The sequence below is a fragment of the Podarcis raffonei genome, chromosome 18 (genome assembly GCF_027172205.1).
Source record: "Podarcis raffonei isolate rPodRaf1 chromosome 18, rPodRaf1.pri, whole genome shotgun sequence".
Classification (NCBI taxonomy): Eukaryota; Metazoa; Chordata; class Lepidosauria; order Squamata; family Lacertidae; genus Podarcis; species Podarcis raffonei.
In genome coordinates this window covers 2,864,711-2,973,431 of record NC_070619.1, presented here as the reverse complement: position 1 = coordinate 2,973,431, position 108,721 = coordinate 2,864,711, and the positions used below count along the sequence as shown (strand labels likewise).

Below are 108,721 nucleotides of genomic sequence, written 5' to 3'. Positions count from 1 at the left end.
GAGCAAAAGGCTTTTGACGGCTACTAGCCACGAAGAATACCCCAAGTATTGTTTCTAAAGTTTTCTGCTGTTGCCGGACAATTTTGACACGAGCTTTTCCACCGTGGAGGCGCAGAATTCCCCTTTGGATCAGCTGTGTGGGGTTCCAGGGAAGGGGGCGAAATTTGGGCGCAGTTTGCGTTTAGAAATTGCATTCCCAATTTCCCCAAATAGAGAACCAGCTAGCCTTCAAAATCCGTGCTGCTGCTGAATTTTGCAAAGGAGGTCTCCAACCCCCCTGAAAAGTGAACAGAAATGTGTAGGTAATGAAAGGAACATACAAGACTGCATCTTAACTTGTTTTTTTTTTTTAAAGCATCCTATTTTGGGAAAGTGTCTTCTAAAAATGTGTGTGTTTTACATAGAACTGAGCTATACAGATGTATATATCATATACACATTTTAAAATGCAATATTTAAGTGCAGGAGAGAGAGAGGAGTCATGGAAGTGTAAAGTTGGAAGGAACTCCAAAGGTCATCTAATCTAACCCCCCGCAATGCAGGAATCATAATAAAAGAATCCCTGACTCCTTATAAGCAAACACACACAGCTCATAGACACATGTACACACCCTAGAGTCTGCACCTCTTCTCACCAACCCCAGGACTTGCCCCCCCATCCAGGACTGTGATGATGCCCTACAAATCCTCCTATGGGAGCTGCATGATGACAGCATTACGTTTGTGTTTCTATAGGCGAGATAATAATGGCAGAAATGTGGAGGGAGATGCTTCTTGCAATTAAAAACCATTGCAATCTGGTGCGGAAATGGGCAAACTGAACTTTTGAGATGGGGGGGGGGCTGAGGGAATGAGAAACTGAGCAGAACCGAAAGGGGCAGCTGCCTGCTTGAGGGGGCTGCTTGGCGGTGGAAGAGAAGCGCTCTGGGGAAGGGGCTGACCTACCCCATAAGTAAAAAAGAGAGGGAAAAGACAGAGGAAATCTGAGGGGACAGCCACACAACCACTGGCCAGGTGCGCAGGTGGGGTGAGGCGGGGGCCTTCTGCGTCGTTGGCCAGGCCCCCAGGCCCCCATGCCAAGGTCACACTGTTGCAGAGCCAGAGCTTTCGAAGACGCGGGAGGGATCCTGTCCTCAAGACTTGGCCCGGCTCCCAGAACCAGGCCAAACAAGCCATCAATCGCGAAGAACCTGGCAGCTCCGAGCACATGATCCGAGGAGGAAAACAGAACGTCCTGGAGGGAAACACCACAGCTTGCGGGGGGAGGAGGAGAGGGACGCTAAGCTCCCTCAGCCGCTCCCCAGGCCTCCTCTGTGCTTTTCCCACACGCGCACCATGCGCAGACATGCGCACCCATGCGCCATGCGAGAGGGGAAAAGTCCCCTGACTTCGCGGTGACCTTTGTGGGAATTTCAGCAGGGCGAAAGTCACTCGGATTAGAGGAGCAGAAATTGCTGGCGTTTGCTTGCTGGTATGCGCGAGGCACATGCCCCACCCCACACTCCTGGCAGGCCTGCCAAAGGGGGTGGGTTGGGGGGTGGAGCAGGGAGAAAAGACGCCCAGAAACAAGGCAGTGCTCCAAAGTTGTGCATTATTTTGTTTTTCAAGCATTGTGGGCGGGAGCAAACTGGCACCAATTATGGGAAGCGATTTGTCATCTCGTCCCACCGCTTTGCACCAATAGGAAGACGTTCCCTTCTTCCTCTTCAGGGTCAGAGTTAAGCATATTTGTCAACAGAATAATGACCACGTTTGTTTTTGCTGGGCTTTTTTTTGGGGGGTGTGTGAAGATTTTTAAACTCATTTCGTTGTATGTATAAAACAGAGAAGACCTAACAGCAGGAGAAAAAATAAACAGAAACAAAACTATAAAACAGCCACGTTGAACGAGTAGGGATTAGGGTTAGAACTTTTTTTTTTCTTTTCCCAAAAAATTGATTTCCTGTATCCTAAGGGGATAAACTTTTGCTGAGATGCACTCAAACAGGGACTGGTTCTTCTCAGTTGTGAAACAAGGTCACCCTGAAATGAAAAATTGGAATCACCATTACTACTCATAAAGTATGAGCATTTTTGAAAACTTGATGGAACTGTTTAGAACTTTTACAGCTGTAGGAGAACTTTCAAAAGCATTGGAGAATCTCTCTTAACACCTGGAAGTAGGAGCAGGGCTGGATTTAGGTTTGATGAGGCCCTCCGCTCCTGAAGGTAATGGGGCCCTTTATATGTCCAGCTGTCCTTTGTCAACAACAAAGTTGCTGTTTTTTTGTGTCGAATATATGCTATATGGTAATTTATGGACCTCAGGTATCTAAAGCCATTTGCCACTGTTGCTGTATGTAGGCTTTATTTAATTTCTTTTTTATCTTATATTTTGGAAATGGACATCCAATTTCCCCCCTTTAAATTATTTTGGGGGCCCCCAAGAGAGTGGGGCCCTAAGCTATAGCTTGCTTAGCTTATACGTAAATCCAGCACTGAGCAGGAGCCCTCTGAACTCCAGATCCCAGGAAGTGCTCCATGCGCAGAACGCGCAACCAAAGTGATGTGGGAACATTTTGGTGCTTGCAGCAGAAACCAAGACCAACTGCAACCTCGATTTATTCTAAGCAATAAGAAGAGATGTGTGATGTACAAGCACTGGAAAGTTTGCAATCTCAATTTTTCCTGCGTCATAATGCATGTTATGCACATGACATAATATGTTATACAGTTACATAGACAAAATTTGATTTATTGTTTTTGCGGTGACTTTGTTTTTTGCAAAAGATTTTGCTTTTAGGCAAAAGTTCATCTAACTAAGCTACAGGAACGTGAGGTTGTAAAAAAGTTATAAACCTAATTGCCACTTGTCAGGGATGCTTCAGCTGGGATCCCTAAATTGCACTTTTAAAAAAAAATTATTAAGAATTTCAACATAACAAATTATCAAAACATATCGTCTTCACCCCCCCATTTTTCCCTCCCCAGAAGAAACCCCCTCCCTCCCCCCAATACTTCTCTCAGCTCGTCTCTGTTTTTTTCAACACATGTTGTTCTCTGCATATTGTCAAATTGTAAAGATCCTTAAATTATCTGTCTATTATGTTAACAATAAATAAATTTGTGTATGTTCATTCAAAACATGGCAGGGGGTTGGACTCGATGGCCCTTGTGGTCTATTCCAACTCTATGATTTGATGGTTCTATGAAAACCTGCCAAGGAGTCCAATTCATTTTGTTGTTTTCGTTTTAATTCATTTTAACTTAATTTCAATTCATTTTAAGTAGTTTGTAAAAAGTTCCCATTCTTCTTTGAAGTCACAGTTGTCTCGCAGTTTGTATGTCAGTTTAGCCAATTCTGCATAGTCCATCAGTTTCTCTTGCCACTGTTCTTTTGTCCGGATTTTCTCGTTCTTCCATCCTTGTGCTATTAAGACTCTTGCCGCCATTGTCGCGTACATAAATAAATTCTTTATTTTCCTTTTCAGGTCTTGCACAGGGTTGGACTTGATGTCCTTCGGGTGTCCCTCCCAACCCTAAGAACCGGGAAAGGGTTGCGAAATGGGGACTCCTGCACTCCCTGGCCTTTCCTCTCCCCCCCCCTTCCCGGCTCAGGCTCCGGCCAAATCCTGACCGGCCACACGCTGTTCCTGGTGTCCGGTGACCAAGAGACAGCTGTCGGACATGGCTCGGGTTTGGACGGGAGACAAGGGTGGTGCATGGGGCACATCAACAAGGGGGGAAAAAGGGAGACGGGGTGAGTCATCTCCATGGCAGATGTTCACTGTGAGAGGGGGGGGGCGCGGCACATTGCAGGTAAAAACAGGAGGGCTCGTAACGCCGTCCCGATGCTCGTATCCAGCGTCGTCTCCGCCTAAACTGCTCTTGCGCATCGCTAGAGACTCTCCTGCACATGAAGCTGTCTTATCCTGAGCCGGAACACTGGGCTGTCCAGGTGATGGCTCTGCATGGTGCCAGTCCTCATGGGGTCCAAAGAGCTGGCTTAAAGAAGAAGCAACCGGCCAGCGAGCCAGGCCACGGGTCTTCTTGGCTCTGTATTGTTCTCACTGGCTGGCAACGGCTCTCCAGGGTTCATTTGGGGCTCACCGCTGTCCATGGAGGCGCAGGTCAATTCTGCGTGCAAGGAAGCTGCCTACCAGATCCATCTTGTGCCCTGTCTCACCAGAGTGGCCTATGCTCTGGTTATCTGCCGCATGGACTTCTGCAATGTGCTCTATGTGGGGCTGCCTTTGAAGATGACTCAGAAACTACAACTAACCCAGGATGCGGCAGCTAGACTGGTGACTGGGGGCGGCCGCCAGGACCATATAACACTGGTTCTGAAAGACCTACGTTGGCTCCCAGTACGTTTCTGAGCACAATTCAAAGTGTTGGTGCTGACCTTGAAAGCCCTAAATGGCCTCAGCCCCGTATACTTGAAGGAACTTCTCCACCCCCATTGTTCAGCCCGGACACTGAGGTCCAGCTCTGAGGGTCTTCTGGCAGTTCCCTTGCTGCGATAAGCAAGGTTACAGAGAACCAGGCAGAGGGCCTTCTCGGTGGTGGCACCCACCCTGTGGAACGCCCTCCCAGCAGATGTCAAAGAGAAAAACAACTACCTGACACTTAGAAGACATCTGAAGGCAGCCCAGTACATGGAATAATAGAATCATAGAATTATAGGATTAGAAGGGACCCTGAGGGTCATCTAGTCCAACCCCCGCAATGCAGGAAACTTGTGGGGCTCAAACCCATGTCCTTGAGTCCCATGCTCTACTGACTGAGCTTCCTGTTTTATGTTTTTGAATATACTGGAAGCTTCCCCTCCCAGAGTAGCTGGGGCAAGCCAGTCAGATGGACAGGGTACAAATAATGACATAATTATTATTATCGTCATCAGTATCATCATTATTATTTAGGCAAGGAGTCTTTCCTGGCCTTCATGGAGACGCCAGACATAGAGCAGGTGTCCTGTAGCTGAGCTATGTTTCCTTTCCTTCAAAATAAACTCAAGGATCCAGTCCTCATGTTTCTGATTAGAAGTCTGGTTTAAACAGGAGCATGAAAAAGGGCGTTAAAGGGAGTCAGATGGCCCAGCCAGCTCAGAAACTATCTGCACTGGGGTTTTCCAAACTTATCTCTCCCGCTGCTTATGGACTACAATTCCCATCATCCCTGAGAGCTGGGACCTGCTAGCTAGGGATCATGGGAGTTGTAGTCCAACAACAGCTGGAGTCCGAAGTTTGGGAAGCGCCAACTGGCAGTGGGTTTCTAGACAGGGGACACCCCCAGGGCTACCTAGAGATGATTAGGGGTCAAAGCTGGCACCTTCTGCGTGCAGAGCAGGTGCCTGGCCACAGTAGAATGGTCCTCCTAGGCTCCTAGTCCTCATGGGTCCGAAGGAGAGCCTGATGTAATAAGAGCAGCACAGGCTGCCAGCCTGCAAGCGAACTGGCAGGCAAACGCGATTCGGACAACGGCATTGTGAAGTCTGCTGTTTTGCAACACAGGTGATCTGCTGCTGTCTGGGGTCATGATGTTGGCAGAGGGAGAACTTCCCTTCTGTGTTCCAGGGTTTCCTAGAACAGAGGTGGGATCAGGGCAGTGTGACCACTTCCCCTGCACTGGGCGCCAAGGGCACCACAACTATGACGTGGTTTGTATATTTTATCAACCTTCTATCGTAATCTTCAATTCACAAACAGAGATCCACGTCTTCCCAGTTCCCACCTGGGGCAGCTCCCATCTTGATTCCTGCCTTGCAGCGGGTTGGACTAGATGACCCCTGGGATCCCCTCCAACTCTCCAATTCTAGGATTCCATGTCTACTCAGCGAGTAAATAGCAGCCTCACCCCATCTCTCTCCCTATAATCCTGTCCCATACATTTCTCTCTCAAAGCATTGTATAGAGTCTTTCTGAAAATACGTGTATTATTTTACGCTGGTATTTACATTAAGATTACATAACGTACCATTTTCACCAAAATCTATTTATTTTTCTTGGCTACTTCCCATCGTTACATCCGTGATGGTCTAATTCTCTCTCTTCCCTGCGGCCTGTCCAATCCCTTAACCTTATCTTTTTACCTAAAACCTATATTGCAATCTCTTCTGTTTATCCCCCCGTTGCTCATAAGTCAAAACACATTTGAAATCTGGCTGCGTTGCGTTCTTATAGAGATTGAAAAAGAGGTCTCTAAAAAAGTTGGTAAAATGGTTTTTGTACTCACAAAAATGGAAAACACCAGAAATCACAACAAAGGAGGAATGGACATGCCCCCCAGCATTTCTCAGATGAAAACAGGGACGTCCTAAGGAAAAGCGGGACATTCAGGGATCAAATCAGAAACCGGGACGGCTTCTGTGAATCTGGGGCTGTCCCGGGAAAATGGGCACAATTGGGAGTACTCAGAAACGTTGGAAAGCCCAGCTAAAAAAAGGAATTCGAAATATGTGGAATTATGATTCTTTGATTCCAAAGAGCCCCTTGGGGAAAAAAATTAAGGTCTTATATATATAATAAATGTTCATAAATGTACCAAGCAAGCACATACATAAACATATAAACCACATGTCTGAAGCAGCACAGGAAAACAGCCCTGAAAGCAATTTATCTGCAAGGTCAAGGAAAATGGAAAAGCCTCCCCATTGTCTTTTCCTTCACAAATCCTGTCTTAAGCATATGTCTGTGTTTGAATAGGGTGTGAGCCTGTGACCTGGCTGAGGAGCTAAGTATTTATCATTACAAAAGGCTGGCCAGGCTCCCCAGGGTATCCAATCAAGTGAGCATTAACAGGTAACTTGCCAGACAGGAGGTAAACAACGCACTCATATTTCTGTTGTAGATCGCCCTTTCTGTGATGCAGGTATGATGTTTCTGGGGGTTGGTCTTGAGCTACACCCATTCTGTGATGTATTTATGTTTCTGGGGTGGTCTTGGACTCCAGGGTGGGCAATTTAAAATGTCTATATAAGGGTGGACACACCTTGGTTCAGGGTCCTCCTCCTTTCCTTTGTGTGAAGGGAGCACCCTGTTGCAACAGTTCAATAAAGATCAGGCTTACGAGCTGCTTTGCTTCTCAATATTCTCTGGTTGGCCTCTGTTATTTTTCTCCGACTGATGGAGAACCTGCAAAGGACTCTAGAAGGGCTCTTGTGTCCCCCATAAGGGAATAAGGGCAGATTTTCATCTATTACACCCTCCTATAAGACCCCACACACCCCAATCCTCAGAGTGGGAATGTGCAAGTCAGCTAAAAAGGTAAAGAGACCCCTGACCATTAGGTCCAGTCGTGACCGACTCTGGGGTTGCGGCACTCATCTAGCTTTATTGGCCGAGGGAGCCGGCGTACAGCTTCCGGGTCATGTGGCCAGCAGGACTAAACTGCTTCTGGTGAACCAGAGCAGCGCACGGAAACGCCGTTTACCTTCCCGCCAGAGCGGTACCTATTTATCTACTTGCACTTTGATGTGCTTTCGAACTGCTAGGTTGGCAGGAGCAGGGACCGAGCAACGGGAGCTCACCTCGTCGCGGGGATTCGAACCGCCGACCTTCTGATCGGCAAGTCCTAGGCTCTGTGGTTTAACCCACAGCGCCACCCATGTCCCGCAAGTCAGCAAGATCTGCTCTTAAACGCAGTCTGAATCTGAATCCCTGCATTTGACCACTGTCTCCTTCATCTCAAGAGCGAAGCCACAGACATAACAAGCTGCTTGCAAAGCCACCGGTCCGGCCAACGACAACAAACCTCACATGCAAGGCTCCTGTTTCTTCCGAGAAGGGAGGCCTGCCCCCCTGGTTCTAGGAAGCCCGGTCCCAGGGCGAAACACGGCGTGGAGTTCACATGAAACAGTGCCAGCGACCCAGGTCAGAGCCCTTACATGGGACTAAGCCCCACGTAGAGATGGGGAAAGAGGGTGGGGGGGCCTTTCTCTCCTGTCACCCAGGTCAAGGTAACCCACACCAAGGGGTCAGCCGCTCAGATAGTCCCGTAACAAGACTCTGGGGCCTGCGTCCAGCAGCCCCTCTCCCCCCGAAATAGCACACGGCTGTCAAAAATAGGAACATTCTTTGGGAAGGCTGAGAGTTGAACCCAGGACAGAACTGGGGCATACACACATTGATGCACGTATTGTTTTGCAAACAGATGGCAATCTTAGGTTTCAACCAACATGTGCCTGTTTTCTCTTTCTGCCAATAAAGATTGATTCATTGATTGATTGATTAGCTGTCAAGTCTTAATTGCTGCATCGGTGTGAGAGGTTTTTCCGGAGGGGGGGGCAGGAGGGGCTATTCACCGTCATAGGAGCCAATTCCTAGGGGACAAGGGGTCTTGAGGAGGACACAACCCCCCCCCCCAAGTTGCCGGGCATTGCCACTTAAATAGTGTGAGGGCACGGTGTCATGCGATCGATTATGCAGCGCAGGGCTTACTTGGAACGCTCCCATTATTTTGTTCAAGTTGGCACCACCCTTCCCTCCCCAGCTGTTAACTCCCCCCCCGCCCTGCACCCCCCCCAAAGAATCCAGTGACTACACAGAGTTTGAACTTCATTGCTGGACAGGCTGTGCATCTTCATGTGCGGATGAGGAAGCCGGATCCTGCCCATGGACTTGGGGCTCCTTTCTCCCCGCAAGCCTAGTCTCTTGGTGTGACCAGGACAAATAATAATAATAATAATAATAATTTATTATTTATACCCCGCCCATCTGGCTGGGCCTCCCCAGCCACTCTGGGCGGCTTCCATAAAAACCAAAAATACAGTAAAATATCACACGTTAAAAACTTCCCTGAACAGGGCTGCCTTAAGATGTCTTCTGAATGTCAGGTAGTTGTTTATCTCTTTGACATCTGCTGGAAGGGCGTTCCACATACATGCATACCCTCCAACAATTCTCCCTGTGAAAATAGGAGTGTCCTATTCAACAGCAACAACAATAACAATAATTACGCTGCCAATCTGACTGGGTTGCCCCAGCCACTCTGGGAGGCTTCTGTAATAAACGAAAATCTGCCCTTATTCCCTTATGGGGGACACAAGAGCCCTTACAGAGTCCTTTGCAGGTTCTCCATCGGTTGGAGAAAAGAACAGAGGCCAACCAGAGAATATTGAGAAGCAAAGCAGCTCGTAAGCCTGGTCTTTATTGAACTGTTGCAACAGGGTGCTCCCCTCACACGCAGGAAAGGAGGAGGACCCAGAACAAAGGTGTGCCTGCTCTTATATTTTAAATCGCCCGCCCTGGAGTCCAAGACCACCCCCAGAAACATCAGACCTACATCACAGAAAGGGCGGTCTACAGCAGAAATCTGAGTGCGTTGTTTACCTCCTGTCTGGCAGGTTACCTGTTAATGCTCACTTGATTGGATACCCTGGGGAGCCTGGCCAGTCTTTTGTAATGATAAATCCTTAGTTCCTCAGCCAGGTCACAGGCTCACCCTATTCATACACAGACATACCCTTAAGACAGGATTTGTGAAGGAAAAGACGATGGGGAGGCTTCCCCACCTCCTCCCTCCTTGCAGAGAAAACATTTGGTCAGTTTGGGAGTCAAAATGGTTTCAGGGCGGTCCTCCTGTGCTGCTCCAGACATGTGGTCCACACATATATGTATGCGCTTGCTTGGTACATTTATGAACAATATATATATATGACCTTAATTTTTTTATTTCACTTCCAACATAACAAGATATTAAACATCTTAAAACTTCCCTATCCAGGTCTGCCTTCAGATGTCTTCTAAAGGTTGTGTAGTTACTTATCTCCTCGGCTCGGGGGTCGCATAACTCCAGACCCTTCAACATTTCTCTGATGAAAATAGGGACGTCCTAAGGGGAAACGGGACATTTCGGGATCAAATCAGAAACCGGGACGGCTTCTGTAAATTCTGGACTGTCCCTTGAAAATAGGGACACTGGGCGGGTTTGCAAATGGATTTCCCTGGTGTTTCAAATCTCACGTGGGTTTCTGCGAAGGTGTTTTCTCAAAGGCAGCAGAAGGAAAGTGTGTTTTGAAAGCTTTGCCTAAATAAACAGGTTCTTATTCCCTTTTCCTGATGCTGCAAGAAAGAAAGAAACCTCTGAATTATGGTCTTGATCTTTGCCTTTGTTCTGTCACTACAATGAGCAGGACAAAATCTTCCCTTGCAAGTCTTGCAATCTTCACACCTGCATTTTCAAAGAGGCAGCAAAAAGTGTATTTGTATTTTTAATTCAGGATTCCTCCTTAAATCTCTTAGCCAGTTTCATCTTCGTTTCAGGGTTAGAAAACAGCACCCTCTAGAGGTGAAACATAAGTACTACCCACCTGGAAAATTTGTGTGTTATGATTGGCTAGACACCAAGCAGGCCACTCCTCATTGGTTGAGCTGCTGTGACGTCACAGAGTGGCTTTACCGCCTTCCAGATTCTTGAGGTTTTTCATCTGCTAGGTCACTTTTATCTCATATTTTATAACGTTAAGTATAAAGAACATCCGTAAATGAATTGAGGGGGAGGCAAAGCACCTAGAGAGAGGGTTGCATTTCTGCAGCCACAGTGGGAGCTGTGATTCTGCAATGGTTTTATTTCACCCCCCGAGGTGCACTCCATTGTTTCTCAAGACAGACAGATGCCAGCAACTGCTCCTAACCATGTAGCCTTGCAGCTAGTAGCCATCAGTGGCTATTTATCCTTCCTGAATCCATCCAGTCCTTTTTTCAAACCATCCTGTGGCAATGGGTTCCACAGTTTAACTGAAAAGGGTCATTTTTGGATAGGTCCCAAATCGCCCAGCATTCAGCTGCATTGGACGTCCCAGAGTTCCACAGAGTAGCCACTGTGGGAACAGAATATTATTTAAATTTTCCTATACGTATAGTTCAAGCTCTGGTTTTCCCAGTCGTGATGTATGGAAGTGAGAGCTGGACCATCAAGAAGGCTGATCGCCGAAGAATGGATGCTTTTGAATTCTGGTGCTGGAGGAGACTCTTGAGAGTCCCATGGACTGCAAGAAGATCAAACCTATCCATTCTGAAGGAAATCAGCCCTGAGTGCTCACTGGAAGGACAGATCCTGAAGCTGAGGCTCCAAGACTTTGGCCACCTCATGAGAAGAGAAGACCCCCTGGAAAAGACCCTGATGTTGGGAAAGATGGAGGGCACAAGGAGAAGGGGACGACAGAGGACGAGATGGTGGGACAGTGTTCTTGAAGCTACCAGCATGAGTTTGACCAAACTGCGGGAGGCAGTGGAAGACAGGAGTGCCTGGCGTGCTCTGGTCCAGGGGGTCACAAAGAGTCGGACACGACTCAATGACTAAACACCAACATACATCGTATATGGATTGATAACAAAGTGATGGTGAATCTCTGATTGGCGCAAGCTCTCTCTAGGGCCCAGGGGGAGCAAAGCTTGGATTGTAGAGGAACCAAAATATCAATTGTGGAATATATCCTATGGCATTGCTTCCAGGGAACACTTTTGGACTTGGAAATACCAGTTCACTAAAAGACCCTAAATTTCATCAAACAAACTTTAAACTTCATTAAACAAGAGAAAGCTGGAAGACAGCTGCGAATGTTAGAGAGATGACTGTGGGGGCCCCCAGTTGGGGGGACTGTGCCGAAAAACAAGAAGAATAAAATTTCCTCTTGCATGCCAACATAATATGGATTCGTTAAGCACGATGGAAAAGTCCCATACCAGGGACTGTGACGATAAGAAGGGGTTAACATCGGAACTAAGATATTGAGAATAAACAACAGAGAAAACACAGGAGCCAAAATAAAAGACTATCCGGATCAGCCAGAACATGGGAAGTCCCATTAAATTAATTAATTCAGAATGCATAATTGGCTTCTTTTTTTATTTTTTATTCGGATATGATGTTGATATTTTAGTAACTGGAATGTTATGAATGAAAAATTAATAAAAATTATTTTAAAAAAAGAATATTATTTAAATTTCAACAACAACAATGGGTCCAGAGGCTCTTTCTTTGCAAGACAGGCTTGTTGTAAACAAAATTTGCCCCTTTTCCCCTTATGGGGTATCCAAGAGCCCATATAGAGTCCTTACATAGGATCCCTATTGGTAGGAGAAAATAGAAGAGGCCAACCAGAGAATATTGAGAAGCAAAGCAGCTAGTAAGCTTGATCTTTATTGATCTGTTGCAACAGGGTCTCCACTCACACGCAGGAAAGGAGGAGGAACCCAGAACAATGGTGCGCAAGGCCATATATAGACATTTTAAATTCCCTGCCCTGGAGCTCCAGACTAGCCCTCCATACATCATACATACATCACAGAAGGGGTGTAACCTAAGACCACCCCCCAGATACATCATACCTACATCACAGAAAAGGCGGTCTACAGCAGAAATCTGAGTGCTTTGTTTATCTCGCCTGGCAGGTTACCTGTTAATGCTCACTTGATTGGATACCCTGGGGAGCCCGGCCAGTCTTTTGTAATGATAAATACTTAGCTCCTCAGCCAGGTCACAGGCTTACACCCTATTCAAACACAGACATACCCTTAAGACAGGATTTGTGAAGGAAAAGACAATGGGGAGGCTTTTCCATTTTCCTTTGACCTTGCAGAGAAAACATTTGGTCAGTTTGGGAATCAAAAATGGTTCCAGGTGGGTCCTCCGGTGTTGATCCATGTATGTGCTTGGTTGGTACATTTATTATATATCTAAGACCTTAAAATTCTTATCACAGGCTCACATCTCTCACCTGTCTGCAGAAAGGTGAGCGAGGGACACAGATTCATTGCATCTGCTTTGAGAAACAGCAAAACTTGGTCCCCTCAAAAAAAACCCCAACCACTCTATTATTCTTTTAGAAGTATATTTAAACAAGCACATTCACAATCCAGGAAATGGTCCTTGCAATTGATCTCTCTTTTTTTAAAAAGGGACTTCCCTACCCTCCAAAAGTCCCTTCTTGCCGGCACACTTGGAAATTGAGAGCTTTTCAGCATCAAAGTTTGTTGGCACATTTTGATAGGCTTCTGGGAACTCCTCTCTGGAATATCCCTCAGTCCGGGAAGGCATACGAGGAGGGCAAGGGAGAGGAGGAGGAAAAATATTTCGGAGAAAGTTAAGAGCATGTGGCTGTCAACAGCCAAATCCCATGGCAGCCGAGAATCCAGTTTCAACCAGGAATGGAAGCACAACGTTGGTTCCTATTGCATTTCATGGCAAATCCACACCGTACTTGTGTCTTCCTCCACAAAGAATCTGTAGTTCAGGGCACTGAGAGGGGTCAAGAAATGCCCTCGCTCCTCCTTGCTCCCCTCCTTGCAATCCGCAGAGTTCCCTGGGAAGAAGGATTAGCTGTTAAACCGGGAACCGCAGTTCCAAGAAGGGGAATAGGGGTCTCCGAACAACTCTCAACATCAAAAAAATGAAGATAATGGCCACTGGGCCCATCACCTCCTGGCAAACAGAAGGGGGAGAAATGGAGGCAGTGAGAGATTTTACTTTCTTGGGCTCCATGATCACTGAAGATGGTGACAGCAGCCACGAAATTAACAGACGCCTGCTCCTTGGGAGGAAAGCAATGACAAGCCTAGACAGCACCTTAAAAAGCAGAGACATCACCTTGCCAACAAAGGTCCGTATAGTTAAAGCTATGGTTTTCCCAGTAGTGATGTACGGAAGTGAGAGCTGGACCATAAAGAAGGCTGGTTGCCAGAGAATTGATGCTTTTGAATTCTGGTGCTGAAGGAGACTCTTGAGAGTCCCATGGACTGCAAGAAGAGCAAACCTCTCCATTCTGAAGGAAATCAGCCCTGAGTGCTCACTGGAAGGACAGATCCTGAAGCTGAGGCTCCAAGACTTTGGCCACCTCATGAGAAGAGAAGACTCCCTGGAAAAGACCCTGATGTTGGGAAAGATGGAGGGCACAAGGAGAAGGGGACGACAGAGGACAAGATGGTGGGACAGTGTTCTCGAAGCTACCAGCATGAGTTTGACCAAACTGCGGGAGGCAGTGGAAGACAGGAGGGCCTGGCGTGCTCTGGTCCAGGGGGTCACGAAGAGGCGGACACGACTAAACAACTAAACAACAACAACTCTCAGCGCCCGCAACAAACTACAGTTCCCCAGGATGCTTCAGGGAGGAAGCCTGGACTTTTCAAAGCAGAGCAAAGCTGCTTTAAATGCACAGTGAAGAAGGGGGCTTGATTCACAGCTGCCAAAACCGTTCTCTATGGGCGTTCCCACTTCTCCGAATTTTGCAAAGCATCTCTCCCATAAAAGGTTGTGTCCATAAAAACAGGTATCTAGGGCATGGGTAGGCAAACTAAGGCCCAGGGGCTGGATCTGGCCCAATGGCCTTCTCAATCCGGCCTGTGGACGGTCCGGGAATCAAGGCGTTTTTACATGAGTAGAATGTGCCCTTTTATTTTAAATGCACCTCTGGGTTATCTGTGGGGCATAGGAATTCGTTCATTTCCCCCCCAAAAAATATAGTCTGGCCTCCCACAAGGTCTGAGGGACAGTGGACCGGCCCCCTGCTGAAAAAGTTCGCTGACCCCTGATTTAGGATAATGTATGCATACAGATCACATATTCATGTTATTGTTAATTTCATTTATGAATTGCTTCCTCTGAAGCGATTTCACAACCCACACAAAAACTTTTGCATTAGGACCTGTATGGTGACGCAGGCAAAAATGTATTCGAGGAATGTAGCACATAAAATTTGTTAAAACACAAGAAATGGCTTGCCATAAATATGTTAGGCAGGCATATGAAGATATTTGTATTAAACATATGGGGAAGGTTTTTAACGTTTGATGTGTTTTAATTTGTGTGTGGGGGGGGAAGGAGTGTGGCCTGAGAAGTGTTCCGAGGGCCAGACCGGGGGTTCTGAGGGCCGCATCCGAGGTTCCCTTGCCAACCCAGCCAATCCAAGAGGACATGCTTCAGAAGACTTGGGACAGGACTCGCCGTGTCCCGAAATTGCTAAAAAATAATTAAAAAATCCCACCAGGATCCCATCAAAAGCACAACACTTTACGGTGGGAGAGTAGATTATCAAACAGAGGCAGTGCTAGAAAAGTTTATTATTATTATATTTAAAAAATACATGTATTTCCAGCTAGTGGTTTGAACAGAGTTCTGCACGTAAAAGTACAGGCAGATTTCGGCCAAGCGAAATATCTCCCCGTAAGATCCAGGCCCCAAACCACTTACAAAAAACCCCACAGAAGTTTCATGGCGGGCAGAGACTCCTTTCAACCCAACCCCCCAAATCACAAGTCCGAGAGAGTCCTAAAAACTGATTAAAACTCACATCGGTTTCTGAAGCAAGAATTTTTTTAGCAGGAACTGGAACAGGTAGGGCGGAGGCACATGCCCAATATCAAGTGGCAGGGAGTTCCAAATTATTGGGCAGCACCTGTGGCAGTGCCAGTTCCGCTGGTCAAAGTGGGAGGGGATCCCATGGGTGAGCCAGTTTCTGCGCACACTCAAACGGGTGCCCCTTTCCGCCCCCTCCTGGGCAAGGAAAAGAAAGGATCAGCCAGGCAGAAACACTTGGGTCAAGTGGCGTCTGTGAGGGCCGTGGCCTGAAGTTCAACACAGAATCCTAGAATCGGAAGGGACCCCTGAGGGTCATCCAGCCCAACCTGCTGCAATGCAGGGATCTCAGCTCAAGCATCCATGACAGATGGCCACCCAACTTCTGCTTAAAAACCTCCAAGGAAGGAGAGGACACAACCTTCTTCTTGTGGGATGTGATACACAACAGCAGTCAGGTACAACATTCCTAGAGTGAACATGTTTACACCTGGGGAGGAATGTTTGTCCAGCCAGCCGGTAAACTTCCTGCTTCCTTCTGGGCTGGGACAGACTTCCTCTGCATGTGACTGGAGGTGGGTGTGGCCTCACCTGTGCAGGTAACGACAAAAGCACAGGGCAGGGCAGCCATCTCTCTCTCTATGACTACATGCATCGAAGAAGCAACATCTGCTTAGCCAAAGATGCTCTCTTGGCCTCCAGGCAAAGGGACTATCTCTTCATGGGATAGTGTCCAGGTGTATGTTACTTTTCTAAGCTAAGTCTGCCTTCTGGGATCCGATTGTGAACAGAATATGAGTGAGTAAACTCTTTTTATACTTTTATAGAAGACTGTGTCGTGTCTTATCTTTTATGAGGGAATAAGGGGGAAATACCAGAACAGTTACAGTGGTACCTCGGGTTAAGAACTTAATTCGTTCTGGAGGTGCGTTCTTAACCTGAAACTGTTCTTAACCTGAAGCACCACTTTAGCTAATGGGGCCTCCTGCTGCCGCTGCACTGCCAGAGCACAATTTCTGTTCTCATCCTGAAGCAAAGTTCTTAACCTGAAGCACTATTTCTGGGTTAGTGGAGTCTGTAACCTGAAGCATATGAAACCTGAAGCGTATGTAACCTGAGGTACCACTGTATTATAGAGGCTTTAGCGAGCCTGAGCAAACGCATCCGCTGTGAGTTTAAAAAGGGGAATGTTACTCTGCTAAAATTGTGAACTTGTAAACACAGGTTGGAAAGGCTATAATCAAACAATATATCCTCTCCTGCATCCCTGAACATTCTGAGGGAGTCCCTTTCCTCTGTGGAACAGCTCTCACTGCCAGAAAGCTCTTCCTGATGTTTAGTTGGAATCTTCTTTCTTGCAACTTGAAGTCATGGGTTCGAGTCCTGCCCTCCAGAGCAGGAGAAAACAAGCTTGCTCCCTCTTCCATGGGACAGCCCTTAAGATCTTTGAAGATGGCTCCCATATCTCCTATCAGTCTCCTCTTTCCTAGGCTAAACGTACCCAGCTCCTTCAACCGTTCCTCATCAGGCTTGCTTTCCAGACCCTTGATGATCTTGGTCGCCCTCCTCTGCACACCTTCCAGCTTGTCCACATCCTTCTTAAATTGTGGCGCCCAGAACTGGACACAGGACTCCAGGTTGGGGGTCTGACCAAGGCAGAATAGCGTGACACTATGACTTCCCCTGATCTGGACACTAGATCACTTCTTTTTCTAAATGCTCACAGAAACCACCAGTTGAATTATCTGTTCTCGGACCTTTCCTGGTATCGACGGTCTTCTCCCCCCCCCCCTTTAAAAGATAGGGACAACATGAGACTCATGTTGTGGGTTCGAATCCCACATTGGGCAAAAAAAGTCTTGCATTGCAGAGGGTTGGACCAGATGACCCTCAGGATTTTTGGGTTCTATGATTCTATCCCTGATTATAATACATACAGGCACACACACAACATACACACACACTCTCTAACAAGGAAAATCATTGTATAAAACAGTTTTTAGTAGTCGTCATAGGATAACTCTCTCTCTCCCGCCCCTTCTTTGGCTTTGTTTTATAAAACAATATATTATTTTCTTTAAAGAGGGAAGGAAGGCGCTCCAGATTCCGCTTGCCCTCCCTAGTGGAGGAGAGTTCCACAGTCCCAGGAGAGGCTCATATCTGGCGGGGGGAATCGCTCCCTGCAGGACGTCAGTGGCAAATCCTCGAGGTCATTTCCTTCTGTCGAATAAAAAAGGGAAGGGGGAAAGAACTGAGTGCTTTTCTGCCGTTCGAAACTGTGAGAAAGAATGAATATCTATCTATATCTATATCGGCTTGGCTGCATTTTAATGTTTCAATGTTGTGTTTTAATCTTGTTTTTAAGTTGTATTCATTCAACTTGTTTTTATTATTGATTGTTAGCTGTCCTGAGCCTGGCCTTGGCTGGGGAGGGTATATTATTATTATTATTATTATTATTATTATTATTATTATTATCATCATCATCATCATCAACATTGCACAGCAACAAAGGTAAAATAAGGTTCAAGACACCACTTTTTTATTAAAAAAACAGCAAGCTGCTAGACCTTATGGAGGTCTTGTAGGCAGGGTGGGTTAACGGCATATAAATATAATAATAATAACAGTACCAGTAATAATGCAGATGATGGTAATAATAAAAACGATTTCCAAACATTACTTGGCATTGCCATTTTCTTTTTCGAATCATCTTATTATGGAAATGACTTTGGAATTTTGCACACCAGGCAGTATATGAATGCTAGAAAAATGATGTTGATCATCATCATAATACGTGGGGTAGCTCAGTCGGCAGAGCATGAGGCTTTTAATCTCAGGGCTGTGGGTTCGAGTCCCATATTGAGCAAAAAGATTCCTGTGTGGCAGGGGGTTGGGCTAGATGACCCTTGTGGTCCCTCCTCGCTCGACGGTGCTGAATTTCCGTTTCCGATATTACTAATGACAATTTCCAAATGAGGCTTAGCCTTGGTCTTCCTCTTCTTTTCCAAAATGACCTCAGTGCAAGCCGCTTAGTGATTCTGCACGTTGAGCGGTATATAAATATCACTGAAATGCCATCACCTAAGTGGTTTTGTACATATAAATACAGTCATACCTCGGGTAACATATAATAATAATAATAATAATAATAATAATAGTAATAATAATAATAGTAATAATAATAATAATAATAATAATAATAATAATAATAATAATTTATTATTTATTATTTATACCCCACCCATCTGGCTGAGTTTCCCCAGCCACTCTGGGCGGCTCCCAATCAAGTGTTAAAAATAGTACAACGTTAAATATTAAAAACTTCCCTGAACAGGGCTGGCTTCAGATGTCTTTTAAAGATAGGATAGCTGCTTATTTCCTTCACATCTGAAGGGAGGGTGTTCCACAGGGAGGGTGCCACTACCAGGAAGGCCCTCTGCCTGGTTCTCTGTAACTTGGCTTCTCACTGTGAGGGAAACACCAGAAGGCCCTTGGGGCTGGACCTCAGTGTCCGGGCAGAACGATGGGGGTGGAGACGCTCCTTAAGGGATACAGGACCGAGGCCGTTTAGGGCTTTCAAGGTCAGCACCAACACTTTGAATTGTGCTCGGAAACATACTGGGAGCCAATGCAGATCTCTCGGGACCGGTGTTATGTGGTCCCGGCGGCCGCCCCCAGTCACCAGTCTAGCTGCCGCATTCTAGATTAATTGCAGTTTCCGGGTCACTTTCAAAGGTAGCCCCACGTAGAGCGCATTACAGTAGTCCAAGCGGGAGATGCTTCAGGTTGCATGTTTTCAGGTTACGGATGCACCGAAACCCAGAAATACCAGAATAGGTTACTTCCGGGTTTCAGGGCTCACCCATGTGCAGAAGCGCCAAATTGCAGGCCATGCGTGCGCAGATGCGGTGCTGTGGGTTGTGAACGTGCCTCCCGCATGGATCACGTTTGCAACCCAAGCATCCACTGTATTAAGAAAAGATTGGCAACCCTCTTCCCCAGAGGAGGCCTGGCCCCAGGGCAAGGGGCTCAGCCCGGCTGGGCACTCACCAGGGGCTCCAGCTCCTTGGTGTCGATGAGGCCAAACTCTGTCACAAAATAGTAAAAGTGCTTGTAGCAGGTGTTGACGTGGGCTTCGGAGCCCATCTGGGCGATGCGGTCAAAGTGGTGGATGTAGACGTGGACGAAGACTCGGAAGAGCCGCGAGAGGATCTTCTTGACGGACTTGAGGAAGTTCTTCTGGAACGGGGTACCTGGTGCGAGAAACGCACATGATGCCCAGGTCACGACGGGCAGCGGAGATGCCCAACACACACACACACTGCCCCTGTCTAAGGTCAATACTGTCCACACTGGCCGGCAGCAACCTTCCAGGAGCTTTTTGGACCTCTACGGCTGAGCTATGGCCTTCCCTCTAACAAAAAAGTTTCTAGTCCTCCTCGTTCCAAATACCGTATTTTTTGCTCTATAATACTCACTTTTCCCCTCCTAAAAAGTAAGGGGAAATGTGTGTGCGTCTGGTGGAGCGAATGCAGGCTGCGCAGCTATCCCAGAAGCCAGAACAGGAAGAGGGATTGCTGCTTTCACTGCGCAGCGATCCCTCTTTCTGTTCTGGCTTCTGAGATTCAGAATATTTTTTTTCTTGTTTTCCTCCTCCAAAAACTAGGTGCGTCTTGCGGTCTGGTGCGTCTTATAGAGCGAAATATACGGTATACAGCTGATTTAAGTAGCAAGCTTGCTTCCTATCAAGTCAGATGGGTCCATCCAGCCCCCTACTGATCAGCCTTCTTGCTCCTGATGTGAACCAGCTGACTCCAGCTTTCTTAAGCAGGGCTTCCAGCCTCAGTGAGTTGCTGGAAACAAACATTTGTCGTTCCTGACCAGACCTTGCTGCTTCTTGCGACTCATGGCTTTCTTGGCCCCCGGATCGTCCAACTACGTGAACTGAGATACACCTGACCTTAGGACTGGACTGGACCTTGTATACAGACTCTGCCTCTAGGCAAGAACCCCCCTGAGACTTGGCTGGTTTCTCCAATGGATCAGTTGCCAAGACTGGAAGTCCCTGCCTTCCCACAGCCGTCTCAATCCCCTCCTCCCCAGGGCTTTCTCCAAACAATTGGAGACTGCTCCTGTGTGCAGCCAACCTCTCCTCCGCCCTTTTCATGCCTCTCTTAGTTCTGGGAGACCAGCAGGGAGGGAAGCTTGTCGCAGCAGGAGGGGGAAACATTCACGACTCTTCCCCAGCCGGAATCATCTCTGCCTCCCTGCTCTCCTGCTTCAGTTTCCACCTCTGATTCCGGACTTCCCTTGGGGGTTCCCCCAGCAGGTTCCTCCCACACTCTTCTGCATCCAGTCAGTCCATGACAGCTGCCTAGGTCTCCTCCTCTCATGGGTTTTCCCCAAGGAATCGGAGACTGCGCCTGCGCAAAACCAACCTCTCCTCCGCCCTTTTCATGCCTCTCCTGGTTCTGGGGAGGGGAGCTGGTTGCAACAGGAGGGGGAGACATCTGTGACTCTTCACCATCTCTGCCTCTTGGCCTCTCTCCTCTCCTGCTTCAGCTCCTGCCTCCGATTCTGGACTGCTCTCTGCCACAGACTCTCCCCGCTCACTAAACCCTGTTAACTCTTCAGCTTCCGACACCTCCACCTCCCAGTCCTCTTCCTCTTCTCCCTCTGACTACTCATCACCGTCCCACCCCCCCTCCCTGGGCTCTGAGCCTTCTTCCCGTGGGGGCTCTCCAGCTGGTTCCCCCCCCACTTCCTCTGGGTCCAAATCACCCCACGACAGAGGATCTGTCTGGCACAGGGCAAAAACTGAACCACCACCTTCCCGTGACTTAGGAATGCAAGGTAATAATAATAATAATAATAATAATAATAATTTATACCCCACCCATCTGACTGGGTTTCCCCAGCCACTCTAGGCGCCATCCAACAAAGTATTAAAATACATTAATGCATCAAACATTAAAAGCTTCCCTAAAGAGGGCTGCCTTCAGATGTCGTCTAAAAGTCTGGTAGTTGTTTATCTCTTTGACATCTGGTGGGAGGGCGTTCCACAGGGTGGGTTCCACTACCGAGAAGGCCCTCTGCCTGGTTCCCTGTAACTTCACTTCTCGCAGCGAGGGAACCGCCAAAAGGCCCTCGGAGCTGGACCTCAGTGTCCGGGCAGAACAATGGGGGTGGAGATGCTCCTTCAGGTCTACTGGACCGAGGCCGTTTAGGGCTTCAAAGGTCAGCACCAACACTTTGAATTGTGCTTGGAAACGTACTGGGAGCCAATGTAGGTCTTTCAAGACCGGTGTTATGCGGTCTCGGTGGCCGCCCCCAGTCACCAGTCTGGCTGCCACATTCTGGATTAATGCAGCCTAGAATCCCATTCCCCTTTTTGCGCAGCCCCATCACGCTGCTGGCTGACGTCCGGTGGGCCACCCCCACCCCCCAAATCCCAGAAACGGACTCACCAACGTTGGTGGGGAAAAGGTCCTCGTTGTTGATCTGCACTTCGATCCAGTTCATCAGCAGGTCCATGTACTGCGGGGCCGAGAGGGCAGTGGGCTTGCGGGATTTCTCGTCCTGCCACCGGTACTCATATTTCGGACCCCCGGACATGACAGGGCAGCTCTGCTCCGTGCAGGAGTCGGCGATGGTCCCATAGATGAGGTTGATGCGGTTGAAGAAGTCCACCACGTGGACGGCCACCCAGTCGTTCAGCTCCTCACCCGGCGGCAGCTGCACAGCCACCTTCAAGTCCAGCCCGGCGTTGAGAGACGCCTGCGCCATTTTGTGCAGCTCGAAGCGCTGTGTCCCGGGTTCAAATTTCTTCTTTGGGCGGAACGTGCGGTCCTTGTTGAAAACTTGCCGCAGAGGGTTAGACATCTCCTGCTCGACTCGGCTGCCCCCCAAAAGTTACTGATAGCGGAGAGATTTGCCACTGCGACAGAGGAGTTTTTCGGACAACCGAATTTTAAAGTGTCAAGGAGTTCCACCGGTCGTTCAGAGGCTCTTCAACCTGCAGCAGAACGGATAGAGATGGTTTTTATATAATGCCTTTTCTTTTTAAAACAGAGGGGATTTTTTTTTTGAGGGGGGACACTTGACAGGGATTCTTTAGCTGCGATACCTGCCTTGCGATACTAGATGACTCTTGGGGTCCCTTCCAACTGTACAAGTCTATAATCCTGCGATCCAGTCCAAGCCTGGAATTAGAGGTGGTTGTATTATTGCATTAATAATAATAAATTATTTATCACATCACAAAACTAACACAGTATACAAAGAACATAAAAACAAGCAATCAATTAATTAAATACATCTTAAAATTAGTTCAGAGCAAATTAAAATCTGGACAGATGGCAGTGCACAGGTAAAATTGAGAGAGGTTAATATTCTCCAAGGGATGCGGGTGGTGCTGTGGGTTAAAGCACTGAGCCTAGGACTTGCCGATCAGAAGGTCGGCAGTTTGAATCCCCGCGACGGGGTGAGCTCCCGTTGCTCAGTCCCCGCTCCTGTTAACCTAGCAGTTCAAAAGCACATCAAAGTGCAAGTAGATAAATAGGTACTGCTCTGGCGGGAAGGTAAATGGCGTTTCCGTGCGCTGCTCTGGTTCGCCAGAAGCGGCTTAGTCCTGCTGGCCACATGACCCGGAAGCTGTACACTGGCTCCCTCGGCCAATAAAGCGAGATGAGCGCCACAACCCCAGAGTCGGCCACGACTGGACCTAATGGTCAGGGGTCCCTTTACCTTTTTAATATTCTCCAGGGCAAACTGTTACCACTGGTCTTTTAATGGACCCGTGAATGGGCTAAAAGGCCTCTTTAATGCTTATTCTTATACAGAAAGAAAAGAATCAAACTGAACCCCAACCAAAGGCCTGGCGGAAAGATGTCAAATCCCACAGGGTCCTAGTCTCTTATGAGAGAGCGTTCCACAAGGCTGGGGCCATGGCCAAAAAGGCCCTGGCTCTGGTCAAGGCCACTCTAATTTCCCTGGGGCGTGGGATCTCTAATGTTATAAGAGAGAGAAAATAGGGTGCAGCAAAGGGGAGAATTTTTTTTAAAAAACACCACGGAAAGTGGAGTGGGGAAAAAAAATTAATATGTATTGGAATGCATGTGTGAAATTTCTGGAAATTTAATAAAATATAACTGGGGGGGGGGGAATGAAGGTGCCTGCTACTGAATTAACTGCCTCCTTCTTCACTGTTAAAAACATGCAATGTGTGTGTGTGTGTATATATGATAAATGGTTCTTGAAGGACAGGAATCGAGGCCCCTGGGGTGTCTGTAACAGAAGAGAGGTGCCCCGTGAAGGGAAGTTGAGAGAGGAAGTTGAGGGCGGGGAGAGGGAGGGCAGGATCCGACCGTCCTCCTGCAGTGGTGCAAGCCCCATTTACAAAGAACCGAGTCCAAGCTTCGCTTAAATGCCACATCCTGTGTGCAGACACATGTCAGTTTTGGTGAAGAAAGCAGGAAGTGCAGAGCGAGCGAGCAAGAGAGAAGCTGCGTCTCAAAACAACACAAAAACGCCCATGAGAAGATATTGCTTCAAAGCTTTGGAGTCGTAGAGTCAGAAGGGTCCCGAGGGTCATCTAGTCCAACCCCCCATGCAATGAAGGAAACTCAACTAAAGCATATAGAATCTTTTGGACCACCCTGGAGAGAGGGGTTTTTCCTGTAAAAAAAAGGGGGGGATCTGCTTGGAATAAGCTGGTTAATAGTTGCCATTGACAGCCCACTCCTCCTCCACGAATTTCCCCATTCCTCTTTTAAACCCTGTGGGAGGGAGTTCCGCAGCTTAACGGGAAAAGTCTGCCTGGAATCTTCACATGATCAGCTTCCTTGGATGTCTGCAAGATCCAGCTTTAGGAGAGGAAGAGAGGAGGCCTTTTTCTCAATCCGCTTCCTCCAAGTCAGGCATCTACCCCCTCTTACGCCGCCCCCCAAACTCTCCTTGCCTGACTCAGACCCAGAGGCCCATTGAACCCAGGATCCTGTTTCTGACAAGGGTCAGCAAGAGGCCTGCAGGGAAGCCCACCACAAATGCACCAGCCTTTCCCTGTCCGCTTGTCGTTGTTTAGTCGTTCAGTCGTGTCCGCCTCTTCGTGACCCCCTGGACCAGAGCACGCCAGGCCCTCCTGTCTTCCACTGCCTCCCGCAGTTTGGTCAAACTCATGCTGGTCCCTTCAAGAACACTGTCCCACCATCTCGTCCTCCGTTGTCCCCTTCTCCTTGTGCCCTCCATCTTTCCCAACATCAGGGTCTTTTCCAGGGAGTCTTCTCTTCTCATGCGGTGGCCAAAGTCTTGGAGCCTCAGCGTCAGGATCTGTCCTTCCAGTGAGCACTCAGGACTGATTTCCTTCAGAATGGAGAGGTTTGATCTTCTTGCAGTCCATGGGACTCTCAAGAGTCTCCTCCAGCACCAGAATTCAAAAGCATCCATTCTTCGGCAATCAGCCTTCTTGATGGTCCAGCTCTCACTTCCATACATCACTACTGGGAAAACCATAGCTTTAACTATACGGACCTTTGTCGGCAAGGTGGTGTCTCTGCTTTTTAAGATGCTGTCTAGGTTTGTCATCGCCTTTCTCCCAAGGAGCAGGCGTCTTTTAATTTCGTGGCTGCTGTCACCATCTTCAGTGATCATGGAGCCCAAGAAAGTAAAATCTCTCACTGCCTCCATTTCTCCCCCTTCTATTTGCCAGGAGGTGATGGGACCAGTGGCCATGATCTTCATTTATTTGATGTTGAGCTTCAGACCATATTTTGCGCTCTCCTCTTTCACCTTCATTAAAAGGTTCTTTAATTCCTCCTCACTTTCTGCCATCAAGGTTGTCTCATCAGCATATCTGCAGCAGTTGCTAATTCAGAGGTAGACTGCCCCTTCGTGGGAAGATTCAGATTCTTAAATACAGGGAAAACCCTTCCTCTTTGGCAAGGCTTTAGCATCAAACTTTTTAGAAGGCAGACAGGAGGAAACAGTATACACTGTGCTTGGAATAAAAAAGGCGGAATTAATTTTACAGGTCTGGGATCCAGGTCTGATGAGGAATGGTTGAAGAAGCTGGGCATGTTTAGGCTGGAAAAGGGGAGACTGAGAGCAGATATGAGAGCCACCTTCAAATATCTCAAAGGCTGTGACAAGGAAGGTGGAACAAGCTGGTTTTCTCCTCCTCCGGAGGGTAGGACTCGAACACATGGCTTCAAGTTATAGAATGGAGACTCCGACTAAACATATGGTAGAAACTTTCTGACAATAAGAGCTGTTCAACAGGGGAAGGTTTCTAAGCAGAGGTTGGATGGACATCTGCCATGAGTGCTTTAGCTAAGATTCCTGCATTGCAGGGGGTTGGTCTGGATGACCCCTGGGGTTACCTTGCAATTCCACAATTCTATGATTCTATGACTCAATGAAATGCGTATTTTTATTTTTTAAAAAACAGGGAGCTAGAAAACAATGCTGAACTATAACTTTCACAGCCCTTCTCAAGTCACTCCAGAGAGTCATTTTACTGGAGGACGGTGTTTTATTTTTTGTTGCATGTAAGTCTGCTTTTGAAATCCACATGGACAAGACCAACTTTCACCCTCTATACATTATAAAATTAAATATGAAGTCTTTACAAAAAGGGGAAAAGTCTAACTTTGGTCCCTGCTTAAAACATTTTTGTTTAGCCAAGTAGAAGTTACATGTGTTTACTTCCACCATCCTTTGAATATTTCCACATAACTGCTTTTAACTGGGTCCCCCCCACTTAAAAAATGGCAATTTAAATATTTCCTATTGTCATTAAACTTCTTAGAGGCTCTTAAGCTGTATACAAAATTTGTGAATAAATACACAGATCCACTTATTTCAACAGGTCTACTCTGAGGAGTATTAACAACAACAATAGCTCTGTTTATATACCACCCTTTATAAAAGATCCCAGAAACAAATCAATAAATCAATATTTATTTATTGCATTCACAGCCCCCCTCTCCCCTCCCAAGATCTCAATTTAATCCCCACAACACGAGGAAGTTGAGCGGCAGCCAGGAAGCAACAGCTCAAACAAAACTTTTTGTTTTCCCCATATGTATCCCATCGAAAGGTATTCCACCACGATTCCCGCATTGCAAGAAATCTTTGTTTTGTTATTTATAAATAGCATTATTATTATTTATTAAACCCAGGTTCATGTTCTTACCGGCACCGCTTTCCGACCGGAACAAAGTGCAGAGCCTCAAGGCGGAATTGGCAATGGGTCTCCTTGTCGCTGTCTGCTTTTTTGAAAATTATAAGAAGAAGGGAGAGGAAAAAAGACGGAAGAAGGTGGATATTTTAAGAAAAGGCACCTGAACAGGATCCTGTGGTCACCCTACGGAGCTTGGATTGCAAGTCGGTCGCTCGGATCCTGACCCAAACCTCGGAAAACCTCTCCGCTTGAGGAAGATTCAGAACCCTGATGAGTAATGCCTGCTAAACTCACTTCCTTTTAGGGAAAGCGACACTCGTGCAAGAGGTTTTTTTCTTTCTTCTTTTTAAAAAACCCAAGGGCGACATTATTTATACGAAAATGACGTTTTTTGGAGGGGAGCCAGGAGAATACACCCCCCCCCAGTTCAACTGATCTGGGATTTCCAAAGTGGTTGGAACTGACACTTTCAGGAGTCAGTGGAAATGATTCTGGGGTGAATTATTTTATGTTTTGTAAAAATCTATGCACTTCTAAGAACAAGACCTAGACTGAATGATGCGTTCATGTTTTATTATAATATTTGTTGAGAGTCAGCCAGAGTGGCTGGGGCAGCCCAGTCAGATGGGTGCTGTATTAATAATAATAATAATAATAATAATAATAATAATAATATATGTATACCCTGCCCATCTGGCTGGGCTTCCCCAGCCACTCTGGGCGGCTTCCAACAGAATATTAAAATACCATAGTCTATTAAACATTAAGAGCTCCCTAAACAGGGCTGCCTTCAGATGTCTTCTAAAAGTCTGATAGTTATTATTATTATCTTTTCATTGGAGAAATGTTGAAGCATATGTTGCCTGAATGGTAAAAAAAAAGGCTGCAATAATACATTGGGTTAAAGATACATTTGTCTCTTTAATCGCTTTATTTTTGCTGTCAATTTTGGCATTTCAGCCTAGTCCATTAACTTTTGAATAGGTCAAGGGTGTGTGTGTGTCTGTCTATCTATCTATCTATCTATCTATCTATCTATCTATCTATCTATCATCTATCTATCTATCTATCTATCTATCTATCATCTATCTATCTCAGGGGTCAGCAAACTTTTTCAGCAGGCGGCCGGTCCACTGTCCCTTGGGCCTTTTGGGGGGCCGGACTATATTTTGAAGGGAAAAAATGAACGAATTCCTGCGCCCCGCAAATAACCCAGAGATGCATTTTAAATAAAAGGACACATCTTTGCCTACCCCTCATTTTGACGCCAATTAATAATATAAAGGGAGGGGGGAGAACCCTCTAAACTTCCAAATGAAAAAGACTCACTGATGATTTCAAAAATAAAAACCCAGAACTTTCAGGAAGCCAGAATCCCAATTATTCATAGTTCTTTGAAAAGAGGAATTCCCCCTGGCAGGAAATTCTTTCTGCATGCTTACAACGGGAAGATTGCCAGGAAAATCCATTTCCTGCATCTTTCCAGCAACTGGGCTCCAAATGCTGCTTTTGATCTGCCAGTTTCGAGTTTCCAGATCGTGAATATTTTCGGCTGAAATCCCTTCCCCACTGAACCGCCGCCCCCCACCCCCCACCCCGAGACACAGCTGCAAAGCAGGAAGCCCCGAGTTCGAATGCCGCCTCTGGCATGAGGCATGCGAAAGGCAAGCCACACCAACCGCCCGGCTCTCGGCCTCAGTCTTCCCCATCTGCGGAATGGGCTGAAGAACATGGGCAAACTTTGCAGCCCTGTCGTAAGGGACAAGATCCCGTGTGCAGAGTTCTTTGAACCCCATATGAAGAGTCCCATAGGAAGAGAGAATTTAGTTTTTCCTGTTTCATTTTTTTATCATTATTCTCTTTAGTTTAGCTTGAATTTTATGGTATATTAGGTTGAAAACCTTTAATAACATTGATTTTTAAAAATTCTCATAAAGGTAAAGGGCAAAGGGACCCCTGACCACTAGGTCCAGTCGTGGCCGACTCTGGGGTTGCTGCGCTCATCTCGCTTTATTGGCCGAGGGAGCCGGCGTACAGCTTCCGGGTCATGTGGCCAGCAGGACTAAGCCACTTCTGGCGAACCAGAGCAGCGCACGGAAACGCCGTTTACCTTCCCGCTGGAGTGGTATCTATTTATCTACTTGCACTTTGATCTGCTTTCGAACTGCTAGGTTGGCAGGAGCTGGGACCGAGCAACGGGAGCTCACCCCGTCGCAGGGATTCGAACCGCCAACCTTCTGATCGGCAAGCCCTAGGCTCTGTGGTTTAACCCACAGCGCCACCCGCGTCCCTCAAAAATAAAATAAAATAAAAATCTCATAGTCCCCCGCAATTCACATTTTGCTGCATTGATAAGATTTTGAAATAACAATTATAAGGTGAGCCCAGCTTCGGCTGGGGAGGGTGGGATATAAATTAAATTATTATTATTATTATTAATGATAATCCAGATCGAACGGGGGAAGTGGTGGAATTCAAATGAATCTGACAAGCATCTGAAAAGAATTAAGATGCCCCCAAGTCCCTAACCAGCACTTTAGGGGGCGGGGAGTTTTATTATTGAATTAAATTTTGATATTGTTTTGCAAGTAACAGTTATCAATGAGGGTGGGAATCGCCAGGAGCAGAAAGTCTCTGGAATTGCCGTCTTTTCCCGTGTATAAAACAATGTTTTCTGAAAAGGAAGGGGCCTTTTATCATATGTGGTGGGAATGCAGAGAAATTTTAAAAATTTGGGAAATGATGTATAATGAATTGAAGAAAATGTTTAAAATGACATTTGTAAAATAAAAACCAGAAGCATTCTTGTTAGGGATTGTAGGAAAAAACCTGCCAAGGAAATTAAATAACTTATTTATGTATGTGACAACAGTGGCAAGAGTCTTCATAGCACAAGGATGGAAACCCCAACGAAAGAATAATGGTATAAAGACTTGTTGGAAAATAAAACCCCCAGGTGGTTGTCACCAATGGAAGCAAAGGAAGTGAAAAAACTTAATATGGAATCCAAATGGCCAAAATATTGGGAAATTTTAGAACAAGAGGGGGGGAAAGTGAAACTACAGAGTTACGAGAAATTGAAGTCTAAGGTAAGAGACTGGCTTCACTACTACCAGATAAATGAAGTTTTTAAACAGGACAGGAAAATTGGCTTCCAGGTGGAAAGATCAAAATTAGAAACAGAATTGTTAGAACCCAATACTAAGAATTTGTCAAGAATGTACAACTTGCTGTTGAAATGGAATACACAGGATGAAACGGTTAAATCAGCTATGATTAAATGGGCACAGGACATTGGTCATGACATTATGTTTGCTGACTGGGAGCAGTTATGGACCACCAGTATAAAGTTCACGGCATGTAATGCCTTAAGGGAGAATATTATGAAAATGATTTATAGGTGGTACATGACCCCAGTCAACCTTGCAAAAATCTATCATTTGCCCAATAATAAATGCTGGAAATGTAATGAGACTGAAGGTACTTTCTATCACCTTTGGTGGACGTGCCCAAGGATTAAGGTCTTCTGGGAGATGATCTATAATGAAATTAAGAAGGTTCTTAAGTGTACCTTTTATAAGAAACCAGAGGCTTTTCTCCTGGGCATAGTAGGCCAATTGGTGTCAAGGAAAGATAGGACGTTCTTTATGTACGCTACAACAGCAGCAAGAGTTCTTTTAGCAAAGTATTGGAAGACACAAGAACTACCCACACTGGAAGAGTGGCAGACGAAGGTGATTGACTATATGGGACTGGCTGAGATGACGGGCAGAATCCGTGACCAAGGAAAAGAGACGGTGGAAGAAGATTGGAAGAAATTTAAATTTTATCTTAAGAACTGTTGTAAAATTAATGAGTGCTAAAATGTCATGGGTAAGGTAAAACAGATTTGCAGCGGTAAATGATTGGGTAAGAGAGAAAGGATTAAAGAAAGTGAATTATAAGTAATTGAGATTAGGGGTTGCTGAAAAAGTTTAAAACAGGGATGCAGAAAAGGGAGGCATGGGGAAGTCGTTGAAATTGGGTTTAAGAAAAAGAGGTTATGAAATTAGTAGATTTTCCCTATCACTGATAATAGGCTTGTCGGTCTATAATTCCTTGGTTCTTTTGGGTCGCCATTTTTAAAGATTGGGATAATTATTGATCTTAACCATATCTCAGGTATGATCCCATATTTATCTATGAGAGTAAACAATTGAGCTAAGGGTTCTGCCCACCAATCTATATAGGTCTTAAATAATTCTATTGGTAGACCGTCTGGCCCAGGAGATTTCCCCGATTTGAAATTTTTAACTATCTCTCTAATTTCCTCTTCTTCTACCCTTGGCCACTCCTGGAGTTTATTGATTTTATTTTTAGTGGTTTCATTTCCTTTAAGTTCACTGTGTAGATTGTTAAATACCGATGTAAAATATTGGGACCATTTGGATTCTGCAATTGGTGGTAGAGTTAGTTGATTTTCGGGTTTCAATCCTCCGTACACTAGGTTCCAGAACGCTTTGTTATTTTTACTCTGAATTGAGTCGAGTAATTGTAGCCATTTTTGGGTTGCATATTTCTGTTTCTTTTCGGCCAGAATGTAATGATATTTTCTTTTTTCATCAAGATAAGAGGGCTCTAGTTTAGTGCGATTATTTTTAAATGTTTGGCGCAGTTTTCTTTTTAGCTGGAAACATTCATCGTCAAACCAAGGGCTAGCGCTATGTTTAAGTACCCAAACTTTAGGTGGAGTACTAAGTTCTACGAACATTTGGAAGATCTCATTATAATTTTCGGAATATCGCTGTAGGAATTAGTGGTCTTTAAGTTGGATAATACTTGTTTTCTCAGGTTGGCTGTAAGTTTTTGCCCCACTACTGCACTCATTTCCTGGGACCATTTTAATTGGGTCATTTGTTTGTATTGAGAGGGTTCTATAATATTGTGCTTGGTTATCTTGGTTTCATCCTTTAAGTTAATAGACAACAATAATGGCTGATGGTCGCTTTCAGTACGCGTTCCAATTTTGAGGTCCATGATCGAATTTATAATATTATAAGGGACAAGAATATAGTCGATGACACTGCATCCTCGGGGGGAGAAGTATGTAAACTCCCCGCTTCTATCGCCTTTTGTTGAACCGTTCACGATCTGCAAATTAAAGTTGTTACATAATTCAAGTAGGCGTAAGCCTTCGTTGTTTACAACCCTATCTCTGGAGAATCGTCCTATTTTCAAGGCATGTGCGATATCATTATCAGTATTCCAATTTAGTTTGCTACATAGTTGTTCATTGTTGGTTCCCACTCTGGCATTAAAATCACCTGCTATTATCAATGAGGCATTTGGGTATTTATCGGTCAAATTTTCTATATAAAAGGTTAGTTGTGACCAATTTTCACTGTTGCTGTTGTTTTTGGATGGGGGGATATAGACATTTACAAGTAGCAAAGTATCGTCTTTTTGGGTTAAAAGTAGGGCTTGTGCAAGTGGCAAGCATTTTTCTAACTGCTTGATTTCAAACCCTAAGTTGTCTTTGATCATACAACAGAACCCTGCTTTCGGCCGGCCCTTCGTGTTTATTTTCAATGCGGGTTTCGTATAGGAGGAGAATCCATTGATTTTAATATCTCTAGTTGACCATGTTTCTTGTAGAAGTATTAATTCAAAATCTTTAAAGAAGTTCATTAGGTCTGGGTCTCCGTCTTTGTTTCCCCACCCTGCAATATTCCAGGACAGCAAGCGTAGGATCCGTTTTTGAGTTGGTGGCTGGAGCCCCTGTACAATTCTAATGAGCAATACATTTTCTATAATATCCTAACTAGACTAAAGGATGTCGAGAGGCAAAATATTATGGCAGCTGTAAACAAAATTTGTTCGCCCATATTCTATGATTTAAATATCTTAGATAGCAGAGCCAATTACGTCACCAAATTAATAATTCCAGCCCAACGTAGGGCTTTTATGCTGGCCCGTTTGAATGTTTTTCCCTCAGCATTTGTCAGGGGAAGATATCAAAACATCCCTAGAAATAAGAGATTCTGCAGATGTTCTATGAATGTCCCGGACACGGTAGAGCACATTCTCTTTCAGTGCCCATTGTACAGTACGCTCCGTCAACGCGTGCTGTCCCCTCTTCTGGGTGGTCTGGAGCCCCAACAAGGTGAATGTGTGGGATTCTGCCTATCCGACGTTGACCAAAGGGTAACGGCGGGGGTAGCCGAGTTTTTGGTAGTAGCCCTCCAAGGAGCGGGTTAGCAAGGAAAACCACTGATTTTATATGTATATATATATATATGTATGTAGCCAACTGCTGCCTTTCTGTTTATATCTCAAGGCTTTTATATGTTTCTTTCTCTTTTATCGTTTTATTTGCATAATGCCTAATAAAGGTTTGAATAAGTAGTAGTGGTTATGAAATTATACATGTTTATATGTTTGTTTGTCTTTGTATTGTAAGTTGTAATATGTTTTAATCTATGTTGGAAAATCAATAAAAAATTTATATAAAAAAAAACCCGAAAGAATAATGGCAAGAGAAATTGATGGATTATGCAGAACTGGCGAAACTGACATATAAACTGTGAGATAAGGACAACTGTGACTTTAAAGAAGAATGGGAACTTTTTACAAAGTATTGAAAAAGACAACAAAATGAGTTGGGACTGTTTGGCAGGTTTTGAATAAAATACACAAACTTATTGAATGCAAACATAGTAAATAGAAAATATAAGGATTTATACAATTTTACAGTACACAGAGAACAATAGGTGTTGAGAAATCAGAGAGTGGAGCTGGGGGGAAAGGGGGAAAATAATGAATATGATATGTTTTGATATTGTGTTATGTTAAAATTGTTAATAAAACATCAAAAAATAAAACGATGTTTTCTGCTAACTTTATTTAGTCAAAAGTTGGGGGTCGTCTTAAAAACCAGCTGTTCCTCCTCCCCTTTAGTTGGCAACCCACCGTGGGAAAAACAGAAGGAGAGGATCGCTTGGGGGGGAGGAAAGTTAATCGCCCCCAAACCTCTTGATCTTCCAAGGTAGAGGTCCCTACTCGCGAGTAAGAGAGGAAGCAGGCGTTTCCGGGGCGCGGAACACCGGAAATCTGCAATGCATTGCAACATCAGCCAGACTTTCATTTTTTCTTTTTGCAAAGGGGAACAAAGCTGCAATGCAAATTCGGCGGCCGATTTTAAAAGGGGAGCCGGACGCGCATCCCCGCATCCTCACGTGCGCCTTACCTGCTTTCCGGAGGGGCTCCCCAAAACGCGTGTCAAGCTCGGTCTCCCCCCTGGCCACGTTCTCGGATCGCTGGAAAAGAGGGAAACTCTCCGCACGTTACTCCACCCTGGAGGCAGGATCGGGGCTGAGCAGCACCACCCCTTCCGGGTCCCGATCCAGGCAGTGCCCCGGCGTGGTCCTACTCGAGAGTAGACCCGTTGAAATTGCAGGGCACCCGCATCTTAAATAATAATTTATAGCCCGCGCATCTGGCTGGGTTTCCCCAGCCAACTCTGGGTGTCTTCCAGCACGTAGAAAAACATATTTATTTATAAATATTATTTTAAAAACCATAATATAATTTTTGGGTGGGGAAGTTTTTCAAGCTGAAAAGTCTTGGCCGTCCTCTGCAATTGCTTCATCTCCATATTTGCAAGAAGGGGAGGGACTGGTGACTGGAGAAGCAACACCTCCTCACCTGGTTCGCCTGCGGAACTCACCGCAACAAGAGCGTCCTTTTTTGCCATATGTGGTGGAAGTATATAAAAGCTAAAGGCTTGGGGGGGAAAGATAGATAAGGAGTTGAAGAAAATGTTCCAATTGGATGTTCCTAAAAGCCCTGCAGCTTTTTTCCTAGGGTGGTTGTTCCCAAAAAAAGATGTTTAAACTAATTATGTCTGCAGCAACAGCAGCCATAATCCTGTACACTCAGAAATGGAAAGGAGGAGGAATGGCTTCAGAAGTTAGAGAATGAAAATATCCTGGAAGTATGGGTGGGGAGTCAAACTTTTAAGAAAAACATAAGTTGAAATATATGTAAACTGGCCAATCTGTGAAAAATCAATTAAAAATATCTCTAATAATTATATTAATAAAAATAAGCGTCCTGGCAGTTCCTAGTGGAAAAGGACTAAGGCAAATTCACAAAAAAAGCATACAATCTACGAAGGGTAACCAGCAACTATAGTCAGTGTGAAGCATTTCAACCCAGAGATAGTCTATCTGCATGTTTCTTTTTAATTTTTTATTAACACTTTCAACATAACAAATTATCAAAACATATCATATTCATTATTTCCCCCTTCAAACCCTCCCCCAGCTCCTCTCTCTGATTTCTCAGCACATATTATTCTCTGCGTGTTATAAAACTATACATTTCCTTACATTATCTATCTGCCATGTTATCAACCAATAAATTTGGGTATGTTTATTCAAAACCTGCCAAGGAGTCCAGTCCATTTGGTTGTCTTTTTAAATAAATTGTAAAAAGCTCCCGTTCTGCATGTTTCTTTATTTATTTGAAACTTTTACAAACCGCACTTTCATTGGGAAATAGCTGTCCCCTCTCTTTCCCCCCAATTGTACCTTTCCCTGCTTATTTGTCTGTTTTGTAACAAAAGGAAATACTTTTTTTTTTAAAAAAAGAGGAAAGTTAGCCAGACTAACTTGTGGAACTCCCTGCCACAGGAGCACTTAAGAGGAGATGGGAGAGTTGGCAACGCTGCCCTCAGAAGAGACCTCCCTCAGGAGAACCAGAACGCGCTCCGGAACGATCTAGAACCACCGGGGCTGTTCCGGAACGTTCCCTGGAAGCCAGAATGCCCCATTGTCCGATGCCCTGGAGATGCCAGGGATGGGAGATGGGTTGGCGGAGCCCATGCCTGGCCTTCGTGGCGGTTCTGATCCTGGGGCCGGGCCCCTCCTGGCTGTGCCTGCAGTGCGACCCCAACTTCGCCCTTCGCTTCGCCTCCTACGCCCCCCACCTGAGCCGCAAGTCCTGGGGGCTGGGGGACGTCCCGGCTGCCGGGCGGAGGCTGCGGGGCTGGGCCCAGGACACCCTGGCGGAACTGAACCTGGGGGTCCCGGCAGAGATCCGTGAGTCGCCTCGCAGGCCCAGGGTGCCGGATGTGGCCCTCCAAACCTCCCGATGTGGCCCTCGGGTCACAGCAACCCCTAAGCAATAACACCCCCTCTCTCCCCATGTCAAAGATGGGGAAATTCAGGCTTGTGTGCCAATGTGGCCCTCGAGACCTCTCCGCCTGGCCCCTGGAAATCTCTGCAGGCCACTCCCCCTGGCCCCATACATCCCTTGCACCACCCACTGTTGCCCCTGGGATGTGGCCCTGGGAAGGCCAGCTCGAAGGAAACGTGGCCCTCGAGCTAAACAAATAGGTTTCCCCCCACCTCCCACTTAGTCGAAGGAAGACAAGGCTTTCCTGCACTGGGTTAACCTGTGGAACTCCCTTCCACAAGATGTGGTGACTAAAAACCAGGTTATTCTTTTTTTAAAAAAATCAAAATGTCCCTTTGCCAAAACTCTTGACCCGTTAGGAGCGCAGCCTTGCATTTTAGGTCCATGTGGACTGCGGCTTCCTGGGGGGGCTTACGATTTTTTGTATGCTCTCTCTCCCCACATCCTGTCCTTTCACCATCTCTCCCCATCTTGTACAGCGATGGAGAAACTCCAGGCAATAGCTACAGTCGTCTATGGGAAGCTGGACACTCTCTTCAAAGGCAACACTTACAAGCCAGGTAAATAAATATAAATATAGATTATATAGAAAGGGTCTGCCTTTATCAGTTTGCCCGGATGAGGGTGACCATTTATGGCAACTAGAATCGCCCGGGGCTGTGATTCCTCTGCAAAAGTTTGCAGATGTTCCTAATCACAGAACTGTAGAGTCGGAAGGGAACCCCAGAGGCACCTAGTCTAACCCCCTACGACGCACAAATCTTTTGCCCAATGTGGGGCTCGAATTCACAACCCTGAGGTTACTTCAATAGATTTATTGCATTAGCCGTGTGGCCATAGCATGATATACATAGAAATAACAACATAAAATGGGGGTGGGGAGGTAAAGGTAGATATCGTCCTGGGCGAATACTTAAAGGGGAAAGAAAAAAAGGAAATAACAGAAGCAACAGGGGATTTAAAACATCGAGTGACCGATAGTACTAAAACAAAAAGACACAAAAACTGCTGAGGGTGGAGGAGGATCGTTAAAGGGGTCCTTCAGCTCCTCAGATTTGTCCTAGCTCCATTGTCCTTGTACAATAAAGCTACTTGGAACTTCATTCGATTGTGCAGCATATCGACTGCAGCTGTGGTGTTAAAAAGAAGTTAGTGCCGCTTTCCTCTTCATCACACTGAGCAGGAAGTTAGCTGTCATCTCGGTAATCCAACAATCAGAATCCTGCAAAAAAAGGAACACTATCCAGGGCTGGATTGGGAGATGAAGCTTGTTCATGAGAGGAGTTAAAAACCGAGATCTTTCATCTGTCCAGTTGGGACAGAAGAGCATTACATGTTCCATAGTCTCCAGAGCCGTGTCATTACAGGTGCATGTTCTGTTTGCGATGGGGACTCTGGAATAACGACCCGACAGAACAACCCTGAGGTTAAGATTCATGCTCTACCAAGTTTAAAAAACACACGCACATGCTGCCAGACCTTTCTCTCTCTTCTCCCCCCCAAAGGTGTCCTTCCGGAAATCCTGCGTTCCATTTTCGAGGAACAAGTCAAATTGCTACGGAATGCCATCATCGAAAGTGAGTGTTCCCTCCTTCCGTCGTTTGCCGTTTCTTTCCTGGATTATACATACCTGTGTTTCGGAGCAGGGCTTAGTTAAGAAGAGGCATGTTAAGAAAGCAGGGTGGCTCTTTCACGCAGAAGCCCCTTTCACAGGCCGGCTTGTGGGAATGCCTCTTTCAATATGGTGGGCAACGGGACTGCATCGCCTCTGGATAAAATGTTAAAGCGCGTTAATTCTATTTTTGAAATGTACTTTGGAAATGCATGTAATATTGAGCAGCAAAGGCCGTGGGAGTCAGCATGTAAATTTGTATTAAACTAGAATCAATTTGATATTCAATTGTTAAAGTTTTTGAAGAGCAATAGCAAGTGAATTGGCACAACAAAGAGGAATGCCTTTTCAAACAGGCAGCTGAAGGAAGTGCCTGTTCTACCATAATGGCTTGTGGGAATGTCTCATTGCAAAGTTCAGCTCTTGGGAATCCCTCTTCTAATATGGCAGCCAGTGGGAAGAACCCTTCTCAATTGACAGCTTGTGGGAAACTTTTTTCTTTTTCTATAATTTTTATTAATTTTCCAAATTTTAACAATTACTGTATACGATACCATTACATAACAACCGTTGTATCATTTGCTCTTGCAGAGCTTTTGACTCCCCTCCGTCCTTCTGCTACATTTTATTTTGCACATTTATAACATCTCCATCCTATATTTATCTTGTCTTAACATTCACTTTTGTCTTAAATAGAATGTTGATTCTTCTCACGAAGCGAGTCTTATTTCGGTCCTGCTAGTGTCTTTATATGTGTACAATGAGTCTCTATGTATAGTATAAATTTAGTCCATTCTTTCTGGAACACTTGATCACCCTGGTTCTGGATACGTCCCATCAGCCTTGCCATTTCTGCATACTCCATTGCCTTCATCTGCCATTCTTCTATTGTCGGTCGCTCCTGCCGTTTGCACTTTTGGGCTAGTAAAATTCTTGCCGCTGTTGCAGCATACATAAACAGTTTTTGATCTATTTTTGGTATTTCCAGTCCAACCATTCCTAATATAAATGCTTCAGGTCTCTTTGGAAAGGTGTACCTGAGCATTTTTTTTAACTCGTTATATATATCATTCCAGAAGACTTTAACCTTGTCACAAGTCCGCTTGTGGGAATGCATTTCAGCATAGTTTCATAATAAGCCATTCCTCCTTCGTTGGTAAACCTACTCCCCATCCATTTGTGCAAATAATTAAGAGGAATAAATTTGTGTTGGGGGGTTATTAGTGAATTTGCTTTTCAGTATTTCCCTTGTTTTTTGGGGGGGTTTCTTTTTGAGTAGTTTCTGCATTTCTCCTTGGGGCGGTTTGCTTGGTTTTCAAAATTATCAATGACAAAAAAAATAATGACACAATACCATTAGAAGCGCAGAAATTGAGATCAACAGGGGATGCATAACTTCTGGGAATGCCTTGCAGGAAATAAATCATAGCATTGTAGAGTTGGAAAGGGACACCATGGGTCATCTAGTCCAACCCCCTGCAATGCAGGAATCTCAGCTCAAGCACTGTTAAGTTGATTGAATGCAGCTGGTTAATCAACTGCCCGGCTGTGGCCCAAATTTCAGTTCATAGAATCATAGAATCCTAGAGTTGGAATAGACCACAAGGGCCATTGAGTCCAACCCCCTGCCAAGCAGGAAACACCATCAGAGCACTCCTGACATATGGTTGTCAAGCCTCTGCTTAAAGACCTCCAAAGAAGGAGACTCCACCACACTCCTTGGCAGCAAATTCCACTGTCGAACAGCTCTTACTGTCAGGAAGTTCTTCCTAATGTTTAGGTGGAATCTTCTTTCTTGTAGTTTGGATCCATTGCTCCGTGTCCGCTTCTCTGGAGCAGCAGAAAACAACCTTTCTCCCTCCTCTATGTGACATCCTTTTATATATTTGAACATGGCTATCATATCACCCTTTAACCTCCTCTTCTCCAGGCTAAACATGCCCAGCTCCCTTAGCCGTTCCTCATAAGGCATCATTTCCAGGCCTTTGACCATTTTGGTTGCCCTCCTCTGGACACGTTCCAGTTTGTCAGTGTCCTTCTTGAACTGTGGTGCCCAGAACTGGACACAGTACTCCAGGTGAGGTCTGACCAGAGCAGAATACAGTGGCACTATTACTTCCCTTGATCTAGATGCTATACTCCTATTGATGCAGCCCAGAATTGCATTGGCTTTTTTAGCTGCCGCGTCACACTGTTGGCTCATGTCAAGTTTGTGGTTTGTTATTCTTGAGAAGCGGCCAGAGAGCCACGCGGGAACCCTACTGCCTAAAAACCGACTCACTTTCTCTCTCTCTCTCGCCTTTCCTTAGGTAGAGTGAAGTGTGAACGCCATTGTGGTAAGTGGGCTTTGTGGGGAGGGGTGCCCCCATCTTGAATCATAGCAATGCCTTTTGTGTGCCTGAATGGAGAGAGAGGAACGTGTGTTGAGACCCTCTGACTTTTGTGGGGTCAAGACGTGAGCCTGTGGGTTTGCCAGCATCCATGATTGAAGGGTTAGCTGCAGGTATGAGTGGTTTATATAGGGACGTGGGTGGCGCTGTGGGTTAAACCACAGAGCCTAGGGCTTGCCGATCAGAAGGTCGATGGTTCGAATTCCCGCGACGGGGTGAGCTCCCGTTGCTCGGTCCCTGCTCCTGCCAACCTAGCAGTTCGAAAGCACGTCAAAGTGCAAGTAGATAAATAGGTACCGCTCCAGTGGGAACGTAAACAGCGTTTCCGTGCGCTGCTCTGGTTCACCAGAAGCGGCTTAGTCATGCTGGCCACATGACCCAGAAGCTGTACGCCGGCTCCCTCTGCCAGTAAAGCGAGATGAGCGCTGCAACCCCAGAGTCGGCCACAACTGGACCACTGACTGGTCAGAGGTCCCGCTAGGTTGGCAGGAGCAGGGACCGAGCAATGGGAGCTCACCCCGTCACGGGGATTCGAACCGCCAACCTTCTGATCGGCAAGCGCTAGGCTCTGTGGTTTAACCCACAGCGCCACCCATGTCCCCGATTGGCGGTTAGGCATTGGTTAAAACTAAAGGCTAGTGGCCCCTGGGTGATGGCCTGCAAAGGAAGGCGGCCCCTCGGCTGAACAAAACTGCCCCATCCTTCAAAACATGGGTTTGGACTTTGCATTGCAAATGATGCTCTGGTGTTTTAATCTCTGATGCAGAGGAAATGGGTCCATCTGTGGCACTGGAAGATGCTGCGCCACCAGCCTCAGCCAGCCGGCCATCTGCCTGCCTCCCTCCATTCCAGGGGTTGCCACCTGCCTGCCATCTTCTTCCTTCTGCTTCTGAGCGTTGCCCTCATGGAACAGCAGGGAGGGAGGAGGAGAACAGGGACAAAACCAAACAGAGCCCTCTCTGCTTGTCATTGGCTCTGGCGCCACCTGCTGTTGGACTCCTGTCCTGATCTACCTGTCCGAAATAGGGCTTGTGGGAGTGGCCAGCACAGGGATACCAAAGGAGGATGTCAAAGACGTCCGCATGGCCGGTTCTAGTGCTTTATTACAACTGATCCAGAATGCGGCTGCCAGACTGATGATGGGGAGGGGCCGCTGGGACCATGCAACACCGTCTTATTTATACCCTGCCCATCGGAATGGGGTTTCCCAGCCACTCTGGGCAGATTCCAACACATAATAACATAATAAAACATTAAGCATTAAAAACTTCCCGATACAGGGCTGCCTTCAGATGTCCCCTAAAATTGTATAGTTGCTTATCTCCTTGACATCTAATGGAAGGACATTCCACAGGGAGGGTGCCACCACCGAGAAGGCCCTCTGCCTGGTTCTCCGTAATCTCACTTCTCACAGGGAGGGAACCACCAGAAGGCCCTCGGAGCTGGACCTCAGTGTCTGGGCTGAGTGATGGAGGTGGAGACGCTCCTTCAAGTCTACTGGGCTGAGGCCATTTAGGGCTTTCAAGGTCAGCACCAACACTGTGAATCATTCCCAGAAATGCACTGGGAGCCAATGTAGGTCTTTCACAGGCATAGGCAAACTTGGCCCTCCAGATGTTTTGGGACTACAACTCCCATCATCCCTGACCACTGGTCCTGTTAGCTAGGGATGGTGGGAGTTGTAGTCCCAAAACATCTGGAGGGCCGAGTTTGCCTAGGCCTGGTCTTTCAGGACCGGTGTTATATGGTCCCAGCAGCCGCTTCCAGTCACCAGTCTGGCTGCTTTGATGTCTTGTTTTTCTGTTTTTTTTACAGGAATAAAGCAATACGAAGCCGTTTCTTGCGTAACGTGCAACACCACCAAGCCAGCTTGCTTTGGATATAATTGCGAGTAAGAATTCTCTCTCTCATTCCCACGTTAGAAAAAGTACAATTACAAATGGCATTTGGGGGACACTGATTCCCATAGCAGAAAAGCTTCCAGGCCCTTTCCTGCGCTTATTCTCCACTGCGTGAAGTCTAAGTCAGAGGTTCCCAAACATTTTTATTTTTGCAGGGGTGTGGGGAGTACGTCTCCATTGGTTCCACCAACTCATTCCTCGGGGGGGGGGGGGAAAGCAGTATTCAGAATAGCAGTTTGCAAGGAAGATAATAACACCATGAAACTCAAAATCAGTAACAAACTGTACATTTATTCAAAATCCAATTAGAACAATTGAGTTTGATTAATTCAACAAAACTGATTTCCTTATCCATTCTTCATTGGCGGGAGCTTTTTCGTTCCATTTTTGTGCATTAAGAAATCCTAGCCGCTCTCTTTTTACTTACATAAACAGCTTAATCATCTTTTTTGAAATTTCTGTCCCTATAATCCCCAAGACCAAAGCTTCACTTCTTTCTTTTTTTGTATAATCACTTTGAGCATCTTTTTTATCTCATCATATATCCTACCCCAAAATACCCTCAGCTTTCTTACAAGTCCAGCACCTACATATGGGGAAAAAACCCAATTTGCTTGTTTACACTTCCAGCAGTTAGAACACTGTCCAACCATCTCGTCCTCTGTCGTCCCCTTCTCCTTGCGCCCTCCATCTTTCCCAGCATCAGGGTCTTTTCCAGCGAGTCTTCTCTTCTCATGAGGTGGCCAAAGTATTGGAGCCTCAGCTTCACGATCTGTCCTTCCAGTGAGCACTCAGGGCTGATTTCCTTCAGAATGGAGAGGTTTGATCTTCTTGCAGTCCATGGGACTCTCAAGAGTCTCCTCCAGCACCAGAATTCAAAAGCATCCATTCTTTGGCGATCAGCCTTCTTTATGGTCCAGCTCTCACTTCCATACATCACGACTGGGAAAACCATAGCTTTAACTATACGAACATTTCTTGGCAAGGTGATGTCTCTGCTTTTTAAGATGCTGTCCAGGTTTGTCATTGCTTTCCTCCCAAGAAGCAGGCGTCTCTTAATTTCGTGACTGCTGCCACCGTCTGCAGTGATCATGGAACCCAAGAATGTAAAATCTCTCACTGCCTCCATTTCGCCACCTTGTGTTTGCCAGGAGGTGATGAGACCAGTGGCCATGATCTTAGTTTGATCTTCCATTAAAAACTGCAAAAAAGACGATGAATTGAAAGTGCAGGCGATGGGGGTACCTTTCCCTCTTTATCTGTTTGTTTCATAACACAAAATAAGGGCAAGGTAACTGCAGCCAGACAGGTTATAGTGAGTAATTGGAAAAATGCAGAAGAGCTAGGGGTGAACCGATGGAGGAAAAAACTGAATAATATTATAATTTTAGAATATCTAACTGTGAAGATACACAGAATGAAAGGGTTTGAGGTCAGTGAGAAAGAGGAGGATTGCTTTGAGAAGGTAACGAATTGTTTGGGTAGGTCTGAACAATTTGGGGCAATTAAAATGTTAAAAGTTAAAAAAAAACTTGTGGATGGAGGAGTGTTAACGTATATAAATTTGTACATATGGTTGATTTGAATGTGTTGTTATTGATTATGTATACCCAATGTTTGTGTTTGGTTGTTGGTAAAAAATAAAAATTAAAGTAAATAATATAAACTAATAAGGTAAAGGTAAAGATACCCCTGCCCGTACGGGCCAGTCGTGTCCGACTCTAGGGTTGTGCGCCCATCTCACTTAAGAGGCCGGGGGCCAGCGCTGTCCGCAGACACTTCCGGGTCACGTGGCCAGCATGACGAAGCTGCTCTGGCGAGCCAGCACCAGCGCAGCACACGGAAACACCGTTTACCTTCCCGCTATAAAGCAGTACCTATTTATCTACTTGCACTTAGGGGTGCTTTCGAACTGCTAGGTGGGCAGGAGCAGGGACTGAACGACGGGAGCTCACCCCGCCGCGGGGATTCGAACCGCCGACCATACGATCGGCAAGTCCTAAGCACTGAGGTTTTACCCACAGCGCCACCAGCGGCCCTCATAAACTACCGTATTTTTCGCTCTATAACACGCACCCGACCATAACACGCACGTAGTTTTTAGAGGAGGAAAATCCGTAGGCATGCCACCCGTAGGCATTCCCTCCATAACACGCACAGACATTTCCCCTTACTTTTTAGGAGGAAAAAAGTGAGTGTTATGGTGCAAAAAATACGGTAATAATCATTAAAAAACAGGGGAGACTGGTTCATTAGGGGAAGTGGCTTCAGTCTGGCCCTGACACCCAGGAAGTCTCTCTAGCCACAACCCCACATTCTGACCCCGAGTTTCTGTCCCCTGTTTCCACCCCCCAGGTCCTCTGAAGACTGGGAAGATGCCTTGAAGGGACTCTACGAGTACATGTGAGTACTCCAGGGGCTGTGCAGGGTTAGCGGTGGTGGGCAGGCATTTGGGAGGCAAGAAAGGGGAGCAAGCAGTCCCTGGGCAAGTTTCTAGTCCCTGTGTTTATAGAGACAGGGTGAACGAAGCGAGACGGGGAGAGGGGCCACCTGGGACCCTCCCCAAGTTGTTGGACTCATCCCTGCCTTGGGGCCAGCGGGAATTGGGAGTCGGCAACATCGGGTGGGTCACAGGTTTGCCGTGGTCTAAGAAGATGCATTCTCTACTGCATGCAAGCGATGGAAGAATGCTTCTGTTCAGGACAGGCGCTTCCTTCTGGGAATGGGGAAATGCCCTCCTTGCAGCAGGAGCAGGCAGAATTTGCATCCCTCCATAGATCATTGGCGGAAGGCCTCTATTGGCAAGATGCAGTCCCTCCTGAGGAAGGAGACTGCCCCTTGGAAGATATCTTCATGCTTGCCGGGAATGCAAAATCGTAGATATATTTTGGACCGGGCTCTTCAATTTTCTCTCTGAAATTATTAAACAACCTCCTTTGCCAGTACCAGCCTTAGCTTTCACAAAACCCAGATTCCGACCCCACCACCCAGCATAAAGATTTACTGTATTTTTTGCTCTATAAGACTCACTTTTTCCCTCCTAAAAAGTAAGGGGAAATGTGTGTGCGTCTTATGGGGCGAATGCAGGCTGCGCAGCTATCCCAGAAGCCAGAACAGCAAGAGGGATCGCTGCTTTCACTGCGCAGCTATCCCTCTTGCTGTTCTGGCTTCTGAGGTTCAGAATATTTTTTTTCTTGTTTTCCTCCTCCAAAAACTAGGTGCGTCTTATGGTCTGGTGCGTCTTATAGAGCGAAAAATACGGTAATTCTTTTTCTGCTGGTAGCTGCACATCTAGTGATAGCAGATCCCTGGAAATCCCAGGTGTTGCGACTTCTTGAGATGTGGTTCAATAATATTAGTTCGGAACGTCTAACTGGGCTTGGAAGAGTTGCAAATGGGGTTATAAAGGAAAATAAAACCTGGTTTCCCTTCTTTTCATATGAAAGGGGGGGGGAGAAAATAAAGCTCTCCCCCCAGCCTCACAAACCTGTCTGTGGAGAACCTGCCAATGTTTCAAGACCATGTAAAATGACATTTGCCTGACACCTGCTTCATAGAATACAGGCAGGTGGTTGGAAAACTTTTGTAATGTCTCAGGTTTTAATCAAGACATTGTGGCTGGGGTTTTTTGAACCACTTTGGAACTGCTCTTGTTACTGTGTGTTGCTTTGTGCTGCAGTCTCTGCTTTATGGAATTTGTATGCAGCTATTTTGCTGCATTTTTAATAATAAAAAAGAAGAAGGGAGGGAGGGAGGGAGGGAATGCCTCTTCTTAGATCAAGGATCAGTGGCACTCTCATTTTTGCAGAGCTCCAACTCCTGCCATTCCCAGCTCTCGGCCATGTGGGCTGCTGGGGCTACTGGAAGTTGCAGTCCCGGCAATATAATGAGGGCCACAGGGCCCCATCTCGGCCCTTCGGACTTTCACCTTACGGAGGTCAACAATGCCATGTCCATGCACGGGCGACAAGCCCCAGGCTGTTTGGGGGAAGCAGAACGCAGCAGTCCTGCCCACCTTGAGAAAGAACTGGCTGGTGGGGGCTCTACAGGATTCCCATTAGGTGGTGGCACCAAGACTTGGGAACTCACTGCCACTTGATATCGGGCAGGAACTTCCGCGGTACCCTTTGCGGTGCCTACTTAAAAGATATTTGTTTAGGGAGGACTATCCAGACACATTATTTATTCATTGTTATTATTAATAGTAATAATAATATCCTGCCCATCTGGCTGTGTTGCCCCATAAACACTGATGTGTTTTGATCTCCTTTTAGTACTGTCGCTCATTTTAATTACCTTTCAAGTGCTTTTAGCCATTTTTAAAACTGTTTCTACCAGTAAAATTTAATGTTTCTTGCACACCACTTAGAGGTTTTTGTTACAACCCAGCGATATAAGAATTTGGTTGAAGAAATATAAAGAAATAAAGATGCCTGTTATATCCTGTTTTTTCCTTCTCTTCCTCTCTCTCTCTCTCTCTCTCTCTCTCTCTCTCTCTCTCTCTCTCAGATACAGTTTGACAACGTAAGTTGGGCATTTTCACGTGTGTTTTGGAGCAAAGTTTTCCGCAGCGACGAAAATTTGAGCGCGGGAAATGGAAGATTTTGCCCCTTTCTGCAAGGCCCCCTTGGCTGCGCCCCATGCGACACTCTTGCGAGGAAGGCAGTGGCAGGAGTCCCCCTGACGGACAGCGGAGGGGCAGCAGTTTTCTGAAATGACCAGCTGGGGGGGGGCTCTGGGTTGGCCCCCGAGGTGGAAAAAAACAAACAACACACCACTTTTGTCCAGGTTGCCAAAAGTGAAACATTGAGCAGCTGAATCCACATAAGGGAGACCCAGCCGGAGGGGCAAGATGAGCTGGGATAGCTCAGTGGGCAGAAGACGAGACTTAATCTCAGGGTTGTGGGTTCAAGTCCTGCACTGGGCAAAAGATTATTGCATCACAGAGGATTGGACTAGATGACCCACATTGTGTTGTGTGTGTGTGTGCAGAATATGACATTTGTGTGCGTGTGTGTGAGTTAAGATCCTCAGAAATGATTTTGCTAGGAACTCTTTTTTTTACTTAAGACTTTTAAATTAATTTTTCAAAACTTTAACCAATTAATTTCAATTTTCAAATTTGTTATACGTTTCTCTTTTGATTTGACTTTCCGCCTTTTTTCCATGCTGTTTTTCATACCAATCCCTTTCACAAATATAATATCACACATTTCATATTCCTCCATTTCATCTATTATCGCTATCTTCCCGTTGCTCAAATTTCAAATCCTGCTTGTGATTTCATTTGGTTACGATATTTTTTCCCCTTCAAATAATCCAAAATTTCAGAGTTTCTTTTTAAAAATTAGCTGGGAACTCTTCCAGGTGATTTTTTAACACCTGGCTGCTGTCTTCACAGGAACCCAGGCGAGTGGTCGATGGCACTGAAGCAACTCCCGGGATTTAGGTAGGTGCCCATTTCCTTGAAAGCCACTGGAAAAAACTGAGGTACTCCCCCACAAAACGTAGGGCAACAGTTGCGGGTGGGGAAACAGCGGCCGGGAGAATGAGTTTGTGGGAGAGGGGGGAGGCTTATAGATTAAATTAACGAATAGCTGCCGAGACGATATAGCAGGGACTCAGTCCTAGAAAGGAGTGGCCCCTTTCTGGGATAATTGTTCCGTCCCAGGAGGCGGCGCCAGAGCTGACAGGCCATCCTGTCAGGGATGTTGTGCTTTTCAGGATTTTACTCTGGGATTTTATGTTGCATCCTGCGTTCAGCAGGGGGGCTGGCACCCTTGAGGTGCCTTTCAACGCCTATCGATTCCTGCTGGTGCAGCATTGCAGCAGCTAAGCAGGTGTAAACCTGGAATAATAATAATATTTTTATTATTATTTATACCCCGCCTATCTGGCTGGGTTTCCCAAGCCGCTCTGGGCGGATTACAGCACCTACAGGGTCCACAAGAGGGAGGCAGATACAGGGGGAAGGAAAGGAATTGGGACCCACAGCATCAATGTGTTTTAAGAAACCACCAAGAACATTTTTAGAGCATTGCAGTGGGGGTCTCTTCCAGCTGTACAATTCTGTCTTTCTCTCCCCATCCCTTTATCTTTCAGCCACTGCACATCTACAAGGTAAACAACCAGCCTGGAGGAAAGATGGACGGGAGTTGCTGAGCCGAAAGTTGTTGTGGCTGCGCGCGCACGCGACATTTTCAAAAATGGATTCCCCCAGAGAGAGTCCCAAAGACAGCTGTAGTTTGCCCCTTGCAAAGCGACAATTCCCAGCGCCCTGATCCTAATGCCATAAAGCTGCAAGTCTGTGGTGTGGCCACGTTTTGAATGCCCTGTTCTGTTCTGGTCACCTCGCCTTGAAAAGGAGATTGTAGAGCAGGGGAAAATTCAGAAAAGGGGCAACCCGAATGATCAAGAGGATGGAGAATGGTTGCAGTATTTGGTGCTTTTTAGTGCAGAAAGGGGACACGGGTGGCGCTGTGGTCTAAACCACTGAGCCTCTTGGGCTTGCTGATCGGAAGGTTGGCGGTTCGAATCCCCGCGACGGGGCGAGCTCCTGTTGCTTGGTCCCTGCTCCTGCCAACCTAGCAGTTCGAAAGCACATCAAAGTGCAAGTAGATAAATAGGTACCACTCCAGCGGGAAGGTAAACGGCGTTTCCGTGCGCTGCTCTGGTTCGCCAGAAGCGGCTTAGTCCTGCTGGCCACATGACCCGGAAGTATTTTGTCACACGGCACAGTTGAACTGTGGAACTCGCTGCCACTGGATAGCTTTAAAGGAGGATTAGACAAATTCATGGCCATCGATGGCTGCTAGCCAAGAAGGCTATGCTCTGCCCGCCACGACTGGAGGTAGTAATGCTTCGAATAACAACTGCTGGAAAACACAAGAGAGGAGAGGGCTCTTGTGTTCGATTCACGCCTTTGGGTTTCCCAGAGGCATCTTAGTTGGCCACCGCAAGAAGAGGGTGCTGGAATAGATAGGCCATCTAATATTCTTAAAAGACAGCTCCCAGCACACTCTGGCAGAAAATCGTGCTCTTCCTTATTCAGTTCACTAATGAATTGCTTCCCACGAGGCATCTGGAAGTGATTCGCAATGCAATGACTGTTAACATATATAAAAACAGCTTAAAACAACCACACTTTGAAACTATGATAAATATTGTTACACGCCACTCCAATCTCTTGAGCAGCGATATTCCAGGGGGATTCCTGAATCTACCCAGGGCTGAGTTTCCCTGGAAAAGAGGTCAGTAGAATCCCACTTCTGACACCAGTGTTGTGCACACCCAAATCTCCAAGTGGCGAGAGACTCCAGGGGTTCTGGGCACTAACTCAGGGTTTGGCCTCCTTGAAATAAAGGCCAGGGTGTCTTTAGTAGTTTTGCTTTTTATCGACACATGTATACAACCGGCACATGACACTGAACTTAACTCTTTGTCTTCCTCTGTTTCCGCAGACCAGAGAACCTGAACTTTACGAGTAAGTTTCCAAAACTTTGTCTTGGGTGCTGCAGGGGGCATGGCTTCACGACTTATGGGCTGATGTGAAATAGAGGTATTCTCTTCCATTAGCAAGGAAGACCTCTTCTTAGATTAAGAAGGATGAAACATCTCTGGTCCATCCAAAGTTGCTGGACTCTCACCCCCTGTCCTTCCAGACCACGTGTGAGATGGGAGTAATGGTTCCATCTTAAAGAGGCATTCCCTTTTGAGGGATTGTGCCTCTTCTTCAAAAAGGGACATAGGAACCCCTGTGGCTGCCAACTCCTGGCAAACAGCCACCATGCCCCAAAATCAGGAATGGTCCTCCCAACATCTGGGGAGGCCACAGGTTCCTAATCTGTTATGCCACCATGTTACAGAGATGGAAAGGTGGAGTCAGAAGGGCACTGCATGCCGGTTTTAGGGACAGCAGCTACAAGGGGTGTCTCTAATGCCTGCTTTCTGTGTCCCCTAGGTATAGAAAGCACCCTCTCGAAAAACTGGCTCAACTTGATGGCGCTGAAGGAGCTTGAGGGAGAGACCCCCGTTCTCCAGCTCCTCGCCCCGATCTGCTGAATTCTTTCCTTTTCTGCAATGTTCTATGGAGAGCCCACTTTGATGTAATAAAATTATGGATAGAGAGACCCCTGCAGTTTGGTGCCTTGAAGCTTGGTTCTTATTGGAAAGATGGTCTCATTGGTTTTACAAACAGCCAGGAACCTGGTAGATCCCTCCCAACTACATATGAAATGGTCTGGATCTTTTGAAAGGGAAAATGGGATCAACTGAAAAAGGGGTTTGATGGCTCAAGAAAAAACGAAATGGTGAATTAATGGGTAAGTAACCAAAACTGACGTGGGTGGCGCTGTGGGTTAAACCACAGAGCCTAGGACTTGCCGATCAGAAGGTTGGCAGTTTGAATCCCCACGACGGGGTGAGCTCCCGTTGCTCGGTCCCTGCTCCTGCCAACCTAGCAGTTTGAAAGCACGTCAAAGTGCAAGTAGATAAATAGGTACCGCTCCGGCGGGAAGGCAAACGGCGTTTCCGTGCGCTGCTCTTAGTCCTGCTGGCCACATGACCCGGAAGCTGTACGCCGGCTCCCTTGTCCAATAAAGCGAGCTGAGCGCCGCAACCCCGGAGTCGGCCACGAATGGACCTAATGGTCAGGGGTCCCTTTACCCAAAACTGAAGCTTTTCCAAAGCATGGGGAAAGATGAAAGACCTTTCAAGAGTCAGCTGGTTTTGTAATTTTATTGGATCATCTCAACATACACACACGCACACACAAAAATTGGTACAGCAGCTTTGTGGCGTTTTTCTCTTTCGGGGATTTCAGGGGAAGGGGGGGAATGTCGATAGCAAATAAGTTTGATTTTCTTCTTCCTCCCAACCCCCCAAAAAAACACATCATACAGTTTTTTAAAGGTTCTAGAATCACCAAAAGGTTTCTGCAAGAGAACATAATCTACATGCTAAAGTGAGGGTTTTATTTTTCATCCAGGAATATATGTACACATATATAGATATATATATACTTCTTTTTTTTAATCCACTAATTCCAAGGAACCTTTGTCCTTTTTAAGACAAATTTAAAAGACGCCGTGCAGTCTCCCTCCCAACGCGCACGCAAAAATCCGGACTAAGCCACGGAAGGTTGACCAGGAGCTTCTCCCCGCCCCAAAGAACTTTTTTAATACTTTTATGGGCCCCGACGATAATGTGGGAGAGGGGAGACCTGGATCCATCTGATAAATCAAGTTCTGCCAGAGCAAAACGAACCCCTCTTTCCCCAAGCCGGCAAGCATTTTGCAAGTGGTTTTGGATTTCAAAAAACCCAAACCTACCCCTAAATTATGGGGGGGGGGGAGGTTGAGGCACCCGTGTCTTGAAACAAGCAGCACATCAAAAAGCAAGCCAGAGACCAGGGTTTTCATGCTTGTTTCTGTGCGCTCTCTCTCTGCATCCCACAAAATATACTTTATTTGGGGGTGGGGGTGAGGAGGTTCAAAAATGATATTTTGCGAAACAGGTGGGTTCTTTTTAAAAAATTGCTAAGTGCCATATTCCTTTCAACAGTGATCAAGCTGATTTCAAAATAAATAAGTCGCCGGCTCGCTTCCGTCTTACGGGACAGGCGCGTGGGGGAAGGTTTGTCGAAACTAGAGGGAAGAAGACTTGTTTCCAGCCAAGAATCTCCAAAAAACACAAGGAAGCCGTCCCACAAGCTGTGCGCTCTGCCAGTTTCTCGGACCAATGTCACGCAGCTGATCGATTAAGAGTCTTGATCTGGGAGTTCAGAAGCCCAAGGCACAGTTTATGGGAACGGGTGGAATATGGGGCGAAAAGGGATAACTGGGGTCATGGTGGGAGGACCATGGCCAGAACAGCAGCAGCAGCAGCCAAAGGGGTCAACCTCACATGGTAAGCCAAATAAAAATGTCAAAAATAAAGTGGGGGGGGGATCCACACACAAAACCAAGAGACAATGAACCTTTGGATTTCCAGTTTTCTTTTTGCTACATTCTAAACAAAATAAAAACTTCAGGAATGTGAAATTTTGCGCTCTCTCTCTCTCTCTAAGCGGATATCACAAAGACGCATGGGAAGGGGAAAGGGAATTGATTGATCTCGCAGAACAGGAATGAATCCCGTCCTCGGGAGGCAGAAGGGGAGGCAAACACAACTGGCTTGTGGTGGAGGGAAGCCAACGTAAAAAAACCCAAAACCCCAACAACAGCAACAACAAAACTAATTACAGGTACAGTCAGCCTGGATGTGGACCACCACACCAACACTATGGAGGGTGGTGACCCAGAAGAGCAACCGTGAAATTGGAGCCGATTTAAAGAGATGCGGTGCCTGCGATTTCTTGGGCCGCTCAGCACCACACCTCATGCGGCCATGGACTGTGGCAAGGATCTCTTGGGTGGCTGCGTCAACGATGGTAGGGAGCTTCTGTGGTACAGAAGAAGTTCCCCACCACGGCTGGTCGAAAAGTTCAAAATGGAATGTGAGGGAAGGGGGGAGAGAGAGAAAAGACGACAGCTTCGGGATGTGTAAACCGCCAGAACCGAAAAACAACACCCACCCCCACGTCCCAGGGCGGAGTGGGAGTGGGAAAATGCCCACCCCCAGGAGGGGCAGGTAGGGGAGGACCGTACGTGCGCATGGGAGAGAGAGGGGAGGTGAGAGAATTCTTCATCGCTCGGCCGGATTCAGTCTGTGTGAGCCTCACGACACTCCTCTCTTGGGGGCAGGCGGGGGGAGGAGAACGGATCGCACCAGTTTCTCGGGAGCAACTCAGCACTTTGACAAGGTCTCCTTGAGTTCAGACAGCAGGTTGCCCAGCAAGGTCAGCTCATTGCACTTGGCATCGACGGAGACGGAGTTCTCTCCCTTTGGAAAGAGAGCGGATTTTCATTTGTGGGTGCGGAGAGAGATGAGACAGCAAACACAGGTTGTGGCCAACCAACGCAATCAAATAATAATAATAATAATAATAATAATAATAATAATAATAATAATTTATATCCCACCCTCCCCAGCCGAAGCCAGGCTCAGGGCGGCTAACAACAATAAAAATAACACAGTATTCTAAAATCAATTCATTTTAAAATCAGTTCAAAATCAAATTAATGGCAACCATGCGCTAGAGTTCTGTGAGGATTGCCAAAGGAGGGGGTCAGACTGTGCCTTGGCCAAAGGCCTGGTGGAACAGCTCTGTCTTGCAGGCCCTGCGGAAAGATGTGAAGTCCTGCGGGGCCCTTGTCTCTTGTGACAGAGCGTTCCACCAGATCGGAGCCGCAGCCGAGAAAGCCCTGGCTCTAGTTGAGGCCAGCCTAACCTCTCTGTGGCCTGGGATCTCCAGGATGTTTTTATTTGAAGACCGTAAGTTCCTCCATGGGACATACCGGGAGGGGCGGTCCCGTAGGTACGAGGGTCCTAAGCCGTATAGGGCTTTAAAGGTCAAAACCAGCACCTTAAACCTGATCCTGTACTCCACCGGGAGCCAGTGCAGCTGGTATAGCACCGGGTGAATGTGATCTCGCAGCAAAGACCCCGTAAGGAGTCTCGCTGCGGCATTCTGCACCCACTGGAGTTTCTGGGTCAGTCTCAAGGGCAGCCCCACATAGAGCGAGTTACAATAATCCAGTCTGGAGGTGACCGTCGCGTGGATCACAGTGGCTAGGTCAGGGCGAGAGAGGTAAGGAGCCAATTGCTTAGCTTGGTGGAGATGAAAAAATGCCGCCTTTGTTATAGCTGCAATCTGTGCCTCCATGGAGAGGGAGGTATCGAAGATTACACCCAAACTCTTAACGGACGGTGCTGGCACTAATTGCACCCCCGCAAGAGATGGGAGTTGCCCCCCCAATCCCATATCGTCCCGTCCCAGCCAGAGGACCTCTGTCTTCGAAGGATTTAACTTCAACTGGCTCCCACGTAACCATCCAGCCACAGCTTCCAAACATCTGATCAGTGTGTCTGGGGCCGAGTCAGGATGGCCATCCATCAACAGAAAGGAGGTGGAGCGACTCCTCCAGGATGCAATCATCACCCCACTGTGTCTGCCCCCCCCCACTTACCTTTTTAACTAACAGACAGACATGATGGCCCTGGATAGAACGGCTATACATCGATGCGCAGGAGCCCACTCGCTCGACAACTGAAGGGGAAGGAAAGAGAAGGCGTTTAATAATAATAATAATAAAATTTTTTATTTATATCCCGCCCTCCCCAGCCGAAGCCGGGCTCAGGGCGGCTAACAACAATACAACAATACAAAAGTACAACACAAACAACACTCTAAAATCATTCATTATAAAATTAATTAAATTCAAGCCACTGGCCACCACTGGGCCAGAGCTCCGCGAAGATTGCCGAGGGAGGGAGTCAGGCTGTGCCCTAGCCAAAGGCCTGGTGGAACAGCTCTGTCTTGCAGGCCCTGCGGAAAGATGTCAAGTCCCGCAGGGCCCTAGTCTCTTGTGACAGAGTGTTCCACCAGGTCGGAGCCACAGCCGAAAAAGCCCTGGCTCTAGTTGAGGCCAGCCTAACTTCTCTGTGGCCTGGGACCTTCAAGATGTTTTTATTTGAAGACCGTAAGTTCCTCTGTGGGGCATACCAGGAGAGGCGGTCCCGTAGGTACGAGGGTCCTAGGCCGTATAGGGCTTTAAAGGTTAAAACCAGCACCTTAAACCTGATCCTGTACTCCACCGGGAGCCAGTGCAGTTGATATAGCACCGGATGAATGTGATCTCACAGCGAAGACCCCGTAAGGAGTCTCGCCGCAGCATTCTGCACCCGCTGGAGTTTAAGATGGGGCGTCTTCGTCCTCTCCCTCAAAAACAAGGCTAAGCTTTCAGGAGTGTGAATGAGAAGGAGGAGGAGGAGAGCTTACTCCCTCTGCCCATATCAGCAAGAAGCACTGGTTAGATCTCCTGGGGGGAAGAAGCAGAGCTCAAAGCAGGGACTCATGCTGAGAAGCGACAGAAGGCCTCCTCAGAGAGTGGGCAAGCTCACTCCTGACGCATCCAAACCCGGTGCAGAGAGAGATGACACGTAAAGGCAGCAAAAGCCCAACCCCCCTTACCTGCCAGTCATAAGGTCTTAAGCAGGGCGTGGAAACCCTCAAATTTGCCCCATAACAAATGCCAACAGCTGGAGGGGGGGAAATCAGGCCTGGCAACCAATCCATTGACATTATTTTCAGCTCTCCAACCCCACTATGACAGTCTATCCTGGGTTGTTGTTGTTGTTTTTTGAGGAGGAGGAACTTACTGCAGCAGGACCTCACCTGAGAAGTGATGGTGGAAGCAGATTTTCGCCAGGAGGTGGTGGAAAGGCATGGTGATGCTGTCGACTTTGAAGGATCTGGCGTGCAGGTCCCCCGACTCCAGCAACCTGGCATAAGCATCACTTGGGGGAGGAGAAATCAAGGTGAATTGAGCGGCAAAGGAAGCTGGGGGAAGAGGAGTGGGCCGGGACACCACCTCTGGCTTGGCCACTTCTGCCCAAGGTGGGCAGGAAAAGCCTTTTAATGAAATTGTTTATTATGATCTTGGGACCAACCAGCCCTGGCGAGCAAACGCACACTCATGCCGACACACAAAGAAGGGAGAAGCATCAAAGTAAGTACATTCAAATGACGTTGCAAAGAAATAGGGTTCATAAACAAGCTTGTTTCCCCCTGCTCTGGAGGGCAGGACTCGAACCCATGGCTTCAAGTTACAAGGAAGGAGATTCCAATTAAACATCAGGAAGAAGTTTCTGACGGTGAGAGCTGTGTGATAGTGGAAAGGGTTTACTTGGGAGCTGTGAACTCTCCTTCCTTGGTGATTTTTAAGCAAAGGTTGGGTGCCCACCTGTCATGGATGCTTGAGCAGATTTCTGCATTGCAGGGGGGTTGGACTAGATGGCCCTTGGTGGTCCCTCCTGACTCTACAATTTATGATTCTACAAACATTTTCTCATAAAAGCAGGCCAAGGGAGAAGCGTGTCAGGTCGATCTCTGCATCCAACAGTAGAAGTTCATCTGTCCGCTCCCAGAGTCTCAAGAGCTCACCTGTAACAGGGCGTCGTGATAAGGTAGGAGGCGCAGCTGAAATGCAACTTGAAGTCCAGCTTTTCGTGTGTTGAGCCTTCCTCGTCCTGCCAGAAAACAACAGAGGGTGGGAAGTGGGGGCAAAGGAAGCAGACGCCCCCCCAAATGCATCCCTGAAACAGCCTCTTCTCATGGGTCCCAATGGAGGAAGGAGGCAGAAAAAGCCCCGCCACGGACCCTCCCACATGCTCCATTTTTCACTCCAGCCAACCGCCTAGCTGTTCCTCTCCGATGCTTTGGAAAAAAAATCTGGCTTTACAGTCCCTTCTACCTGTAAGAGTCCCAAGGATGGGATAAAGCCGCACCCAATATATTAATAGAAAATCACCATTTATTATTTTTATATACTGCCCTTCATCTGAGGATCCCAGGGCGGTTTTCTGGCATAAAAACACAACAATACACAACGGAAAAGCAATAACCCCTCCAGGCCACAGATTTTGTTAGTGTAGCTGCACAGTGGATTTTTATATATCAAGCTGCCAGCCGGCTTTGTCTGCCTCCTGCACTCAACCTTGGCTGGAGAAGTAATAAACACATTTTTGTGGAGGACAGAGGGACCGAGGAGGAGAAAAATGAGGTCTATGTAGCTGCCTCCTTCTCCCCAGAGAGGGCGGTGCCTTCACCCACCCTCCTAGATGCCCACATATTGGCAGGATGCCCTGCGGGTGCTGCTAAACTCTGCCATGAGCCCCTGTGGCCAGCATGACCAATGGCCAGCGATGAAGGTGGAGATTGGGTGTTCAGCGTCGTCTTGAAGAGCCTTAAGTCCCCTGACTTATTTATTTACGAAACTGGTTCGGGGCTCTTTCATCCTTAATCTGTTTCAAACTTTAAAAAAAAAATACCGTGCAAAAATGAGTTTTAATGTTAACGGTGTGCTTTTGTTTATTCTTATTTTACTTATGAGATTTATAGGCCACCCTTCATCACAAGATCTTGGGGCGGTTCACGGAGTAAAAAAATAAAGGTTAAAAACATGAATTGGAATACAAGAAGGGGAGGTATGAGGAGGTCAGGGAAATATGTCATAGAAAATTAAGTATTCAGAATTGTATGTGTTTTTCTTTTTCTTTTTTCTTTTTGTTTGTATAAAATTGGAAACTTAATAAATATCTTTATAAAAACATGAAAGTAAGTAAAATTTAATTGTAACAGCCTGCCATAGGACCTTGGGGTGAAGGGCAGGCAATGAATTGTAATAATAATAGTAATATTAGTAATAAGAATAATAATAATAGAATTCAAGCACTGGGAAAGTGGAAGAGGCCCTTACTTTGACGATAAACGTGAGGGTTCCTTTTAGTTTCTGCGCCATGACAATACTTTGCAAGGTGAAGACAAACTGGGCTTCGTTGGACACCCCTAAATTGGGAGAATGGAGAAAATTTTAAAAAAGAAATAAATTCAAAAATATTCACTCTCTTCCATTTTGGCTCAAGCTTGATCGATTGGGGGGGGGGAGCCCTACCAAACCCACACAGAGGCACACTAAGAACACATAGTTTGGAAGTGTATGAAAATGAAAAGTATCAAAGACCCTCAGCAAAGTCACACAGCTACAGAGAAGACTGCCCCTCAACTACTATCAAATTCTGTCATTTGTATTAATGTAAACTTCCAGTAAACCTCCAGAACATATTCCCCAGTATATTTTATCTTATTGATATAGCTGGTGGCTCAAACATATGAAGTTTCTATCTATCTATTATGTGAAAAAAATAATAATAATCAAATATCCTTTATTATGCATAGCAAAACCACACATTATCAAATAGAAACTGTATACAAATTATGCAAAATACAAGCTCAACCTAACAAGGTTTGTCCCAGTCAGATCTTTAACTCCAAAGAAAAACAATTTGCATAAATAATACAACCACTAAATCTCTTTATAATGGCCCAGTCTTTCTACATGGACAGCACTCAAAAATTCAGCCACTATTAAAGTAATTTGATCATTACTGTCCGAAAGCAGGTTCTGAACCGTTGGTAGCATAGAAGTCAGCCTATTGAGTTGTAAGGCCTCTAATAATTGTCTTCTGGCATAATAATAATAATTTGAAAGGTTGCCCCTGGGCTTAATCTAGATATGACCCCTTTGATGCCATTAAACATTTGGTGGAAAGGGAGGCTTTCTTGACACTCCTTGACAACTCTGGCCAACCCTGCACCGTCCCCAGCAAAGACAGGACATACCAGGGGGCAGCTGGAAGGGGACAGGAATTCCGTCATGTATCGAGGAGCCTTCCGGCCGGAACATTTTAGTGTTGAGTGAGTCCAGGACATTCAGCTCCATGCTCTTCAGGAAGCTGCTGCTTTTGTTCTCGAAGATGATGGAGACGGTCACCTGGCTGTCGTTCTGCAGGTTCCCCTGGATGTCGTAGGTCTGCGGGAGGAGGCATTTGTGAAGAGGGAGCAGCAGCAGCGGAGCTGGAGACCATCGCTCAACCACTGCACACTTAAGGCGCTTGCACTCCACGGAGGAGCAGACCCAGCCCCACTCACCATTTTGATGTACGCGTTTTCGGCAAGGAGGGCGTAACTTGACATTGGCTGGAAGGCAGAAAGAAAAGGGCGTCATTCCTGAGCTGCGGCCAACTATGTGTGGAGAGGCAGCGTGGTTAGAGTGCCGGAAGAGGACTTGGGAGACCAGGTTCGAATCCCCACTCAGCTAAGAAGCTGTCTGGGTGGCCTTGGGCGAGTCACTCACTCTCAGCCTAAACTACCGTATTTTTCGCACCATAGGGCGCACCTAGTTTTCAGAGGGGGAAATCAAGGAAAAAAATATGACACCCCCCCCCAGCTCTGGGAGCAGCGGACAGGCTGCAGGCAGCCTGTGCGCTTCTCCCAGACCTTCTTCCTGCTTTTGCGGGAGGTAGGGGAATTCCCCCACCTCCTGCGAAACCTGCAGAAGCCGTGCGCTCTTTAAAGGGTGCGTGGCTCCTGTGGGCTTTTCTACAAGGTGGGAGAAGGGACTGATGCGGAGCTTGTGTGCAGCTCTTGGGGGCTTTTCCCGCCTGCCTCCCCCCTGCATTCGCTCCATAGGACGCACACACATTTTCCCTTGCTTTTTAGGAGGGAAAAAGTGCGTCCTATAGAGCGAAAAATACGGTACCTCGCAGGGTTTTTGAACGGACTAAATGTAGGCCACCTTGAGTTCGTTATAGAAAAAGGGAAGGTTATAAACGCAATAAATATATATAAAGTTCTGCTTGGGGTAAACCCACTGAAATTAAGAGAAGTTAGTAATGCCTATCAATTTCCGTGGGTCTACTCTGGGCAGGACCAACACTGGCTATGATTAAAAGAAATCTCTGTACAGGAGTGTTTCCCAAACTTGGGTCTCCAGCTGGTTTTGGGACTACAATTCCCATCATCCTAACCACTGGTGTCCTGCTAGCTAGGGATGATGGGAGTTGTAGTCCCCAAACAGCTGGAGACCTGAGTTTGGGAAATCCTGCAGAAGACCTCTCAAGTGGTTTGCCAGATGGCCTAAAATATTCATTTAAAATACCAATAAAAAACAAGTTAATAATAATAGCCAGAAAAAAAACCACAAAGAGGCAATTATAAGACCCTTGCTCACCGGTAACGGTTCATCCTCCAGCGTCCCGTTCTGCACCGATTCTGCAGGGAGCTCCTCTCCACTGTTGCCCTGGTGTTTTTTCGACTTCTTATCCTTGGACTTCTCCTCTTTCTTGTGCTTCTTCTTCTTGTGCTTGGAGGACTTTGACTGCGCCAGGGGGAAATCCAGGGGTAAGACACCTTCCTCCCATATCGCCCATTAAAAGCCAAGGTGTGAACCTTGGCGATCTCCGCCAGGCCCTGCCCTGTGCAACTCCCTGCCCATAGAGGGAACTGCCCCAGCCTTCCTTCCAAAGTCTCTCAAAAACCGCTTTTGGGACAGGCGCTTCGCACTACGGATGTTTCTCCTTAACCAAGCAACATCTGCTGCTGTCTTATTGTGCTTTTTAATTAATAATAACAAATGATAATCATATTATTTATATGCTCCCCTACCACGCTGGGCAGCTACCAACAAAACATTAAAAACACAATAAAACACTGAAGACTAAAAACTTCCCTATATGGGGCTGCTTTCAGGTGTCTTTCAAGTTGTGTAGTTGTTTATCTCCCTGACATCTGACGGGAGGGCGTTCCACAGGGCAGGCGCCACCACCAAGAAGGCCCTCTGCCTGGTTTTCTGTAACTTCACTTCTCAAAGGGGGGGGGGAGACTGCCAGAAGGCCCTTGGAGCTGGCCCTCTGTGTCCAGACTGGACGATCGGTTATATTGTATTCCATATTGCAAGCTGCCTTGACATATCATATGAAAGCACGGGGCGCAAATATTCAAGTAAACAATAAAAGAAGCCGACTCACAACCCCCCTGCTCCCCCCCCTTTTTGGCATTCAGGGACAGGGACTTGGCCACTCACCTTTCCTTCCTCTTCCTCCTCCAGCTCTTCTTCTCGCACTTCCTTCTGGGCCCCCACTGGCTCCCCAGCCCCTGCGAGATTCACGCTCGGCTCAGAAGGGCTCTAAAGGGAGGCGGCAAGATTGAAATTATTTATACCCTGCCCATCTGGCTGGGTTGCCCCAGCCACTCTGGGGCAGCTTTCAACAAATTAAAACACAGTTAGACATCAAACATTAAAAACTTCCCCATACAGGGCCACCTTCAGATGTCTTCTAAAAGTTCTAGTTTATCTCATTGACGTCTGGTGGAAAATGCTCAAAAAGCAAGCCAAGGGACTAAGGGACAGCTCTCCCGGAGGGGCAAGGAGGGGTCTTACTTTACAATGGCTCATGCCCTGAAACTGTGGGCAGCTCCCTGCTTGCACCCCTCCCCCAAGCCCACTGGCTGCCTGTTTACCAGGCCAGGCTCAGGGTTCTTGCGTTAATTTACAAGGCCCTTAACAACATGGCTCCAGGAGATCTTAAGATACTGCCTGATACCTTATATCCCAGTCTTATCGCTAAGATACCGGGGGCGAGGAGAGAAAACATGGGAGTAACAAGTTCCAAGGTCTTCGCCTAAACCAGCTGTTTTCAACCTTTTTGAGTCCACAGCTTTTTGACCAACTCCATTCTTTCTCACCCTTTTTTCGAACACCCTCCTTTGTGGAGTGTTCCCTCAGCTTCCTCTCTTCTCCCCTCTCCTTGGGAGTCTTCTGGGCAGTTGCTGCCCTTGGTTTCTGAGCTGCCTGCCCCAAAGAGAGGTGTCTCCTCACACTGCCCCACAGGGGCCTGGGAAGCACCCCCTGACCAGCCCCAGAGGCACCATTTGCCTAGGGAGCCTGTAGCCGGGGCTGCTGCAATGAACAGCCATGCAAGACTTTGGGAGGAAGACGCAAGAGGGCATCAGAGGAGGGAGGGAAGGAAGGAAGGAAAGAAAGAGGGACAGAGGCCATTGTTGCCTGCAGCACCCCTGACCAACATCCAGTGCACCCCAGGGTGCCACAGTGCACTGGTTGAAAACCACTGGTTTAAGGAGTCCTTTGGAGCCTGGGCTTACTGTATTTTTCGCTCTATAAGACACGCCTAGTTTTTAGAGGAGGAAAGGGGGAAAGCCCTGGTGTGTTTTTTTGGGATCAGCTCACAGTTGTGCAGCTTCTTTTGCAAAGGGGAAAAGCCCCCTTTTTGGAGGATCAGCTCAAAGTTGTTGATATTACTTTGCAAAGGGAAAAAAAAATCCTGTTTTTATGGGGTTCAGCTCAAAGTTCTGCAGCTTCCTTAGGAAAGGAAAGGGAGCCCTTTCTACAATTTCCAGACAAATCATCTAATCAGCCAGTCACATGTCGCTGGGGAAACAAACAGTCTCAGTCTGCAGAACATTCAACAATGGAGGCCTGGGCAAAGGGCCGGGGCTGGAAAGGGAGCCAGCGATTGACCACACATTCGCTCCATAAGATGCACAGACATTTCCCCTTACTTTTTAGAAGGAATAAAGTGTGTCTTACGGAGCGAAAAATACGTACCGTATTTTTCGCCCTATAGAACGCACTTTTCCCCCTCCAAAAATGAAGGGGAAATGTTTGTGCGCCCTATGGGGCGAATGCAGGCTTTGGCTGAAGCCTGGAGAGCGAGAGGGGGCGGTGCGCACCGACCCCTCTTGCTCTCCTGGCTTCAGGAAGCTATCCGCAAGCTTTGGGAGCCCGTGGGAGTTTCCGCCGGGCTCCCAAGGCTTGCGGACAGCAGCCTGCAGCCTGAAACCCGGGGAGCGCAGCGGAGCACACCCCGGGCTTCGGGCAGATATCCGCAAGCCTTGGGAGCCCAGTGGAAGTTCCTGCCGGGCTCCCTAGGCTTGCGGATAGCAGCCTGTTCTGAGGGCTGGGGTTGGGGGAAGCTCGGGCATCCCCTGCCCCAGCTCCACGCCTGGGGGGGAAATAATCCCCCCCCCCAAAAAAACTAGGTGCGCCCTATGGGCCGGTGCGCCCTATAGGGCGAATAATACGGTATATATCTGAGTTTGCAACACTTGCACGCACACGCACACACACATCATTTCGGAGCTCTGCAATGGAGATTAACCTTTGCTTCCGTAGCAGCTGCAGGCGGCGGACCGTCAGAAAGCCAGAAGTCCATGTCTTCCTGCTGGAATGAGAGAGAAGGGGAGCGAAAAAGGACTGTGGGTTACCTGTAGTGCACTTTCTTTTACAACATATTTAAATCTTACAACTAATAATAATAATAATAATCACCACCACCACTCCACCCCGATACACGAAGTGTGTATGAAAACAGCAAACCCCGTGCCCATTTCTGGGTGCTTTCGAACTATAACTCCCAGTATCATCTGCGACTGATGAGCCCTGCTGGAATGCAGCAGCTGAACTATAACTCCCATCAGACCTGGGTGCTGGGAATCAGAGTGCAATGGCTGGACCCTCCACGGGGCTCCCCGTCCCTGCTCTGAACGGACTCTAGGAGAGCACAGGTGTGTGGGTGTCTTACCTTCTTCTCCTCTTCCTCTTGCTCCTCCTCCACCTCCTCCTCGATCTTCCTCTCCCTCTCCTTCCTCTTCTCTTTCTCCCGCTCCTTCTCTTTGTGCTTCTTCTCCTTCTTCTTCGGTCGCTTGCTCTTCTTCTCTGCGGAGAGCACTTCCGCCTCCTGGGGCGACTTGAGGTCGTCGGCGTTCCTGTGTTTCTGCACCGGAAGCTTCTCGCTGTCCGCCAAAGGCCTTTTTAGTGGGAAGGAAGAACAGGGGAGGTTTGTTTGCTTTTAATTATGCGTTTCGTTTGCATTTTTGCATCTCTTTTTGCTTTTATATGCCGTGAACTGCCTTGTGATCTTCAGGTGAAGGGTAAATAAATATACAAATTCAACTCAGGCTGCAAAAAACACCATCTCGAGATCCAGCCTCCTGTTTTCCAACCCAAAAGCAAGATTCTAGCAGGGCCGGTAATATGGTGCCCATTGCAAGGCCAGAATTAACACCACACACTCTCTCATGCATAGCACACAGCTACACCGCTGAATGAACCCTCTGAAACGGCCTGAGGGCGACCAGAAGTTCCCCGACACTAGTCTTTGCCTTTCTGGTGCCCTCCAGCGGCCCTGGACCACAAGTCCCAGCAGCCCCCATGCTGGCTGCGGCTGTTGGGGAGTCGTGATGGCGGAAATTCCAGAACATCTGAAGGGCACCTGGGCTGCGGAAGGCTGTCCTGGAATAAGTTTCAGGAGCACTACAACAGGTTAACAGCGAGGTGGATTGCATACGGCTGCTTTCCTGGTCGCCTATGGCGAACGGAAGATTGGCTCCAGGCAAGCAAGCGACCAAACGCCATTCAGAGCATGGAACTCCCCGCCACTAGAAATCAGGCAGGCACCAGATGCAAGGCTGAAACAGGTTTATTCCAGGAGGCCTTTGCACCATAAATGCTGTTCTGGGATTTTCAGTTTTGCATACTGCATGTTTTTTATTTTGTAAGTTGCTTTAGTGAACACTAGGATTTTTTAAAAAGTTTCTTTTGTTCCAGGCCACAAACATGCAAATTTAGGTCTATGCAGGCAGAAGAGAGAGAGAGAATTGATTTTCCCCGCTAGACTCTCAAAATACGGAGAGTCTATTTTTTCTGCTGCAATTTGGGGTGGGGTGGCTGGGTCAGCAGCTCTCTTGGCCGTGTCGGGGTTTTACGACGTCAGGAAGGGAGCAGCCAACTTGTGGTTTTTGCATTGTAATTTTATGTTGTGAACTGCCCTGAGATCTATGGATAAAGGGGCAGTATGCAAATTTAATAGATAATGAAAAGAACAACTTCCCATACACTGGGGAGAGAGAGAAAGAGAGGGAGAAGGGAGCGCTTACCTCGCCGATTTCCCTGAAACCAGACTGTGTGTGAAAGACAGAGAGAAAGAGAGGGAGACAGGAAAAAAATAAAATAAAATACACATGACGACAGAATACAGCAACTGTGCGAATGGAAGAAGCAGGAGGGAAAGAGACAGAGAGTGAGAAATGCAAAATAATTCTGGTGATGCCTCACAGGACATACAAACAGAAGAGCTGGAAGAACCTGAGGAGCAAACCTAGCCTTTTAAAAGACGCAGTGGAAGTGTCCAAATCGATGGCTTCACCTCCTAAACTAAGCTAAGCCCACAAGGTGAAGACTGGGGGGGAGGACCTGTGACCCCTGGGTCTAATCTGGCCCACAAGGTCATTGCCCGTCCCAAACCACGCTCACCCCAGAGGTCGCATGTGACATATAGGAGGGCTTGCCATACTCGCAAGTGGACTATATTTGAATTGTTCTCATTCTCGGTAATGCTTTTCTTTTTTAAAAAACGACAACACCCACAATTCATGCGCAAGGCTTAGAAATCTGAATACAGTGGTACCCCGCAAGACGAACGCCTCGGAAGACGAAAAACTCGCTAGACGAAGGAGTTTTTCGTTTTCTTAGCCGCTTCGCAAGACGCATTTCCCTATGGGCTTGCTTCGCAAAACGAAGCTTGCCCCGCAAGCTCCGGGGATAGCGGGGAAGCGCAGCGCGCCTTCCCCTCTGTCCCCGGACCCCTTTTGAACCAAGGGGCGGCAACGGGGAGAAGCGATCTTCTCCCCTCCGCCCCTTGCTTCAAAAGAGGGGACAGAGGGGAAGACGCGCGCGCCTTCCCCTCTCTCCCCGGAGATTGCGGGGCAGGCAACGGGGAGAAGCAATCTTCTCCCCGCCGCCCCTTGCTTTAAACAGGTCCGGGGACAGAGGGGAAGGCGCGCGGCGCTTCCCCTCTGTCCCCGGACGGTCTCCATAGGAACGCATTGATTGATTTTCAATGCATTCCTATGGGAAACCGTGCTTCGCAAGACGAAAAACTCGCAAGAAGAAAAAACTTGCGGAACGAATTAATTTCGTCTTGCGAGGCACCACTGTATTAAGCCATCTCCATCTCTCCACCTAAACACCTGAAACAAATGAATGAAATATTGCTGAACTACAGCCAAAAGTAGGGAAACTATGGCCCTCCAGGCATTGCTGAACTAAAACTCCCACCAGCCTCCACAAGCATGGCCGATGACTGGGGGTGATGGGAGTTGTAGTTCAGCAAAATGCCTGGCTGGCCAAAGGATCCTTGCACTCGGATGCTGTTTTTTGTTGCATCAATTAAGTCTTTTAAATGTGTTGTTAGCCGCCCTGAGCCCGGTTTTCTGAACCGGGAAGGGTGGGGTATAAAGAAAAATAATTATTATTATTATTATTATTATTATTATTATTATTATTATTATCCCACAGAAGAGCAGCAAAGCAACAGGCCTCAGCTGACGTCAGAAAGGTTTAACGCTAGCCAGGAAAGCAGAAGAACGTCAGCCCAGCTTTTTCCTTACTTGTCAAGGTCAATGTCCAGGGCCTTGTAGGGGTCGTTGGGGTCCTTGTCATCCTCGTCGCTGGGCAGAGCATTCTGGGAAAAAAGCCAAAAGAGCAGAGGGTCAAAGAGGTGCTGACCTCCAAGGGCGGGGGAAAGGGGGTCTGGTGACTTACCCTCCATTGCCACAGCGACATAATTTTTTCAAAGTCAGAAATATGTTCCTACCACCCTGAACCAAGAGATACAGTGGTACCTCGCAAGTCGAAATTAATTCGTTCTGCAAGTTTTTTCTTCTTGCGAGTTTTTCGTCTTGCGAAGCACGGTTTCCCATAGGAATGCACTGAAAATCAATCAATGCGTTCCTATGGAAACCGCCTTCAGACCAGGTCCGGGGACAGTCTGTCCCCTGACCTCTTCTGAAGGCTGGGGGGGGGGGACAAGGGCTTTTCTTCCCACCGCCAGCCTTCAGAAGGCTGTTCTGAAGGCTGGCGGTGGGAAGAAAAGCCCTTCTCCCCACCTCCCGCCCCGCAAGCTCCGGGGACAGGAGGGCTTTGCTGCCGCCTGCCAGCATTTTAAAAGCCCCCGGGACAGCGGAGAAGTCTCCGCTGTCCCGGGAAGGCAGCCGGGGGGGGAGCAAAGACTTTTGCCCCCCGCCGGCCTTCAGAAGAGGTCCAGGACCTCTTCTGAAGGCCGGCGGCGGGTGAAAGTCTTTGCTCCCCCCCGCCTGCCTTCAAAAGCCGTCCGGGATAGCGGAGAAACGCACTGCGCTTCTCCGCTATCCCGGGAAGGCAGGCGGTCGGGAGCAAAGACTTTTGCCCCCCGCCAGCCTTCAGAAGAGGTCCAGGACCTCTTCTGAAGGCCGGCGGTGGGCGAAAGTCTTTGCTCCCAACCGCCAGCATTTTAAAAGAGGTCCCCAGAGATTTCCCTATGGGCTTTCTTCTTGCGAAGCAAGCCCATAGGGAAATTCGTCTGGCGAAGCACCTCGAAAAACGGAAAACTCTTTCTTCTTGCGAGTTTTCCGTCTTGCGAGGCATTCGTCTTGCGAGGTACCACTGTAACGACTGTGCTACTGTACTGCTGCAGCAGGATTTCATTTGCCAGATTAAGAATGTAAGAATCTGCCTGCTGCATCTGGCCAAAGGGGGCCCTTCTACAGTCCAGCCACCTGTCCCCATAGTGGCCCTCCCACCAGGGCTTACTTCTGGCATCTCCTCCGTGATGATGTCCACATGTTGTGCGGGCGCAATGTCCTCGTCGCTCTCGGTGTGCAGCGAGTTGTGGCGCCGGTGGTGCTTTCCCCGCTTCTCCTTCTCCTGTTTCTTCTGCTTCTTCTTCTTCTTGTCCTTCTCCAGCTTCTGCTGGTGCCGACGCTCCTCTTCCAGCTTCACATACTGGTCAGAAACCGGCAAGCCTGCGTTGATGGGCGGGGAGGGACAGAGCAAGTTCTCAAGAGGGGCAGTGGGCTGAGCACCAGCCTTGAAAGGAAATGCTGGCCAAGGTACGCAGCCTGGGAGTCATTTTGGACTCACCACTGTCCATGGTCAATTCTGCATCCAGGGCGGCTGTCTACCAGCTCCACCTGAGACCCTCCCTGCCTGTGCACCGTCTCGCCAGAGTGGTGCACGCTCTGGTCCCGCTTGGACTACTGCAATGCACTCTCCGTGGAGCAACTTTTGAAGGTGACTTGGAAACGACAACTAATCCAGAATGCAGCAGCCAGACTGGTGACTGGGACCATATAACACCAATCCTGGCTCCCAGTGTGTTTCCAAGCACAATTCAAAGTGTTGGTGTTGACATTTAAAGCCGTCAACAGCCTTGACCCAGTATACCTGAAGGAGCGTCTCCACCCTCAACACCCAGTCCAGACACTGAGGTCCAGGCTCTGAGGGCCTTCTGGCGGTTCCTTCATTGTGAGGTTACAGGGAACCAGGCAGAGGGCCTTCTTGGTGGTGGTGCCCTCCCTGTGGAACGTCCTCCTTTCATATGTCAAGGAGATTAAGAACTACACAACTTTCAGAAGACACCTGAAGGCAGGCCCCTATTGGGAAAACTTCAATGCTTAATGTTTTTACTCAGAGTAGACCCATTGAAACTAATGGACTTTAAAAGGCAGCCATGCCCTCTTTGTGTGGCTATTCCAACTTCAGCAGCTGGAGAAATGGAAGCCAGGTGTACTAGCCCTTTCAGGATCCCAGCATCTGAAGTGGGAAACAGAGACCAGGGCACAGAAAACATGATTTGGAAGCGCTGAGAATCAAGGCTGCTCATCTGCATAGCTCCACCCACCGGGCCCCGTTCATTGGTGTGGAATGCTGGGAAACTGGCAGAACTCTTACCAGGAACTTTCAGAGGAACGGAGAGGTCAATTTGCACCACAGGTATGTGCTCGACGCCGGGGCTATCTTGGTACCTCTGGACAAGGTGGGGGTGGAGGGAAGAAGATCAGGTGTGGAAACAAGAGGAGTCATGTGCCAACATTGCCCCCGTGTGGCTTACCAAAAGCAACAGCAGGATCCCTGCCATTAAGAGAGGGGCCCACCAGCACCCTTGCGACTACCAGGCAGGCTTACCTTCTGTGGGGAAGGAGAACTTTTGATGTAGAATGGGTTGTTCGCTTGTTCTTGCTTCCGGACTTCTCGGCGCTTAAGGGAGAGACAAGGGGCATGGCGGTGGGTTTCAATTGAGGATTATTGGAACATTTTTCTTCGCTTCTTTTATTTAAAAAAGGAGAATCCAAATGGCCTCCCCAACCCTGCTCCACACCAGCTTTGGCTGGGGGCCCAGATGTGCCTCTATCCAGACTTGTCTAGGCTCTGGGAACTTCCAGGTTAGATTACTGCAGAATGTTATATGTGGGGTTGCCTCTGAAGACAGTGCGGAAACGTCAGCTTACGTGGTGCAGGATTCAGAGGCCAGGTTGCTTGCTGGGACAAAACAGTTTGAGCACATTGCATTGCTCCTGGCCCAACTGCACTGGCTGCCAATCAGTTTCCGGGCCCACTTAAAAGTGCTGGCTTCTCATGTGAGCCAGAGGGGCCCAATGCCTACATGACGGGCATAATAAATTCCTGCATTGCAGGGGGTTGGCCTGGTCCCTTCCAACTCTACAGTTCTTTCACCCTATGACCTTCTGCAGCCAGCCTACCCTCTTCAGTTCCTCCTCGTCCATTTCAGGCTGCCGGTGCCTTGTGTGCCTCTGTTCCTCCTCATGGAAGATGGTCCGGGGCTTCTCGTCCTCAGACTCGCTGTCCGAGGGAGGCTCGTTGATCCAAGCGTCAAGGTCCAAGCTGGGAAAGGGAGAGAGCCTCTGCATCACTACCAAGCTGCCCTTGCTACTGATTACTCAAAAAGTTACTAATTCTAGTTAGATTAATATACAGTGGTACCTCGCAAGACGAATGCCTCGCAAGATGGAAAACCCGCAAGACGAAAGGGTTTTTTGAGCTGCTTCGCAAGACGATTTTCCCTATGGGCTTGCTTCGCAAGATGGAAACGTCTTGCAAGTTTTCCTTTTTCTTAACACCGTTAATACAGTTGCGACTTGACTTCGAGGAGCAACTCATAGCACACGGTGTGGTAGCCTTTTTTGAGGTCTTTGAAGACTTTGGTGATTTTTGAAGCTTTTCCAAAACTTTTCCGAAACCGTGCTTCGCAAGACGGAAAAAATCGCAAAACGACAAAACTTGCAGAAGGAATTAATTTTGTCTTGTGAGGCACCACTGTAGCTTCTTGTCAACAGAATAGACTCTTAAATCTCAGGGCCACGGGTTCAAGCCCCATGTTGGGCAAAGATTCTTGCACTGCAGGGGGTTGGACCAGATGACACCTGTGGTCTTTTCCAAGTCTATGATTCTATGACTCCATCTTATTTCTGTGATTTCAGGTTGTTTTGAGTGATTTTCTTAATTGTTGCAACCTGCTTTGGGTTCTTGGAGTGAAGGGTGGGCAAATCACCATCATCACACCCAGTCTCAAGTCAACATTATCATTTCTCCAGTTCGGGGCTGCGGAAACTCAAGGCTGGGCGATATCTGGTTTTCAATGTCAAACTATATCACCAGCTAAACAGTACAGTGGTACCTCGGGTTACATATGCTTCAGGTTACAGACTCTGCTAACCCAGAAATAGTACCTCAGGTTAAGAACCTTGCTTCAGGATGAGAACAGAAATCGTGCTCCAGCAGCATGGCGGCATTAGCTAAAGTGGTGTTTCAGGTTAAGAACAGACCTCCAGAACGAATTAAGTACTTAACCCGAGGTACCACTGTCTATTGCTGGGTCAAAAATGTCAGAACTGCTATCACGATACAGACTTCAAAACGGTTTTGGACGATATATCATCCAGCCCTACTCAGGACCCTCCCACAGGGCTACTCTGCACCCTCCTGAAGCGCTTTTGGATAGCTGGGATGTTTCCTTGAGTGGTTAATGTGCCTCTTTGCTCAGCTGAATGGGGAACAGAGAGGTGTTTATGGAGGCAGTGAGAGGGGAATGTAAGAACCTCTGCCTTTTGTGCAACTGGAATGTAACCTACTGTACAAAAGGTAAGAATTGCATCTGTTGCGCCCCCCTATCACTGTCCCTTTCCTTTTCCTCTGCTCCTCCCCACGACTTCTCCATGAGAGAATGCAGCACCCAGGTTCAAAAGACTCCCCCCCCACCTGCTTGGAACCAAACATGGTTTCTGGACCACCTTAAAAGGCAGCCCCATGCACAGTGCACTGCGGCAGTTCTGACCCTGCTGCGAACACAGAAATCGCACGGTCCCTCCTTGCCCTTTCTAAGACCCCTTTGCTCTGCCTTCCCCTGATCTCACTCCTCTCAGCCTGGCTGGGAGACAGGTGAGGCTGCAGGCCCAGAACCCCGGGATCCAATGCCGTCACCCGGGCGGAGAGAATCTTACCCTTCTGGAATGGGCACTTTCTTTTGGGCTTTGGGGGCGACGGGGTTGAGCTCCCCAGCGAACAAGGCGATCACTTCCTCGGCTACGGGGACCTCTTTGATCTGAAGCTTGTGGATGTATTTCATGAGCTGGAGGATGCAAGAGGCCTGACGAGAGGAAAGAAATTTATTAAAGTTAAGAGAGAAAAAGAGAGAGGGAGACTCTCGTTGATTTAGCCCAGTGTTTCCCAGACTTGGGTCTCTGGCTGGTTTTGGACTACAACTCCCATCATTCCTAGCTAGCAAGACCAGCGGTCGGGAATGGTGGGAATTCTGGTCTGAAAACAACTGGAGACCCAAGTTTGGGAAACACTGATTTTAGCCAGAGGGTTAAAATGTTGTGCAGGTGGTACCTAATGTCAAATAAATGAGCCAAAATGTATAAAAATGTGCCAGGTAAGTGCTGGGAACGGTAAGTAGACAGAAGGGTCATTCTTTCATATGTGGTGGACATGCAAAAAAGTTAAAGGCTATTGGGAAATGATATACAGTGAAATGAAGATGATATTTAAATGGATTGTTCCCTAAGATCAGAAGCTTTTCTTATAGGCATAATAGGGACAGACATTTTGAAGATGACCAAACTATTTACATATGTGACAACAACATCTAGAATATTATTTGCATAGAAATGAATAGAAGAAAAGGTTCCAATGAAGGAAGAGTGGTTTTTAAAATTAATAAGCTATGCAGAAATGGCAAAACTGATAGCAATATTAAGAGATCTAAATGATGAGCCTTTTACAGAAGAATGGAGGCCTTTCTTGCACTATTTGAAAAAGTATTGTAGTCAAATGAAATTGTGGGCAGGATTCTAGATAGGAGCAGCAGCAGCAGCAGAAAAACATACAGTAATTGTATTAGTGGGATTCTGCAATAGATGAGAGTTTGATATATCACAGTAGAAAAGGGTATGAAAAGGGCTGCGTTTTCTCTTTCCTTTTCAATATTTCTGACTTCATTTGTTCTAGATATGATCTTATTTTATTGTGAAAACTTTAATTTGAGCAAAAAGGAAAAAGCTTTGAACAGAAACACTGTGAAGTTGGGGGTGGGAAGACAATTTATGAATCGATGCAATTATTCGATTTGAAGTCTGTGAAATTTTAGAAATTCCATAGAAAATAATAATGTAAAAAGAGAGAGAGAGATGGGATCTTGGGAGGATTTTTGCTTACCCTTTCCTGGACCTCGAGGTCCGCACTCTGCACGAATTGCGGCAGGCGCTCAATCATCATCTGCGTCGCCTCCTGCGCCACCTCCTTCTCGCCAGCCTGCTCCTTCTGCTGCAGGATTGCGGCGTACAATTTCACCATGTTTTGGACGTACACAGCCTGGATGTGGCCGGGCAGCGTGGTGACCTTGGGCCGCAGCATGGCTTCCAGAGTCTGGTGAGGCTCCTCGAGGTGCCTGAGGAGGAGGAGGAGGTGGGGGAGAAGGTGCTTAGAGGCGGGGTGTCCCAAATCCTCCTTCCAGGAGGGAAAGTGAGGAAACCACAAGAGGGAGCAAGGGGAGAACTCGGCCCTCTCCCAGTTGCGAGGCCTCCCTGGTGGTTCGTGAGACAGCCTTTGTGGTGGTGGCCCCAAGGGCAAGGAACTGCCTCCCCACACAGGTGATACCAGCACCATGTCTTTACAGGTGTTGGCAACTGGCTATGTTGGTTGTTGGAGACTAGCAACATCTGGGAGGGCCCTGACAGATGTTCCCCATCCCTGGTCTAAGAGGAGGCATCCCCCACTGAGGAGAGAATGCCTCTTCTCAATAGAGACACTCCTCCATCTCAAGCATCTCATAGTGAACACTGCTTCTTAGAAAAGGGCTGGGGAACCTGTCGCTCTCTTGACTCCATCATGCAGGCCCACTGGTTGTCTGCAGGCTACCGCTTGGGAGCCCCTGTGTGAGAGATGCCACCAGGCAGCTGGGAACTTACTCAGAGAACTCCCCGCAGATCCAGGCTGCGGCATACAAGACCTCACAGATCCCGTTGCGCTGGGTGTTGCTGGCCAGGAGGTGGGCGTTGTCCAACAGCATGGCCATCTGGGAGACGGCGAACTTGCGGATGGCCTTGACGCGAATGGCCACGTCAAGCATCTGGGAAGCAATGAGGTGGCCGTGGCGGGTCCCCTCCAGGCGGGTCAGCTCCACCAAGATGCTGATGTACCTGGATCACGAGAACACAGGAAGGGGCCTTAGACCCAGTCAGACTATTGGGTCCCTCAAGCTCAGGACTGTCTACGGCAGGGTTTCCCAAACTTGGGAGTCATTTTGGAATCACAGCTGTCCATGGAGGCACAGGTCAAATCTGTGTCCAGGGCAGCTGTTTACCAGCTCCATCTGGTACGTAGGCTGAGACCCTATCTGCCTGCGGACTGTCTCGCCAGAGTGGTGCATGCTCTGGTTATCTCCCGCTTGGACTACTGCAATGCGCTCTACGTGGGGCTACCTTTGAAGGTGACTCGGAAACTACAACTAATCCAGAATGCGGCAGCTAGACTGGTGACTGGGGGCGGCTGCCGAGACCATATAACACCGGTCTTGAAAGACCTACATTGCCTCCCAGTACGTTTCCGAGCACAATTCAAAGTGTTGGTGCTGACCTTTAAAGCCCTAAACGGCCTCGGTCCAGTATACCTGAAGGAGCGTCTCCACCCCCATCATTCTGCCCGGACGCTGAGGTCCAGCGCCGAGGGCCTTCTGGCAGTTCCCTCATTGCGAGAAGCAAAGCTACAGGGAACCAGGCAGAGGGCCTTCTCGGTAGTGGCGCCCGCCCTGTGGAACGCCCTTCCAGCAGATGTCAAAGAGATAAACAACTACCTGACATTTAGAAGACATCTTAAGGCAGCCCTGTTCAGGGAAGTTTTTAACGTGTGATATTTTACTGTATTTTTGGTTTTTATGGAAGCCGCCCAGAGTGGCTGGGGAGGCCCAGCCAGATGGGCGGGGTATAAATAATAAATTATTATTATTATTATTATTATTGGTTCTTCGGCTAGGGATGATGGGAGTTGCAGTCCAAAAACAGCTGGAGAGTTTGGGAAGCCCTGGTCTACAGTGAATGAAAGTGGCTCTCCAGGATTTCTAGTTCAGACCTAACGGGAGTTGCTGGGGAAGGTACCCAAGACCTGCTGCACGCAAGGTGGACTGCTCTACTGCTCAGCTATGGTCTTTTCCTTAAAAAACAAAGTAATAAAAACAAAATGAAATGAAAAAGATATTTAAACTGGTTATTTCCCCCCCCCCACCAACCTGAAGCTTTTCTCCTAGGGATAATTGGGTCAGAGGCCACAAAGAAGATGATTAACTTATTTATGCATGCAAGAAACAACAGGCAGAACCTTATACAGTGGTACCTCAGGTTACATATGCTTCAGGTTACATACTCCGCTAACCCAGAAATAGTGCTTCAGGTTAAGAACTTTGCTTCAGGTTGAGAACAGAAATCATGCTCCGGCGGCATGGTGGCAGCAGGAGGCCCCATTAGCTAAAGTGGTGCTTCAGGTTAAGAACAGTTTCAGGTTAAGTACAGACCTCCGGAACGAATTAAGTACTTAACTCGAGGTACCACTGTACAAGCAGAACTGGAAAGAAAGTCCAGAGAAAGAAGAACGGCTCTTAAAATTAACAGACTATGTGGACCTGGCAAAGCTAACAGTGAAAATAAGAGGTCGATACAATGGGCAATTTATGGAAGAATATCATAATCAAATCGCCGGCAGGATTTAAAACTTGAGCAAAGAGAAGAAAATGGTAACATATGAAACAGAGGAACATGTATTAGATGAAATGTGTGAAGCCCTGTAGGTAAACAGAAATACTGACCATTCGAAATTGGTGATGTATTGGTAATTGGACTGGCTACATATGTCAATGATTTTGGTCAGCAGCTCGTCCCTGTAGGTTGTCCCTTCCGCTTTGTCCACGTGGATCATCAGCTTCTTCACAATCTCCATCAAGTTCTTCTTGGACACCTGAAGTTATAGAGGCCGGTTGGTGGGGAGGGAGGGGCAGGACATTAAGGAGGGTATTGACAAGCTGTAGCGTGTTAAGACGAGGGCGACCAACAGCGGAGTGAAGTTTTTTGTCGGGGAACAATGGTGCCAGCTTGTGAGGGCGATTTGGGGGGGGGGTGAACATCCATGTTGTGATGTCCCAACATGTTGATGTTGTGTGCATGACCATCGCACCTCCCTAAGTCGGGCAGAAGCATACATGAACAATTAACTGGGAACATAGCCTAGTTCCCCTAATCTGCACATCACTGGCAACCAAGATGATGAAGGGGCTGGAAACCAAGCCTTTTGAGGAGCAGCTGAAGGAGTTGGGGATGTTTTGGCTAAAGAAGAGGAGAAGTGAGAGGTGGGAAGATGGCCACCTTCAAATATCTCAATGGAAGGTGGAGCCACCTTCAAGTATCTCAATGGAAGGTGGAGCCACCTTCAAGTATCTCAATGGAAGGTGGAGCCACCTTCAAGTATCTCAATGGAAGATGGAGCCACCTTCAAGTATCTCAATGGAAGATGGAGCCACCTTCAAATATCTCAATGGAAGGTGGAGCCACCTTCAAATATCTCAATGGAAGGTGGAGCCACCTTCAAATATCTCAATGGAAGGTGGAGCCAGCTTGTCTTCTACTGCTCTGGTGGGGAGGACCCCAGACAATGGATTCAGATGGCAAGAAAAGAGAAACTAATGAAACATCAAGAAGTTCAACAGTATAAAGGGGGTGGACGCTCCTTCCTTGGAGGCATTTAAGCAGAGGCTGGGTGGCCATCTGCCAGGGGTTCTTGAGCCGTGATTCTGGCACTGCAGGGGGCTGGGCTGGATGAAGCTGAAGGTCCCTTTCAACTCTACAACTGCCTTCTATTGCTTTTGAGAGTGTTCTGGATGCAACATCTGTCACCCCATGAAGCACGGTTTGCTTTAGGAATGCAGGAAGCTGCCCTATGCAGAGTCAGACAGTTGGCCCCATCTAACTCAGTACGGTTGACACTGACCGGCAGCAGCTCTCTGGGGTTTCAGAAGGGGCTCTTGCCCAGTCCTACCTGGGAGTGGTCAGAAATTGAGCCAGGACCTTCTTCATGCAAAGCAGGCACCCTACCAATGAGCCATGGACCTTCCCCAGCTTGATCTCCCTCCTGCCTCCAAGGATGGTGTTCTTGCTGCATTGCTGCTAAGGGTTTTCGGGTATGGTCTCTATATTTCTAAAAGTTAAGACCTCCGTTATGTTGCGGCGGCAGGTGAACGTACCATCCCATACAGAAGATCCAAGGCCCGGAGGCGGATGGACTCGTCTTTATCATCCAAGCACTGCAGGATGAGATCCTTGTGGGACTGGACCGATTTGGGGTGGGTTTTCAGGATCTTGGACATCGCCAGCAGCCCCAGATATTTCACTACGTGGGGAGGAGGAGACACAAGCACACACAAAGGCCAAATAAGATTTCCAGGGGCAGCGGTTGAGGCCAGGGAAGCTGAGCTGCACTCAAGAGCAGATTCCGTGAAATCAACGGACTCAAGTTGGGAAAGCCCAGTGGATTTCAACAGACCTATAAAGCCTTAAACGGCTCAGGACTGCAATACCTCAAGGACTGCCTCTTTCCTAATGAACCTACCCAGACCCTGAGATCATCTTCAGAGGCCCTCCTTCATGTGCCCCCTCCTCGAGAGGCCTGGAGGGTGGCAACACAAGAACGGGGCCTTCTCTGCATTGGCTCCCCATTTGCTCTCCCCAGGGGCGTTCGCCTGGTGCCTTCATTATACACATTTAGGTGCCAGGCAAAAACATTCCTTTTTAACCAGACCTTTGGTTGATTTGATTGACATCCTATGCCCTTTTTAAATGTGGGGTTTTTTGCGGGGGGTGTGGTTGTTATTGGGTTGTTGTTTTTATTTTGATTATGTATTTAGCGGTTTCATATTTTGATTTTATTTTGTGAGCTGCCCTGAGACCTCTGGGTATAGGGTGGTATATAAATTCAACCAATCAATCGTAATCATAAAATGACTAAGCCAATGCAACTGCTCACTCATATTAGTATTTAGCAGGATTTTAAGGGTGCCCCCTCCCTTGCCCCTGGTGCCAAGGACTTCCCCCCACCCCACAGGCCCGAGACTTACAGTTCTGGTCCGAATCTTCTATCAGTATCCTCAGCTTCTGAACGCAGAGCTGTAAAGAAATGACGCACAAGTTTTTTGCAAGCGGCAGAGAGGATGACACCTTCCACCTCCCTCTGCAATCAAGGAAAGCCCTCTGCGCTCCAGCAAAATTTCAGCTGCTGCCGCTGCGAGGGCTGGGAGGCCAAGGTGGGACTGTACCTGGATGCTGGCACTGTGGTTGGGCATCCCCGAAGAGAGAGAGATCAACACTGGAGGAAGGAGGGGGGAAAAAAGGGAGTTTAAATTGGTGCGGTGCAAAGCACGCAAGTCAGGAGGGGCAAACAGTAATGGCGTGCTTGGCAATGTCTTTCCTTACCTGCAATCACTGTGTTCACACATTCGTAAAGCAGCGACATGGCGGAAGTGCTGAGAGGGGGGAAAGAGAGAGTTATTGCACTCTGGAAAGCTCGCAGGAAAGTACTGCAGCATTGCACATTTATGGAGGAGAAAGGCTATGGGTGTCCACTAGCCGGCTGACCGGGTTTTACCCGTTTTTGGAGGCAGCGCGAGACGTTAGGACCATCAAGGCAATGGCTTTTTCCACCCACACTCCAGTCGTAGCAGCCTTCAGAAAGGAGTTGCTGCCACAAGCATCAAGTGCATGTGATGAACTAAGTGGAAGGTTGCGAGTCATAGGAGTGCACAAAGTCAACAGGGCTTAGTGTGATTTTGCCTGCTGGTTTGCTAATGCTGTTAGCATTGTTTTGTGGATTATGAGTGCTGCAGTGCTTTGTGAATCACATAGTATGACTTTTTTTGTTGTGGCTGTGCTGTTTAGCTTTTTAAAAAGTTCGTTTGTTAATAGTGATTTGTTAAGTATTCCATACGATTTATGTTGCATTTGTGGTTGTTCTATTATTTATCTGATTGGCATACCGCCCTTCATCGTAAGATCTCAGGGCAGGTCACAGAATAAAATACAGGATAAAACATGAAAATAAGTAAAACAAAACATCAAAACAGTAATACCCTCTCCCTTCTCACAAACACATTTAAAAGGCTGTAGAATATTAATCAGCCAAAGGCCTGGGAGAAGAGGAATGTTTTCGCCAGGCACCTAAAAATATATAATGAAGGCACCAAGCGAACCTCCTGGGGAGAGCATTCCACAAACAGGGAGCCACTCAGAGAAGGCCCTGTTCTTGTGCTGCACCCTCTGGACCTCACATGGAGAGGCACACAAAAAAGGGCCTCAGGTGATGAATGGGTCATTTTATACAGGGAGAGGCAGTACTCGAGGTATTGCGGTCCTGAGCCAGTTATTGTTGTTTATTGTGAGCCACTTTGTGAAACTGCCATCTTGACCGTTGGACCTGCCCTTGGTCTCGTCCGCTCCCTTCACTGGAGCCTATCTTCACATGGAGGTGAAGTTCCTAACTCACCGAGGGCTTGAGACCCATCGGCTCCCCTCGCCTGGTTCAGCCGGCCAGTCAAAGCCATTTCTGGGATTGCACCCGCTGTTGCATTTCTGACAGCTTCCAGGAGCCACAGGTGAGAGCAGAGTATAGGATGGGGACCAAAGGTGGACCTAGCACCCCAGAAGGAACATGACGTGTCCCCCACTAGAGGTGCAAACCCCTCCTGTTAACACCCCGTATTCCCCAGCTTCCAATATTACAGGTTCATTACAGTGGTGCCACCAGTTTTTTCTTCTTAATTCGTTAATTCGTTCCACCAGTTTTTTCTTCTTGCGAGTTTTTTGTCTTGCGAAACACGGTTTCCCATAGGAATGCATTGAAAATCAATCAATGCGTTCCTATGGAAACCGCCTTCAGACCAGGTCCGGGGACAGTCTGTTCTGGCTGTTCTGAAGGCTGGTGGTGGGAAGAAAAGCCCTTCTCCCCACCTCCCACCCCCGCAAGCTCCGGGGACAGGAGGGCTTCGCTGCCGCCAGCCAGCATTTTAAGATCGCCCGGGACAGCGGAGAAGTCTCCGCTGTCCCGGGGGCTTTTAAAATGCTGGGGGTTGGCAGCGAAGGCTTCGCTGCCGCCCGCCAGCATTTTAAGATCGCCCCGGGACAGCGGAGAAGTCTCCGCTGTCCCGGGAAGGCAGGCGGGGGGGAGCAAAGACTTTTGCCCCCCGCTGGCCTTCAGAAGAGGTCCAGGTCCCGACCGCCAGCATTTTAAAAGAGGTCCCCGGAGATTTCCCTATGGGCTTTCTTCTTGCGAAGCAAGCCCATAGGGAAATTCGTCTGGCGAAGCACCTCGAAAAACGGAAAACTCTTTCTTCTTGCGAGTTTTCCGTCTTGCGAGGCATTCGTCTTGCGAGGTACCACTGTATTTAGCAAAACACGTACCGTATTTTTCCGTGTATAAGACTAGGCTTTTCCCCTTTAAAATGTCCCATGTTATACATGGGACCATCTCCCCCCATTTTCTTAAATCTGAGTCCCCCAAAATAGGGGGTGTATTATACACGGAAAAATACAGCACACCACTTAAAGACTAGCTATAAAATCCACAGACATGATAAAACTAGCAAAATATAAAGGAAGAATGTAAACAGTTTCAAAAGCCAAGATGTGTAATGACTACATGTCAGGATGAAACATTTTTAAGCATGATAGAATGAAGGCAGAGAGCAGATGCTGTCTTGCTAAAAGATTGGAACGTGGAAGAAACATGGTGCTGCCCTGGGGAAAAAAGAGTCAGTTCTGCAGACCAAAGCAGTGGGAACACGATGGGGCAAGGCCCGTCCTTCTGATGAAGTAGCCCGAGTTGTGGGTGGGTTTCATGTGCCCCCTTGAATCTGCCCCACTAACAAGTCACCAGACAGCGCAGATCTTTGCAGATCTATATTACTGGAAGCCAAACAGTTGCTATTTTGTTGGGGACCAACACTTTTCAAATTCTCACAAGCAATCAAGCAATCAGCCTGCGTGCCTGTTCAGGAACCATATGAATTACAGCTTTAAATATCAGGATTTAGAAATCAAAATGCCCTGTGTTTTGTCAACCAAAACCCTGGCTGAAGGTCAGTTGCTTCCCCAGGTCAGCACATGGGCTGCCTGTTTCAGGAAGCGCAAAGCAGTTCTGACCGCTGGATTTGCAAGATCCACAGCACAGACAGCCCGCCCCAAACCATAGAGAGGTGAGGGAGAACGCAAGGGATGAAGAGCCACAACACGCTTTCCACAGAGCTAAGGAGAAAGGCCTAGAGCGACACACAAACAGAGGCAGAGCGCCCTCTTCTGGTTCCTGTTGGAAGGCGGCTATTTTAATGGGGTGGGATCATAGTGCTGATAGGGGAGGAGCCAATCTACCCTAGAGGAGTGGGGGGGGGGAGATGGGCAAGCTCCATAGGCCTGGTACCAATCGCCACCCAAACTGGCCGCATCTAAGGAGAATCCAGAAGTGGGGACCACGTGGGGATTTATGCAGCTTTGCACGCTTGAGAGAGGAATGGGATCGCCGTGAGGTGCGAGAAGTGGGAGGAGCACAAAAGCAAAAACGGAACAAAAGCAAAAAAACCACACCCCTCCACTGCTGCTGCTGCGTCAACATCCCAGGTGGCAACTCTCCCCCCCTCTTCCAGGACCACATCCCACAGAGCAGCCCCCAGGCTGAGGTCCACCCAGTGAAAATGGCGCTAGCTAGAGATACGCACTTCTCCTTTTTTAAAAAATAGACAACAGCAGCACCACCTAAGCAAGTGGTTCCCAAACTCCCTGCCCCCTTGAAAAGGATCGAGGGGGCTTGCTGGACTGCAGAATGATTTGTCAGCTGTGCTAGATGCTGGTCTGGTCTTTAATTGCTTCTTTCACATTTTGGAAGCCCTGATCTAATCCATGTTGCAGAACTGGCACCCATTTCCGACACCGTTCTGCAGGCAGCAAGTGAACAGCTCTGGGAAGCAGAGATTAGGTTTACGCAACATAGAGAATGCTGAGCCATTAAACTGTCCATGGTATAAAACCATGTCTTGATTCCCACCTAATGCTAAACCATGGTTTGTGCAGCTACAGTTTAGTAAAATATGGCTTGGCGTGCGTTCACGTGCTTAACTATGGTGTTTCTGCAGCCAACAAGCTACAATCTGAAACCATGTTCTACTGTTGGGTTGTGCACCTTGCTCTGTTTAAACTTCTAGGGCAGGGGTGGGAAACGGGATCCTTACCCCAGCACTTGTGGGCAGAGTTTGACAGGTGGGTGGGGCTGCTCAACCGCCAATCCCCTGACCTCCCAATAAAGCCAGGTGACCTTTTTTTCTCTGCACAGGTGAGAGCTGGCAGCCACTTGCAAAGCTCCTTTCAAAGGGCTATTTCTGCAAGGAGCTGCAGGGCTCAGCGGACACTCCCTGTCAGCAGGGCCCTCAAAAGTCCTCCCAGCTTGCTAAATGGTTAGAACACCTGTTTTGTGGGCAGGTCGTCCAGGTTCAATCTCTTCCAGCATCTCCAAGCAGGACTGGGAAGTGTCCCCTCTGGGGAGCCTGTGCCAACCAGAGCAGGCAGATGGAGGGATTAATGGTCTGGCTTCATATATAGCAGGTTCCTGTGTCCCTCACTCCCTGGCAAGCTAGCACAGCATAACAGTTAAAGGGTTACAAGGACCTGGGAGAGACCAGGGCTCAAATCCCCCACTCAGCCCCCAAGCTCATTTAGGGGAGCATTCAACCGTCTTAGCCTAACCTACTTACAGGGTGGTTGTGAGAATAAAATGGGAAGGGATTTGAGAACCACACTGGAGAAAAAGCTGGTATAGGAATAAAATATGCTGTGTTTTTAATAATAAAAAATTGAGCCAGAGTTTCCTCTGCTCCACACTTGAGCCAGAGTTTCCTCTGCTCCACACTTAACATTGCATATGGTGCCCGGTGCGAGGTGGGTGGCTGTGGCTTGGGCAAAATGGCTTTACTGGCCAAATTGGGGCAAAGGGGTGGGCCGTGGGACAGAGCCGCAGCCCCTTCTCTAAACCACTGGGTACTCACTACTGGCCTAATCTAAGGTGGGTTGCAGCAGCAGCACTCTGACCATATGAAATACATGGCCAAATAGAGAAAGGAAGGAAGGAAGGAAGGAAGGAAGGAAGGAAGGAAGGAAGGAAGGAGAATAAAATAATAAAAATAAAAAATTACTATTATTATTATTATTATTATTATTATTATTATTATTATTATTTATATGCCGCCCACCTGACTGGGTTGCCGCAACCACTCTGGGTGGCTTCCAACAAATTAAACACATTAATAATAATGATAATAATAATAAATTGGTCTCAAAACACGTCTGGGTTAAAAGGCAAGTCCGGGTCTGAAAAAGTTGAAGGCTGCTCATTCCAGACCAACCCCTGCCACCGCCATCTTCGAAGTCGGCCAGCTCCGCTCCCGTTAACACAGAATCAAAGAACGGTCAGAGTTGGAGCGTCAACTTGGGACCTCGCAGGGTTTTCTCGGCCAGTAGCCCCCCACCCGACCCCCACCCCTGGCCCCAACAGCTACTCAACTACAGCAGAATTAGGGTGAAGAAGAGAGGGAGGAGACCAGAGCACGGGGGTGGTGGAGTTTTGGGGGGGTGGGTTTGTGTTTGCTTTGAAGTATACATACTGTCCACTTGGGCGCATTTCTTGGAAGAGGACTAGTTTTTTATCTTTGGAGGGGCTGCCATGAACTCTACCCTCTTTGGGGAATTGGAAGAGGGCGCGCTGGCTGTTTGGGGAGAGAAAGGAGGGTTAAGTGGAACACTTCGCATGGGACCTACGTGTCCTTTTAAAAAACGGATGGGGGTGCTCCCTTGACAAAGGTGGAGAGGGCGTGCTGCACTTTTAACAAGACCCCGCCCCCCCAATGGTGACAGGAGGCTGGCTAAGGGGTGAAGAGTGTCCTGGCAACCCTGTCCCAGAGGCAGAAGTGTGTGCTTGAGTGGAAACACAAAGGCGGGGGGCTGGGATTCTTGGATATCAGCAGCTGAGGCGTGAGAGGTGCTTTGCACAAACGGCGTAAGGACTAGGATCACCAAAGAACTGACTGACTCACCTGTGGATGAGGTTGGTGAGGGGTTCAATGAGCTTCTTCCCTAGCCTGGGTTCCAAAGGAGTGAGAGCACCAAACTGCAGGAAGAAAGGAGAGAGAATGTTTGAATGGCCGGATGACAACAGCTGTCCTGCAGGACCTGAAGGAGCGTCCACTCAGGTCCAGCTCCGAGGGCCTTCTAGCGGTTCCCTCACTGCAAGACATGAGGATGCATGAACCCAGGCAGACAGCCTTCTTTGTAGTTGCACCCTGCCGTTAGATGTCAAGGAAATAAACAACTATCTGGCTTTTGGAAGACACTTGAAGGCAGCCTTGTATAGGGAAGTTTTTCATGTTTGATGCTTTACTGCGCTTGATGTTTTCAATTTGTTGGAAGCCGCCCAGAGTGGCTGGGGCAATCCAGTTAGATGGGAAGCAATTAACTAACTAATCCAGCCAGCCCGCCAGCCCTGGGGGGCGGTGCTTCTCCCCAGACCACACCCTCCTTGAGTTATTTTTGCCCTGTCGGAATGCGTGAAATTGAATGTAGCCCAATTTACACTGGTGAGTGTTGTGTCCGCTTTCTCCTCTGCTTTTGACAGCCTTCTCCTCCATTAATTTTCCTGATCCCTTTTGAAAATTGAACATAGGAGCAGTCCTGCTGGATGAGGCCCAAAGGGGCCCATGTAGTCAGGCGTCCTGCCCTCACAGGGGCTGAACAGATGCCCCAATGGGAAGCCTCAACAAAGCCCTGCTGCTCCTCCGGCTCACGAGGAGACCCTCTCCAGAGCCTGAAGAGGATGCCCAGGTGCTCCAAACCCGTAATGCAACTGGAGCCACCTGTAAATAAATAAAATCAGGGCCGCAACAGGGTATACGGCAGCTTCCCCCTGCACACTCTTGCTCACATTTCAGCCTCTCCCAGAATCCTTTGCAGCCTGAGTCAGACACTTCGCCGCCACCTCCCCGCGCAAACCAGTTAAGCAAGCTGCCTGCTGTGTCTGCTCCTTTCCTCTCTGTTTCACATCAACTCTTCACCTCTTAAGTGACAGAGTGTGTGTCTTCACACTACGAGCGAAGGAAGCCGCCTGTACTTGCCAGTTTGATAATTTTAATGAGGACCCAGTTGTTGGTGGACGACGTCATCAGCTTAAAAAAGAGCGGAGCAAGGGAAAGGTAGTTTTTCGGGTTGCGCCTGGCCAGCTCGCAGATGACGTTCACGGCGGCTGACTGGACACCTGGGGGAGAGGGGTGGAATAAAGGGAAGAGGGGGTCCGAGTGAGTTGTGGAGCAAAACGGCTGACGGATTTAAGACACATCTTCTCCAAAAACTTAAAGCACCAGGGTATCACTTTAAAGAGACATGGCTTCCCGCAAGGAGTCATAGAATCAGAGTTGGAAGGGACCCAGTGGATCATCTGGTCCAGATCTTTGTGTCGTGGCTCCTTAGTGTGTTGGCTGCAGTGTGCAGGTATGTCATGTGAACACGCCCTGTGCTCCCTGTGCTCCTCCCGGACAGGGGTTGGCTTAACCTCCAGTTTGCTAGTAAAACTGATGCATGTCTGAAAAGTGTGTCACCAACATTTAAAGTTTGGAAAGCTCTGATCTAGTCCAACCTCCAGCAACGCAGGAACACGCAGCTATCCCATACAGGGATTGAACCTGCAACCTTGGCGTTATCAGCACCATGCTCTGATCAACTGAGCTATCCTGGGGAAAGTCGTTTTTTCGGGGTGCTGGGAGTACTTAGGAGAGCCCTGTGCCCCTCGATTCATGTACCACCACAGGGTTTTTAAAAATTATTTTATAATTTGTATACCGCCCTATACCTGCAGGTCTCAGGGCGGTTACAGCACATAAGCACAATATAAATACACAACATTACGTGGTAAAAACAACCCAATGAAAGGCTACCTGGAGCCGCTCCCTTCCCCTCCCCACCCCAAACACACGCAGTCTTTGCCATCTTCTGGATCCTGTTTCATCCAGCTTACTAACCGGGATCTGGGTCTTCCAACTTCTCCTTAAGGCGAGGGAACGCAGGGCGAAGGGACTCTGGGTATTTCAAGAACACTTTGTACATGATTAACACTGCCTTCTTCCTGATGTAAGGCTTCGTGTGAGACATCTGTTGGGGAGGGCAGGGAGAGGAGAATGAGCTCACATTTTTTCCACAACAAGGGCATCAAGGTCTCTTTTTTTTGCACCACAGCAAACCAGCAGCACTGGGAAGGGCTGTAGCTCAGCAGTTGAGCTGAGCTGCATGCAGAAGGTCCCAGGTTCAAGCCCTGACAACACCTCCAGGTAGGAATGCGAATGCCCCCTGCCTAAAAACGTAGAGAGCTTTCGCCAGCCAGCGTGGGAAGTATTATAAAATCACAATACTATTAAATCAGGAGCTGGCTCCAGGCACCGGGCCCATGGCAGACCAACACTGCATTACAAAGATGTCTGCGAACATGACCTGAAGGCGGGCAGCATTAACCCCGCCATGTGGGAATCGCTTGCGGACGGCTACAGTGCCTGGAGGCAGGCAATGAAGTGGCACATCCATGGCAGTGACCAGAGGAGGAATGACCGCTGCCTGCCCTCCTCTGCACACCTTCTAGCTTGTCCACATCCTTCTTAAACTGTGGTGCCCAGAATTGGACACAGTATTCCAAGTGTGGTCTGACTAAGGCAGAACAGAGGGGTTCTATTACTACCCTTGATATGGACACTAGGCTTCTGTTGATGCAGCCTAGAAAGTGTTAGCTTTTTTTGCCATTGCATCACATGGCTGACACATGTTTAGCTTGTGGCTGACCAAGACCCCTGGATCCTTTTCACAGGTACTGCTAGTAAGCAAAGAGTGAGGTTGCAGTTCTCTCCTGCAGTTTCCAGAAACTGCTATCCAGAAGAATCTGGGGGCAGAGCATAACCATCGTGGCTACTGGACGTTGATGATCTTCTCCGGGGATTTGTCCAATTGTTGCCATCTACAGTTGCAATCAAAATTATTCAACTCCCACTGCAAATCAGGTTTATTATCAGACTTCCAGCTGTTTGCAATGAGCAAATAAAACAAAAGCAATTGAAACAGCTCAACACAATGGTTTCCCCAAATTCAGCTGAAAATGCAACTTATACTGGTTTCTCCAGTCTCGCTATTATTCGGTCCCCTGAATGGAATCCCTCACAACAGCACAAATACAACAGGTGTTGTCTCAAGCACACCTGACGTGCTTGAGCTGGAACACATGAAATACCTGAACCGGCTAGGGGTTTGCCGAGTGTCAAATTTGGCTGCATGTTAGAAATATCGCTAAGTCAAGAGAATGGTCCAAAAAGGTAAGAGATGAGAGCCCTTCACAAACAAGGAGTCTGTAAATTTTGATAATAAACCAGATTTGCAATGGGGGTTGAATAATTTCGATTGAAACCGTATGCTTTCGAGATGGTTCTTACGCACTCGAGGAGCAAAGCACAGAGCTCAGTTGTGGGACAAGGACTTCTGAACAGCTTTTAAACCCCCAATGACTTGGCAGAAGAAAGAGCGGACAATGCAACCATTGTAGACCAGGCGCTCCCCCCCCCCCGCCCAACTCACCAGGGTCATGATGTCGTTGGCCAAGTCTCTGGCCAGATCAGGAGTCACAAAGCAGGACAAACCAGTCAGTGCAACGCCGGTGTCATACTGGTTGGGGCTACTCAGGTCCTAGAATAGGAGGAGAAATGGAAAGGAGTGCCAGGGGGTGAGGGGGGGGGGAGAGGTGTGGGAAGAGGAGGGAGAAGAGTCCTTAGTTGAGTTCAACCTAGAAAGACGAAGTCTTTATATCCCACTTTTCCTCCAAGGAGTGGAGAACACAGCTCTCCCCTAACCCTTTTATCCTCACAATAGCCCAGTGCAATAGGCTAGGCTGAGAGTGAGTGACGGGCCCAAGGTCACCCAGTGAGCTTCATTGCTGGGTGGGGATTCAGACCCTGGTCTCTCCCAGGCTCAATGCTCTGACCCAGCGTTTCTGAAATTTGGGTCTCCAGATGTTTTGGGGCAACTCCCATCATCCCTAGCTAGCAGGACCATGTGGGGAGACCTGTGTTCTAATGCAAGTACAGTGGTACCTTGGTTTACGAACTTAATCCGTTCTAGAAGTCCATTCTTAAAGTGAAACCGTTCTTAAACCGAGGCGCGCTTTCCCTAATGAGGCCTCCCACCGCCGGTGCCCTTCCCACTGTTCGGATTCCGTTCTTAGACTAAGGTAAAGTTCTCAAACCAAGACACTATTTCCAGTTTTGCGGAGTTCTTAAACTGGCCTGCTCTTAAACCGAGGTACCACTGTAGTAGCTAAAGACCGCTGCTGTTAGATTTTTAAAAGCTGTTGTTTAAAATTGTTTTTACATGTTATTTTGATTTTTGTTATTTGTGGGCTGGAGGGCTGGTTAGGCGCTTTTGTTGGGGAGTGTGATTTCTGCAAGTTTGCACACATTAGTAATTATTTTCATTATGTATTTCGTGCTTTCGTATTGTAACTTTGTGTTGTGAACTGCCCTGAGAGCTATGGGTATAGGATGGTGTAAAATTTAATCAATCAATCAATCAAACTGAAGGGTGTGACCTACATTTCTTAAGTCATAAGGAAGAAAACAGGCCGGTGGTCTCGCAGGAGGAGGCACTAGTAACAGGCAGCAGCTCTTCTGGAATGGCGACACTCACCTTTCGGATCTGGTTCGTTGTCAGCATAATGACGTCGGTCCCTTCGTGAAAGCACTGCGAGGCTGCCAGGTACCCGATCCTCTGCAGGGTTAGGAAAGAGGGAAGGCGAGTCAGTATCGAAGGCTGAAAGGGACTCATTGCCACTGTGCACAGGAATGCTCAAAAAACATATTCACAGACTATTTTTAATGTTATTCGTAATTTTTATTTTAATGTTATCCTTAATTATCTTAATTTTTGGGGTGTAATGCGAACGTTGCTATGTTTGGTTTTAATAAATAATTGTATAATTTCAAGCTCTCAAGGTGTCTTATTTACAACAACGTCTTCCTTCGCTATGTTATAGGGGGTAGGTAGAAATATACATACAGTGATACCTTGGGTTAAGCACTTAATTCGTTCTGGAGGTCCATTCTTAATCTGCCATGCAATTTCTGTTCTCATCCTGAAACAAAGTTCTTCACCCGAGGTACTATTTCTGGGTTAGCAGAGTCTGTAACCTGAAGCGTCTGTAACCCGAGGTACCACTGTACATCAAAGAACGCAAATTTGTCACTGCATCTTTCTCTTTGTTCGCTTAAAGCCAGTAGGTTTCCAGAGGGGCGCTGAGTATATATATTTTTTCATTTTCTGAATGAATTTGGCAGGCCAAATAGGATTGGGAACCTCCGTTTTAGAGGAAATATGTTTCCACGGCAGCTGCCAGGAACCCCCTGGTGCCTTCCCCCCCTGGCAGCCCAGGTTCCCACGCAGGCCACTTACTTTGAAGGTGTACTTTGAGGCGCTCATGACTTCGATGATGTTGAAGGCTGCCCAGCTGATGTCGTAGCCCAGCATTTGCAACTGTGAGGGGAGGAGGAACAAAGGCCAGAGTGTGAGTCTTGGGACAGCAAGGGTGGGACATTATGATTAGCAGGAGAAAAGGCGTCTTGCCTTTGTACGTGGCACCCAAGATGCTTTTGCCCTAGGCCAAAAGTAGTTGATGGTACAGGATCACAGGATCGTAGAACTGTAGAGTTGGAAGGGACCCCAAGGGTCATCTAGTCCAACCCCCTGAAATGCAGGAATCTTCCCTTGGGGGTTTCCTCCCACCAATCCTCTGCGTCCAGCCGCCTATGGACAGCCAGATGGAGAGGACTGGAGGGCCATATTCAGCCCGTGCGCACACAGGCCTGAGATTTCTTACATCTGCCCATTTTGACACCCCTGCCAAGCTCAATGCCACGCCCAAGGAATAGAGATAAATCAAAAACTTGAGAATTCTGTATGTAGTTTATGCAAATTCATTAATAATGTGCGGCATTTCAACAATCTCTAATACATGAAATCTTAATTACCGTATTTACTCAAGTCTAACGCGCCATCGGATCTAATGCGCACCTTAATTTTCACAGCGTAATTTGGCCAAAAAAAGGTGGTACATACAATGGTAATACATACAATGACAAAATCAAAATGACAAGTGCAACAATGAGATATCCGGATTTCGATCTGTTTCATGGTCAGCCTGAAAACATGCTTGTATATGCAAACCTCATGCAGTCATACCTCAGGTTGAAGTAGCGTTGGGATGAATATTTTCGGGTTGCGCTCTGCGGCGACCCGGAAGTAACGGAGAGGGTTTCGCCGCTCACGCATGTGCTCAAAATGACGTCACGCGCAGTCGCATGTTACGTTTACTTCAGGATGCGAACGGGGCTCCAGAACGGATCCCGTTCGTATCCAGAGGTACCACTGTACAATGTCATTTTTATTTTGGCACTGTATATACTAAGGTTTTAAGAGTTGTCAAGTTTGCAATTTGACACCACCTCACGTTCCGTGGAAGTAACACTGATACAGGAACACAATGTATGTTCCGCAGCTGGAGGCAGCAGATACCACTTGCTGGAGGGGAAAGTGCTGCTGTGTTCAGAGCCTGCTTGTGAACATCTGGTTGGCTTCTTTTGAGAACCAGAAGCGCCACTGGCCTGATCCAACTGGGAAATTCTTCTGTTTACTCCCCACCTCTACTACGGGGAGACAGAGTTATGGGATGCAGTCGGAAACGAAGAGGGCTGCTTCGCCTTGGGAGGCTCCTCGCGGAACAGGCTCACTTGCCTGCCCCGCAGGCCGCATGGCAGAAACCTGACCCACAGGTGAGGGAGACACTTACGTAGGTGAGCTTGCAGACAGCATTGGCTTTCACGGCAATGTTATCCTGCTTCAGTTCCTGCTTGATCTCATCGATGCACTGAGAGATGTACTTTGCCTGGAGGGATGGAGAGGAAGGAGTTGTGGGTTAAGGAAGTCACTGGAAATCTCCTGCTCAGGCAAGATTGTCCCCAAAGGTCCAGTACCCAGCACACATTTCGTTCTTAGGCACGGAAAGTTTTGTCTGGCCTCCCCAAGCGCGCATGTCAAACAAAGGATGATGCCTTATGCCAGACTGGTCAATCTAGCATAGTACTGTCTGCACTGACCGGCAGCAGCTATCCAGGGCTTCAAGAGGACACACCTAGCTCTACCTGGAGCTGGGGATAGGCAGGTCACACTGCTGACATGATATAAATGTTAGGCACCCCTCCCCTTTGTGGGTCACTAGCAGATCTGGATGCAAAAGGCAATTAACATTCCCTCTCCAAAGGTGTTGCACAGTTACTGATTTAGACTTCGTTAATTAAGCTTGCTAAAAGCGAGCTTCGCATGATAAAGCAAAGTGCGATTTGGGAGGGGAGGGAATGGGAGACAGAAGAGAAGCAGAAATAATTTAGGAAGGGAGTCAAAATATCGCCCTCTGTGTACATGGATCCTGCCATGATGCTGAAGTCCACACCTCAAGGGGAGGTTTTGTGGGGTCCTGATTTCATCATCAATCATCATCATCATCATTTTATTACTTGTACCCTGCCCAGCCAACTGTTGGAAGCCCTACTCTGGGCGGCTTCCAACATATATAAAAACGTACTAAAACATCAAACATTGAAAAAACTTCCCTATACAGGGCTGCCTTCTGATGTCTTCTAAAAGTCTGATACAGTTGTACCTTGGTTGTCGAATGGAATTTGTCCCAGAAGTCCGCTTGACTTCTGAAAATGTTCGACAACCAAGGCGAGGCTTCTGATTGGCTGCAGGAGGTTCCTGCACTCAATCGAAAGCCGCGTAAGCCGCATTGGACACTTGGCTTCCAAAAAAGTTCGCAAACCGGAGCACTCACTTCCGGGTTTGCTGCGTTCAGGGGCCAAAACAGACGAGTACCAAGGCGTTCAACAACCAAGGTATGACTGTAGTTATTTATTTCCTTGACATCTGATGGGAGGGCGTTCCACAGGGCAGGTGCCATCACCAAGAAGGCCCTCTGTCTGGTTCCCTGTAACCTCACTTCTCTCAGTGAGGGAACCGCCAGAAGGCCCTCAGAGGAGGACGTCAGTGTCCAGGCTGAACAATGGGGTGGAGATACTCCTTCAGGTATACAGGACCCAGGCTGTTTAGGGTTTTAAAGGTCAGCACCAACACTTGGAAATGTACCGGGAGCCAATGCAGGTCTTTCAGGACCAGTGTTATATTGTCCCAGCGGCCACTCCCAGTCCCCAGTCTAGCTGTCGCACTCTGCATTAGTTGTAGTTTCTGAGTCACCTTCAAAGGCAGCCCCACACAGAGAACATTGCAGTAGTCCAAGCGGGAAACAACCAGGACATCATGTGAATGTGGGCTCCATATGCTTCTGGTGTCCTCAATTTCTTTTTCCCCTTGATTAAAAAGACCCAAGTTTGACGACGACCTCATTTGCATGACCAATGCTACTAAAAGTGGGCAGGGCAACTGATGTAAATTCTATCTGTGTGCTTTTTGTCCAGTTTCTTAACACACACACTCTTTATCCTTCATCCAGTCAATCAAGAAGCATCATCATATTTCAATGAAACATTCCAGCCCGGGGGGGGAGGCGGCGGCAGCCCGTGAAATGTATGACCTGGGCACAGTTTTGAGGGCTAGTCAGAAACGCATTCTAAAGTAAACTTCTCCATCCCTGCTCTAGAAAGTACTGTGGCTTTTAATAAACATTGCCAGATAATTGGTTTCTCTTGTCTTCCCCAGTTACCAAATCTTTAACCTGGCACATTTTTGTCCCTAGGTACTTCCCACTCTGCTCCCCACAAGTGAGCAGTGGGGCCTGGGAAATTAGATACGTGCCTGATGGATTCCATGACATCTGTCTTTTCCTGCCGCGACATGGCCATCAAATATTTAGTGCAAGTTAACAATGTGTTCAGAGATCCATTGCACAGCTGACAAGCGATGGGGGGGGGGCAGGGGGGAGAGAATAATTCAGCTCTGACTTATGGGACCCTGACAGCTCACTGGAAGACTTATCACCTTAGTTGCATCTTAACTGGGTTTTCTGCTCCATTATCCAGATTTTTTTTATTTTGCATAAATCAGTAGGCCAATCTGTTGCTGCTTTTGGTATCTGTTACCTGACCATGGGGCCAAGGTGGCCGCTTGCGCTGATGGGAGTTGGGGAGGGCAGTGAGATAACTAATTCGGACCATCTTCTGTGCCCCTGCGTGCTCTGCTCACCAACCATCCTGCCATCCACCACATCCACCTTCCAAAGCTTCTCCTTCTTGCACCATGCAACTACAAAGCTCATTTTTCACCTTCCAAAGCCACATTTCTTCAGGCAAATCCAGAGTTATGATGTGGCACTACAAATCCTCCCAAGGGGGGGGGGGTTGCGCGATGGACAGCCTTACGTTTTGATGTATATAAAAAGAGAAGCAAACTCGATTGCATGGCTGCTGTTTTGAATGTAAAACCCTGAAACCAGTTGCTCCCACACATTATGCCATGCGGAATTGGATTCCCCCCAAAAAACCCTGAGGCCGCCTGCTGCACTTCTGTATGATTTACTGGTCTGGCCATACAGCCTCCTTGGGGCTGGGGCAGGTAACTCCTGCTCTGTCTCTGATTCAAACAAGATCTCTCCCCATGCAGAGATTACAAAGCTGTCAAGTGAGCATGCCGTTTCCTACAGAGGATCAGTGGGTGGGCACCTCTGATTGTAGGCAGTATATTATATCAGTGCCCCCCCCCGACATTGACTGAATACAAGCCCCACAGCCAATGGTCAGGAATGGCACGAGGTCAGTCAACTCCTGCTTCAGTCCTTCTGGGTGTAAGGGTGTGGTGGCCAAATTTAAATGGGAAATGCAGAAAAGAAGGGGGGAGTGTGTTTCTGAGGATCTGGAAAGCGGCCTTATTTATACCAGGTTCATCTAGCTCATAATTCTCTATTCTGACCAGCAGCAGCTCTCCAGGGACTCAGGCAGGAGACCATTTTTTACCGACCGAAGCTGTTAGGGGTCTGAGTCTCAAATGCGCCATATTCAGAGTATGTGTTCAGCAGGTCCAGTGCTCCTATCCCAGAATTCTGAAATGTGTTGGCTTAACATGGGGACTCTCTACCTTTCCCTTGACATTTAGCAACTCCTTGAAGGCGGCTGACCTCAGTGCTGCTTGCCTCGAGCAGCCGTTTTCAATAATGGCCTCGCCTGGCTTCCACGATGGGACAAAACCCTGTGACTGGGAGCATGTTGGGCTTGTGTTAAATCTTTGCAAGGAGAGGCTGCTAAAAGAGCTCCGTGGGTGTGGACAGGAGGCAGATCTCAAGCCGGCTAGCGGAGGAGCATAAACCACAGAATGGAGCAAGAACATTTTAGAGGCTACCAGGCCAACCTTCTGCCAGCACTTTCAACAGGAATCAGAGACAGGGAAGTCTATTCTTGCTCTTTGCACAGGGCGCGGTCGACGGCCCTCTTTAATCTTCTGTCCTAATTGCAATGAGTGGATTGTGGGTATCTGGACTGTCCCTGGATCAAGTGACTTTCCTTCTTTCAAGTTCTCAAAGCTCTTAAACGAGATCAAGGTTGTCCTCTGAACTAGCCAGATATTTAGCTGAGAATCAATCACAGTCAGTCCGTCATTTGAAAAATAAGACTTTAGAGCCATCTTGCTCTCAAATGGCAACTAGACATTCCGTTTTGGCGACTGTAACCTTGGTTTAAGGAGCTGTTTGGCTCGCGTTGCTTGGTCCCTGCTCCTTCCAACCTAGCAGTTCGAAAGCATGCAGTGCAAGTAGATAAATAGGTACCACTCTGGTGGGAAGGTAAACGGTGTTTCCGTGCGCTGCTCTGGTTCACCAGAAGCGGGTCAGTCATGCTGGCCACATGACCCGGAAGCTGTACGCCGGCTCCCTCAGCCAGTAAAGCGAGATGAGCGCCGCAACCCCACAGTCGTCTGTGACTGGACCTAAGAGTCAGGGGTCTCTTTACCTTTAGGCATCTAGCTTATATATTGGGAGTTTCTAATACTGACCACAACCCAAGATGGTTGGCAGTGAAGGCTAGATGCACCTAAGGCATGAAGTGCTGTGATGACCACCATGACCCCAAAGGAACACAACCCTGCATAGAATCATAAGTGTGTTGGAAGGGCCTCCAAAGGCCATCAAGCCCAGCCCCCTGCAATGCAGGAATCACAGCTTTAAAATCCCTGACGGACAGGCATCCAACCAACCTCTGCTTAAAGCCTCCAAGGAAGGAGAGCCCACTTTCCAAGGGAGTGCATGCCACTGCCAAACAGCTCTTACTGCCAGAAAGTGCTTCCTAGCATTGAACTGGAATCTCCCCTGGTTCAGGTAAGCTAGACACACACTGCAAGGGAAGACTACATTGGGACATAGCTTGAGCATGGGAGCATGTCTTAGAATCATAGAATTGTAGAGTTGGAAGGGACCCCAAGGATCATCCCTGCAATGGGGGAATAATGTATAGCCATTTTCATAATGCTATGTCTCTGCAGCTATAAGAGGTTTCACATAAGGTACACTTTGCGATTGGTCAATCCTAGAGGGGGCCTCCAATACACCTGACACAGCTCATTTTGCAGCTTCAAACTGCCAGAGTCAAGCTTATTTTCTTTTCAGGAGGCTAGCTTCTGCATCCAGAGCCCACTTGGCCCCTTGGCCAGCACAGCAAAGTCCTTCCTGGCGTTTCTGCTATGAAACTGAGCCAGCGGCTGCTCTTCATTGGCAGGAATTTGGGAGATGGGGGGCGGGAGAGAGAGGAGCAACAAACCATTTCAGGAGGCTTCCCAATGGACTAGGAGTGACGTGTCCAGAAGTTAAAAGCTCACAAGAGAGCAGGCCTTCTGCTATCTGCCACTGGGAACCAATCCTTCAGTCAACATGAACACTTTTATTTTTTTTAAAAAAAGGAGGGGATGACTAATTTCCTGAGCAGAAGCACTCGGGTGGCTCAGCACTGTAAGAAGTGCCATATCATCCCTGGAGTCATTAAAAGCGCTCCCCAAACACCTCACCCTCTCGCCAGGCTCCCAATATTGTTGATTTTTTAACACCAGCAGATTGCTTTCCCCACATGCAAGCAGAGGCAACGATGCATGTCCTTTTGTAGGTGTTGCTTTTCCCGATTTCACTCTGAAACTCCCCCCCCCCCATGAGCAGTGTTAGAAACACAGATATATGTATAAGCTGGGTACCAAATGGCTCCTTAGACCAGGGTTACAGTCGCCAGAATTGAATGCCTAGTTGCCACTTTGGTGCCAGATGGCTCAAAAGTTGTGTATATGACTTTTTGGTTCCTGCTTCATTCCGATTGTGTAGATAAAATATAATGGATAGAATTCTGAAGGATGCATTGCTAGTGTGGGAAAACAGTTAAGATCCAAGGATCCCCAGGTGTACACCTCCAGCTGGTGGAGACGTCAGGCAGCATCCTGGCAGCTTCAATTGGTTGCAAGTGGCTGTTAGCAGGTGCAGATTTTGAACGCTGTGCTGGACTAGTTGGGCCACTTGCCCAATCCAACATCTTATGTTCTTTATACAGCCTACCCCAGACCCCAAACCTGGACACAAAAGTACCCTAGTGCCAATGTTTGGCCATTCATGGCCTGAAAAAACCCTCTTTCTATTTCCAAATGTGTAATAAAAATTCCTCCAATATTTAGCATCCAAGCACTGTAAACAAAGTTAAAATGGCACATGCTGCGCTCGAGCTCACAATCTCATTTCAGGAATGAGGAAAGGAGAACTAAGTGAAAGGCGCGGAGGTTCTTGGTTACTTCCCTGAATCTCTCCCCCAGCCACACATACCAATTTGCAGTAAGTGCATGATTATTTACAAGCAAGCTGGGCTGCTCAGGCTACGAACTGCATTCAAAATTGTATGTTGATAGCAAAGGTATGCTTCTTAAGGGGTCGCAGACCAGCTCCCCACCCACCACCCAATCTAGTCAAGGGCAGCTAAAAGAAGAAAAAGCAATATATTTACAGACTGTCACCTCCTTCCTGATAAAAAAATGAGTGCTGTATCTGTTATCTCTGTGCCTTCACACAATAGACACTTGTTTTAACTCTCTGACCACATCACAAACACTTCAAGGCCAGCGCCGCAAAGCTCTCCAAAGAAACACAATGAGATTTCCAGAAAGGCTCTCTTGTAGCGAGTGGCTTCCTCTTCTGAGACAGAGAGCTCCCCAAATGGGTCTAGACAGGACGAAACTGGTATGATCAAAAGGGAGGGTTGAAAGTGGGAGACTCTCTCAGTTGAGGAGCAGCCTGGAACTTTTATTAGGCATTGACAAGGGTCTCACCTGAAAGTTAGTCAGCAAATGGGATCTCAGGGTAAAGGGGAGAGAAAAGATGTTGCAATCCAAGAATCACTTCGAAAACTAAAATTTATTTCATCATGGAAGAGTCCTCGGAGACAACGCTGCTTTGCTACAATTCTGAAAACGGGTGGCACTCTCAGCTTCCCCGCTTGCAAATATTCTTACATAAGTCCCTTGCCCTGGTGTCTCCCATTCCGTATGTGGATCTTTTCCAGGCCTTGCTGCAGCTCATTGCCCAGTCTGCCACCCCGAGTCCTTTGACAAGCTGGACCCGTGGCCTAGAGGCAGGTGAGCAGGGGACCAGTAGCCCCACTGTGGCTCCGCCTGATGCTGCCCTTATGAGGAACAGTTGAAGGAGCTGGGGATGTTTAGCCTGGGAAAGAGGAGACTGAGAGGAGATATGATAGACATCTTCAAATATCTCAAGGGCTGCCACATGGAAGAGGGAGCCAGCTTGTTTTCTCCTGCTCTGGAGGGTAAGACCTGAACTCATGGCTTCAAGTTACAAGAAAGGAGATTCCAACTAAACTCCCTTTCCTTGGAGGCTTTTAAACAGAAGCTAAATGGCCATTTGTCCGGGATGCTTTAGCTGAGATTCCTGCATTCCAGGGGGGTTGGACTAGATGACCATTGGGGTCCCTTCCAATTCCACAGCTCTACAATTCTGTGATTCCTGCAACTTCCTTCACCCAACCCACGCGTTTTCTTGCAGATATTCTGTGGCAGTTCCTCTTTCAGGTCTGCAGTCAAAAGGCATTTGCTTGGTCCTTACTCTCATCAGCTGACAGACATGCCAAGCTTTCTTGCAAAGTGGAAGTAAGGCAGGATCGGTCATGGGGAAAGGGCGGTGCTTCAGTGGTAGAGCACATGCTTTGATTGCAGAAGGTCCTGGGGGTCCTCTGCCATCTTTAGTTTGGGTGGGTATGGGGAGCCTGCAGCCAACCAGGTTTGCCAAGATTCCTGGCACCCCTCTGCCACAATGGCCAAGGATCATGGAAGTTATAGTCCTACAAAACTTGGACCCAGCTTCTCCATCTAAAACCCTGAAGAGCAGCACTTGGTATAACTGTAGAGAAGTGGGACACTGGGAGATCTTCCAGATGTACATAAGCATTCATAATTGCCTCTCTATTCCAGGTTCTGGCAGAGGGATGGGGAACCTGCGGTCCTTCAGATGCTGTTGTCTGACTCCAACTCCCATCAACCCTGACCATAATGGCTGATGGGAGTTGGAGTTCAACGGCTCCTGGAGGGCCACAGGTCTTCCAGGCCTGCCTTAAGCCCTGGACTGAAGGGGAAACGTGTATCGTTCCAGATCATTTTTGCCCAGAGCTCCCACCGTCTCTCATCACCGGCTGCAGCTGACTGCAACTGATGGGTGTTGGAGTCCAGCAACATCTGGAGGGCCAGAGGTTCTCCATCACTGACATATTGCTTCAGGGTCTTTACAATGGTGTATAAATATTGATGGTGATAAACAGAGACACGCCCCATGAACAGTTCTGTCCCCCTCAAACTTGTTTCCTTGGGGGACCCCACTTCTTACAGCATACATGCAAAATTTGTTTCCCCACCACCACCACGAACCATCTCGTTGAGAGTGATTTTGAAGCTTGGAGACAACCCTCCACCCCCCCCCCCGGACTAGAAACTTAACACCAACCTCAGCTCAGCCTCCTGGTGGCTGAGGATACCTCCTGCTTTTGAAATTCGCCAGGCACCAGGCGCATTTTGCACCTGGCTACTGTCCACTTGCAACCAAGTTAAGATGCTGACGTCTCTGCCATCTGGAGGTGCACGCCTGGGGATCCTTGGGTCCAGACTGTTTTCGCACACTAGCAACACATCCTATAGAATTCTATCTATCTGCTCAATCAGAATGAATTTCAGGAACCAAAAAGTCGTACTGAAAAATATACGACTTTTGAGCTGCCTGGTCCAAAAATGGCAACTAGGCATTTTTTTGGTGACCGTAACCCTGGTCGAAGGAGCCATTTGGCGCCTGCCTTATATATCTAAGTTTCGAGTACTGGGTGCCCTGCACCAGGTATTCCTATCCACCAGTTACATGGTCTTTGTGGAAACTGAGAGCGCCCCCTGCTGAAAGCTTGAGAAAGGAAATTCCGCTTTGCTCTTCAGCACACTTGGGTGCGGTGCAGTGAACACCTATGCACTCCTGTGGATCACAAATCCTGAAGAGCTCCTGTCAGTCGTGTAGACCTATGGTCCAACTCTGTATGACCAAGCTGCCTAGGTTCAGTGTTAGAAACTGATATATATAAGCTAGGCGCCCAATGATACGTTGAATTTATGTTGCGGTTGCTACAACGGAATGTCTTGTTTGCCAGGGAGTGGGGCTAAATGATCCTCGGGATCTCTTCCAACCCTACAATTCTACAATCTCAGCTACATTGCTTGGCTTGTAGCTTGCTCTTACAACAATCCACTTGTCCCAGTATGCAAGGAAGAGAAATGCACAGAGTGGAAATGGAAATAGCTATGGGCTAAAGCAGAGGTTTTTAAACTGTGGTTTCGCGGACCCTGCGCCAGTAGCAAAATGAGCCTGGCAAAACCAGGCTAATTTCGAACACTACCCTAAAATTCATGGGGCTGGACGCTTTTAAGGGTAGGGCCCCAGCTCAGCTTGCAGAAGATCCTGGGTTCGATTCCCGGCCACGCCAGGTAGGGCTGGGCGAGAGAGGCCTGTCCCCCAAACCCTGCAGGGACACCGTCATTCCACCCCAACGGAGGAGAGCTCCCAACTCAGGAATCACGAGGACTAGCGCCTTGAACGCTCCAGCGTTCCTCCAGACTGCAGCTCCCACCGCCCCTAGTCAGCAGTGGTGGGAGTTGTAGGTTTGAGACCCAACCCCGCTTCGTCCCCACCAACCCCTTGGTCTCCTTGCTCGGGAATCACGAGGACTAGCGCCTCGAAGGGTCGCTTTCCCTCTGGAGGCATCATGAGGGACTGACGGGACCGGCGCCTCGGTAGCCCCTCCATTTCCATGAGGACTAGCGCCCGCCTCACCTCGTCCTCCTTGTGGTTGCGGATGCCGCGCACCAGGTCCTGGAGGTTCTTGTCGAACATGCGGTCGATGCTGCCTTTCACCATCTTCAGCGCCATGGCGGCGGCAGTGAGGGGCGAGCGGGGGGCGGCCGGGGGGGGGGAAGAGGCGGAGGTAAGCGAAGGCGGCGGCGGGCGAAGGCGCCTCACATGCCTCCTTCCCGCCCCTGGCGCTCGCTCTCCCTGGCGGGCCCCGCCGGCGCTGCTCTGAGGGAGCTTCGCGGGGCGGCGGCGGCGGCGGCGGCGGGAAAGAGCCGGAGCGGCGACAAAATGGCCGGCGGTCAGCTGAGGGAGCAGCTCGCGCCACGCCCCCTTTCTCCTCCGGCGCGCTTGCGTCACCACGCCGCGCCACGGCCCCCAGGTTCCACGTCCTTCTATAGCTCCGCGAGTTGAGGCGGCGGGTCCTCCTTGCCCATAGAGAGCGAGGGAAGGAGAGGGAGAGGACGTCACGTCCGGTTGGGTGTTTCTAAGGGCATCCTCCACCTCTATGGTTCGCCCGCTCGGCTTCCACCATGGCGCTCCCGAAGGGGATTCCGAGGCGTCGCTTGAGCCACGCCCTCTCGCCGACTTGGCTCCGCCCAGGGGGAGATAGAGCCACGCCCACAACCTTCCTATATCTAACTGTAGTCCTGTAAAAGATTATTATTATTATTATTATTATTATTATTATTATTATTATTATTATATATAATTTTATTTTATAAATAATAATAAGCATGTTTTAAGAGAAGCATGTTTTAATATTTGCGGTACGGCTGATTGATCAGTAATTACATGGACAGAGTATTTTTACTTTATAAAAATATCAGTTGTTCACAACGATCAACAAACAAAAATGAGAGTAAGTTCACCTCCCATCCGACTATTTAAACAATCTATGGCCTTTTAAACTATGGACAGGGTGTTGTTTTTGTTATTATGGTATGTATTTGTGTGTTTTCATATTGCAAAATACCCTGTGATCTTCAGATGAAGGTTGGTATAGAAATTCAATTATAAATAAAAATAAAAAAGCTTGTAAAAATATTAATAGATTTTTTTTTAAGACAGAAATACAGTATAAAGGTAAAGGTACCCCTGACCATCGGGACGCGGGTGGCGCTGTGGGTAAAAGCCTCAGCGCCTAGGACTTGCTGATCGAAAGGTCGGCGGTTCGAATCCCCGCGGCGGGGTGCGCTCCCGTTGCTCGGTCCCAGCGCCTGCCAACCTAGCAGTTCGAAAGCACCTCAGAGTGCAAGTAGATAAATAGGTATCACTTTATAGCAGGAAGGTAAACGGCATTTCCGTGTGCAGCTCTGGCTCGCCAGATGCAGCTTGTCACGCTGGCCACGTGACCTGGAAGTGTCTTCGGACGGTGCCGGCTCACGGCCTCTAGAGTGAGATGAGCGCACAACCCTAGAGTATGGCAAGACTGGCCCGTACGGGCAGGGGTACCTTTACCTTTACCTTACCCCTGACCATCAGGTCCAGTCATGACCGACTCTGGGGTTGCGCACTCATCTGCGCTTGCAACCTTTGAAGACTGAGCACATGATCAACACTTTACTATAACGTACCATTGCTGATTTTATATCTATTCTTTTTTAATACATAATGGCATTTATCTAGGGAGCAGCAAACTGTAATGCTGAAAATATTTTTTTAAATATTAATCATATAACCAAATCATTTACTGCTAATGCCAAGCTGTTATAGCACTATTAATATTGTATCTATTATCTATTATCATTCATTATTTTAAAATATTGTATCTACTTTTTTATGATGTTCTACCTTCTACTTTCTTTTGTGTTTTTATTTCATAACTGGTCAGCTTGGGTATCTCCAGTGGAAAAGTGAGATGAAACAAGATTGTGGTGAATCAGAAATGGTTTGGCTTCTGAGTGACAATAACAGCTACATGGCATGGAGAGTGATTCTCTTTACACCGAAAAAGTTAGATAAAATCACAATTAATTGTTTTAGTGATGTGGAGGTTTAATCTGAAATTGAGATAGATTTAAAATTGTTGCCTCTGGGGGAAACCCAGCCAGATGGGTGAAGTATAAATAATAAAATTATTATTATTCTCATTTACATCATGAATGTCACCTTATATTGTGGATGCATGTTCTGTATTACTTTATTAATACTGCTGCTATAAGTTTGCTATTGCCTTTGGCTGGAACAATAAACGGAAGAACTGAACTCTCTCTAAACACATACACATATTTAGACCTGGGATCCTTTTCAGGGAAAACCATGAGTGTTTATAGTGGTATGATAACTGCTACAAGTTCATAGTGCGGATTGGGCCTCTGTGTCTGTTCTGCATTGGAAGCTGGGTGGGGGTTTTTGGTTTTTAGCGCATGATAACTGCAGATGGTGTCAGCAGTCACGAAATTAAAAGACGCCTGCTTCTTGGGAGAAGGGCAATGACAGGCCTAGACAGCATCTTGAGAAGTAGAGACATCACCTTGCCAACAAAGGTTCATATAGTTAAAGCTCTGGTTTTCCCAGTAGTGATGTATGGAAGTGAGAGCTGGACCATAAAGAAGGCTGATCGCCAAAGAATTGATGCTTTTGAATTATGGTGCTGGAGGAGACTCTGGAGAGTCCCATGGACTGCAAGAAGATCAAACCGATCCATTCTTAAGGAAATCAGCCCTGAGTGCTCACTGGAAGGACAGATCCTGAAGCTGAGGCTCCAAGACTTTGGCCACCTCATGAGAAGAGAAGACTCCCTGGAAAAGACCCTGATGTTGGGAAAGATGGAGGGCACAAGGAGAAGGGGACGACAGAGGACGAGATGGTGGGACAGTGTTCTTGAAGCGACCAGCATGAGTTTGACCAAACTGCGGGAGGCAGTGGAGGACAGAGGTGCCTGGCGTTCTCTGGTCCATGGGGTCACGAAGAGTCGGACACGACTAAATGACTAAACAACAACAAGCGTATGGAATTGTTCTTCATTGTCTTGAATACAAGTAATCACTTTTACATCTTTAATTGTTTCTTCATGAAATTGCTTTGAGGCCTTTCATGGGACATCACTCATACCTAGGACCCTTGTACCTACGGGACCGCCTCTCCTGGTATGCCCCACTGAGGACCTTAATGTCCACATATAGCAACACCCTAGAGGTCCCGGGCCCTAAGGAAGTTAGATTGGCTTCAACCAGAGCCAGGGCCTTTTCAACACTGGCCCCGGCCTGGTGGAACGCTCTGTCTCATGAGACCAGGGCCCTGCGGGATCTGATCTCTTTCCGCAGGGCCTGTAAGACAGAGTTGTTCCGCCTGGCCTTTGGCTTAGAATCAGTTTGATTCCCTCCCTCTCTTTCTTTTCCTTTCTCCTCCTATGAAGAGATTGCTCCCTAATTGTTTTAATGTTGTATCTTAATCTTTTAAATTGTATTTTAATCAACTTGTTTTTATTATTGGTTGTTAGCCGCCCTGAGCCCGGTCTTGGCTGGGTAGGGCGGGGTATAAATAAAAAAAATATTATTAATTTGTTATTATTATTATCACTCATCACTGGAGTTGAATCAAAACAAATATGCCCACATGCAACATTGGCAAGACTGATTGATTTGAAACGTTTGTTATCTTGCCTTTCCAATTACAAATGAGAACGTCCAGAATGCCTTGCAACAGTAATTCAGAATAACAGGTCTGGAAAATTAACCCAATGGACGTTTGGGGAGGAGGGGAAGAATTTGAGATGGAAAAACTTTATTGGGAGAATTAAACTTCCTTTGCTGTTTGGCATCTCCTCCAGCAGAGGGCAGGCCAACACAACCTTTCATCCCAGGCAAGTACACTCCTTGAAATTAATGGACTTTGCAATCTTCACAGCCGTGCTTTCCGATTGGTCTACTCTTGAGTAGAACTGAGCTGGTTGCAACCTTATGCCTGTCTCCAGGATTCATGGGCATGCATTTGATGAAGCCCAAAGTCGGAAGATTCATACAGATACAATAAAGGACTTGATGGAGATACAATACAGATACAATAAAGGAATGATGGAGTTTCCCCCCCCTTCCCCTGGGAGGCAGCTCTGGTTGGCAGCTTAAAAAGTGGATGGGATTTATTTATGGGCACAAGGGACATCAGTATCTAGTAGCTATAATGGCTGTGTCTTGCCTGTACTGTTGGAGGCAGCAGGAGACGCTGGAGTGTCTTCCCTATGAGGAAATATGGCAGCATTTAGGTCCTTTTAGTTTAGAGAAATGGAGAAGAAGAGACGACATGGCAGAAGTTTATAAAATGACAAAGGGCACTGAGAAAGTGAATAGCGGAAAGTTTTTACCCAGCTCTCATAAATCTAGAAGTCGTGGGCATCCAATGAAGATCAATGTTAGGAGAAGATAAAGGACAGCGCATAGTTAAACTTCCCTGCCGCAGGAAGCAGCAATGGCCACCAACTTGGATGTATTTAAAAACGTTAAATTTGAAACCGCCTCTCCTGGTCTGCCCCGCAGAGGACCTTAAGGTCCATGAACAACCATAGTTTAGAGGTCCCGGGCCCTAAGGAAGTCAGACTATCCTCCACCAGGGCCTTTTCAGTGATGGCTCCCACCTGGTGGAATGCTCTGTCCCAGGAGACCAGGGCCCTGCAGGATTTAACCTCCTTCCACTGGGCCTGTAAGACAGAGCTATTCCGCCTGGCCTTTAATTTGAATTCAGCCTGATCTTCTATTTCCCTTCCCTTCCCTCCCCTTTTATGAAGATCACCCGCTCTGAGACCCCACAGCTAATTCTCCCCTGGCCTCCTCGCTGGCCCAAGTAGGACCAATTCAACCAGCTAGCCCTGGGGGTTATCTAATGCTTTTTTTCCCTAAATTGATTTTTGAATTTTATTGTTATTCATGTTTTTATACTATATTTATTCTGCTTTTATAATTGTTCTAAATTTGTTGTTAGCTGCTACTAGCCATGGTGGCTGCTCTGCTTTCACAGCTGGAGTCAGCAGTGCTTCTGAATACCAGTTTCTGGAAACCAGAGGAGGGGAGTGTGGCTGCTGCACTCGGGTCCTGCTCGTGGGTTTGCCATTGGGGCATCTGTGTGGACAGGAAGGTGGGCTAGATGGGCCGTTGTCCTGATCCAAAAGTATGCTGGAAATGCAAAGAAAAAGAAGGGACTTTTTATCATATGTGGTGGGAATGTAGAGAAATTAAAAATTTTGGGAAATGATATATAATGAGTTGAAGAAAATGTTTAAACAAACATTTGTAAAAAAAACCAGAAGCATTCTTGTTAGGGATTGTAGGAAAAGACCTGGCAAGGAAATTAAAGAACTTATTTATGTATGCAACAACGGCAGCAAGAGCCTGGGTGGAAGAACGAGGAAATCCCGACAAAAGAACAGTGGCAAGGGAAATTTATGGACTTTGTGGAACTGGCGAAATTGACATACAAACTGCGAGACAAGGACAACTGCGGCTTTAAAGAAGAATGGGAACTTTTTACAAATTACTTTAAAAAAAAAAGAATTGGACTCCTTGGCAAGTTTTGAATAAACATACACAAATTTATTATTGTTAACATAATAGATAGACAATTTAAGGATTTTTACAATTTTATAATATGCAGAGAATAATATGTGTTGAAAAACCAGAGAGAGGAGCTGAGGGAAGTCTGGGGAGGTAGGGTGGGAGGGAGGGTTTTTCTTGGGGGGGAAATGGGGGAAAGATGATATGTTTTTGATAATTTATGATGTTGAAATTCTTAATAAAAACTATTAAAACAAAACAAAACAAAAGTGTCATCCTGTGTTCTAAGCTAGGGTGGGATGATGAAGCAGTAAAAAATATATATATAATGTTGTGGAGAGATGGAATGAAATGCCTGTGGCAAAAGGGGGGGGGGGAGGCAGTTTTGGAAACATGATCAAAAGAAAAGAGTTTGCTTTCAACTATCTGTTAGTGTAGGAATTGCCCACCAGAAGCAGAGAACCTTTCAAACACAGCTGAGGGGTGAATTTATTGCGTAGATGCACAATTGGGTGCCTACCTGCTTTGGGGTGCGTTCCGAATCCCCACCACAGCTTTCACCACAAAAGGAGGGGGCCTCAGGAGTCCAGGTCTCCTTGACTGCTCCTCATCTTCTCAGCCCATCGCCTGAGGTGCCTGTGTCAGAATTGCAAAAGGCTTCTTAAAGGCTTTTTAATGTCCCTGGGGCCACCTGGGTCTTTGGATCTGAGGCTGCTATTATGGTAACAGATTGTGGGGTTCTGCTCAGGGGCTTTCCTCCTTGCGTAGGGGAGCGGGGGCTGGACTGGCAACGTTGTGCTGCTTGTTGGGAATCTTTTCCCCAAAAACCTTTTTTTTTTTTTAATAAACCTAAGAAGAGCCATTTAGCAGGATCAGGCCAGAGGGGACCCTCCGGCTGGAGGCAGGAATGCTTTCTGAGTAGGTTCAGAAAAGGACAGGCAAAATGGCCAAGGGGGTGGAGCAAATTCATCATCATTCTTGAAATTTATATACCACCCTATACCCACAGGTATCTTTATAAGAAAGGTTGTAGCCTTTGTGTCTTTTTCATTGAGAGAAAAGGAGAGCAAGAGGCCACGTGATAGTTTAGAAAACTCTGCGTGGCATGGACAGAGGAATGCTTTTCTTGTTCTCTCCTAACACTGAACTTCTGGGCATCAAGTGAAATCGCGGAATGAAGACTGGTTCTTGAGGCTGAATTTGAAGATGGTGGTTCCACTGTCTGCAGAATTTGGGGCTGCAGTGCCCAAGCTGGTGTCAAGTCAGAATAACTCACACAGTGTCTGTGAAGTTGACCCTTTACTCGGCGATTGCAACTGTGAAGTTGACCCTTTACTTAGCGATCGCAGCAACTTTCCCCTGGAGGTCTTGCCCCAAGGAGACAGATGGGAGGACTGAAGGTCTCCACCTTCCCAAAGTTTCCTAAGTTGACTCCTCCCCTAGGTGCTTCCCAAGCAATCTGAGACTGACACCTTGCTTGTGTTTGTTCCACCCTTTTCATACCTCTCCTGGTCCTGGGAGACAAGCAGGGAGGGGAGCTGGTTGCAGCCGGAGGGGGAGACACCTGTGACTCTTCGCCATCTCTGCCTCTTGGCCTCCTTCCTCTCCTGCTTCAGCTCCTGCCTCTGATTCTGTACTTCTCTCTGACACAGACTCTCCCTGCTCACTGAACCCTGTTACCCCTTCAGCTTCCGACACCTCTTCCTCTTCTCCCTCTGACCACTCATTGTTGTCTCGCCACCAATGTCCGGGCTCTGAGTCTTCTTCCCTTGGTGGCTCTCCAGCTGGTTCCTCCTGATGTTCCTCTGCCTCCAACAAGTCCATGACACCCAGCCTCTTGGGTCCCTTTCTCACAACATGAGAACTCATGGATGTCCAGTGAAACTGGGAGATTAAGCAACGCTAAAAGACAGGACTTCTTCCTACAGTACAGAGTTAAATTGTGGAAATCAGTCCCACAGGAGGCAAGGACAGCCACCAACTTGCCATTAAGAGAGGACTGGACAAATTCACGGAAAGTAAGGCTTGTTAATGGCTTCTAGCCAGAATAACTATGTTCCAGCTGCACGGTCAGAGGCAGTAATGCGTCTGAGCGCCACTGTTTTCTGGGGAACCTTCTGAGGGTCACACGTGTGCAGTTGGAGACACAGCTTTCAAATGGATAACATAGAATTGTAGGGTTGGAAGGGACTACAAGGGCCATCTAGTCCAACCCCCTGCAATGCAGGAGTCTTTTGCCCAACGTTGGGCTCAAACCCACAACCTTGAGATTAAGAATTCCATGCTCTGCCAGATGAGCTATATGGGAGCCAACCGGTTGGAGACAGAGGTGGGCAGAGCGCTGAGTGTAAATGTTGCCCTTTGTACTGTAGGCTGCTTCCTAATTTCAGGGAAGGTTGCACCTGCTTTCCATGCAGAAGCCTCAGGTTCAGTTTCCAACGTCTCCAGATAGGGCTGAGAATGGCTTCTGTCCTGAAACCTTGGGGAGCTGCTGCGAGTCAGTGTAGGACGTGCTGAGCTAGATTGAGCAATGGGTCTGACAAATAGAAGGCAGCTCTCCTGTGTCATCTATATACACACACACCTCTCTCCATATTTCATCCAGGAAAGCGAAGCACTTAACAGACCACAGATAGCAAAAGGTCCAGTCAATTGTGTCAGGGTGGTCCAGTTAATTTTCCTGCCACGGGAAAGCCACGTGTTGCTGCCCTGTTAAAACAGACAAGGGGATGCGATAGGATGTTCAACTGGGAGGGAACCAAATTTCAGCCTTCGTGGCTCTCCGCAGCAGCTTGAAGGGCGGCGGTGAGGCGGCAGGGGGTGTTTTGATAACATGCCTGCCAACCAGGCAAGGCGGGCCAGGAGCAGCTGTTGGCATCACTTCCCTGGAGACAAGCCAGAAAAGCTTTTGTGGGCGGAGGTAGACATGTGTGGGGACATGCCTCACAGCCGCCAGTCCAATTGTGCAGCCGCAGGCAGGGAAGGAAAGAGGAAAGAGACGAGAAAAAGGTGGGGTGGGGAAGAAATAACTTTTGATTTGGATTCTGGGTTGCCCTGATTGGTGACCTAGATTACTCCAGAGCATAGCTCTCAACTTTCAGATTTGAACAGCAGCCTCAAAAATAAGGGATCAGCAGCCTCACCTGTCCCGGGGACAATCTACGGGGATATCTAACAATCCGGGATAGCAGCAGGAAGCAGCGGGAAACTGCGCTGGAATAAGGGAATTTCCTGCAAAAAAAGGGAAGGTTGACAGCTATGCTCCAGAGAGGGCTTTCCTTGGCTGAGGAATTCCCCCCTTCAGAGAGCTTGCTTGGCAACCAATAGCTGACTGATGCTGCATGTGAAAATATGTGCACATAAAATATGTATGCATGCCAATCTTTCCAGAACTTCACCCTCCGTACACTGTCTGGAAATGGCAAGGGCTGAATTTAGGATCCTTTGCTCTAAATGAATTAATTTATCAATTATTGTTGTTATTATTATTATTATTATTATTATTATTATTATTATTATTATATCATCCTATACCTGAAGGTCTCAGGGCGGTTCACAGGATGAAATCACAATATACAGTGGTACCTCGGGTTAAGAACTTAATTCGTTCAGGAGGTCTGTACTTAACCTGAAACTGTTCTTAACCTGAAGCACCACTTTAGCTAATGGGGCCTCCTGTTGCTGCTGCGCTGCCGGAGCACAATTTCTGTTCTCATTCTGAAACAAAGTTCTTAACCCGAGGTAATATTTCTGGGTTAGCGGAGTCTGTAACCTGAAGCGTATGTAACCCGAGGTACCACTGTAAAAACCCAAAATACATAATCAAGATAAAACTAAAACAACCCAATAATGTCCCCCACAACACATTTTAAAAGGGCACCAGATGTTAATCAACCAAAGGCCTGGCTAAAGAGGAACCTAGGAAGTGGCCTCATATAGGCTCAGACCACTGGTCCACCTTGTTCAGTATTTTCTGCTCTGGTGGCCGTGAGGCATGTCCCCACACATGTCTACCTCCACCCACAAAAGCTTTTCTGGCTTGTCTCCAGGGAAGGGCTGCCAACAGCTGCTCCTGCTCTGCAAATCTCAGTGTGGCTCACAACTTAAAATTACAATACAAAAACCATATTTTGGTACAGGGAGCGGTGTTTGCAATGCTGCAGAATGGACTTCTGCAAATGAAAAGAAACAAACCAGTTGCCTTTGCATTTTCAAAGTGGAAGGTGCTTTGCATGGTGATGCACAGGTCTGTCCCACACCTGCAGCCGATTCCTGGATCTGGAAACTCAAATTTTTCTTATCCTCACCCCCCACCTCGCAGTTTCCCTTTGCAGACCTTGGGAGCACCGAGGACCA

General features: G+C 47.6%; 3 protein-coding genes across 6 annotated transcripts; 1 reads left to right on the top strand and 2 right to left on the bottom strand.

Moving 5' to 3' along the window:
• Window positions 1-17,054: 17,054 nt before the first annotated feature.
• On the bottom strand, window positions 17,055-33,790 carry MOB3A (MOB kinase activator 3A). 3 transcript variants are annotated; one of them, XM_053372529.1, is made up of 5 exons: window positions 33,678-33,790; window positions 26,465-26,540; window positions 21,741-22,288; window positions 19,324-19,526; window positions 17,055-17,490 (listed from the first exon to the last, which is right to left on the bottom strand). In XM_053372529.1, exons 3-5 carry the CDS (start codon window positions 22,153-22,155, stop codon window positions 17,461-17,463), a joined length of 648 nt encoding a protein of 215 aa, XP_053228504.1. In that variant the 5' UTR covers window positions 22,156-22,288; window positions 26,465-26,540; window positions 33,678-33,790; the 3' UTR covers window positions 17,055-17,460. The 3 variants fall into 3 exon arrangements, with proteins under 3 accessions (XP_053228504.1, XP_053228502.1, XP_053228505.1); XM_053372527.1 differs by lacking the exon at window positions 33,678-33,790 and having other exon boundaries at window positions 26,465-26,765; XM_053372530.1 differs by lacking the exons at window positions 26,465-26,540; window positions 33,678-33,790 and adding an exon at window positions 26,613-26,765.
• A 1,471-nt stretch (window positions 33,791-35,261) lies between these two features.
• On the top strand, window positions 35,262-49,669 carry IZUMO4 (IZUMO family member 4). The gene is made up of 11 exons (XM_053372524.1): window positions 35,262-35,532; window positions 36,109-36,189; window positions 37,135-37,206; window positions 39,551-39,577; window positions 41,447-41,522; window positions 43,888-43,935; window positions 46,042-46,056; window positions 46,934-46,981; window positions 47,635-47,652; window positions 48,993-49,015; window positions 49,493-49,669. Exons 1-11 carry the CDS (start codon window positions 35,271-35,273, stop codon window positions 49,591-49,593), a joined length of 771 nt encoding a protein of 256 aa, XP_053228499.1. The 5' UTR covers window positions 35,262-35,270; the 3' UTR covers window positions 49,594-49,669.
• A 1,961-nt stretch (window positions 49,670-51,630) lies between these two features.
• On the bottom strand, window positions 51,631-99,153 carry AP3D1 (adaptor related protein complex 3 subunit delta 1). 2 transcript variants are annotated; one of them, XM_053372478.1, is made up of 32 exons: window positions 98,862-99,153; window positions 89,316-89,411; window positions 87,923-88,003; window positions 87,161-87,241; window positions 86,057-86,164; window positions 84,466-84,595; window positions 83,566-83,705; window positions 82,492-82,565; window positions 76,838-76,887; window positions 76,681-76,730; window positions 76,483-76,531; window positions 75,613-75,758; window positions 74,185-74,333; window positions 72,296-72,526; window positions 71,544-71,775; window positions 70,328-70,473; window positions 68,570-68,711; window positions 67,995-68,066; window positions 67,761-67,836; window positions 66,621-66,832; window positions 65,441-65,514; window positions 62,575-62,800; window positions 62,152-62,214; window positions 60,057-60,158; window positions 59,205-59,351; window positions 58,124-58,171; window positions 57,815-58,004; window positions 56,892-56,980; window positions 55,577-55,662; window positions 54,809-54,930; window positions 53,601-53,680; window positions 51,631-52,413 (listed from the first exon to the last, which is right to left on the bottom strand). In XM_053372478.1, exons 1-32 carry the CDS (start codon window positions 98,955-98,957, stop codon window positions 52,318-52,320), a joined length of 3,684 nt encoding a protein of 1,227 aa, XP_053228453.1. In that variant the 5' UTR covers window positions 98,958-99,153; the 3' UTR covers window positions 51,631-52,317. The 2 variants fall into 2 exon arrangements, with proteins under 2 accessions (XP_053228453.1, XP_053228452.1); XM_053372477.1 differs by lacking the exons at window positions 83,566-83,705; window positions 84,466-84,595; window positions 86,057-86,164; ... (2 more) ...; window positions 89,316-89,411; window positions 98,862-99,153 and adding exons at window positions 63,929-63,952; window positions 82,063-82,164 and having other exon boundaries at window positions 82,492-82,563.
• Window positions 99,154-108,721: the final 9,568 nt, after the last annotated feature.

Excerpts from the sequence above, each read along its gene's own strand:
- IZUMO4 (XM_053372524.1), top strand. The coding sequence starts at position 35,271 with ATGCCCTGGAGATGCCAGGGATGGGAGATGGGTTGGCGGAGCCCATGC. Across the intron at positions 36,190-37,134 it reads AGGCAACACTTACAAGCCAG|GTGTCCTTCCGGAAATCCTG; the intron begins GTAAATAAATAT and ends TCCCCCCCAAAG. Across the intron at positions 37,207-39,550 it reads ACGGAATGCCATCATCGAAA|GTAGAGTGAAGTGTGAACGC; the intron begins GTGAGTGTTCCC and ends GCCTTTCCTTAG.
- MOB3A (XM_053372529.1), bottom strand. The coding sequence starts at position 22,155 with ATGTCTAACCCTCTGCGGCAAGTTTTCAACAAGGACCGCACGTTCCGC. Across the intron at positions 19,527-21,740 it reads CCTTTTCCCCACCAACGTTG|GTACCCCGTTCCAGAAGAAC; the intron begins GTGAGTCCGTTT and ends TTCTCGCACCAG. Across the intron at positions 17,491-19,323 it reads CCAAGGAGCTGGAGCCCCTG|AAGGAAATGACCTCGAGGAT; the intron begins GTGAGTGCCCAG and ends TTTATTCGACAG.
- AP3D1 (XM_053372478.1), bottom strand. The coding sequence starts at position 98,957 with ATGGCGCTGAAGATGGTGAAAGGCAGCATCGACCGCATGTTCGACAAG. Across the intron at positions 87,242-87,922 it reads CCTCAAAGTACACCTTCAAA|AGGATCGGGTACCTGGCAGC; the intron begins GTAAGTGGCCTG and ends CTAACCCTGCAG. Across the intron at positions 56,981-57,814 it reads CCCCTTCCAGCTGCCCCCTG|GGGTGTCCAACGAAGCCCAG; the intron begins GTATGTCCTGTC and ends CTCCCAATTTAG.